Source organism: Rosa chinensis, chromosome 7 (assembly GCF_002994745.2).
Source record: "Rosa chinensis cultivar Old Blush chromosome 7, RchiOBHm-V2, whole genome shotgun sequence".
NCBI lineage: Eukaryota > Viridiplantae > Streptophyta > Magnoliopsida > Rosales > Rosaceae > Rosa > Rosa chinensis.
Window position 1 is genome coordinate 52,216,167 of NC_037094.1, and position 141,506 is coordinate 52,357,672.

Genomic DNA, 141,506 nt, shown 5'->3' on the forward strand with positions numbered 1-141,506 from the left:
TCAGATCCTTTTGATGAGGTGAAGATTGCCAAAGCCATTATTACTGGTACTGGTAATGATGCCCCAAATTCAACCGAGTTAGAAGATGTCTTGCAGTGTATGTCTAACTCTCTTGAAGAGAAGAAGTTCCTCATTGTCTTAGATGATGTGTGGGCTGAAGACGAAAGAAAGTGGGACAATTTAAAGTTACCAGTGATAATGCAAAGTTGTGCAAAAGGTAGCAGAATATTGGTGACCACGCAAAAGAAGGGGGTTGCTGAAATGATGAAAGCAGACACTCACATGATCCAAATCGAGAAGTTGAGTGATAAAACCAGTTTTGAGTTGTTCAGTAGCATTGCATTTTTGAATAGGAAAGAAGACAAGGCTAAGGGATTTGGAGATAAAACCAGCAGAGGAAGGAACTGATTCTCGGCGATAGTTCGCTGCCTTTGGATCAAGGACTTGATGGCTGAAGATCGGGTGAAGCGAATGATGATTGGTAACCAATAAGTATGTTAAACTACTCCTAGTGCAAAAAAACATAAACACAATAGTAAATGAGCAAGGAAGTAAACTCTAGACTAAGAGCGAGAAGGTAAAAAGCATAAACACAATAGTAAAAGAGTAAGGAAGTAAACTCTAAATTAAGTGCAGAAGAATAAAGAACAAGAAAGTAAATTACAAGAAACTAAATAAACGATAACATAAATAGCGAAAAAGTAAACGGCTTGAAGAATAAAATTATCAACTATTACCAAAAAGTAGCAAAGGAAACAATTGAAATATCGATGCTAGGTTACAAGGAAAACGAAGTGAAATGACTTGAACTAGCAGAGCTAACAACTAAGAATTGAAAAGACAATGAAACTAATCTGGAGCTAAGAAAAATAAAAAGAAACCCATGATGGAGTTTTGGCTGGAGTTGTGTGTGTGATGTCTTATGTCAATGCTTCTATTTATATTGGCTGCTGCTCTGTGACTAGAACTGATCTCTTGGCTATTTGAAGTTGAGTGCAATTCGGCCTCCTCTTGGCTCAGTGACTCTATCTTGCTTCGGCTCCGATACTTATCGTCAGCTGACTTGACGCTGGACTCTATCTTGATCGGCTCTGATGGTCGTCATCAACGACTGTAATTAATCTTGAAGTAGACTATCTTGGATTGAACTCTCCTTATCGGCTGACGAACTTCAATTCGATTGAAATACTAACTGGATCAAATTTCATCTTTATCACTTATCGGCCTTCTCTATCAATCGGCTGCTTTCTTTCCAAGTTACTAAATCCAAGTTGAAAACTGACTTTAGTGATTTGAGCAATCGGCCGATGGGCTTTTAGACAATAAATCTCTTTTCGAATTGATGACTACGGGCCGGCCGATAACTAAAGACCTAGCTTTGTCTGACTCGACTTGGACCAAACGAAGTGTCCAATTACTCATCGGCCAACATTTCAGGTTACCGGCCCAAATTACTTGTTGAGCGGCTCATTGTAATTAGAAGTCATTCAATAACCATGCACATTGGCTATGTCTAAGTGGACATGCAAATGTGGGTACAAACATTGCCCCCCCCCCCAAAAAGTTTCTTAAGCATCGACGAATGTCGCCGAGTGGTTGAGAAATTTGAGTCAACTTGCCCGCCTAATCGACTTCTGAAAACTCATGTATTGATGTCCCACTTTGAATTCCCGGTGGCTAGAATATATTTTCTTGGTCAAACGAGATTTCGGAAAATCAACTAAATTGGTGAACCAAATTTAATGGCCGAAATCCAAGTTGATAAGTTGGCTTCCATACCTATGTTCTAGTGAGTAAGTAACTAGACAACTTGAGAAAATGACATTCGAGTAAGTGAGTTGTTCATGAGTAAGCCAACGAACAAACCATTCTGAGTAGGACAACAAGTGAATATATCTTATGGTGGCCAACAAGTCACTAGATACAAGGAAGCCAACGAATATTAATGTTCAAATCAGCCAACAGAAGAACAAATAAGCAAATCGGCTAAAGAAGGCCAACAAATAACTTACTCGAGTTTAGCCGATTGATAGAACTAGCATTGGCCAACAAATGAGAGTGGCTTATGGAAGCCAACGAGTGAGCAACATCAAGGACCAGCCAACACATTTAAAAATCTCAAGGAAGCCAACAAAACTATTTTAGGTAAGCCAACACATAAAAAAAAAAACTTAAGTTAGCCAATGAGCTCAAGTGAGGGAAAGTAAGCCAACATGGGAGTTTAAATTTTAAGTTGGCCAATGAGCTCAAGTGAGGGAGAGTAAGCCAACATGGGAGTTTAAATTTTAAGTTGGCCAATGAGCTCAAGTGAGGGAGAGTAAGCCAACAAGGGAGAGTGACTTATGGAAGCCAACAAGCACTCTATTTTGAGTAAGCCAACAAATGAAAAAGCTCAAGTTGGCCAATAAGTACGAAAATCCAAGTTGGCCAACAAAAGAGAGTAAGCCATCAAGGGAGTCAATTTTCAAGTTGGCCAATGCATGAAAAATCTCAAGGAAGCCAACAAAGCTATTTTGGGTAAGCCAACACATGAAAAGTCTTAAGTTGGCCAATGAGCTCAAGTGAGGGAGAGTAAGCCAACAAGGGAGAGTGACTTATGGAAGCCAACAAGCACTCTATTTTGAGTAAGCCAACACATGAAAAAGCTCAAGTTGGCCAAAGTGAGGAAGAGTAAGCCAACAAGAGAGAGTGACTTATGAAAGCCAACAAGCATCTATTTTGAGTAAGCCAACAAATGAAAAAGCTCAAGTTCGCCAATAACTAAGAAAATCCAAGTTGGCCAACAAAAGAGAGTGAGCCATCAAGGGAGACAACTTTCATTCAGGTTGGCTAGGTATCAAGTATTGTTCAGATTGGCCCTCTTTCAAAATATTTTATTTTATCTTTTTTTTTTTGAAGATAAAGATTTTTGTTGGCTTGAATGCATATATAATGCCATTGCGCCCCCCCCCCCCCCCCAAGTTTCTTGGCTTTCGGCGCTTGTCGCCGAATAAGCCAGAAACTTGTATATTGGTAAGCTTGTCACTAGCGTAGCCAATGAAGTTGGTTCCAGAGAAATACATGAGTTATTGACTAATGATGCTATATGTCATGCAAGATTTGATGGACGAAAGCAATGGAAAACTCAAGCCAAGAAGTGAAATAGCACTTGAGTATGCCAATGAGTAAGAGAAACTCATGGAAGCCAATAAGGAGACGGAACATGAGGAGGCCAATAAGTGAATGCTCAAGTAAGCCAACAAATGATATTACTCAAGCTGATAAGGAAACAATCCAATAGATGAGCCAACCCAAGCCAATAAGTGACCAAACTCGTGTAAGCCGATAACTGAAGCTCAGAGTTGTTATCGGCTGATGAATTTATCGAATTGAATGCTAATTTTTATTTGAACCTCATTGGCTTGTACTATTGATGACCTATATTTATGCTTGTTGGACCTCACATTCAAATGGTAATCCGATTCAAGAGTATGTTCTCATCATCAGTATTTTGAACCAAATAGCCTAAACAAATCGGCTTGAGCATAATTACTTGAACAAATTGGCCTAAGTGCAGCGACTTTAATATGATGGTCTGATTATCAAGATATAAAGTATGTGTTCTCGGTACTCATTTTTCAACCGATTGGTTTGCATTTGCAGATCATATGGTTGAGTAGTATCTTAAGAGAATCTCAGTCAAAAATAAGGTTTTGGCTAATAATGAGCAAATTAAGAGACTCGATCAAAGAGTCTTAGCCGAAAAATAAAGTTTCAGCCACACATAAATATCGAGTTAGAGTAGTGAATCGGGAGGGCCAGGCGGCGGCCAACGATGCTTGACTCCAAGCTTTGGTCTACAAGAGTCATTAGCTTTGACTAAAGGCTTGTGAAAACCGTAAAGAGGTATGCATAATAGATAAACCAAATTCTCCTGATCTTCGGCCTTAAAGTAAGTCGTGTGGTATGGAATTCTTGATTGGCCAAGGTTTAACCATGCATCGATTTTAGCCGAAACTTTGTTGAATTTGGCTCTATCTTCGATGACCATCTTGATTTGTATATCTATCTTCATCTCATGGTCTATTTGCTCAACTCCAGAATGAGTTTCTTCTACTAGCAAACTTGATTGAGTCTTTATGGCCTTTGCATTTAGGTTAGTCGACCTCGATTCATTTAAATTGGCTTTGTCTCCAGTGACCATGTTGACATGCATAATTTCTTTGATTGAATGGTCGTTGAAACCAACTACATAATGATCATTTTTCAGAGAAATCGGCTTCTTGATCTCGTCTTCAAAGTTTACTTCAGTCGACCGAGCCTTTGTTGTAAAAAATATGGGAGGGAATTCCTGTAACATTAAAATAAAATAATATGGTAATATCTTGGGAAATAAAAATAGAGATATAGATAAGAAAATGAAATAAAGTAAGAAAATAATAATATATATATATATATAGGTTTTTATATAGGAAAACTTATTGAGTCGAGGCATGCAAGCGCACTGTCCTAAGAGAAGATTCGTCCCCTACTGCACAAGGTTGAATGACGAACTTCCCCCAAGATACAACAACTCTTCGAGCTCCGTCGTGCAGCTAAGAAGCCCCATTGAACCTTAATCACCCGTGCACTCAAAATGGTGTATAAGTAAAGTATGTATATGTATAGTTTGTAAGAATATCTTTGGTAGAGGTATTTGGCTAGAGTGGTTGCATTATGGTGAATTATACCGTCATGTATACCCTCATTATCCGACAATCTAAACTCCCACACATATGCATGTTTCATGTCTCACCATATGCCTTCCAACCATAGCCACGTACCCTTATATAGGGCACACTTACCATACCATCAATAGCCTCATTAACCATATAACGGTCAAATAATAATTAAATATTTAAAACATAAAACCGTTAAACCATAAATAGAGAAATAAACACAAATGAAAATAACCCCCAAAATAAATAAAGAAATAAATAAAATATATTTTAATTTTAAATCATAAAATTTCCAACAATCCCCCACTGATTTAAAATTAAAATAAAATCATTTAAAATAAAATAAGTGAGTGCTTTTACTGTGCAATCGGCATAGGTACCTTTCGGGTTTGAACCTAGCTTAGTGTGATAGTCTCTATTTGAGGAACCAAAGTGACACAGTCTTGAACTTTGATACCTTTGACCAAACTTTAACATATCACACACACAGTACGAGTAATTAGACAGGTTCGCGTGTTGGCGCATTTATGGTCGTGCGCGTATCTTGATTCTCATGAGAGTATTAGAGAACAGCCCAATTCTCATTGTCGCGGCCTCACGAACAACTCTCACTTAGGTGAGTTCTCCAAGGGTACGTGTGCCCGGACCCCGCGGGAGTTTGCCCGCCTTGAAACTCATTCAGGGTATCATTGTTTTCCCTTCCTAACGTCACATTTAATATAGCACCTAATGCCTTAGGGATGCACAAGATAATATCTCTTTTGGATATATCCTTAAAGTTTATGTGTGCTATATTTGAGTCACGCAGTATGGATTGTTTCTACCACATTAAACTTCCTTCATGGGATCTCCAATCACAGAAGTTGGGTTACCTCCCTAGGTGACTCCCTTATGGGCTTAAGCACATCCCCCTTTAGCGATTTTATATATATAGCTAGTCTCCTCCTCGAGACTATAAAAGCCTCATCCGGGAGGCATGTATATATGACTTATGTCATATTTTATTTTCCCTTTGGTCATATCATGCTTGTCCCTTTAGCTCACAAAACCTGCATTTTAATTTGTCTGCAAGCCTCAAATAAACCATCAGCCACAATTCTCATAGGAGTGTTTTCCCTCCATATGAGAATAAGATAATTTATAATTCTACACAAATTATTTAATGATCACGTAAGATAAATCATTGCGAGTGTTACCCCCACATTACCATAGGACATTTAAAAATACCATTGAAGTAAATATTAAATGGTGAACAAAAATATAAACCATAACCCCCGCATTTCCTGATATTGAATAAAGCATAACCCCCAGATTACTATGATATTAAATGTTCTTCAAGATATGTTTAATAAATATTAGCAGGAGTTATAACTAGAGCTTACCCCCACATCTCTCCAAGATAGACGCTTTCATGAGAGAATGGTAAATGCTAAATATACTCATAAGAAGATCAGTTATGTAAAAGTCCGTAATAATAAGCATTAAAGAATACTAATGAAATAGTTAAAATTTCAAATAGTAACCCCCTCTATTGAAGTAAAAAATAACTCCTCAATGATTTATTGAAGCAAAATGAAAACCTTCTCGATCATAATTGAACTTACAAGTATTTTTTGAGCATGCATTTTCGTTTATGACCATCACTATTTTCTTTCTCTGCAATCACTCAGAAGCTCAATCAATGTTACAGCTAAAACTCAACTAAATTTTAATAATTAGACAAAATTAATAGTATCACCACAATTTGAAGCAGCATTATCTTAGATATGAAAGAAAGATAAGTAATCATTAATTATGATATGCAACTCGAATGAAATATATGCTTCTCCTCGAAACAAAAGACAAAGGTCATTTGTAACTGACTTGATAACATATAAAGCGCTACAATAGACATTAAGGTCAATCACATTCATAATATAATTGATATTTTCAATAGTGTGCAAAAGATTTACTATCATGTACATAAGTGCAATGAAATAATAACTCATATTCAAACAGTATCTCATATTTAAGATGTACATACCTCAATAGTAAAACGTTTCTTTACTGTCATTGCTCAAGGTAATACGTGTTGATTGCCAAAACAAATTAAAACAAGAAATAGCTAAACTGATAGTCTGACATAACTCATTGCCATTAAACACAAATTATGCTGGCATGCAAGAAACATATGCCTATACAATCTACAAACTATTATGCAATATATAGTTTACAGTGAAATATCAGTATTATCATGCAACTGATAATGATTTTTCCAGGTGACCAATATTATGCATGAAAATTTAGTAACAATGTTGACGGGATAAAGATATCTGCTACTCAACTAATACCATAGTAGGAGTTCTGGTGGGTACGAAAGATCTTGATAGAATACAGACAATTATACTTGGCAAATATAACAAGTTAAGCAAGGCTTTCACATGGTCACCAATCACAAACTGGCAATTAACAATCAAAATAATTGTAATTGGTTAGTTGTCTATATACATATATGCACATATGAAGGTATTCAACAACCCAAAAAATTGTCACTAAGATATGAAGGGAATGATAGCTTTATAAGATAGACATTAGATACCCGATCGTAGAATAAACAAGAGACAGTAGAATACTAGCTAGAATAGAATTAATGACAAACCATTTCATACTTCCTAGTTATAACCTTGATGTTAAATGATAGGACACCAGATTATATGTTGCGGTTTGCCATAGTTGCACAAGACCATAATGCTTGTATTACTTTTCTTTTAGCTGCCTATTCGGAACAAAACTTGCAAAATAGAAATGACAATTAGTATAAACAAATAGTGTAGAATAGGTGACTAATAATATAGAAAAATTTGATTAACAAGTTAACAGAGATTCCGTTCGAATCTTCTCTTAGATTGTTGTAAAAAATATGGGACGGAATTCCTGTAACATTAAAATAAAATAATATGGTAATATCTTGGGAAATAAAAATAGAGATATAGATAAGAAAATGAAATAAAGTAAGAAAATAATAATATATATATATAGGTTTTTATATAGGAAAACTTATTGAGTCGAGGCATGCAAGCGCACTGTCCTAAGAGAAGATTCGTCCCCTACTGCACAAGGTTGAATGACGAACTTCCCCCAAGATACAACAACTCTTCGAGCTCCGTCGTGCAGCTAAGAAGCCCCATTGAACCTTAATCACCCGTGCACTCAAAATGGTGTATAAGTAAAGTATGTATATGTATAGTTTGTAAGAATATCTTTGGTAGAGGTATTTGGCTAGAGTGGTTGCATTATGGTGAATTATACCGTCATGTATACCCTCATTATCCGACAATCTAAACTCCCACACATATGCATGTTTCATGTCTCACCATATGCCTTCCAACCATAGCCACGTACCCTTATATAGGGCACACTTACCATACCATCAATAGCCTCATTAACCATATAACGGTCAAATAATAATTAAATATTTAAAACATAAAACTGTTAAACCATAAATAGAGAAATAAACACAAATGAAAATAACCCCCAAAATAAATAAAGAAATAAATAAAAAATATTTTAATTTTAAATCATAAAATTTCCAACAGCCTTCTCTTGGTTGGCTTTGTTTTCCATAATCATGTCAATGTGTCTGGTGTCTTCAAGTGTAGGAATTTCATATTTCCCCAGATGGTGGTCAGTGAGCCCCCCAAGTTCAAGATCATTGTAGTCATAATTTGGCCCATCGTCTTCATATGCATCGTGGAATGGCTTTATGTTGAAGACAAAATTTGGTTCATCAAACCTTCCCCAAAAGATTGTCGAATCAATGACTTCTTTCTGACATATCTCTTTTTAGGGCTGGGCACGGGCCGGGCCGACCTAATATTTCACTGGGCCCGGAACCGGCCCGTTTTTTACGGTTCGGGCCTAAAACCCGTTTTGGCACTTACAGGGACCGGCCCGGGACCGGCCCGTTTACTTTCGGGCCGGGTTTCGGGCTTTCGGGCCCAAATACCAGCTTTTTTCTTTAGTCTTTGCCCACATATATAATCCACATTCCATTAATTTCATGATTTCAACAAGTTGAAGTTCAACACACTATCCATATCCAAAATTCAACCTGCACATTCAAATATCCAAATATGTAGAGTTCATTATCCAAATTCAAATACAAGAAGGCAAGAATATTGATTGAAATCAAATACAAAGTCCCAATTCAACACACAGTCCCAATTCAAATACAAAGCACTCACAGTCCCAATTCAAATACAATGTCTCAATTCAAATACAGACTTACAAAGTCCCAATTCAAATACAAAGCTGCAATTCAAGTACAAAGTTGCAATTGAAATAGATAGAAAGTCCAAATTGGAAGAAGCAATTCAGCAGTTTTTCTTTTCTCCAGTCTTCTAAGCATTCAACAGCTATTCAGCAAAGCCTTCCATCAATTGGCAATCACGATCTCTACACCAGCCAATATACAAAAAGTCAAAAACTATCAACCAGTGATTCAATAGAGTGAAGACAGATCAAAACTGGAGCATCCCAGAACTAGAGCAGAAGTTTAAAATAAAGTGAAGACAAATCAAACTTGACATCAGTTTATGATAATATCACAGAGAACAAAATAATCAGTTTGTAAGAATATTGATAATATCACCTGACTGCTCAGCCAGCTTCGATTTTTTGGCCTTACAAGCAGCCTTTTTTGCTGATTGTTCACTGGATTTCTCCTTCGCATAATCTGCCATTTCATTAAAACACATTAAATTAACATTGATTCACATCAAAAAGTGAAAAACAATAGCATAGAAGAGTAATTAAACATGTAAAGAGGAAACACCCAAACACTTTCTTATGGAGTTAACTAAAGTTGATTAAACATTCATCACCGAAACTTCAATCTTCTCAAATCGAATCACATAAACAAAGAGCAACTGTATATAAAGTTGAGAGTTCTCGGAATGGATGACAAGACATGAAGCATATCTGTAGTGCAGAAAAAACAAACACATGAACTTAGGCATCTGTATATCTATATATGACCATGCAGCTTAATCACCTGATCAGTACTCTTTATTTTACCAAATATAGTTATTAACAGATCTAGTGAAAATGACAGGATAGACAATGAAACCAGCATAATAAGTAAGACTTTCATAATTGTCATGAATGTCAGAGGTCATAAGTAAAGCTAGAAAGAGCAAACACCTCTCTCATCATCTACTCAGTAAAATAGTTGAATAAGTATACAGACACAAAGCAAAATCTAAATGCTTCTGTAATTAGCAATGAGCAAAAGCAGAATTAATAGTTGAGTTATAAATATTGCTCTTGTAGTTACCAAAACCAACTGTAATCAAGAACTCCAATGCATAAAAGTAAATGGAAATAAGCAAAATCGGTGACAACTTGGCTATAAACAACAGCATATGGGATTGCAAAAGGAGTACCTGCCTACTTGGTGCTTGGTGAGCTTTTCGCGACTGGCCCTGGACCCTGGTCTTATTCTTCTACACTTCCTTCAACGCAGCTCCAGAGTAAAATCACCGAGAGAGAGAGAGAGAGAGAGACCTTGAATCCTTGATACGGGGCAGACTACGGCGGACGAGACTCAGAGGAAGTGAAGACCGAGTGAAATCGTGAATGAGTGAGGAAAGAAGAGGAAGAAAGGAGATTGAGTTCCAGTGGTTTAAGGAGATCGAGTGAAATCTTGAATGAGTGAGGAAAGAAGAGGAAGAAAGGAGATCGAGTTCTGGACTTCTGGTGGTTTAAGGAGATCGAGTGAAATCGTGATTCAAGGCGGAGTGACTGAGTGAGGAAAGAAGAGGAACTGAGGAAGAAAGGAGATCCGAGATCGAGGAAGAAAGGAGATCCGTGATTCATGGCCCGGATCGAGTGAAAATGTGAAATCGTGAGGAAAGAAGAGGAAGAAAGGAGGCGGAGTGAACAAGTGAAGGCTGAAGACTAGGTCGAATGGAGATTAGGTTTGGGACTTTGGGTCTTTGGAGCTGAAGACGAAAATCTAGTGTGTGTCCGATCCTAGAATAACAATTTTGAGCCTTGGGTTATAACCACTCATATACAGACACATGTATCCTTTTTATGTATACGGGCTTTCCGGGCTTTTGCATTTATAAAACTCAAGGCCCGGGCCCGGACCGTTCTTCGACTATCAAGGCCCGGCCCGGCCCGTTTCTATGAAAATAAAAATAGGGCCCGGACCGTACGGGTCGGGCTTTCACGGGCCGGTCCGGATTTGCGGGTTTTCGGGCTTAAACGCCCAGCCCTATCTCTTTTACTTCGAATTCTTCTTCATTGACTATAGGCTCTATTTTATCGAAATTTCCTACTTCTTGGTCTACTAGGCTTATCACTTCCACTTGTTTTGAAACTTTTTTGGGAGATAGAAAATGTTGCCAGGTAGGTCTTGTAGTGGGGGGCTGATAAGGGTGGGTTGGCCAATTAGCCCAAACTTTAGCCACAATTTTCTTGGCAACTTCTCTAAAGTCTTGAGGTGCCTCAACCTTCAGTTTGGTCTGATCAGTTCTACCATTCAAACCAGCATAAGCATTTTGATCTCTTGAAACTTGGTTGTGAACGATTCTGTTATAAGCTTGTGGCTTAACTTGGAATTGGTTGAAGCCATAACTTTGTCCATTACAACTAGGCCTGGGCATTTTAGCTCGAAAGCCCGAAAACCAGGACTGGACTGATCCGGACCGTCAGGTCCGGGCCGGGTTTTGAGAAAAAAAATACACAAAAAAAAAAGCCCGAACCGTTTAAGTTTTATCGGGCCGGTCCCGGGCCCTGATATCCATAAGCCTGAAAGCCCAGTAAGCCCGATCCCTTTCATCTTTTGTATTTTTCTCTACTAGTCTTGTACTCTTAGTCATCATTCATCAGTCATATTCAGTCAAACATTCAGCTCTTAGCTGTCAACACAACCCCGAGTCCCCAAACCTTTCTCAATCTCTTACTCTTTTTCCAATTTGCAGCCAAATATCGATTCCCTTAGGAGCGATCAGAAGGGTTTTGATTTTCACTTTTCCAGTTTCCCTTCGAAGTTCGAACCCAAATTTCAAAGCTCGAAGCTCAAAGCTCAAACCCTCAATCGATTTCCAGATTTCCAGATTTCAAACAAGAACCCTAATTTCAGAAACCCAGTAGCAATCCTCTTCTGGCCTTCTTCACTAACTCGAAACCCAACAGTAATTTCAATTTTCCATTAGCCGAAGCCTCTCTTCATCAGTTTGTGGACTCAAGACTCCAGATTTGTTTATATGTTTACATGTGATCTGTTGAAGCTGTAACAGGTAGGCATGCATCTTAAGTCGGAAATTCAGAATCTTTTAGATGCTTGATGAAATATCTTGAGCAGATGAATCATACTCTTTCAGTCTTTCACTTGTTATTTGCATATGCCATATTCCAATTTTTTTTTTTTTTTGAAAGCCTAGTCATTCAACCCGATCTTCACCCACATGCATGGCTGGAAGTATTGGTTGTTGGAAAGCTCTATCTCCGAAGGTGCTCGAGTCTTCTTTCAATGTGGATTCTAATACTGAGCAACTTTTCCGTTCAAAGAGGACTTCAGATGCAATCTTTTCCCCTCCACCAAAGTGAACAAATTAGCTTGCCTTTGCTAGTTTCTTTAGCCAAATAAAGGTTTTCTGCTCTCTTTTGCCCTTCCTTTGTTATCGGTGGAGATGTTAGCTGTGATGGTTTGCAACTGCTATGATGGTTTGCAACTGGATTTTTCATAAGAGTTAATATTAGTGGCTTTTATACTGGTAAAAAAAAAAATTTGAATGGAAGTTATTGTTTGGATGATGAATAACTGCATTAACCAACAATGATTGGACTTAAAGATATGAACTGAGTGCAGGTAAGCAAATCAGAAACGGAGAAAATGAAATGAAGGTAAGCAAAGTGGGACTTTTGGGCCCGAAAACCCGGCAGGACCGACCCGTTCATTTACGGTCCGGGCCTTCACGGTCCCTATGATTGAAAAACGTTATTTGAGCCCGGCCTGAACAATTCGGGCTCGGTCCCGGGCCTAGCAAATAGACATGCGGTCCCGGCCTGTGCTCAGGCCTAATTACAACCATATGCCAAAGTATAACCATATTGGTTACCATTGATGTATTGCCCATTGTAGCCATATGTAGGGTTAGACAAACCGTTCCCATATTGACTATCTTGGTTATATTGACCATAATTGAAACCATTGGTATGCCTCGGCTCATGATAATTTTTATCGGCCAATTGAGAGTGACAATTTTGGCCTATAGAATTGTTAGTTGGCTCATACATACGTATATTAGAATTATAACCTTGCCAATTACCATGGCCCAATTGGCCATTCATATTTTGGCCAAAAGTTTGGTTGTAATCTCGGCCGATATTAAGTTGCTCCAAACTATAATTTTGATAATTATAGCCATGTTGGCCGACACTTGAGTCAACCGTATTCGGTTCATACAAATTATTTTGTGATCGATTGAATTGCATGCTACGAACAACGCCTAAAAATATTTAGGGTCCCACTGGGCGTGCCAAAAGATGTTGCCTCTGAAAATCACCTCGGCCAAGATTGCCGAGAGATCAAGGAACAAACGTCATTCTCGATGAATTGACTGCGGGGCGTGCCAGCACACGGCCAGAAGGCCAAGTGTGCAATTGTAGATGTAGTACTGACTTATCAAGCAATTGCTTGGCCGAGGAAGGAACTGATTCTTGGCCGATAGTTTGCTGCCTTTGGATCAAGGACTTGATGGCTGAAGGTCGGGTGAAGCGAATGATGATTGGTAACCAATAAGTATGTTAAACTACTACTAGTGCAAAAAAACATAAACACAATAGTAAATGAGCAAGGAAGTAAATTCTAGACTAAGAGCGAGAAGGTAAAAAGCATAAACACAATAGTAAAAGAGTAAGGAAGTAAACTCTAAATTAAGTGCAGAAGAATAAAGAACAAGAAAGTAAATTGCAAGAAACTAAATAAACGATAATGTAAATAGCGAAAAAGTAAACGGCTTGAAGAATAAAACTATCAACTATTACCAAAAAGTAGCAAAGGAAACAATTGAAATATCGATGCTAGGTTACAAGGAAAACGAAGTGAAATGACTTGAACTAGCAGAGCTAACAACTAAGAATTGAAAAGACAATGAAACTAATCTGGAGCTAAGAAAAATAAAAAGAAACCCATGATGGAGTTTTGGCTGGAGTTGTGTGTGTGATGTCTTATGTCGATGCTTCTATTTATATTGGCTGCTCTGTGACTAGAACTGATCTCTTGGCTATTTGAAGTTGAGTGCAATTCGGCCTCCTCTTGGCTCAGTGACTCTATCTTGCTTCGGCTCCGATACTTATCGTCAGCTGACTTGACGCTGGACTCTATCTTGATTGGCTCTGATGGTTGTCATCAACGGCTGTAATTAATCTTGAAGTAGACTATCTTGGATTGAACTCTCCTTATCGGCTGACGAACTTCAATTCGATTGAAATACTAACTTGATCAAATTTCATCTTTATCACTTATCGGCCTTCTCTGTCAATCGGCTGCTTTCTTTCCAAGTTACTGAATCCAAGTTGGAAACTGACTTTAGTGATTTGAGCAATCGGCTGATGGGCTTTTAGACAATAAATCTCTTTTCGAATTGATGACTACGGGCCGGCCGATAACTAAAGGCCTAGCTTTGTCTGACTCGACCTGGACCAAGCGAAGTGTCCAATTACTCATCGGCCAACATTTCAGGTTACCGGCCCAAATTACTTGTTGAGCGGCTCATTGTAATTAGAAGTCATTCAATAACCATGCACATTGGCTATGTCTAAGTGGACATGCAAATGTGGGTACAAACAATTTCACAACTGAAATGTCGAGCGACAACTGCATTCGAGAACTTCCAGAAGAGATTGGTGAATTGATACACTTGAGGTATCTTGACTTGTCTAAAAATCGTGAGTTGGAGAGACTACCAGACAGTTTGGGCAATTTATACAATTTGCAAACCTTGTGTCTTAGTCGATGCTTGCGGATTAGAGCACTGCCTGAAAATACGGGGAACTTGATTAATCTAAGACATCTTCATACCAAGGGTTGTGATTTGGAGTATTTGCCGAGAGGTATCGGGAGATTAGCAAGTCTGCAAACGCTAAACACGTGTCCTGTTCATCATGATAGTGGCCCCAGTGAAGGCTTGAAATTAGAAGATCTGGGAAGCTTGTACCAGCTTCAGGGCAGTCTCCTCATCCAGATCAAGGGGAATTTGAAGGATACTACGAGTGAGGCGCAGAAGGCTCGCTTGTGGAATAAAAAGCTTTGTACTTTGGGGCTATGGTTTCCAACTTTGGACAAGCAGAGCCATGTACAAGTCCTGGAGGCGTTACGGCCGCATCAAGATCTCCAAACTTTAGTGATTAGTGGGTATGGTGGCACCACCGCGCCCAGTTGGATGATATCCTTACAGAATTTGAGATCCCTGTATCTTTATACTTGGGATGGATGTGAATTTTTGCCTCCTCTTGGGAAATTGCCCTTCCTTGAAAAACTATATGTAGAAGGAATGGAGAAAGTGAAGACGGTTGGAGATGAATTCTTGGGAATAACGGGCACTCAAACATCCTCATCCTCATCCTCTGTTTTATTCCCAAAATTGAAACAACTCTATTTCGAGGGCATGGATGAGTGGGAACAGTGGGAAGGAATCAGCGGTGGTGCTGATGAAATTACAATTATGCCATGCCTTGTCGAGTTCACAATTGAGAAATGCCCTAAGCTGATGAACCTGCCACTCTTTCTACAAAACACACCGCTCAGGACTACTTCCATCAGTCAATGTCGACGGAGTATTATAACACCTGTCTGGCCCGACAACTGTGACGTCGACATTTATAGAGCGCTCGAGGATCCAGAAATACCAAATATTACTGAGAGGTAATTTGCTCTGGTTTAGTAATTCTTTCATCAGATTTCTTTGTTTATTTTCTCTTTTGGCATCTTCAAATAATCGCTAGGCTGCATAAGCATGCATGATATATATCCCTTACTAGTTACAAAATTAAAGCCACCATTATTCTTGTATGACAAAGGAAATAGTTGTCATGTAATTATCTATACAAATTCTGCTGCCTCTGTTGCATGACAATTTGCTCTATTGTAGAAATATTCACCATGTTCTAATACAAGTTGAGACAATTTATAAATTGACAGAGTCTCCTGGTTTCGTTTCTCAGCAGGCTTGAAACAGAAATACAGATGGACTCACAGAGTGATGAGGAGATCACCATGTCACCTGTTGAAACAGAGAAACAGATAGAATCATAGAGTGATGAGGAGACCACCATGTCACCTGAAACTGCAAAGGTTAAAAGCATGGAGAGAGTTTTCTTATATGGAGATGTGGCAAGAGTTACAGATTCAAATGCAACCTCTTCATTAGCATTAGAATGCATGTGGACGCAGCAGGTACCCTGAAATTTTCTTCCACATTTTCTTTCTATTTGTAAAATTCACCAAAAAAAAAAAAAAAAAAAACCACAAGAATCATCGTTTTTCCCTTTCTGGGAAAATAGTGTGATTGAAGAACTAATTACTTGTACAAGATATATTACCCTAGGAAGATATACCCAACATGTTAGGTTCATTTCATTCATGCCAAGTTTATATTTCCAAGCTTCTTGTGTCATTCTTATTTCTTCTTGTGGATCATGTAATGACATTTCCAAGTTTATAGCTACTGAATTCCTCGGAAGCACTGAAAATGATTACTATAGAACACTAAGCTGAAGAAGAAGCACAGTAGGGGCATAGTTCCTCATCATTCAGTCATCATATCATCTCTTCTTCGTCAACTTTCAATCTGGCTCAAGTGATGGCTTTACATTTCTGGTTCTATATATTCAAGTTACAGGCAAGTTGAAAGCAGTTTATTTATAACATGTACAAAACTAGTGATAGTTGTTTGTTAACTCACACATCTGGAACTCAGAAAGGAACTTTGTTTACTGAAGGTCATGCATGCACCAAGTCTTTTGCAATGTTCTAGATTCTATAAATTTCTGCATTTGAGACAATGAGCAGCTTATTTTAAATGAGAATCAAACTATACTGATCTGCAAAGATGATTTTTTGCAGAAAATGTTGCAAGAGAACCCTTTTGGCAGGTCAGACCTCAGAATAGCTGTAGATCAGTAGAATATGACACTCGGGTATATTTATGGTATGCAAAAATCTGTAAAAACCTTCAACTAAGTTCTGTGAAATTCATATTCTTGTAATCCATTACAGACAAATTCTTTAGCTATGAGTCTGATATAGATCAAAATATACTGTGTAGGCAATGTAGAAGCATGAAGACTCCCGAATTGCATCAGAGTTGTCAAACCGGTGATTAATCACTAAAGAGATAAGGTACTAATAACCGTAAGCTAGATATACCTACCATGCAAGGTTTATAAGTGTTTGTGATGTGGTTGGCCTTTAGCTCACAGGGCAATTTTATATGGTGTCAACATTACTTACTCTAGATGTCATGTGTGTTCCTTATCAATTTAATCAAGTCTTAAAACTTTGTTTGGATGAAGAGCCACTGCTGGTTGTGAGTTAAGTTGAAATTGCTAAAGAAGGCATTTACGTCTATATTTCCTATTAAGTTTCATCAGTCATTGTTATTTGAAGAGCACTTTGTCATATGATGTAGGTTACGTCATCCTAAATTCTCCGGTATTCATGTAGTTTACTTTATATTATTCTGCACAATGTAACTCCATGAAAACATTGAATTTCAAGGCACACATTTTGAATTCGATTCGTGTTGGAGATTTTACATTTCAACTGATTCCTGGAAAGCTGCGTCTCTAATTATGTGTATGTGTGATAACACTGTTATTGTTTTGACGTTTTTGAAGATTACAGCGCCTCTCCCATCTTGTTAGATTGAAAGGCTACTGTAATCTAGGGTCATTGCTCTTCTAGAGTTGTTTGTGTTCTTCATGGTCCTGTTGTTGCTATTGATTTTGGGTCTTTTTTTTTGTAGTTCTGCCTCCTTTTAGATTTCTTGTTCACTTTGTTTTTGTAACTTGTGTTCCAAGTAGTGATAAACCAATATCAACAAAACTTGTAACTTGTGTTTTGGCCTTTTCAGATTCATTTGACTTATTGGTGAGGCACTTAACAGAGTTGTAATTTTTCATCCGATATCTAAGATGATGTAATAGTTTGAAGGCTTGAGGTCATTAGTTGCTAGTTATTATATCTATACACTGTAGTCACTAGTTTTATTATGTTCTTTGCATTAGATGGGATTTCGTGGCGTGAAAGAGAGGGACAAGTCAGTATGACCAAAAGTTTCAATCAATTCGCTTACAAGTTCTGCCAAGTCCAAAGGCCTCATGAGGTTGGTTGCCCTCCACTTTTTCATCTCTATGTATACACTACAGTTTTTCAAGTGTTCTTCCTAATATTAATTCTAGAGATATTCGTACGTGTAAGAATAGAGGGAAAAAAGAAAGAAAAAAAAAAGGTCACCTAATAAGATAAACAAAAAACTGCAGAATCTTATCTTATTAGGTGACCTTTTTTTTTTACACCTGGAACACAGATTAGAACTTTTACACCTGTTATAAGGTTGTCCATTAGCAGCTCTTCGCAGAGCTCTGAATTCGTGCAAATCTCCACATTTTATTTGTGACTTATTCTGAAATTTATTTCTTGGCAGAAAAATTTGCAAAGTCATGCTCACCCCTCAAAGTTGCAGTGGCTGGTTTTCTCATGACATGATGACCATCAGGTACTCCTTATGCTATGCAATATGTTCCATTTTCATATGCAATATATATATATATATATATATATATATCCTATACACAAATAGCTTATGTATCTTCTGTATGGAAAAATCAAATCAAGTTTATGAGCAGACCAGGGTGCAGAAAGGAATTGAATTGGAGCTGTCAAGCTAATTAGTGCTATGGTAATTTGTTTAGTGCTATGCTGATTTCTAATTGTTTGAATTACAAAACATGGATTTAATTGCATCTTGGATCTTGATTGGCAGATTTTATGCTTGCATTCTGGAATCCATTTGACTGATTGATGTTGGTGCTGTTATAATTTTACCTTAACTAGGTAATTTCTCAGCAATACCTAAAGTACTTCTGTTTAATTAAGGGTTTGAAGGCTGCAACACTCGTTTTCAAATTCTGATATTGTTACTTGGATTTTTCATTTTTCCTTTAGTTAGTGGCTGAAGCTTTTCTCGCCATGGAACACCAGAAAGAATAAGTACATGTGCATGCCCAAAGTGTAAATTGAAATCACTTTCAAGATTCCATCAAGTGACAGAAATGCTACATGAGGTTTGATGTATTCTGATATATACTTTAATTCTGTCGAATTTATTTTCAGAAAACTCATTAAGAAACTTTAGCAACCGTTGTTTGCATGTAAAACCAACTAGACAATACTTACTCTCTTTTGAAATGATAAAAATTGGAGCTTGGGATATACCTCTATCTGAGTGAGGGATTGGTGTTGTCATTCAAATTGATTCTGGTGTCTTTTGCAGGGAATGGCATGCATAAGCTTTTCAACCGTGCAGTGGAAGCTGAAGCAGCTGTTCAGGATTTCAAACTTGTTGTTTTGTCAAATCACCAGCATATCACTTCTGGCTGAACTGTTCTCCTTTCCATACCACACTTGAAAGTGATCTATTGTCAACTTGCTGAGATGCATAAACTCCGCAATTCCTTTCTTATGGAGTTGGACTAGTACTCACGAATAAAGCTAATAGAACTGCTGATTATGCTGCAAATTAAGCTTGCCAAACAGAGGATGTGCACCAAATCTGGAGTCCATTAACGTTCAACTTTTCTCGTACTGATTTGTGCTTCATACCTACTTTTGCCCTTGAACAATTGGTCGTTGGGGCTCGCATCTTATTTTTATTTTTCATTCCCACTTCAAGTCCTGGCTAGGCACTTCCGGATAATGGTTGGGTGTCATTCCCCCATGTTTCTCTGTGTTTCCATTGTATTTCATTTTTTCTTTAATGAAAGTACAATTTTAGACCAAACCAAAATGGCGGTAATAGTTGTACTACTAAGACACTAATGCCAAGTGCTAGTTATATCGCGGGAACTCAAACTGTGATCGGAAGAGTTCATATTGGGTCACAGAGTTTGGTCTTAATCTCCTGTGATTACTTCAAGCAGAAACCCACTTTTTTTGTTTTTTGTTTTTCTCCAGGTAATCTGATTTCTTGTTGAATAAAGAACAGTTAATTTCTCTCTCTCTCTCTCTCTCTCTCTATATATATATATATATATATATATATATATATATATATAGAGAGAGAGAGAGAGAGAGAGCTAGAACTCAGAGAAAAACCTACCGGCCTATTCAAAATTTCATCCTAGAAATTCCAAATCTAATCTAGATCTAATAGAATTAGATTGTTATCATACCATCATTACTATGACTTCCACATGTCTGTAACAGAGAACCTTTGGGGACTTCAAAGAACCACAAGAAAATGCCTGTGACAGTTTTTGCCAGAATTGACTACTGGGATTGGTGACTTGAAACTCAACTAGAGTAGGGGTTGCATTGGTTTAAAGATTGAGGAGTATCAGTAAGGCGGCTAGGTATGCCCACCACCTGTTTGGTTAATTGTATCCTTGGTTTTCAATTGCATATTTGCCTTGCATTGGATTAAAATCATACCACACATTTTCAGGCAGTGTAATCTAGCAACTAAACCATAGTCCCGTCTCATCCCACTCCCCAAATAAGGATATACAAGATTAGCTTAGTATATAAAGATGGGAAAGATCGAGTCTCTGATTATCAAGTAGCTCGAACTTCAAACAAGACAGGGAAAAGAGAGAGTTATTGAGGTCGTATCAAGTGATTGCAATCTGTCTCCTTTACAGTTTGACTGTTCTATGAAGGTTAGTATGCTTGATTACGTACAGTTGTCATATCTACTAGTCTACTTCAATCAGATCATGGTATGTAAAATGCTAGCTACCTTAACTCGTACATTCAGATGAAAAACAGCCGGAGATTCTTGCATTGCTTTCTACAGTAACTGATAACAAACTTTTAATAAAGGGTTGGCCGTCCTGTTGATGGAAAAACAAGAGAATACAATTATTGTGCTAGAAACACAGAGCAGAGTTCAAAGAACTTACAGTTTTAAATCAATACTGATTGTGTTATATTAATAGCTACATTAGAATGTATAATTAGGTAGCCCTTTCAGTAATTTAGTCCTTGTTAGTATGCTTGATTACGTACAGTTGTCATATCTACTAGTCTACTTCAATCAGATCATGGTATGTAAAATGCTAGCTACCTTAACTCATACATTCAGATGAAAAACAGCCGGAGATTCTTGCATTGCTTTCTACAGTAACTAATAACAAACTTTTAATAAAGGGTTGGCCGTCCTGTTGATGGAAAAACAAGAGAATACAATTATTGTGCTAGAAACACAGAGCAGAGTTCAAAGAACTTACAGTTTTAAATCAATACTGATTGTGTTATATTAATAGCTACATTAGAATGTATAACTAGGTAGCCCTTTCAGTAATTTAGTCCTTGGTGTGGTGTCTTTGTCCACCACCATATCATTTTACTTGATTTTTTTTTTTTTTGAAATAAGGACTGGTGTGGCTGCCCTGATTATTTTTCCTTATTGGTCAAGCAATGTCAGCATTGCTTAATTATATATTGTTTAATCATCTAGCTAGTACTCTAACTGGTAAACAAACTGGGCTTGAAATTTCAGTATAATTGTCATTTAAAAATTGTCAATCATTCTAAAAGCTTGCCTGGTCAATGTAGTTGAGGTTGGAGTTGGTCTTGACAATTCATATAACCCGGGTAGCAGAAAGGAGATAGCATGACTATCCCTGGGTTTCTATTCCTAATATATCTCTTGTTTTATGCTTCAACTTGAACCAATTTATAACCACAAATAATGGCAGAGGCACTCATTTCTGTGCTTCTAACATGTTAGTTCAACTAGCTGGATAAAGACTTGAAACAAGATAAGGAAATTAATAATACAATGAAGCCATGAAGATATGACCATTCAAATCAGTTCATGAAAAATGCGAGTGACTTTTGTAATCGTAATCAGATTCTATTGCTAGATAATGTAGTCCTACATGTAGAAAGAGAAAGACTTTTTTATGTAATCAGACCCTCAAGAAGCTTATGAAAACTGTATGTTGATCTCTGAAGTCTGAACAAGATAAATTATAGCTGCTACCAAGTCCTTTCAAACAAGGTTTAGCATTTCTAAATACAAGGAAAAATAAAATCTAAAGAAATAGAGAATTAGGGAAACAAGATGGAAGAATCAAGACTGAATCAACTCCAAGGCCTTTGGTACAGCAAATCTAGAACTTATCAAAACACCGCATACCTTATCAAAACTTAAGGAGACTAAGTTAAAGCACAAAACTCTTAGATATGGCTAATTTTTCAAGATTTTGTTGTTCTGGTCACATCTGGCTCTTTTCATCCGTATGCCAATGTTTCTTTACTTGCATTTGTGTAATGATACTGTTTATAGCCTTCATGGCTTTTCACAAACAAACTGCTACTTTCAGAAACTAAACTAAGGCATAAGCCATGCAAAGCTTGACAATCAAAGATCCTCAGAGGTTCTTTAGTCATCAGAAACATAGGCTGCACTACTAGGTTTCACAAGCCACTTATTGATGGTTCTGAACTCCTCATCAACATCTATATATAGTCATCCTCAAGCTACAAGTAGCTTAATAAAACATACAACTCCAGCTGATAAGCACTTCACAAAATTCTACCTTCAATTCATGCTCCTTATTCATTTCTAGTATCTCTCAGCAATGTCTTTGCCCTTTTGCTAGACACCTATCCATCACATGTATTCCCCTACCTTAAAAACTAACCGCCAAATAATCAATCATCCAATGCTGTTGAGGTTCACACAAATGCTACATCTAACCGCATCACATTACATACGATAAACAAATAAGAGCATGAGAATAGTAGCCAAATAAGCACTTGGTTAAGAAGCAGTAAACTTACCATCAGGGAACCATCTGAAGTAGTTATACATAACAACTGCAGCGATAAGCGTCTTCCCGAGTCCGGTTGGCAATGCCACCAGCGTATTCGAAAAAAGTGCTGTCTTGGTGATAGCAAATTGATAGTCACGCCCAGGAAAATTAACTGCATTGATCAGAACAACCAAAATTCAGGAAATAAATACTAATAGCTCAATCTGTATAGTTCATAACACCACCAAATTCTAGAGAAATTCAACCAAAATCTCAATCTATTCAAAACATCCACACACTAAAATTTGGTTCAACAAGAACTAAATCTAATAAGAACAAGCCTACCCAGTTCCTTAAAACCCCGAAATTTACAAACTTTCGCATATTGATGAAACAAAACTAGGCAGAGAAAGTGAATTTGAACCTGGGTACATCCAAGTGTTGGCTTTTTCGGCATCAATTTGAACACGGGACACTCTCTCATCGCCGCAGTCTCGAATTTCAGGCTGAGGCTTTGGGGCGGGCTTCCCAATGAACCTATCGAGAGTGGTCTGCCGTGAAGTACTGGGCTTGTTGTTGAAGGTTGGAGGAAACGGTGGTTTCTGAATTGGGGGAGGAGGGGCAAAATGGGAAGATGAGGGCTTTGCGGTGGTCTGGGTGACGACGTCGACAGCTCTGGCAGCTGCTTCCCAATCGAAATCGTCGTCTTCGTCGTCGTCGACTATGTGGTGAGGATCGGTGGAGGTCATTGAGGTAGCTGTGTGACTGAAATGCGGGTGGGTGTGGGCTTGTGAATAAACCCTTTTGAGAAATGGCGGCAAATATGAAGAACACGCCTCGTCCTTTTATTTCAATTTTTTGTGTGGAAATTATTTCAATATATATATATATTAGAAATTGTGCTAATAGATGATTTTTTAGTTGAAAATGTAATTCATTATGCATTTCAACAAGCAGTACAATAATGACTTGCTCGTAGTCATCATATAAAGCGCACAAAATAAGTATACCCACGACGAGGTTGGTGCTCTCCTCGTCCACAATCTCTTGAAAGAAGTCAGGTCAAGGGACACCCCCGACGACCGCACCAGAACGGTGCTGGCACTCCCGCACAAGAAAAGAGACTGTTGACCAGCTGCAACAAAATTGGAGACAAACAAAGCCAAAGTCATTTATTAAATTAATCATTTTAGAGAATTAATTAACTACAATATGAATTTATATATCATACATAATTATGTTATATAATTTATCGTCATTAATTGATTAAAAAAAATTATTTATTTATTTTTGGGAATCTATATATTCGTGCCATGTGTCAATGGTATTCGGATCCGATATCTTATCTCTATCTCGGTTGAGATTTTATTTACCACGTGATAAGATAAGATTTTCTATCTCAACTTTATTACTGATTTTAGTGCCACGTGTCAGTCGTTGAAAGGCTGGTTAGATTACATTTTTGATTTTTATCTGTCATGTGTCGTATCTTATCTTCAGATATCCTTTTCCAACCCTCCATAAATACGGAGTCATTCACTCCATCATAGCTCACCAATTCACAAACACATCTCTTCTCATATCAGAAGCTTAGAAATTCTGAACTTCCTTTTCATTTTATATTTTTGGTTCCTTGTTGCAATGAATAGGTTCCGAAAATTGCTGATGCAAGAGGAAGAAGATGCCATTAAAGAAATCATCAAAGAGCCCTGGTGATGCAGGCAGCTTCCTCTCATATCTTGAGGATCCAAGAGGAAGAATCACAGTGGGGTGGTTCACAGCCCGGGCGCCAATACATCGCAAGAGATCGAGAAGTTATGGATCGACGACTGAAAGCTCTATACTTCACTTCGCCGTGCAGGTTCCGGGGCGATGTATTTCGCAGAAGGTACAGAATGCGACCTCATGTGTTTGACCAAATGATGCATGATGTCGCCAACCACGATCCGTACTTCGTGCAAACTGATGATGCCTCCGGCAGAGTTGGTTTGTCTACCGAACAAAAGCTGACTTGTGCTATGAGGATGCTTGCTTATGGGCTTTCGGCCGACCTGTGTGATGAGTTTCTAGACGTAACTGAATCTACAGCTTTGGAGATCTTGTCGCACTTTACTAGAGCAATCTGGAATGTGTACCACGATCATTACCTTCGTCGACCAACTCCAGCAGATTTGCAGCTGTTGCTCGATGTTGCCGACAAAAGGGGGTTCCCCGGAGTAGTGGGAAGTCTTGATTGTATGCACTGGCAGTGGAAAAAACTATCCAACCTCATGGCAAGGGCACTTCACTGGTTATAAGGGAAAACCCACAATCATTCTAGAGGCGGTCGCATCATACGATGCTTGGATTTGGCACTCCTATTTCGGACTTCCAGGTTCCCTTAATGATATTAATGTACTTGGAATGTCTCCATTATTCAACGAAATATGCACAGGTGAGGCTCCTCGAGTTTCGTACCATGTAGGTGATAGAGAATATGGCCAACGCTACTACCTAGTCGATGGGATCTACCCTAAATGGGGATCTTTTGTGAAAGCAATTAGAAATCCAATTACGCCAGAGCAAGCTCATTTTACAAAGATGCAGGAGTCATACAGAAAAGACGTGGAGAGGGCTTTTGGCATTTTCCAAGCTCGTTTTGCAATAGTAAGAGGACCCGCCCGTGGATGGGATAGAGAGGATCTCCAATACATCATGATGACCTGCATTATTTTGCACAACATGATTGTCGATGATGAGCGTGAAGAAGATGAAGAGTTGTCTATTGACCTCGATGATATCCCCACCAGACCAAGGAAAGCACAAATATATGAGAGGTATGAGGATGATCATGAGGTTGAGCGCAACCGTCCTGAACTTGAGGAGTTCATGACCCGTTACCAAGGGGTTAGATGTCCAATTGTGCATAAAGTCCTTCAAGGATATTTGGTTAATCACCTCTGGAACATGAAGCTGCAAGCAGAGCGGAACTGCAGATGAAGAGATTGTATTTTCACGCTTTCAATAATTGGCAATGTGGCCATTGTGTGGTTTGATTATTTGTGTGTTTATGCTTTGTAATGTTGTGTGGTTTTATTTTATTGTTAGTGTGTTTATGCTTTTGTAATGCAGTGTGTTTTATTGTTATGAATAAAAGTGAGATAAAAACAAGTTTTTGTTTTTATTTGTTAACTATAAAATAAAGCAACAATTTTATTTCATAATTGAAAAACATAAGTGAAAAAGTACAACCAATAAAATATTTCAATTTCTCCCCATCTATTGAGTCTCTTGAACTGACACATAGAGGTCCAAGTTAGAGTCATCTTCACTATGTGGTGTATTTTCTTCAGGAGAAAAGGAGGGTTGACAAAATGCACCAGCACTAGAGCTTTGTTCCTCCCTCTCAATAATCTGTGCTTGCTTCTTCTCCCAATAACTCCTTTTTTTTGGTGTGAAAATTGACGGATCCACTGTCATTGTGTGAGCATCATCCGTGTGCTGCTCAGCTAATCTAGTCTCCTCCCTGAGTCGCAACCTGTAGTCGAGATCGCGCTCTCCTTGGTCTGCAATCCTTTGCATTTGCAATAAGAGTTCACATGTTTCGTCTTGCCTGAATTTTTTCTTAGCAGCCTTTTGAGCTTTTTGACCTGGGGGGCGTGCATGCACATTTGAAGAGCTTGGGCTGCCGTCGTCCTCTAAGTTGATAGAGGTAGGAAAACTTGAGCTACCGACATTCATGCCCGGAGGATTGCTAAACTTTTTTGTATCCTTTAATATTGGCCAACAATGTTGAAACGTAAACTCCTCTCCTTTAGCTAAGGTACGATATATTGACTTAGCTTGTAATTCCTATAAATAAGAAGATATTAATCATGTACTATATATATTTATACAAAAGTCATTATACATAATATGCTAAAATAACGGTAAAATTAATTTTAAAAATAAGAATTAAACGTCAAGAATAAGGATGATTACCTCGTCGGTGGCATTATCACCACTTCCTCGAAGAAGTGCCGCTTTGTTAAGAGCTTGGCGCCATCGAGGGCATGCCGGTCTAATGTTTTTCCAACGACCGTCACACCCTCCTCCCAATCTAACCACGCCTCCGACAGGCTTGCAAGTCTCGTATACTTCATGTATACGCTCCCACAATCTTTTTTTCTCTTGACTAGTACCCTTAGAGCCGTCTTCACCAACGGTAACTACAGCTATGCACAAGGCTATATCTTCGGCGTCCTTCCAACACTCTTGTCTTGGGTTAGGCATCTTCTAAAAAAATTGAAAGCTAGCTAGATGAAGAACAATGGTGAAAAAGAATGAAGTTTGGAGGAGATTGGAGATGTTTTGGAGTGAAAAATTATGAAGAAGAGGGTTGGTATTTATAGAATTTGTTAAAGTTACTGTTCCAACGGGCAAAAAACATTTTTCTGATTTTTTAGAAAATTTTCTTTTATCTTTTCAATTTTTTTTTGGGTTTAAAACATTTACTTTATTATTAACCGTTGATTTTAATCCATACAATTTTTTGAACCGTCGGATTAGATATTTAGTATATATATATATTAACTTTTTTATGTTTAGAAAGATTTAATCTGGGCCTTTCATTTTAAATAGAATTAATGAAGTTGAATCTGGGCCGTTAGATTTCTTACTGTTGGAAGACTTCTGCCCGTTCTACACAGCCGGGCCCCATGTGTCGGCTGCATCTCCAGCGCGTGTCTCGCGCGTCAGCCACTGTTGTGCCGTTATTTTGTCTTCAGCCGCGAGTCCCTTCTGTCTTCTCCCTCTGACACGTCATCTTCTTCAGCTGCAATTGCAACACATGCAGCCGGGGCCCACCATTTCTCTTCCCTCCCAGCTTTGGCTTTTGTTCTACAAAGTTGAGTCATTTTGACTCAGCTTTTGGCTCAATCTTCAAAATGGCTCCACATGCTCAATGGTTGGATATGCTCCCCACAAAAGCCAAAGCCAAAATGGCTTATGACTCCACCCGTTGGAGATGTCCTAAAGGCTGTCATAAAAAGTCATCATATAAAGAGCACAAAATAAGTATACCCAAATTGAGTAATCCAAGGTAGTCACTTCCTCATTCGGAATAAAAACTAACTCAAGTGAACTAGGAAGCTCACAAGCGTCCACCACTTCCTCCATTGAATCTTTCACATCAACAGCCTCTTCCATCTCTTCCTCTGAAGAATTAGGTTTCTCCGCCACCTCAAGATCCGCTGCAACAAGCTCCAACGATTCATATTTCACCTCCACAACAAGAGGTTTCACCACTGTTTCCTTTTCCTCAAGCATTTTCACAAACCTCTTGCTACCCTTAATATTAGTTTGAGGCATCACCACAACTGCATCAACATTTCCCATTTTAATTTTATTCTTGAAACCTTTAGGGCGTCCCAATTTCTTTTTCTTAATAAGATAAATAACGTACCAATCTACCATGCTCTTGAGGAATAGAAAGGGCTATCTCCTCCGCTCCACAGGTAGCTCCAGTGTAGGGAGTGCCAAAAATCTCTTCCCCATACGCATTGGAGCTACATCTGCCATGCACTTGTGTCTCCTAAGCTCCACCACCGTCTTTCCATACGCTGGTGCTAATAGATAATGGAAATTATTATTATTTTTATATGAAAGGACAACAAACTGAAACTAAAACCAATAATAGAAATGATTGATGCATGGAGGATGGTACTCTTTTTTACTTGCTATGATCAGACGGGGTTTTTACTTTTTAATATCAATGATAATTCATATTTTTTGTTTATCAGAAATATAAATTCATTAATAATGGAAAAAAAAATTAAAATTAAAAATAAAAACTGCACATGCTACTCTAGAGCTTTGGATTGAACCCGGTCGCAGGAATAGGCGCTGAAAACTGTGAGAAAGTAAACTAGCCACCAAAACCCCTTTCCAAAAAAAAAAAAAAAAAAAAAAACTAGCCACCAATTGATTCACCCTGTTACGGTGGCGGCTAACCGTTACGCCGCTCAGCTGCAGCTATGCTGCCTCCAACGCCCCACCTCATACTCTTTAGCCCGAACCATCCACGCCCACATGATCACTTCCGGCTTCCACCCACGTGGCCATATCCTCAACCGTTTGATCAACGTCTACTGCAAATCTTCAAATCTTCGCTACGCACTCCACCTGTTCGACCAAATTCCCAACCCGGACATCGTCGCCAGAACAACTCTGGTTTCGGCGTATTCCGGCGTCGGGGACGTCACGCTGGCCCGGAGAGTGTTCAGTGAAACTCCGTCCAGCATGAGAGACACTGTCAGCTACAATGCCATGATCGCAGGCTACTCTCATAATAGGGACGGCAATGCCGCCGTTGAGCTGTTTCGGGAAATGATGCGAGGCGGTTTTCGGCCCGATGAGTTTACCTTCACCAGTGTTCTGAGTGGTCTGGCGCTTATAGTGGAGGAGGAGAAGCAATGCCAGCAGCTGCATTGTGCAATTGTTAAGTCTGGAGCATTGTTGGCCACTTTGGTGTCGAATGCGTTGGTGTCTGTGTATGTTAGTGTGCTTCTTCACCGTTGGTGTCTTCGTCGTTGGTGGTGGTGGCTGCGGCGAGGAAGGTGTTTGATGAAATGCCTAAGAGAGATGAGCTGTCGTGGACGACGATGATTACTGGTTATGTGAGGAATGAGGACCTTGATGGAGCTCGACAGTTGCTAGATGGAATGGATGAAAAATTGGAAGTGGCGTGGAATGCAATGATTTCGGGTTATGTGCATCATGGTTTTTGTCATGAGGCATTGAAATTGTTCAGGGAAATGCATTTAATGGGGATTCGACAGGATGAGTTTACATACACGAGTGTTATCAGTGCTTGTGCTAACAATGGCTTATTTAAGCATGGGAAGCAGCTGCATGCTTACATACTAAGATCTGAAGCAAAACCGACTGTGGACTTTTCTTTATCTGTGAATAATGCATTGGTTACACTATACTTTAGGTGCGGTAAAATTGATGAAGCACGATATATTTTTAATAATATGTCGGTCAGAGATCTTGTTTCTTGGAATGCAATATTGTCAGGGTATGTGAGTGGAGGGCGCATCCAGGAAGCAAAATCCTTTTTTGAGGAAATGCCGGAAAGGAGTGGTCTAACTTGGACTGTAATAATATCAGGTTTAGCTCAAAATGGATGTGGGGAAGAAGCTATGAAGCTATTTAACCAAATGAGACTAGATGGTTTTAAACCCTGTGATTATGCATTTGCTGGAGCTATTACGTCTTGTGCTGCTCTGGGGGCGTTGGAGCATGGACGCCAGCTCCATGCTCAACTAATATGCTTGGGGCATGATTCAAGCCTTTCAGTTGGAAATTCACTTATCACAATGTATGCCAGATGTGGGGTTGTAGACGATGCTGACTGTGTGTTCCTCACAATGCCTTATATTGATTCCGTGTCGTGGAATGCTATGATCGCAGCCCTGGCACAACATGGATATGGTGTCCAAGCAATTAGACTTTTCAAACAGATGTTGGGGGAAGATATAATGCCAGATAGAATAACTTTCCTCACTATTCTGTCAGCTTGTAGTCATGCTGGCTTAGTTAAAGAAGGACGCCAATATTTTCGTTTAATGCATGACTCTTATGGTATTGCCCCTGGTGAAGACCATTATGCTCGTATGATTGATTTGTTGTGTCGATCTGGGGAGTTGACAGAGGCCAAGGACTTAATCAAATCAATGCCTTTTGAACCAGGTGCACCAATTTGGGAGGCTATTCTAGCTGGTTGCCGGACTCATGGGAATATGGATTTAGGTATTCAAGCTGCAGAACGACTCTTTGAGCTGGTGCCCCAGCATGATGGAACCTATGTACTTTTGTCGAACTTGTATGCTGCTTCAGGCCGTTGGGATAATGTGGCTAAGGTGTGAAAACTAATGAGGGAGCGAGGGGTTAAGAAAGAACCTGGTTGTAGTTGGATTGACGTTGAAAATATGGTCCATGTCTTCTTGGTTGGTGATACTGTGCACCCTGAGGTAAATGAGGTGTACAGGTATCTAGAGCAACTGGTTCTTAAAATGAGGAAGTTAGGATATGCTCCTGACACAAAGTTTGCGTTGCATGATATGGAGTCTGAGCATAAGGAGAATTCCTTGTCTACTCACAGTGAGAAGCTTGCAGTTGCATTTGGGATCATGAAGCTTCCTCTTGGAGCCACAATTAGAGTTTTTAAGAATCTTAGGATCTGTGGGGATTGCCATAATGCATTTAAGTATGTGTCAAGAGTGGTTGGAAGAGAGATAGCTGTGAGAGACGCCAAGAGGTTTCATCATTTTAGGAACGGCGAATGCTCTTGTGGAAATTACTGGTAGCTGTAGTGTAATGGAATTATACTTATTATTTTCCATTTTTTCCTTGGCATGTTGTTATAAATGCACCAAGCTTTGAAGCCAAATGAAGAAGCTCATATAGTGGTGTTTTGTTCCACTTCACACGGAGGTTGGAATAGAGGTGCATGCATAAGAAGTGAGGCTCATGTATAAGAAGTGTATGATAGAAGAATATATGTCCCTGTATGATTAGCAGATTTATTTGTAGTTGTTGAAAGAAGTAAATTAATCCACTGGTTAGAGATTTAACCAACTTAAACTGGTGCTGTTCTCGTCCTCAGTGAGACAGTCATGGTAGCTTGATATACTCGAGCAATGCTTAATTATCTTTGCGAACTATCTCATATTCTAACCGCTAATTAAACAAAGTCAATTCTCGAAACGTATTCATCAATACAGGCAATTGTTTATTTGTTCATCAACTAGCTACCCATAGTAGGTGTCTAAAAAACTTCAGAAAAATTGTCATTTAAAAATGGTTAATCATGCTGACTGGAAATTAATTAAAGCAATTCATCTGTCATGATGTATGCAGAGAACAGGTGTTATGCAGAGAAAAGTCTATTTATTAACTACCACAAATATAGGCATTAGATACCAATATTCATCAATAGGCACCGTGCACCAATTTCTCACAGTAGGAAACTTGATTATAGTATCCAGATACCTTGATCTATGCCACCACTATCAGCGTTACTTTATAGGATTGAGCTTCATCAAGTTGCGACTACCTAGATTACTTTAATGAGAAGAAACCAATTGTCGTTGATCAGGAAGTACAAGATTAGCGATGTCTGTTAGAGCAACTCCAACAGCTTCCCTATAATTTTTGTATTATAGAGAAGCAAAAGTCAAACCTTTAGTCTATTTTTCTTCTCCAACTCCAACAGATTCCCTAGTTTACAGTAATCTATAAAATCTCCATATTCTTCTTTAAAATTTTGGAGTTTGCTGTAAATATAGGGAATTTGGTTTTCTCTCTCCTCACTTTCCCTAAAATAGAGATAGTTATAGGGAATCTGTTGGAGCAAAAGAGGCTTATTTTTCCCTAAAGTAGAGAAAAATAAAAATATAGGGAATCTGTTGGAGTTGCTCTTAAGATGGGAAAGAGCCAGTGATTATTAAGTAGCTCGAACTTCAAACAAGACAGTGAATAGAGAGAGTTATTTAGATCGTATCAGGTGATTACAATCTGTCTCCTAAACCCTAAACGTTTGACTGTTCTATGAAGGTTAGTATGCTTGAGTACGTACAGTTGTCATATCTACTAGCTAGTCTACTTCAATCAGATCATGGTAGGTAAAATGCTAGCTACCTTAACTCATACATTCAGATGAAAAACAGCCGGAGATTCTTGCATTGCTCTATGCAATAACTAATAACAAACTTTTAATAAAGATGGAAAAACAAGATAATACAATTATTGTGCTAGAAACAGAGAGTGGAGTTCAAAGAACTTACAGAATGATTGTGTTATATTAATGATGGGCTACATTAAACTGTATAACTATGTAGTCCTTTTAGTAATTTTGTCCTTGTGTGGTGTTCTTGTAGTTTGTCCCCCACCACACCATTTTTTACTCGATTATTAATTTTTTTTCTTATTGGTCAAGCAATATCAGCATTGCTTAATTATTTTGTTTAATCATCTAGCTAGTACTGTAACTGGTAAACAAAGTCGGCTTGAAATTTCAGTACAATTGTCATTTAAAAATTGTCAATCATTCTAGCAGCTTTGCCTGGTCAATGTTGTTATATAACCAGCGTAGCAGAAAGGTAAATAGGCAATAGCACGACTATCCCTGCATTTCTATTCCTAATATAGGATCCAAGTCCCCTAATATATCTCTTGTTTTTATGCTTCAACTTGCGAAGTTTTACCATCTACATTACTCAAATATCGTTCATTACACAGAGTTTTTTTTTTTTTTTTGGCTGAAAGATGAGTGAAAGAAAGGAGTTACCTCCCTAACACTTTAATGAATTAATCAAAGAAAAAGTAGATAACAAGAGAGGGGGACAAAACGAAAACCTCTTGAAGCAAACTAACAATTAAACAAAACTAGCAAAACCGAAATTGAGGAATACCTATAATGTCACTATTACAATATGACAAAATAAAAGGAGGCACATCCCACCACACCAGTTGAGTTAACGTGTACCATGATTAGCCAATGTATCTGCAACTTTATTCCCTTCACGAAAGATATGAGAAGAGTGAAATGTCATATTTGAGATGCAACTTAAATAATTAAGCCATCGAACACGAAGTTGCCAAGGTACAAACAAAGAAGAGAGTAGGTAGTCTAGCACAAGTGATGAGTCAACCTCCAACCAAATGTATTTCCAATCACGAACCCAAGCAACCAAATGTGTTCACAGGGCTGTCCTATGACAAAGTGAGGCCTAACGCAAAATTTAGAGAGACCTTCTTAATAATTTTGTTCATTGAAAAAAAAAGTCAGCAAACCAAAGTTCAAACTAAAGCATAGTAGATTATATAAACAAAATAAAAAGTAACAATGCCGATAAAGAACATTAGAACATGATTTGCTAACCACAAAATTTTGGACTTTAGGCCTTGATGACTTGTTAAAATTGTATCAACTATCTAAATTATATGATTAAGAAATTAGAACAGAGGGTGAAATTTAGAATTGAGTAAGAGGAAGAGAAAGATTGATTCTATGCGTCTATGAGTCTGACAATGGCTTAAGTAGACATAAAGGGAAGAAATGTTACCATTTGTCATTGAAAGAATCAGAGGGGAATTAAAACTTCATGTTTCAGCAGCCCATGTTTCATGCTCAAATTAGTGAAAGTGAGGGTGAAACATACATTTGGTTATCTTCTTTTCTAATCCCAAAGTGATGGAGAAAGATGAAAGCTTGGGGTGTTTTAACTTACAAATACAAAAGAAAAAGAGGAAATTTTGAGGCCTCATGGAGTCACCGGTTTGATTTCATTGGCCTCAACGTCGTCTTCTACAGACATCAATTTTGCATCTTTTTTCTTTTACTATCTTTTTTTTTTTAACACACACACACACACACACACACATATATATATAGAGGACCATTCCACTAAAGGATTCCTTTTTTTGGTCTTTTATAGGGATAGACATTAGACAAACTTTTCGATTATATTTCGGCATCTCAACCGTTCATTGTTTAGGTCCTAATGTGTAGATCACTTCTGCAAATTTTCAGCCAAATCAGTGATCGTTAAGGCATCTAAAACTGCAATTTCCACGAACAGACCAAATCTGTCCAACTGGAACCGTTCGTGTTTATAATGGTAAATTGCAGTTTTGGATGCCTTAACGATCATGAAATTGGCTGAAAATTTGCAGAGGTAATCTACACATTAGGACCTAAAAAGTGAACGGTTGAGATGTGAAAATAAGATTAAAAAGTTGATCTAATGCCCTATCCCCAAACTGAGGCCCACAGCCACTGCCTTGGTTGCCTTGGTCAAGGGACGGCTCTGTGTGTTCATTACACAGTCTTTCCTGAAACAGTGAAACTTCGCATGGGTGTATAGAAAATCATCCAAGTCGTCTTGAAATTATAATATAACTCCCAGCCATTTAAAAATTGTTAAATCATTCATCATTACAACTGGCAAACAAATTCTTATCATTTTTTTTCCCATTAGGTGGAGCATCAAACAAGACATGGTATCCCTTTATATATATATAAAAGCCGTAGATCCGGCATCGAAATTAGGATACATATATAATATATCAACTTGGAGTCGTTATTGTTTTGCTCGAATAGTTTTGACTTGGATTTGGCCTTGAGAATATCTGCTCTATATAAACTTGGAAGAACCACAATAGGCTCACAGCCATTCTGCTTTCCTAGTCCACATATATTTTTCTAGCTCTTGTGTTTGCGTTTCATTTTCCAAAAATGGCCGAGGCACTCATCAACCTGCTTCTGGAACAGTTGGTTACAGTTGCTTTTGACCACACAAAAGAAGCTGTGACACTGGTCTCGAATGCTAAGACAGAGGTCAAAAAATTCAGCAGCAATCTCCAAGCAATTCAAGCTGTGCTGGAGGATGCTGAGAAGCAGCAAGTGGAGAAGGCCAGCGTGAAGATCTGGTTGGATCAGCTGAATGATGTCTCTTACGAGATGGTCGACGTGCTAGATGAGTGGAACACTGAAATTCTGAAACAAAAGGCAAAGGGAGTTCCTACTGAGAAAAAGAAAACCTTCAAGAAGGTATGTTTTGCCATTCCCTCGAATTGCTTTTGTTTTGGCCTCGTCAATAAGGCAAGTCTTCTTTATAAAATAGCAACTGAGATAAAAGAGTTGAATGAAAAGTTAAGTTCGATTGCTGCTCAGAAGAGAGATTTTGAGTTCCATGAATCCTCAATTAGCATTGTTGAACAAGTTAATCAACGGCTGGAAACTTCATCATTTGTTGATATTTCTAAAATATTCGGCAGAGAAGTAGCAAGAGTTGATTTATTAAACAAGTTATTGAGTGATAGTAGTGAAGAAGGTGAAAGGGTCCTTGTCATACCTATTGTGGGTATGGGAGGGATGGGGAAAACAACTCTTGCCCAATTAGCCTACAACAATGAGAATGTAAAAACCTATTTTGAAAAGAGAATATGGGTTTGTGTCTCAGATCCTTTTGATGAGGTGAAGATTGCCAAAGCCATTATTAGTGGTACTGGTAATGAAGCCCCAAATTCAACCGTGTTGCAAGAGGTCTTGCAGCGTATGTCTGAATCTCTTGAGGAGAAGAAGTTCCTCATTGTCTTAGATGATGTGTGGACTGAAGAAGAAACAAAGTGGGACAATTTACAGTTATCAGTGATGATGCAAAGTAATTGTGCAAAAGGTAGCAGAATATTGGTGACCACGCGAAAGAAGGGGGTTGCTGAAATGATGAAAGCAGACGCTCAGATGATCCAAATAGAGAAGTTGAGTGATAAAACCTGTTTTGAACTGTTCAGCAGCATTGCATTTTTGAATAGGGAAGAAGATAAGGCTAATGGATTTGGAGTTATAGGTGAAAAAATTGTAGAAAAGTGTGACGGCTTGCCACTTGCTATCAAATGTTTAGGTAAACTCATGCACAGGAAAAAAACAATAGGAGAGTGGCAAAATGTTTTGGATAGTAAGATATGGGATCTAAGAGCGGTTAAGCAAGAAGTTTTTCGACCACTTCTACTAAGTTATTATGAGTTGGCCCCTATAGTTAAGCGATGTCTTTTATATTGTGCTACATTTCCAAAAGATTATCAGTTTAATAAACACAATTTGATTGATTTGTGGATGTCACAAGATTATCTTAGTGGGAAGGAATATAAAGAAAAGGAAGAAATGGGTGAATATGTTTTTGATACCTTAGTGATGCAATCATTTTTCCAGGATGTTGAGGAAGAAGTTGATGATTGGGATAAGAGCATTACTATATTATGCAAAATGCATGATATTGTGCATGACTTTATGCAGTTCCTCAATAAGAATGAATGCTTTACAATGGAGGCTAAAGAAGCAAACACAAGAATGATGGTAATAAGTGAGGAGGTCCGTCATTTGAGCTTAATGTATGCACCCTATAGTTCTCCACTTCTGGATTTTATTCCCCTAGTGAATTGCAAAAAGTTGCGTACTCTAGCAACTTTTGATTCGAGTATGAGTAGCATAGATATAAAAGCAATTTCACAACTGAAATGTCTGAGGACATTAAATCTGAGCGACAACGGCATTCAAGAACTTCCAGAAGAGATTGGTGAATTGATACACTTGAGGTATCTTGACTTGTCTGAAAATGATGGCTTGGAGAAACTAGCACACAGTTTGGGCAATTTATACAATTTGCAAACCTTGCGTCTTACTGGATGCTGGGGGATTAGAGCGCTGCCTGAAAACATGGGGAACTTGATTAATCTAAGACATCTTCATACCAAGCGTTGTGATTCGCTGGAGTATCTGCCGAGCGGTATCGGGAGATTAACAAGTCTGCAAACGCTAAACACGTGTCCTGTTAATCATGATAGTGGCCCCAGTGAAGGCTTGAAATTAGGAGATCTGGGAAGCTTGGACCAGCTTCAGGGCAGTCTCTTCATCAAGATCCAGGGGAATTTGAAGGATGCTACGAGTGAGGCGCAGAAGGCTCGATTGTGGAATAAAAAGCTTTGTATTTTGGTGCTACAGTTTCCAACTTTGGACAAGCAGAGCCATGTACAAGTCCTGGAGGCGTTACGGCCGCATCAAGATCTGCAAACTTTACTGATTGGTTATTATGGTGGCACCACCGCGCCCAGTTGGATGATATCCTTACAGAATTTGAGATCCCTTTCTCTTCATGCTTGGGATGGATGTGAATTTTTGCCTCCTCTTGGGAAATTGCCCTTCCTTGAAAAACTATTAGTATTCGGAATGGAGAAAGTGAAGACGGTTGGAGATGAATTCTTGGGAATAACGGACACTCAAACATCCTCATCCTCATCCTCTGTTTTATTCCCAAAATTGAAAAAACTCCGTTTCGAGGAAATGGGTGAGTGGGAACAGTGGGAAGGAGTTGGAGGGCGGACAGAAAGCAGTGGTGCGGAAATTTCAATTATGCCATGCCTTGTTTCCTTCAAAATTAGGGACTGCCCTAAACTGATGAACCTGCCACTCTTCCTACAAAACACGCCGGTCAGAAAAATTCGCATCAGTGGCTATCGTCGGAGTATTATAACACCTGTCTGGCCCGAGAACTGTGACGTCAACATTTATAGAGCGCTCGAGGATCCAGAGACACCAAATAGTACTGAGAGGTAATTTGCTCTGGCTTAGTAATTCTTTCATCAGATTTCTTTGTTTATTTTCTCTTTTGGCATCTTCAAATAATCGCTAGGCTGCATAACCATGCATGATATATATCCCTTACTATTTTCAAAATTGAAGCCACCATTATTCTTGTATGACAAAGGAAATAGTTGTCCTGTAATTATCTATACAAATCCTGCTTCCTCTGTTGCATGACAATTTGCTCTATTATAGAAGTTGAGACAATTTATAAATTCACGGAGTCTTCTGGTTTCGTTTCTCAGCAGAGTTGAAACAGAAATACTGATAGACTCACAGGGATATGAGGAGATGTGGCAAGAGTTACCCTCAAATTTTCTAATTTCAAATGCAACCTCTTCATTAGCATTAGAATGCATGTGGACGCAGCAGGTACCCTGAAATTTTCTTCCACATTTTCTTTCTATTTGTAAAATTCACAAAAAAAAGGTTCATTTCATTCATGCCAAGTTTATATTTCCGAGCTTCTTGTGTCATTCTTATTTCTTCTTACGGATCATGTAATGACATGACCAGAGTGCAGGCAGTCATTTATAGCTCCTGAATTCCTCAAAAGGACTGATAATGATGTCAATAACTATAGAACATGATAAGCTGAAGAAGAAGCACAGTTTGGGCAGACTTCCTCAACATTCAGTCATCATGTCATCTCTTCTTCGTCAACCCTCAATCCAGCTCAAGCGATGACTTTACATTTCTGGTTCTATTTGTTCAAGTTACAGGCAAGTTGAAAGCAGTTTGATCATAACATGTACAAAACTAGTGATCGATAGTTAATTCACACATTTTGGAACTCAGAAAGGAACTTTTTTTAGCAAAGGTCATGCATGCACCAAGTCTTTTGCAATGCTGTAGATTCTATAAGTTTCTGTATTTGACTCAATGAGCAGCTTCTGTTAAATGAGAATCAAACTATATTGATCTGTAAAGATGTTTTGGTGCAGAAAATGTTGCAAGAGAACCCTTTTGGCAGGTCAGACCTCAGAGTAGCAGTAGATCAGCAGAATATGAAACTCGGGTTATCTTGATGGTGTGCAAATATCTGTAAATACCTTAAACTAAGTACTGTGAATTTCATATTCTTGTAATCCATTGCAGACAAATTCTTTAGTTATGAGTCTGATATAGATCAAAATCTACTGTGTAGGCAATGTAGAAGCATGGAGACTCCCGAATTGCATCAGAGTTGTCAAACTGGTGATTGATCACTAAAGAGATAAGGTACTAATAACCGTAAGCTAGATATACCTACCATGCAAAGGTTTATAAGTGTTTGTCATGTGGTTGGCATTTAGCACGCAGGGCAATTTTATATGGTGTCAACATTACTTATTCTAGATGTCCTGTGTGTTCCTTATCAATTTAATCAAATCTTAAAACTTTGTTTGGATGAAGAGTGACTGCAGGTTGTGAGTTAAGTTGAAATTGCTAAAGAAGGCATTTATGTCTATATTTCCCATTAAGGTTCATCGGTCATTGTGAATTGAAGAGCAATTTGTCATATGATGTAGGTTATGTCTTCCTACATTCTCCAGTATTCATGTAGTTTACTTTAGATTATTCTGCGCATTGTATTTCCATGAAAACGTTGAATTTCAAGGCACACATTCTGAATTTCATGTTGGAGTTTTTACATTTCAACTGGTTCCGACAAAGCTACGTCTCTAATTATTTGTATGTGCGATAAGACTGTTATTGTTTTGACGTTTTTAAAGATTACAGCATCTCTTCCATCTTATTAGATTGGAAGGCTTCTGTAATCTAGGGTCATTGCTCTTCTAGGGTTGTTTGGGTCTTTTTTTTTTTTTTTTTGTAGTTCTGCCGCCACTTTGTTTTTGTAACTTGTGTTCCAAGTAGTGATAAACTATATCAACAAAACTTTTCAGATTCATTTGACTGATTGGTGAGGCACTTAAAGTAGAGTTGTAATTTTTCATCTGTATCTGAGATGATGCAATAGTTTAAAGGCTTGAGGTCATTACTTGCTAGTTGTTATATCTATAGACTATAGTCACTAGTTTTGTTATGTACTTTGCATTAGATGGGATTTTGTGGCGTGGAAGAGAGGGACAAGTCAATATGACCAAAAGTTTCAATCAATTCACTTTCAAGTTCTGCCAAGTCCAAAGGCCTCATGAGGTTGGTTGCCCTGTAGGCCTGTACGTTTTCATCTCTATGTATACACTACAGTTTTTCAAGTGTTCTTTCTAATATTAATTCTAGAGATATTCGTGTAAGAACAGAGAGAAAAAAAAAATTATTCACCTAATAAGATAAAGACCACCGCAGAATCTTTCCATTGTTAATCTCTTGGTCTTTCAGTAGGTTCTGGAGAGGGCAGAAGAAAAGAGTTACGAAACCTCCAAATTCAAGATGCATGGTTATAATAAGATGGAAGGTCATGGAAGTATCATTATATGTTTGATCTTACAATGGTCAGCCATCAGAGGATTTGGTTAATAACAATATCTGGTTGTATTTCTTCAAGTTGCAAGTAAGTGCACCCAATGAGTGTAACTATTACTCTTTTAAGATCATATCTCCCCTGTTATTGTGAAGTCTAATTCACACATGTTTTACTTATTTGGAACCCAGATAAGAACTTTTACATCTGTTATAAGGTTGTCGATTAACAGCTCTTCGCAGAGTTCTAAATTCCTGTAAATCCTTACATTTTATATGTGACTTATTCTGAAATTTATTTCTTGGCAGGAAAATTTGCAAAGTCATGCTCACCCCTCAAAGTTGCAGTGGTTGATTTCCTCAAGACATGATGACTGTCGGGTACTTCTTATGCTATGCAATATGTCCCATTTCCATTTTCTTATACAATATATATATATATATATATATATATATATATATTTATGTCTCATACACAAATACCTTATGTATCTTCTGTATAAAAAATCAAATCAAGTTTATAAGCTGGCCAGGGAGCAGAAAGGAATTTGAATTGGTGCTGGCAAGCTAATTAGTGCTATAGTAAATTGTTGAGTGCTATGCTGATTTCCAATTGTTTGAATTACAAAACATAGATTTAATTGCATCTTGGATCTTGATTGGCAGATTATATGCTTGTTGAGAATTTCAAACTTGTTGTTTTGTCAAACCACCCGCATATCACTTCTGGCTGAACTGTTCTCCTTTCCATACCACACTTGAAAGTGATCTATTGTCAACTTGCTGAGATGCATAACTCCGCACTTCCTTTGTTATGGAGTTGGACTAGTACTCAAGAATGAAGCTAATAGCGCTGCTGATTATGCTGCTAATTAAGCTTGCTAAACAGAGGATGTGCACCAAATGTGGAGCCCATTAACTTTAAACTTCTCTCGACTGATTTGTGCTTCGTACTATTTTTGGCCTTGAACAATTGGTCGTTGGGGCTTGCATTGCAATTTTTTTTTTTAAATTTTCCATTCCCACTTTAAGTTCTGGTTAGGCATTTCCGGATAATGGTTGGGTCAGGGTGTCATTCCCATGTTTCTCTCTGTTTCTATTGTATTCAATTTTTCTTTAGTGAAGTACAATTTGGACCAAACCAAAATGGTTGTAATAGTTTGTAGTACTAAGACGTTAATGTAAGGCAAGACCAAGACCCCATTACAAGTGGTTCCAGAGTAGTGCTAGTTTTCTATATCGCTGGAACTCCAACTGTGATAGGAAGAGTTCATATTGGGTCAGAGAGTATGGTCTTAATCTTCTGTGCTTACTTTAAGCAGAAACACTCTTTTTTTTTTTCTTTGCTCTTTCTTTCTTTTTTGGTTTTCTCTCTAGGTAATCTGATTTCTTGATGAATAAAGATCGAGCAGTTAATTTCCCTATGTATAGAGAAAGAGACAGCTAGAACTCAAAGGTAACCTACCGGCCTATTCAAAACATCCTAGAAATTCCAAATCTAATCCAGATCTAATATAATCAGATTGTCATCATCATGTATCATACTATGACTTCCACATGCCTGTAGCACAGAACCTTTAGGGACTTCTAAGAACCACAAGAAAATGCCTGTGACAGTATTTGCCAGAATTGACTTGTGGGATTGATGACCTGAAACTTTAACTAGAGTCAGGGTTGCAGAGGTTTAAAGAGTAAGAGAGTATCACTTAGGCGGCGAGGTATGCCCGCCATCTGTTTGGTTAATTGTATCTTTGGTTTTCAATTGCAGATTTTCCTTGCACTGCACCACAACTAAACCATAGTCCCGCCTCATCCCACATCCCACTCCCCAAATAAGGCTTAATGGGCCTAGAAATCAATAGACCTTGTGGTTGATCAGGAAGTGCAAGATTAGCGGAGTATGTAAAGATGGGAAGAAGTCTGTGATTATCAAGTAGCTCGAACTTCAAATAAGACAGGGAAAAGAGAAAATTATAATGAAGATCGTTTCGGGTGATTGCAGTCTGTCTCCTCAAAAATTCTAATATGGACCAGGGTCCAGGTGGACCACGGTTAAATCCGGCGCGTGAAGAAAACGCGCGGTTTTCAGGCGATTGAAGAAGAAAGCTGACGGCATGGGACCCACTGATCTGCAACTGTCGGGTTTTTTACTGTGCAACTGTCGGTTTTTTACTGTTCCCCGAGTTCGTCGACGAGTTCCTTCCGTCAATCCGTCCTCCCTCCATTAAACCCCAAACCACCTGCACAACGGAGACCACCGACGCGCAGGAGATGACATCCACAGGTCAACCATACAACCGATCCACGACCGAACCGGAGCCCCATTTGGGCGAACCGTTGATCGATTCCATACTCGGCGATTTGAACAAGGCAACCCCGAAACCTCCGATGGGCTTCAACGAGAACTGCTCTGCCACCGTGAAGGTCATCTGCGACGGCGGCGCTCGGGATCCACAAGCACCACCCCAAAATCCTAGGCTGCAACGTCGACGTTGGCGGTGGTGCTGTTGTAGACGGCGAAGTTCTGGGTATTTGGAGGCGACGTCGACATATATATATATATATATATATATATTAAATTTCTATTAACGGTGTAGATAAAAAGATACAGAGCCTACGGTCCAGATCGAACCTCTGAAAAAAAAATATAATAAATAACTGATTTGTTTTTAATAATATAATACAGAAATAATTTATTTTAATTATAAAACTTCAAAAAATTGTAATAAATAGCTATGGGGTCGGGAAAAATTCATAAAAATTCAGAGAAACTCGACGTGACCTGTACTTTAATATTGTGTCACAAAACTTTTACTCGTCAACGGTCTAGCCATTCGAAGTGCGAGTTGATAGAAATAAGAAAAAAAAAAACTAGGTGGGTTGACCAAGCAGATCGACGTAATAACTATTATGGAATTTTCCAAATTTTTTACCTAAAGCCTAAAATGATGTACTTGGCACATCTAACGGATGGTATCTTAATCTCAAGATCCTACTTTAAACTTGCTCTTTGAAGCGTGTAGTGAGAAAAAGAGAGTTATTAAAACTAAGTCGTTTGACCGAGCCGATCGACATCCTAACGATGACGGATTTATCCAAATTTTGGATTGAAATCCAAAAATATTGTACTTGGGACGACTGACGGAAGGATTCTCAAGTGCACGATTCTATCAAATCCTTGCCATTGAAAGGTTGTGTAGGCAAAAAATAGGGTTATTAACCCCTAATCGTTTGACCAAGCCGATCGACATTCAACCGATGACGGATTTTACCAAATTTTTGACTGCGATCCTAAAATATTGTACTTGGAACATCTGACGGAAGGATTCTCAAGTGCACGATCCGATCAACTCCTTGCCCTTGGAAGGTTGTGTAGGCAAAAAATAGGGTTATTAACCCCTAATCGTTTGACCCAGCCGATCGACATCCAAACGATGACGTATTTTACCAAAATTTTGACTGCGATCCTCAAATATTGTAATTGGAACATCTGACGGAAAGATTCTCAAGTGCACGATCCGATCAACTCCTTGCCCTTGGAAGGTTGTGTAGGCAGAAAATAGGGTTATTAACCCCTAATCGTTTGACCCAGCCGATCGACATCCTACCGATGACGGATTTTACTGAATTTTAGAATGCGACCCTAAAATATTGTAATTGGCACGTCTGACGGAAGGATTCTCAAGTGCATGATCCGATCAACTCCTTGCCCTTGGAAGGTTGTGTAGGCAGAAAATAGGGTTATTTACCCCTAATCGTTTGACCCAGCCGATCGACATCCTACCGATGACGGATTTTACCGAATTTTAGAATGTGACCCTAAAATAATGTAATTGGCACGTCTGACGGAAGGATTCTCAAGTGCACGATCCGATCAACTCCTTGCCCTCGGAAGGTTGTGTAGGCAGAAAATAGGGTTATTAACCCCTAATCGTTTGACCGAGCCGATCGACATCCTACCGATGACGGATTTTACCGAATTTTAGAATGTGACCCTAAAATATTGTACTCCAGACGTCTGACAGAAGGATTCTCAAGTGCACGATCCGATCAACTCCTTGCCCTTGGAAGGCTGTGTAGGCAAAAAATAGGGTTATTTACCCCTAATCGTTTGACCCAGCCGATCGACATCCTACCGATGACGGATTTTACCGAATTTTAGAATGCGACCCTAAAATAATGTAATTGGCACGTCTGACGGAAGGATTCTCAAGTGCACGATTCGATCAACTCCTTGCCCTTGGAAGGTTGTGTAGGCAAAAAATAGGGTTATTAACCCCTAATCATTTGACCTAGCCGATCGACATCCTACCGATGACGGATTTTACCGAATTTTAGAATGTGACCCTAAAATATTGTACTCCGGACGTCTGACATAAGGATTCTCAAGTGCACGATCCGATCAACTCCTTGCCCTAGGAAGGTTGTGTAGGCAAAAAATAGGGTTATTAACCCCTAATCGTTTGACCGAGCCGATCGACATCCTACGGATGACGGATTTTACCGAATTTTAGAATGCGACCCTAAAATATTGTAATTGGCACGTCTGACGGAAGGATTCTCAAGTGCACAATCCGATCAACTCCTTGCCCTTGTAAGGTTGTGTAGGCAAAAAATAGGGTTATTAACCCCTAATCATTTGACCCAGCCGATCGACATCCAAACGATGACGGATTTTACCGAATTTTTGACTACAATCCTAAAATATTGTACTTGGAACATCTGACGGAAGGATTCTCAAGTGTACGATCCGATCAACTCCTTGCCCTTGGAAGGTTGTGTAGGCAAAAAATAGGGTTATTAACCCCTAATCGTTTGACCCAGCCGATCGACATCCAAACGATGACAGATTTAACCAAAATTTTGACTGCGATCCTAAAATATTGTACTTGGAACATCTGACGGAAGGATTCTCAAGTGCACGATCCGATCAACTCCTCGCCCTTGGAAGGTTGTGTAGGGAGAAAATAGGGTTATTAACCCCTAATCGTTTGACCTTACCGATCGACATCCTACCGATGACGGATTTTACCGAATTTTTGACTGCGATCCTAAAATATTGTACTTGGAACATCTGACGGAATGATTCTCAAGTGCACGATCCGATCAACTCCTTGCCCCAGGAAGGTTTTGTAGGCAAAAAATAGGGTTATTAACCCCTAATCGTTTGACCGAGCCGATCGACATCCAACCGATGACGGATTTTACCGAATTTTTGACTGCGGTCCTCAAATATTGTACTTGGGACGTCTGACGGAAGGATTCTCAAGTGCACGATCTGATCAAATCCTTGCCCTAGGAAGGTTGTGTAGGGAAAAAATAGGGTTATTAACCCCTAATCGTTTTACCCAACCGATCGACATCCAACCGATGACGGATTTTACCGAATTTTTGACTGCGATCCTCAAATATTGTACTTGGGACGTCAGACGGAAGGATTCTCAAGTGCACGATCCGATCAACTCCTTGCCCTAGGAAGGTTGTGTAGGGAAAAAATAGGGTTATTAACCCCTAATCATTTGACCCAGCCGATCGACTTCCAACCGATGACGGATTTTACTTTGACTGCGATCCTCAAATATTGTACTTGGGACGTCTGACGGAAGAATTCTCAAGTGCACGATCCGATCAAATCCTTGCCCTTAGAAGGTTGTATAAGGGAAAAATAGGGTTATTGGCCCCTAGTCGTTTGACCCAGCCGAAGGACATCCTATCGATGACGGATTTTGCCGAATTTTTGAATGGAATCCTAAAATATTTTACTTGGGATGTCTGACGGAAGGATTCTCAAGTGCACAATCCGATCATATCCTTGCCTTCGGAAGGTTGTATAGGGAAAAAATAGGGTTATTAAACCCTAGTCGTTTGACCCAGCCGATCGACATCCTTCCGATGACGGATTTATCCGAATTTTTGACTGGAATCCTAAAATATTATACTTGGGACGTCTGACGGAAGGATTCTCAAGTTCATGATCCGATCAAATCCTTGCTTTTGAAAGGTTGTATAGGGAAATAATTGGGTTATTAAGCCCTAGTAGTTTGAATGACTCGATCGACATGATATCGATGAGGAATTTTTATAAATTTTTTACTTAAAGCCTAAAATATTGTACTTGGGACATCTGACAGAAGGATTCTTAAGTGGACGATCCGATGACGACCTTACCCTCGGAAGGTTGTATAGGGAGATAATTGGGTTATTAAGCCCTAGTCGTTTGACCGACTCGATCGACATCCTATTGATGACGTATTTATCCGAATTTTTGGCTCAAAGCCTAAAATATTGTAGTTGGGACATCTGACGGAAGGATTCTCAAGTTCATGATCCGATCAAATCCTTGCTTTTGAAAGGTTGTATAGGGAAATAATTGGGTTATTAAGCCCTAGTAGTTTGAACGACTCGATCGACATGATATCGATGACGAATTTTTCTAAATTTTTGACTCAAAGCCTAAAATATTGTACTTGGGACATCTGACAGAAGGATTGTTAAGTGGACGATCTGATGACGACCTTACCCTTGGAAGGTTGTATAGGGAGATAATTGGGTTATTAAGCCCTAGTCGTTTGACCGACTCGATCGACATCCTATCGATGACAAATATTTCTAAATTTTTGGCTCAAAGCCTAAAATATTGTAGTTGGGACATCTGACGGAAGGATTCTCAAGTTCATGATCCGATCAAATCCTTGCTTTTGAAAGGTTGTATAGGGAAATAATTGGGTTATTAAGCCCTAGTGGTTTGAAAGACTCGATCGACATGATATCGATGACGAATTTTTCTAAATTTTTGACTCAAAGCCTAAAATATTGTACTTGGGACATCTGACAGAAGGATTGTTAAGTGGACGATCCGATGACGACCTTACCCTTGGAAGGTTGTATAGGGAGATAATTGGGTTATTAATCCCTAGTCGTTTGACCGACTCGATCGACATCCTATCGATGACGAATTTTTCTAAATTTTTGGCTCAAAGCCTAAAATATTGTAGTTGGGACATCTGACGGAAGGATTCTCAAGTTCATGATCCGATCAAATCCTTGCTTTTGAAAGGTTCTATAGGGAAATAATTGGGTTATGTAGCCCTAGTAGTTTGAACGACTCGATCGACATGATATCGATGACGAATTTTTCTAAATTTTTGACTCAAAGTCTAAAATATTGTACTTGGGACATCTGATAGAAGGATTCTTAAGTGGACGATCCGATGACGACCTTACCCTTGGAAGGTTGTATAGGGAGATAATTGGGTTATTAAGCCCTAGTCGTTTGACCGACTCGATCGACATCCTATCGATGACGAATTTTTCTAAATTTTTGGCTCAAAGCCTAAAATATTGTAGTTGGGACATCTGACGGAAGGATTCTCAAGTTCATGATCCGATCAAATCCTTGCTTTTGATAGGTTGTATAGGGAAATAATTGGGTTATTAAGCCCTAGTAGTTTGAACAACTCGTTCGACATGATATCGATGACGAATTTTTCTAAATTTTTGGCTCAAAGCCTAAAATATTGTAGTTGGGACATCTGACGGAAGGATTCTCAAGTTCCTGATCCGATCAAATCCTTGCTTTTGAAAGGTTGTATAGGGAAATAATTGGGTTATTAAGCCCTAGTAGTTTGAACGACTCGATCGACATGATATCGATGACCAATTTTTCTAAATTTTTGACTCAAAGCCTAAAATATTGTACTTGGGACATCTGACAGAATGATTCTTAAGTGGACGATCCGATGACGACCTTACCCTTGGAAGGTTGTATAGGGAGATAATTGGGTTATTAAGCCCTAGTCGTTTGACCGACTCGATCGACATCCTATCGATGACGAATTTTTCTAAATTTTTGGCTCAAAGCCTAAAATATTGTAGTTGGGACATCTGACGGAAGGATTCTCAAGTTCATGATCCGATCAAATCCTTGCTTTTGAAAGGTTGTATAGGGAAATAATTGGGTTATTAAGCCCTAGTAGTTTGACCGACTCGATCGACATGATATCGATGACGAATTTTTCTAAATTTTTGGCTCAAAGCCTAAAATATTGTAGTTGGGACATCTGACGGAAGGATTCTCAAGTTCATGATCCGATCAAATCCTTGCTTTTGAAAGGTTGTATAGGGAAATAATTGGGTTATTAAGCCCTAGTAGTTTGAACGACTCGATCGACATGATATCGACGACGAATTTTCTAAATTTTTGACTCAAAGCCTAAAATATTGTACTTGGGACATCTGACAGAAGGATTCTTAAGTGAACGATCCGATGACGACCTTACCCTTGGAAGGTTGTATAGGGAGATAATTGGGTTATTAAGCCCTTGTCGTTTGACCGACTTGATCGACATCCTATCGATGACGAATTTTTCTAAATTTTTGGCTCAAAGCCTAAAATATTGTAGTTGGGACATCTGACGGAAGGATTCTCAAGTTCATGATCCGATCAAATCCTTGCTTTTGAAAGGTTGTATAGGGAAATAATTGGGTTATTAAGCCCTAGTCGTTTGAACGACTCGTTCGACATGATATCGATGACGAATTTTTCTAAATTTTTGGTTCAAAGCCTAAAATATTGTAGTTGGGACATCTGACGGAAGGATTCTCAAGTTCATGATCCGATCAAATCCTTGCTTTTGAAAGGTTCTATAGGGAAATAATTGGGTTATGTAGCCCTAGTAGTTTGAACGACTCGATCGACATGATATCGATGACGAATTTTTCTAAATTTTTGACTCAAAGTCTAAAATATTGTACTTGGGACATCTGACAGAAGGATTCTTAAGTGGACGATCCGATGACGACCTTACCCTTGGAAGGTTGTATAGGGAGATAATTGGGTTATTAAGCCCTAGTCGTTTGACCGACTCGATCGACATCCTATCGATGACGAATTTTTCTAAATTTTTGGCTCAGAGCCTAAAATATTCTAGTTGGGACATCTGACGGAAGGATTCTCAAGTTCATGATCCGATCAAATCCTTGCTTTTGAAAGGTTGTATAGGGAAATAATTGGGTTATTAAGCCCTAGTAGTTTGAACGACTCGTTCGACATGATATCGATGACGAATTTTTCTAAATTTTTGGCTCAAAGCCTAAAATATTGTAGTTGGGACATCTGACGGAAGGATTCTCAAGTTCATGATCCGATCAAATCCTTGCTTTTGAAAGGTTGTACAGGGAAATAATTGGGTTATTAAGCCCTAGTAGTTTGAACGACTCGATCGACATGATATCGATGACGAATTTTTCTAAATTTTTGACTCAAAGCCTAAAATATTGTACTTGGGACATCTGACAGAATGATTCTTAAGTGGACGATCCGATGATGACCTTACCCTTGGAAGGTTGTATAGGGAGATAATTGGGTTATTAAGCCCTAGTCGTTTGACCGACTCGATCGACATCCTATCGATGACGAATTTTTCTAAATTTTTGGCTCAAAGCCTAAAATATTGTAGTTGGGACATCTGACGGAAGGATTCTCAAGTTCATGATCCGATCAAATCCTTGCTTTTGAAAGGTTGTACAGGGAAATAATTGGGTTATTAAGCCCTAGTAGTTTGAACGACTCGATCGACATGATATCGATGACGAATTTTTCTAAATTTTTGACTCAAAGCCTAAAATATTGTACTTGGGACATCTGACAGAATGATTCTTAAGTGGACGATCCGATGACGACCTTACCCTTGGAAGGTTGTATAGGGAGATAATTGGGTTATTAAGCCCTAGTCGTTTGACCGACTCGATCGACATCCTATCGATGACGAATTTTTCGAAATTTTTGGCTCAAAGCCTAAAATATTATAGTTGGGACATCTGACGGAAGGATTCTCAAGTTCATGATCCGATCAAATCCTTGCTTTTGAAAGGTTGTATAGGGAAATAATTGGGTTATTAAGCCCTAGTAGTTTGACCGACTTGATCGACATGATATCGATGACGAATTTTTCTAAATTTTTGGCTCAAAGCCTAAAATATTGTAGTTGGGACATCTGACGGAAGGATTCTCAAGTTCATGATCCGATCAAATCCTTGCTTTTGAAAGGTTGTATAGGGAAATAATTGGGTTATTAAGCCCTAGTAGTTTGAACGACTCGATCGACATGATATCGACGACGAATTTTTCTAAATTTTTGACTCAAAGCCTAAAATATTGTACTTGGGACATCTGACAGAAGGATTCTTAAGTGAACGATCCGATGACGAACTTACCCTTGGAAGGTTGTATAGGGAGATAATTGGGTTATTAAGCCCTTGTCGTTTGACCGACTCGATCGACATCCTATCGATGACGAATTTTTCTAAATTTTTGGCTCAAATCCTAAAATATTGTAGTTGGGACATCTGACGGAAGGATTCTCAAGTTCATGATCCGATCAAATCCTTGCTTTTGAAAGGTTGTATAGGGAAATAATTGGGTTATTAAGCCCTAGTCGTTTGAACGACTCGTTCGACATGATATTGATGACGAATTTTTCTAAATTTTTGGCTGAAAGCCTAAAATATTGTAGTTGGGACATCTGACGGAAGGATTCTCAAGTTCATGATCCGATCAAATCCTTGCTTTTGAAAGGTTGTATAGGGAGATAATTGGGTTATTAAGCCCTAGTAGTTTGAACGACTCGATCGACATGATATCGATGACGAATTTTTCTAAATTTTTGACTCAAAGCCTAAAATATTGTACTTGGGACATCTGACAGAAGGATTTTAAGTGGACGATCCGATGACGACCTTACCCTTGGAAGGTTGTATAGGGAGATAATTGGGTTATTAAGCCCTAGTCGTTTGACCGACTCGATCGACATCCTATCGATGACGAATTTTTCTAAATTTTTGGCTCAAAGCTTAAAATATTGTAGTTGGGACATCTGACGGAAGGATTCTCAAGTTCATGATTCGATCAAATCCTTGCTTTTGAAAGGTTGTATAGGGAAATAATTGGGTTATTAAGCCCTAGTAGTTTGAAAGACTCGATCGACATGATATCGATGACGAATTTTTCTAAATTTTTGACTCAAAGCCTAAAATATTGTACTTGGGACATCTGACAGAAGGATTGTTAAGTGGACGATCCGATGACGACCTTACCCTTGGAAGGTTGTATAGGGAGATAATTGGGTTATTAAGCCCTAGTCGTTTGACCGACTCGATCGACATCCTATCGATGACGAATTTTTCTAAATTTTTGGCTCAAAACCTAAAATATTGTAGTTGGGACATCTGACGGAAGGATTCTCAAGTTCATGATCCGATCAAATCCTTGCTTTTGAAATGTTGTATAGAGAAAATATGGTTATTAAGCCTTATTCATTTGACTGAGCCGATCGACATCCTATTGATGACGGATTTTTCTGAATTTTAAAACCGAAGTCTAAAATAATGTCCGTGCCACATCTAACAGAAGGATTCTCAAGTGTATGATCCAATGACGCCCTTGCCCTTTGAAGCTTGTAGTGAAAAAAGATAAGAAAGGGTTATTAACCCCTAATCCTTTGACTAGGCTGATCGACATGCTATGGATGAAGGATATTGCCGAATTTTTGACTTGAATCTTAAAAGAATGTACTTGCCACATATGACGAAATGATTCTCACGTGGACGATCCGATTACGACCTTGCCCTTGAACAGGTTGTGTAGCAAAATTTAGGGTTATTAAGCCCTAATCGTTTGAACTAGCTGATGGACCAACTATCGATGAAGGATTTTGCCGAAATTTTTACTGGAATCCTAAAATATTGTACTTGGGACATCTGACGGAAGGATTCTCAAGTGGACGATCCGGTGATGACATTTCCCTTTGAAGGTTGTATAGAGAAAAAAGAGGGTTATTAAGCCTTAGTCATTTGACCTAGCCGATCAACATCCTACTGATGATGGATTTTACTGAATTTCATACTAGAATCCTAAAATATTGTACTTGGGACATCTGACGGAAGGATTCTCAAGTGGACAATCCGGTGATGACCTTGCCTTTTGAAGGTTGTGTAGATAAAAAATAGGGTTATTAAGTCTTAGTCGTTTGACCTAGCCGATCGACATCCTATTGATGATGGATTTTGCCGAATTTTGGAGAGGAATCCTAAAATATTGTACTTGGGACATCTGACGGAACGATTCTAAAGTGGACGATCCGATGACGACCTTGTCCTTTGAAGGTTGTATAGGGAAAAACTTGGGTTATTAACCCATAGTCATCTGACCTAGCCCATCGACATCCTATCGATGATGGATTTTTCTAAAATTTTAACCTGAAGCCTAAATATTGTACTTGGGACATCAGATGAAAGGATTCTCAAGTGGACGATCCAGTTACGACCTTGCCCTTGAAATGTTGTGTAGAAAAATTTGGGGTTATTAAGCCTTGGTCGTTTGACTTAGCCAATGGACCAACTATCGATGATGTATTTTGCCTAATTTTTTACTGGAATCCTAGAATATTGTACTTGGGACATATGACAGAAATATTCTAAAGTTGACGTTCTGGTGACGACATTTCCCTTGGATGGTTGTATAGAGAAAAAAGAGGGTTATTAAGCCCTAGTCGTTTGACCTAACCGATGGACCAACTATCGATGACGGATTTTGCCGAATTTTGTACTAGAATCCTAAAATATTGTACTTGGGACATCTGACGGAAGGATTCTCAAGTGGACAATTTGGTGACGAACTTGCCCTTTGAAGGTTCTATAGATAAAAAATAGGTTATTAAATATCAGTCGTTTGACCTAGCAGATAGACATCCTATCTATGATGGATTTTGCCGACTTTTGGACTGGAATTCTAAAATATTGTATTTGGGATATCAGACGGAAGGATTCTCAAATGGATGATCCGATGATGACCTTGCCCTTTGAAGGTTGGATAGGGAAAAAATTGGGTTATTAATCCATAGTCATTTAACCTAGCCCATCGACATCCGAATGATGACAAATTTTTTTCCAATTTCGGACCCGAATCTTAAAATAATCTACTTGCCATATATGACGGAAGGATTCTCAAGTGTACGATCTGATGACGGCCTTGCTCTTGGAAGGTTGTATAGAGAAAAAGAGGGTTATTAAGCTTTAGTCGTTTGATCGAGCCGATCGACATCTTATCGATGACTGATTTTTCTAAATTTTGGATTTGAATCCTAAAATAATGTACTTGGCACATCTGACGGAATGATTCTCAAGTGTACGATCCCATGACGACCTTGCCCTTGGAAGGTTGTAGTGAACAAAAATAGGGTTATTAAGTCTTAATCCTCTGATCGAGCCGATCCAAATCATAACGATGACAGATTTCTCTGAATTTTGGACCTGGAGCCTAAAATAATGTACTTGACACATCTAATGGAATATTTCTCAAGTGTAAGCTCCGATGACACCCTTGCCCTTTGAAGCTTGTAGTGAACAAAAATTGTGTTATTAAGCCTTAATCGTTTGACCGAGTCGATCAATATCATAACGATGACGGATTTTCTGAATTCTGAACCCGAATCCTAAAATAATGTACTTGTCACATCTTAAGATCGGTTTCTCAAGTGTACGATCCGACTTTGCCTTCCTTTTGAAGCTTGTAGTGCAAAAAAATAGAGTTATCAAGCTTTAATCGATTGGTCGAGTGAATCGACGTCAAAACTATGACGGAATTGGCTGAATTTTTGAACCTAAAACCTAAAACAATGTACTCCTTACATCTAATGGTCGGTGTCTCAAATCCATAATCCTTTGACATTCTTGCCTTTTGTAATTTGGGGTTAGGTTAATTAAAGTTTTTTTTTTTTTTTTTTTTTTTTACTTCAATGAGAAATCTAAAATTTTGGACTTTAGAGCGGCATAATTTTAAATTAAATTTTGGGGATATTTCAATTTTTCCGCCAAAACTTTTGGGATAGAAAGACTTAGACCGGCTTTATTTATTTTTTTCTTCCAATTTTGACTTTGTTTATGTCTTGTACTGTTCTTCTTCCTGACCTAAACGCCCTCCCAATTGCAAACAATCTCTGTTTGGAAACCTCACCACTTCACATCTAATTCATCCTTTCATTTCTCAATCACATACCAGAGGCGAGACACACTTTATCCTCATGCTACGAAATCCCCCTCGACTCATACACATGCCGTAAATGTAGTATTACATAGAGGTATTTACGGCGTGCATTAAAAGTGCGCCGTAAATGAGATATTGTCTTGAGTTATTTACGGCTTGCATTGATAGCATGCTGTAAATGTAGTATTATGTAGAGTTATTTACGGCATTCTTTTATTATGTGTCGTAAATGAGATTGAGGTATTTACTACGTGCATTAGTTGCGCGCCGTAAATGGCGTTGAGCTATTAACACCTCAATAATTGTGTTGCCCGCTCAATTTTTTTGCCAAAACTCAAACTTCCCACCTTTTTTTTATCTTTTTGGAAAGGAAACATTAAAAACAAAACCTCTCTCTTCTTTCAGACGCCGAACACTCGCAGCTGGCCGCCTCTCTCGCGAAATTTCCCTCTTCATCCTTACCCACATGGCCAAAAACACCAGTTGCTACTGAAGCAAAAGCCTATCCTCCAGCAATTGCAGTGGGTAAATTTCTCTGTCATCTCTTCCTCATCTACATACCAAATTGGGGGTATCGGATTTCACTCGACTTGACTCCCACCTCGCCGTAGCTTCCTTCGCCACTGCTGAGTCTTGGGTATGGAGAACCTGATCTCGCTGGTCAGTAAAATCCAAAGAGCTTGCACAGCTCTCGGTGACCACGGCGAAGCTGACTCGCTTCCCTCTATCGCTATCGTCGGTGGCCAGGTCAGCTCCCGATTCATTCCTCCACCTTCACCACGGTCTTCTGTCTTCCTCTTCGCCTTCTATCCCATTCTCTCACTTCCCTTTCTGTCACCATAAACCCTTATCTATAACCATATACCCAAACACCACTCTGTCATCTTCTTCTTGCTACTCTGAAAAGGTAATTTTCTAATATTCATTTGTCTAGTGTTTGATTTCTGACTAATTTTAGGTTTGGTTTTGCCTGCAATTTAGTTGTATATTTACAGTGGGTGATGGAATTACTTGAGCTTTTACTTTTGATATTGAATCTCTGTTTAGTATTGTGTCCTTCTAATCAGATTCTAGTGGTAAATTGCGTGTTTGGAATCTTGTTTGGGCTGCAGGAGTTTGGCTTTTGGTGCACTTGGTTACTGTGTGTGCATTTATTTGCAGGTTGTAATTTGCTGCATGAATAGAAACTTACATATTGGCCTAAAGAAAACACACAGAAAATGATCAAAGGGAAAAGGAAGCAGCTACAACAAGAGACAGAGACATTGGTCAGGGAGAGAAAGGTTATTAGGTGGGTGGATTTTTTTACCTAATTATGGATTGTTCAATTTTTTTTTTTTTTTTTTTTTTTATGCATGTTCTTTCAGAGAATTTTTCTTCTTCTAATGCAGGAATAGATTTGTCGGAGGCTCACACCACCTTCGGTAAGTGTTATTTCTATCTACACTTCTGTTGATTTGAATAGTTTTTCTGTTTTTGGTACAATTTTGGGGTTCTGTCGAACAAAGCAACGTGTTATAAGCCTAACTTTGTTTTCAAGAATTGACCCTATAATTTGAAGAAAGCTGTGATTGATTCGTGGGTGTGTTTTGCAGGAGGGCAAGCATTTGCAAGGAAGATTTGAATAAAGAGATGAAGCACTTGGTGTCGGATCGCAGTTTTACATTGACAGTGAAGAAGAAGATGAGGAGGAGGACAGCAAAAACATAGAAGGTGGGAATGATTTTGATTCTTCAGACTCAGAAGCCTAGCACTATGGGTAGCAGCAGATTTAGCAAAGTTATAGGTTCTCATCTCTCTCTATTCTTTTGCTCTGTTTAGCTCCTTGAAACTTTGAGCTGGTTCTCTAATTGTCCATGATGTATACACCAAAGATGGGATAGTGGATTACAAAGGAAAACCAGCTAATAGAAAAGTCACAGGAACCTAGAAAGCCTGACCTTTTATCTTAGGTGTTGTTTCAATTCTAGAATAGAATTAGTGAATATAAATCAGATGTGAGGTGTATACTGATTTATTGATGGGTTTTATTTTTCAATAGGGAATGAACGTTGTGAAAGATTGGCATACTATGGGATGAGCTGAAATCAGGTCATTTATTTCAGGCAACATCTGCACCAAAGTAGTACTCAAATTAAATTGAACATTTATTCAACCTAAGCAAAAGTCCCTTCAGTATTTTAGAAATTCTAATTTAAGAAAGATCCCACAGTGATAACTATGATGCTGTTTTTATTTTAGATCTTATGAAATCAAAAATCAGGAGTGGTTGTTTCTTAAGTGAATATAATATTAGTCAATAAAAATTTGAAAATAATGTTTGACACAATATTAACCTTCTTCTTTGTACATAGGTAGCGGCCTTAGCATTTGATGACATGGTTTCTTGGATGCAGGAAGGTGACCAGGTAAGTACTTTTCCAAGTCATTTTGATCATTGTTGGTATCTGACTAATATTTTCTTGCTAAGAACCTAATTTAACTATAGGTAGGAATATTTGATGCCACAAATAGTAGAAAGAGACAGAGGAATATGGTCATGAAAATGGCTGAAGTGCAATCCTAGCTGACATGGATGCTCTAGCTATACAGGTTTGATAGTGCAAATTTTTGTGAATTTAAATTTTGTTATTGATATTTAGTTGAGTGAAGAAGATGAATTGTTTATAATTTGAGAAGGCCTAAGGAGTAGAGTATGTGATTACATAGGCATTGCCTAAAGTGGCAAGTTTAGGTTTCAGCTTTCGCTGTAGTGCCAGCTTGATTTTTAATATGTGGTTTTGTCTTGTTACAGGAAAAAAAAAATTAACAATCCAGAATTAGGTAAAAAAATACACTTGGCTTTTGGTACACTTTGTTCTGTCATTTTAATCTCTTGTTTATCTGTTAATGAATATAATTATCTAAGAGGTATATCTTCAATGATAGTTTTATGTCAACTTTTATGTGAACTTAACTTAGTTGCAAACTTATTATAGTGTTTCAAACTTTTTATAGCGTTTACGAATTGATTGGGACTGAACCACACACACACACACACACACACACACACACACACACACACATATATATATATGTACATAAGTATGAGATTAAGACATTGGTGAATAGCTATTTGCCTATCAAAGATGCTTATGTTTGACCTGGGAATGATCCGCTGGACTAGGAAGCACACTTTCTGCTGGAGAAATTTCTAAGACATAGAAGGAAGGTAATATCAAAGATCTTTTAATTTTGATAATCTACTTCAATTTGTTGCTTCAAATATGAGGCTTAAGATCTGATTATCTTTTTCTTGGTTTCTTTTGGCTTAAGATCTGATTATCTTTTTCTTGGTTTCAACTTTTAAGGACACGGTTTGTGTGTCCTTGTAGAGGAAAGATGACTACCTTTTTTTCAGTTCTAGGACACAATTTTTTGTGTCCTTTGAGGAAAAAGAGGCCACATTTTTCTTGATACGAGAACATGTTTTTTGTGTCCTCTAATAGATGTGGTAATTTGGTCGATGTGAATGTTGAGGACTTTATCTTGGATGAGCTCCTAGAGTATATCACTGATAGGTATGTAGTTTGCTGTTTTTATTAATGTTTTGGCTTCTTAGTATTAAGTTGCTAGTTGGACATGGAATTTTGTTTATCTAGTTTCAAACTTTGTATATGTGATTGGAGTGTTGATTTAAAAGTATGTTGATAGAAGCTGCCTGTTTCTAATTGACAGGTTAGATGAAAGCTCAATGCTAGCTATAAGTTGAGTGACGAGAATAAAAAGCTCAGAGAGAAGGAAAGGACTTGGTAATTGAAACAGAAGCATATTGAAAGCTAGGAAACCAAAAGCAGACATATTCTAACGCTGAACTAGCTTAAATTCCTCTGTTGTAGTTAGGTATTTTCAAATATGTTTAGAGTTTAGGGATATGGGTTTAATTGATTGATGTAATGAGTTCTACTAATACATTTCCAATTGTTACTTCGTAAATGGAATTAATTATAATGAGGGTAATATGAGTATGACATTTGAGCAAAAAGTTTTTTTTTTTGTTTGAACAGACTACATTTACGGCATGCAGTGTGTGCCTTAACTAAGAGTTTAGCCACTCTTTTACGGCATGATGTGTACGCCTTTAGTAGGAGGTATTTTATGGCGTGCAATATGAGCTGTAAATGACCTAAATGAAATTTGTGGAACTATTTTTACGGTGTGTTAATTGTTCTTTTATGACGCATTTTTGCATGCCGTAAAAGACTACAGTCTTTTACGGCGCGAGCTTTTACAGTGTGTTTTTGTGCGCCTTAAATAGGCTTTTACGACGTACATGGTGGGCTGTAGAAGACCAATTTTGGTGTAGTGAATGCTTCCCAATTTAGTTTATGTTATGTTTCACCGGATAAGTAGGCATTGCATTATGGTTATTTCTTGATACATGTCCTGCCTATGCTAAGCTCGGCTCAAAGAACACAAGTTTAAACCATGTTAGGAGGAACACAAACAACATTGCTCTTTGACTATAGGTTTTTTCCCATTCTTCTGGATATATTGTCACAATATGCGGACATTGTCTCCTAAACCTATGGCAGAAATCATCTCAAGTGCTGAATTTGAATTTGAAATAACTTGTCTTCATTTTATATTTGTAATTAGAGTTGTAGCCTCCAATGTGGTATGTTATCGAAACTAGAATGTAGACGATAAAAAAGTCAACTAATGATATTGAAATGGAAGTTGCAATCACGATTCAGAATCTATAATGACCTGTTTGGTAGTTTCCGAATTTGAAAACTAGTCTCTTGGAAATATTAGGTGTCTGAAATGGAAGTTGCGATCACTATCTGGAAATTAAAATGACCTGTTCAGCAGTTTCTGAATTTGTAAAATTGTATTTATTAGCATTCACGGACTTTATTTGGCCATTGCATTGCAATATTCCACACAATACAATAAAAACATCTTATTACTTAGGTCAATGTCATCAACTTGAACTTAAAAAACATATTAATGACCAATGAACGCTTCATTAACAATTTATAATAAGACGAAACTCCCAACATTGAAGTTTCAAACGCAACCTTCTGAAATACCAATCTGTTTCTCCAATACCTAATTCCAAACTCATCCACACACATTCTTCCAATCTAGTAGACTGGCATTAAAAGCCATTTTTTGTTCTTGATTTTAGCATTGCAGGAATTTAGATGTTGAAACACGTTGTAAAGAGATGGCTTGGTGACCAAACGTACAGCTCTATTGGAGTAGAAATGAAAGGTGGTAGTTTTCCAAGAAATTTGATGACAATGTTAAACAGGTCAGGGTGTCTGATTGAGCATCAAGTTGTGATTGAAGCCTAGTCCCGTTTATCATATATTCAGCATATATACACGCTCTAGTTTGGATATGTCAAGTACTTGCACTAACTTTCTAGAAGTTGGAATAAGCAAAATAATGAAAACAGCCAATTTCATCTTTAGACAATTTTTATCTGTAACATGTACTAAAATTGAAGTTTTTTACCACAAATGCATTACAGATTATCTGCATGTGTGCAAGTTCACAATGGTCAAACTATTGGTAGAATTTATGCATAATCTATATTCAGAAAGTAATTTATACACTAGTTCTATACAATGAAAGTAATTTAAACTTGATTTCTCCAAGGAACTCTCAGACAATTTCTATTTCCATATAAGGAATAGATTGACAACAAGATTAAGAAATTCTATATATGGACATACTAGGATTTAGCTTGTAATCAAGGTGGTCTTGAACAACAATTAAACAGGAACATGTCCCATGCACCTGCCCTTCGGCTCCCTTACTAAGATGTATCCAGCAAGCCATCGTCAGTAACCACCAAAAATTAAAACTCCGGAATTTCTGACATCTCCAAAAAATTTCCATTCAACATGGCAGCAAGATTCCGAAAAAAAAAAAAAAAAAAAAATATGGCAGCTAGACATGTCAAAGACAAGAACATTAGTAACAGCAAGAAAAGTAACAAACTATCAACAAAAAGCTAGTGCTCGAACATCATAAGCTAGTAGCATACTAAATACCTAGAACTCGAAAATAACAATAATCGAGACCATATTTGATGCCAACAGAGCTGGTATCATCGATTTTGGTTCCAACTGCACAGAGCTCAATCCTCTTCAAGCCTGCATATGTATACAGATACTAACATCAAATAATAAAATGACAAGAAGGAAGAGGATCCTGAGGAATTGATAGGAGTATTAGCATATTACTAAATCACACATACAAATATTCACATTTTTGGTTCAATGCATTCATTATCAGTCAAGACAAAAGGCTGCAATTTTGGGATTTTAATTCCTAGAATAAGAAATGGTCTCTCAGAAATTACCATTGAATTAATGCATTATAGCCAATTGTCACTCTCGAGACAATTGAGTTCCTTCACTTCATGGAATTACATAATTTTTCCTCTCGAGTTAATGAACTAATTGGTTAAGCTTGCATTTTAAATCGAGGAACGGTTTTAATACCCTGTCCACCTATCAATTGACATAAACCAGAGAATATTCTACCCAGCAATAATGAAAAACTTGTATGTGAAAATATAATTTCAAGTTTCCATAAGATCACTTCCGAAAACCTGTTATGCCCACTCTAGATCTGAAGCATCCTATAGCAAACTCTAAATGAAATTTTCATTTTATTTTATTTTATTTATTTATTTTTTATGGTTTCTCTAAAATTATTAATAAGCTCAGTTCCCATCTTTAGAATGTGGAACAACCCTATTCTTTTCTCTTCAAGAATCATAATATTCGAACAAGTTCAGAAGCTTAATCGAATCATTGCCAGAAATGAGCCTAATCTCTATAGTTACCTCTATTTCTTTCCAATAACACAGAACTGATAGGCAACAAACTTTATTCACTTGTATGTATGAGTATTCATCATCATTAAAGTACAACTTCACTGCTTACTCGTAGGTAGTTTCTGCAAGACCCACACAAATACACATGAACTGCTAAAAAGATAACAACAGAGAGGACTATTGTACCTGGATATAACTAATGCGAAAATGATGCTAGCGATGGGCAGACAACTCTCCTCTGAAGACAAGGACAAATTACCTCCCACACTCTTCAGTCCTTTCAAGGTGCTCAGCAGCACATCGCAGGCATACAACATTTGAAGCAGTCAGTTCAAGTTTCACCCCATAGCAGAACTTGGCTACCAGTTCGAAAGTTTTAGCTCACCAGGAATATGAGGGAGGTTTATTTTGCATGCTTCATCTCCATCTTCAGATGCTTCTGAAATCAACTTCCATGACTCGACTTCTTGAGAGCAAAAGAAACTGCATCGAAGACAATTAATGTGTGAACTTGGCAACCAAATAAAATTTTAACTACCATTATAACATGTGTATATAAAATTAGAGATCATTTTCTTAGTTAACTGTGTTTGAAGTTGAAAAGTTATTCCAATCTATATAACCAGTAACTACAAGTGACAAAAATATACCTGTCAAAATGATGTAAATGTAAACATGAAAGGAACAGAACTTACATTATGAAGATGGAAAGACATTTCTCCAACTTCAACAACAACATCACAAGGAAGCCCAGTGGTGAAAAACCTACATTTGCAACAAGAGAAGTTATAATGTCAGTCGACAAATAAGGGAGAATGAGGGCAACTACACTCAAGCACCAGCAATTAATGCATCTATGAACTCTTAACAGCACAAATAAATTTCCTTAAGAAATCAGTCAAATAGAAGCAAGCTCATTCTCCAAAATAGGATAAGCTTCTGAAAAGCCTACATCAGCCAATGATAGTCTTTAAGTGAGAAGTCGTGTGTGTGTGTGTACGCCCCTCATTCTATAAATCTGATAATCAAAATACGACACAGAGAAAGAAAAGGCAGCTAATTAAATGTTAGACTTGGGTTTCATTAGTATTTAGTAATTTTTATATAATAATAAAAAATAAAATAAAAATATACATGTACATATATGTGAAGAATTGGGCCAGTCTCCAGACAGGGTATTCCTCCCCATCCTTGAAACCGAGTCAAAGGAAAATATACCTCCTTGTTGCACACACTGCACCCATCTTCAAAAGAGTCGGGGAACAAATCGCCCATTAGGGACGGTACCCAGAAAGATGATATTAAGTTACAGCCCTACTAATAAAATTTTTAGCACTTGCATGTGCAAACAGTAGCCAAAATCCTCCAGAATCCTCACATTATTTGATAACATTCAATATATATACCTAGTTCAACATGTGGACTCGTAAATATACTGATTCATCAGTAATGACTACAGACAACTGCAATTGTTTTTTAAGCAGTTCTCCCTCAAACACACATCATGTTTTCGCACAACTAATCCGGAATTGATCAGCAAATATCATGATAACCCAACCAAAAAAATAACACAGTTTACCTTATACATTGATGTATCCAAAAGCAATTGCGTCCCACATTATTAGTGAAAAAAGGGATCATCAATGTGTGGGGTCGATGCTACATGGAGTAAACGAACAAGATATAAGTAGTGGAAGTCAAGAAATCCATATGTCATGCACAGATAAGAAAGCAAAGGAAGCCATCATTACCTGCAACCTCTTTCCCTCTTTATATAAACACCACTTCCCTGTACGGAAATACGCATTTGCCGAGGATCAAAAACATTCCTAGGGAAGAAAAAGATCAAATGTTAAACAATAGCCATTTAATGCCTGTATTATAAAAAACAAAGTAGGCTCATCATCAGTGTAAAGCTAAATCGAAGAAGCACTATGAATGATAGAAAAATAAATAAATAAATTAATAAACCAGAAGAAATCGTTATCAACAATTGGCTTACCAAAAAAATAAAGAAAATTCATCAGAAGGTCTCCAAAGTCCTGCAAGATCATTAGTATAGTGGTTAAGCAAAAGAAATCTAGTAATAATCATTGGCACAAATGTGGAACAGAAAAGGACAGAAAGTACTGAAGTTGAAATGGAACTTCAAACTAAACCCAGCCACATGAAATTCACCAGAACAAGACAGGAGAAAAATTATCAGGACATGGAACTTTCCAGCATTGCACAAAATATCTGGAATCTTTACTCAGTGCTTCGCAAGAGCATGGAAATTTCTTTTGGGTGGATAGGGTCCATAAAAGCAGTCTGGTCCCGGTGTCTACAGCCCATCAAAACTCTATCACTACAAGAATTGTGGATTTCTATATTTTGGTCTATTTACTTACATTGGTGTGGCAAAAGCTGGTTCAAAACAGCGTAAAGTTCTGAAATATCCCTTTTGTTTAGTGAAAAAAATCCCCACTATTGAATCAAACAAGCATTCACCTAGGCAACTACAGTTATGCCATGGCAGCAAAGCCCATGGGCCAATGCAAGACGGGAAACAAGTTAAAATATGCAGCAGAGAGAAATTGGTTGACACCACGGATATAAATTCCATTCTCTATAATTTTTAATTAAGGTTTTAAATATGCAATACATATTCTTGTTTCTTTAGTTAAATACATGTTTTAACACATAGCTTCACACCCTTACAACAAAAACAGAGTCAGAAACCACAGTCAATCGTATTATGATCCATGGAAAAACTATAAATGTACAAAATACTACAAAAAAAAAAAATAAAAAATGATCCATGAAAACTATAAATGTACAAAATATACTACTATGTCTACGAAAGAGAAGATAATAAATGCTAGTATGATTATTGTCATCCAACAGAAACCATGCATACTAACAAGACAAATATATAACGTGGCAAATGAAATTACTTGGTTGATAGGTCGGTCAAGAAGACACTCATGCTGGGGAAAACGCACAATTAGTGGTACCTACAATAAGAGTGAAACAGCAAGTTAAAGAAACATAGAGTACCTGTTCAATTTTTGCATTTTTCTTACCAGAAAATATGTCTGAATATAATATCAAAGTTTGACAAAAAAGCAACTTTCAAATGCAAAACTATATCATACAATGCTCCACTAAGAGAGAACAACAGGTTAGTAGAGCCATTATTACTGTAGGCTCCCAGTCACTTAAATTGCTCCAGAAAATATAACACGTTCATGCTTCCTAAAAATGAGTAGGGAATCAAGTGACACTTCATGCATAGCCAAGGGCTGGTTCTAATTTATCTTCAACTTTCTAAACCAAAGAAAAACTCTCCAATTCACACACAGCACTTGGCTCCCCAACTTCATTTTTATTTTTTCAACTACCAATTACATTTGCTTTTCAACTAGAATATGTGAACTTAAACATCCTTTCCAACTAGAATATGCCCTATCCCCAACTGAATCAGTACGTATCAAAAGACAATGCTTAGGTTGTGGCCCAAACTCGTGATATAATATTTACAGCCAAGTCAAACAGGGTATCAGTTCCATAAAGAATGGAATTTCAGCAATCTTAGTTCCTTTTGTTCCTGGTCTTTGAAATCAACTCAAGATGGACAGAACTTTGCGAACCTATCCTCAGTCACAATTGTAAAGCAATACAAGAGACTAAAATAGAAATCAAGCTGCAGTATCATTTCCCTCTTTGCAACTACAAAAGTTGTTAATAGACTAGCTTGCAAATGTCAAAAATTGGTGATTGATGAAGCATCACGGTATCTAAAATCTGAGATAAACCCTCAATTCTTTGTACCTTTTTGTGGCAACACTACATATCTAATTGTATGAGTTGATATATCAAGTCCACTACTGACCAGCAAAAGAATAAGTATTAAAGCATAATGTGGACACACACACACACACACATATTTTGGAAGGAAGAAAAGTATACTTTGATCAGGCATAATGTTCAGTCAATGTTTAAAAATCTATATCACCTTTGACACAATTTTTGTCCCCACTGAAAAATGGTTAAATTTAAAAACTAAGCATTCATATAATTTAATTACATTAAGCCCGACGAGAGGTGTTCCAGCATTACTCACCAAACAGTAGGAACTCAAGCCACCAGAATAAGACTGATCCAGACTACAATCTGCCAAGAACTGTTTCAGTGCCAAAGCAAGGGGTGTAGCGGCTGGAAACTGCTCAGTTAAATCTTTAACCTGCAAATGACTATCTACAGTAAAAAAAAAAAACATTAACAATGTAGTCTTTAAAGTATAAATGTCAATGAAAATGTCTCAAGAAAAATAGACTTAAAAGATTAGAACATATAGAATAGGTATCCATAAAATTATATGAGATGCTAGAATGAGAATATTTACAGAGAGAATCACTTCAGCAAAATGCAACCAAAGAACAAAGAAGAAATCATTAAAAAGGAAAAGCTCAGAGATCCCCTGCATATATAACTAAAACAAGAAAGAGTACCTACAAAGAACAAGAATGCAGCCTTACTTGCTCAACTTAGTTTGCACAATCGGTGAGTCACGCATCGTCCTGCGATCATGGGGTTTGGCTTTATCCACATAAAGCAAATCCTCCAAATGCAGAAACAGCTTGGCTTCTGGTACTAGAAGACCAGAAGCTATACGCAGGTACAGACAAGCTTTCACAACTCCTGCAAATCCACTTCAAAGGTAAAACATCTGGCTCTTTTGCATTTAAAAATTGAGAAACTTCAAGATTGTTTGTGTCTGAGTAAACAAAATAGTATAAATTGGAGACAACCCTCATGGAATGCAGAACTAGAAAAAGGAATGTATACTTGTGAGGCAGCATAAAAACAAGCAATCTCATGAATGCTTTACCTACCAGTCATCTTCAACAGTCAACACAATATTTGTCACCCCAATTACTGTTATCATTTAATAACAAACTCAACCAACATCTTGAAAGAGAAAATGGGCAAATTCGATGAACAAAGTTCTGCAGTTCCATCATACGGCAATCCATTACATCGTACATTCCATAAAAATCAGAGGCTCAGAGCTGTTCAAAAGGCAGTAAATAGAAAAACCTCAGGAATTATCATCTCTTTATGGATGAATCATTAGAATAAAGGCATTTTGCACAGTAGCAGGTATGACACTAAATGACTAAATGCAAAAGAAAAGAGTGGGGTTAACTCTCACCCTTCATGCAAGACAAAAGCAGTTTCCATTGTGAGGTAACAGGACCGCAATGCATCCATGTAACCCCTCAGAAAAAGTATTCTCAAATTTATAAGAAAAAATGCAGTGGTTTAGTGGTTGCTTTGCCCCATTCTTTTCCTACTTCCTCTGAAATTAAAAATTTGATAGATAGATAGGTCCCAAACAAACCCAGGCCGCCTTTCTGACATATCACACATAATTTGACTGGGAAACGCCACTGGTGTTTTATATCTCAGTGCTTGCAAGAGTACGGTAAAAAAAGGTTGACTTTACAGACCCTGACCAAAATAAAACCCCAAAACACAAAAGTCTCAATTTTTCCTAACCCTAAACATGTCACAAATACCTAACATGCACCACATCATGACCCTCGGCCACAGTAGAACAAATTCCATCATAGTAAACTGAATTCAACATTCCACTTAGTTCCTGAGGAATTTGGCAAGTGAAAATTTCACACCTACAATTGTTTCCACAAAGCCAGTAACCTTGGCAGTGGATAGCAGTAAATATCTCACATTTTCGCACCAAACAAACAAATAGAGCAACAAATTGAATAAGCAATCCAGAGTCAAATCCCGAGAACTTCAGGATCAAAATCCGATCCTGAAGAAGTCGGGGGTTTCAGAGAGAATCACAAAACCCAGTCAGCATTTACAAAACCACTGCTCAAGCTCATCTATTCTGGTTGATGAATCAAAAATCATTGATGAACCACAAAACCTATTCAGCAATTACAAAAACCTATCCTGCTTGATGAATCACAGAACTAATGGAAACCCCAATATATGAACACCTAGTAATTGAGAGAGTAAGTAAAGCAGCTTACCCAAACCCAATACGACGCCGCCGCCAATCGATGATTATTCGAAACCCCAATGTATCAACACCTTCTAATTTCTGAATCGGGGAGGTGAATCAAATTGGGGGGACAAGGACAACAATGAGCGAGATGACCATGAGAAGGAGAAGGATATCGATCTGGTGCCTCCGATCGCTGCCGGAACTCGCAACCTCAATCACCTCCTCTGATTCGGGGGTGGAGAGACAAGGAGAACGATGAGAGAGAGAGGGATCGATGATCTGAGATAGGCTCTAGGGTTGTATTGCTATCACGTGCCTCCCATGTGTATCTCAACTGTAGTACTGTACCCATCCAAATTTCTGCATAACCAGCCGCGGTCAACTCACCGCGCGTGTCTGTCAAGCGCGGAATTACGGCTTGGTGCAGGTGGACCTTGGTCCATAGAAGTCTCTTCGCTGTCTCCTCTACAGTTTTGACTGTTCCATGAAGGGTAGTATGCTTGATTACAGCAGTCATATATGTATCTACTAGTCTACTTCAATCAACTCATGACAGGATCAAATTGCTAGCTCCCTTAACTCATACATTCAGATGAAAAACAGCTGGACATTCTAGCATTCTCTCTACAGTAACTAATAACAAAATTTTAATATAGCGTTGGCCGTCCTGTTGATAGAAAAACAAGAGAATACAATTATTGTGCTAGAAACACAGAGCAGAGTTCTAAGAACTTTCAGTTTTAAATCAATACTGATTGTGTTATATTAATGATTGGCTACATTAGATTGTATAACTAGGTAGTTCTTTTAGTAATTTAGTCCTTGGTATGGTGTCATTGTCCACCACCACATCATTTTTTACTTGATTATTTTTTCTTATTGGTCAAGCAATGTCAGCATTGCTTAATTATATATTGTTCAATATACCATCTAGCTAGTACTCTAACTGGTAAACAAAGTGGGCTTGAAATTTCAGTATAATTGTCATTTAAAAATTGTCAATCATTCTAGAAGCTTGCCTGGCCAATGCAGAAAGGTAATAGCATGACTATCCGTCTGTCCCTGCATTTTTATTCCTAATATATCTCGTTTTTATGCTTCAACGTACTCGAACCAATTTATAACCCCAAAAATGGCAGGGGTACTCATTTCTGTGCTTCTAACATGCTAGCTCAACTAGCTGGATAAAGACTTGAAACAAGAAAAGGAAATTAATAATACAATGAAGCCATGAAGATAGGACCATTGACAAGACCCGCCCCGGATTTTCCCCTGAAATCCGAAGTGGACCTGCGGGGCCCACCTTAGAAGAGTTGGCTAAATAAGATCTAGTCCAAGAGTTGGCTAAATAAGATAAAGGAATCAACACTTAAAAAGAACACTCCTCAAGCTGAAATATGGCCAGTCTTGTAATATGATTAATTTCCACCGTCTTAGGAGATAGACTTATTTCCAAACGTCACGGAAAGTCTTCATCAAGTGAGGAATAAAATCGTCAACACCAATTGGTTCAAAATACAACAATCTCAAAACTTATCAATTCTTCCATAGATTAAACTTTCCTTTCAACCTCAAGTCTAACAACTAACAAAACTCTAATGATCCCCACTACAAAGGCAATGGAAACATGCTCATAATCCAAAATTATCCACGACCGAAGTCAAATCCCTTGTCTTGCTGAACCCAATAGCACCATAAACTCACACGTACATGAATTCCGGTGTAAAAGAAAATTCATTTCAATGGTTGGCTCAGATGATACCTAGTAATGATGTCACAAACCACCTGTTAAAATTATAGCATTCATAAGTTTCTCACAAAAGTTGCTTAGTGACAATCCAACCCATTTACCATCAATATTGTGATAACCACAAGATGGTCATTGCTAATCAACAATTCCAAAAGACAGCACTGCCTTAGCTACCATAAAACGTCACTTCCTTCCTTGTTTGTGCTTAAATTCCTAATCGAAGGTCGTTCACGTAAAGGTCCCATAGTTATCAAACATACAAAGGTCAGCCTCGAACGAATCCATAAGTTCTTAATCATGTAGGTTATGGGGCCACTACTCTTCCACTGCGCCACTCTGATACCTGACTAAAATCATTGGTCCACCCATGAGATGACATTTTGAGTTGACTAGGAGAACTCATTTAATAGCTGCCCTACTGGCCACACATATAACGGCTTCCTCCAAAAACTTTTATAAGCACGATAATGTGGAAAACTTTTCTAAATCAAATGTGTCACAAGAAATTTACTAATTACTAATGTCTCCCACAGAACTGCTACTATTTCTCACAAGTCAGTACTCATTTAACTGCCAAATCATGTACCACGTCTTCAGAAATCTGGTGCAAGCAAAAATTATAACTATTAGCTCTACTCCAGCTCAACGATTCAAATCCAGAAGAAGAAAAAAAAAAGCATCACCCTCAAGTTGTTCTTAGCCGAGGCGACACTTCGCTAATAGCCATAGAACTGATATCTAATTGAATTCATGTCGTTCTCATTGATCTCTACTGTCGCAAATGGTATTATTAATTCGTATACCCAGGTAATTCTCACTACTGAGAGCACCACAATCTGAATTACTAGATGCTAGATTCGAATTTTGATCAATCCCAAAATAAAATAGCTTTCTTATTCAATTAGGAAAACTCTCTTATAATTAACTACTCCACTAGCCCTAAATAGAAACATCTCCAACAACACTGGTAGATGCTCCAAATCTAATCCAAGAGTTGACCAACTAGATTAAAAACTCAATACTTGAAATGAACGATTCTCAAACTGAAACCTTGCCAGTCATAAAAATTGAACGATTCCATAGCAACCCCGTCGAACTCAATCATCCCAAAAGAAAGGTTTACCTCCATTCGCGACAGCAAAACCCTATGTTCAAAGCAACCTGTAAACGGCTCGGTAAGTAAGCAAAAGCGCATCGTGTTACGTGAGAGTAAAGCACCTCAAATACTACAGAGAAGAAAATCGACTCGCGAATTTAGGAAAAGAGGTATTGAAGTAACAACGTAATCCATAAGCAGGAAATAAATTCTTTCATAGTCCCCAAAAAACTAATCGGGAAATCCCTCATAGAATAGTCCCCAGAAGACAAATCGAAACTCGTTGACTATCGTCGCCCTGCAAGGAAAACTGCCTCCAAACCTTCGCCATAACTCAAAGATTTTAAATTAAGATCATAACCACATCACCTAGCACTTCCACTTTAATTACTATGGACACCCCGTAGGGTCACTACGACCAATTCTATATTCCAAGTTCAACAATTTCACCCAAATGGATATCCAATGACACTTAATAGTACCCTCATGCGCGATAAAAGTGATCGCAACCGTTGTAAGACGATCTGAATGTCCTTGATTTCCAAAACCTTTCAAAACCTCAATTCTCACTTTTGTGCTCTTAATTGGTTTCAAATTCCAAATTATTGCTACACGGGGCCATTCCCCCTGAGCACATCACCAGTTTTTGGATGAAGGATACCCGTCCACATCATGTATCACACCCAGCGATACCAGGATCCGACAGTGGTCCCACCACATTACGATCAAATTCTCAAGTTCAACCCATAAGAAGTTTTACTCAAAATATAACTTAGAACTCCGGTCAAACTATGACCTAGAATACTTCTTGAGTCAACTGGGAAAACCCATGTCCTTAGAGTTACTCTACTTACTACTCTTATAACATCTCAACCATTCCATCTGACAATTGCTCCTTCAAGAACTTACTACATTTCACTTCCTATGACTTCATGATTCAGAAACCGAATCAAACTCCGTATCGCATAGTAATTCGTTTGAACCACTATGGATACCCCAACAGCGTCACTATCGTCAATCCCCGAAATTGCGTTGAACCATTTCACTTAAAATCAAATGACCAAGACACACACTCTCGTACAATACCATTTACAAAAAGTTGGTTTTATTCCTCCCAATTAAAATACTGCCAAAAATCGTAACTCTAATATAAAGCTCTACGCATCCAACTAAATACTCAAGTTTCAAATGCAAAACTATTTCAAACTCCATTTCAAAACTTCAAGCGTCCCGCCTACAAAACTTAAAACACAAAACAACTTCAAAAACTCACTTCTGTACATCTCAAAACTCACTACGATCCAAAACTTAAGATGGCCAATTCATAACTCAAAATACCTGAAATTATTCCTGCAGTCCGAACAAAACTAAATCCAAATGTCATGGCTAGGTCAACAATCCAAGATGACCAGTCCAAAAATTTCCGACAACCCCTAAGGACTGCCAATAACGCCCCAAAAATCACCTACAAGACCAATCATGCCATGCAACACATCTCTCGATATAAAATGAAAACCACTATTACCACTAGTTCCATTTTCCCAAACAGTCCTGATTCCAGAACAATTATCACATCCAGTCATTCGTCTCAAACACTCAAGCACGGAATCGAACTCCGTTCTCGCATCTTAAACCCTGCCCAACAACTTACTGGCACCGAGGAAGAAATAACCACGACATTTCCTCGAATCATACTTCGTAGCACAACTCAAAATTGTAGAGTAGTCTTACTCTACCATCAGCAGGGAAATGTGCAAAACAAGCGAACAATCCGCTACGCAATGAAAACCCTAGGAGGTCGGCGTATAAGAGGCATAGCACCTAAAGGAACACCATCTAGACATGTACCTTACACACTTAATGAGTACATCAGCACCGAAGAGTAAACGATGGGGAACCGCTGCAGTCGGGCCATCACTCGGGAGGTACTGTGTAACATCAAGCGTATAAGGTAACAAGATAGAAACAAGTCTACAGAATCTGACAACCTAATGCTCTGATACCAACTGACAAGACCCGCCCCGGATTTCCCCCTGAAATCCGAAGTGGACCTGTGGGGCCCACCTTAGAAGAAATTTTGCCAAAAATTTGGCAGAACTTCCCCTAAAGTGGACAACCCAAAACCTGTAGAAAGAAAATTTACACTTCTAAATCACCCATCCTTATTCTCCTAGAGCCACCCTGCTCCCCTAAACAACATCAACCAAAATCATATGACACAAAACACAACTTAAATAACATTAATTTCCTCAGGTAATCAGAGCAAATCTAATAGCAAGGGTGATCAAGGAAAACCTAAATCAAATAAAAACGTGGAAGCCACGCTGTTGTCTATGCCTCAACTCCAATGTACGCCCGACCTCAACTAATTTCGCCTGCAAACTGGGAATTTGAAACCGAAGGGCCCAGGGGAAAGTAATTGTGTGATGACCTGGTTTTCTGTTATTTAAATTTGGTATTTAATAATGGACCAGTTGTACGAATAATTGTTATAATGCTTTATTCGTAGATTTTATATGGAGTAGAATGATTTTCGTACGTATAAATATTTGAATTTCACAGTTTAGGGGGTCGTGTGAAGTTTGACTTTTTATATGTTGGGATTCTCGGAAAATTTCCTTCACGAAAGTTGTAGAGCGCGTCGATACGAGTTCGTGGACATGTGGAACGCGTAAATCGGAGTTCGTATGAGGAAGTTATGGCTATGGAAAGAAGTTTCCATTTTAGTATATAAAGGGAAAATTAGAATTTTATTTCATTATTTCCCTTTCCATTTCCGGAAACCATACCCTCTCTCTCTCTTCTCTCTCGTCCGCTCCCTCAGTATCGAAGATTTTCGACTGACCCGACCCGAACCCGGCCGATCCGACCCGACTTTTCCGGCCAACTGCGGCGGTCTCCGGCCTTGAAACTTGGCCAGCAGGGTCGCCTCTTCCGTCTGGTCGTCCCTCTGGTGGTCTCTATCGCCGATTCTTCTCCACGGCGGCGCTGCAAGGCGGTGCAGCCTTGTGTTTTCGGACCCGGCCGGAAAACACAGCTCCGACGTCGGCACGGCTTCGAGTTTTCTTGGTTGAGCTCAGAGCTGCCTCGCCGATCGATCCTTGGTGGTTGTTTGGATCGATTCACGTGAAAATTCGATCAACTCGGATTGGATTACTATTCACGGCTTGTGAGGTAGTTTTCGATCCCTTAAGCTTGTTTTCTGACTTCGATCCAGTTATGAAAGTTCACAAGCATGCTTAGATGAAGCTTTTTGATGTTGGGAGTTTTGTGAAATATTGAGTGTTGGCCGGCGGCGGTGCGCCACCGTCTGTGGCGGCGTTCCGGCGGTGTTCTGGCCATGTATGGAACTGTTTCTGCTATTATATGTCTTCTACTCGTCGATACGAGCGTTTCGATATATAATATGCAAATTTTGGAGTTCGATTGGATTTGTTAGGATTTTTGCAGTTTCATACCGATCAATTTATTTGATCCGTGAGGATTCGAGCGTCCGATCGATTTGTGGTTTGGTCACATCGATCGTGGACGCATTCCGAAGACTTTGGGAGGTCTCGGATGTGGTTTTGCCTCGATTGGCGCCACTTTGGGGATTTTAGTTCAAAAACAGGGGTTTCGAACTAAATCAAATGTGAATCATTACTAAGTTGGAACCATATGTGATTAGGTACTTGACGAAGTATTTGGACGAGTGGTTAGTGATAGTTTTGGTTCGGTTCTGTATTGAAGACGCAGCAGGAGTTCAAGGTGAGTAAATCTCACAAGGACCTTTATGAACAGAAATACCATTATTGTTTTGGCGTTAATTATTTAACTGCAAACTATAGTTGGTATTAGTAGGCATTCCTGAGTGAATGACTACATATATATGTTTAGATGAAATATATATATATCCTTGTGAATGATTATGATGAATAATAATATGCATGATGGTGTTCATATTATTGTTAAATGCGACTTTTCAAGAAACGATATTATAGAAAAAGATGTTTTCTATTGTTTGGAAAGTATTGAGCTTGATGTTACATTTTGAGTCAAGCGTGACTCATTTTAGATGTATTGGTTTTAGAATCAAGGGTCACAGATGGTGAGCAGGGATTAGGAAAACCGAAACTAGATGTTGTAACGTTTTTAAGTCGGAGGCGACTTACTTAACGTTGACCTTAAGACCAGATAGGGTCTAAGAAGATCTTATGTCACAGATGGTGATAGATCATAGATAGTGACAGGTTGCAGACGGTAACCTTGATGTTGATTTCATGACCAGATGGGGTCTGAAGATCATTAGTCACAGATGGTGACAATTGGTGATCAATGGCTGACCTTGAGACCAGATGGGTCTAATGATCTTATGTCACAGATGGTGATAGATCATAGATAGTAACAGGTTGCAGACGGTAACCTTGATGTTTGATCTCAAGACCAGATAGGGTCTAGGAAGATCTTACGTCACAGATGGTGATAGATCATAGATAGCAACAGGTTGCAGACGGTAACCTTGATGTTTGACTTCATGACCAGATGGGGTCTGAAGATCATGAGTCACAGATGGTGATAAATGGTTGAGCTGAGACCAGATGGGGTCTAAAGATTATAGGTCACAGATGGTGACAGGTTGCAGATGGCGACCTTGATGTTGATTCCTTGACTAGACGGAGTCTGAAATCATATGTCTCAGATGGTGACAGATCACAGATGGTGATAGATCACAGATGGTGATCAAGGCAGGAAATAGGTAATCACGTTCTGGTTAGGACGAGTGGTTACAATTTCAATAGAATTCTAGTTTATCTGCCATGATAGCTTATGGGAGTAACGGTCGAGGTTGCTTGAGACTCATAGGTATGCAGCTTAAAGGAGAGTTTCGACGGCATTCTCCTTTAATTGTCTAGATGAGACTTGAATTGCTACTTGATGGTTAAGTTAGCAAATAGAGCATGGTCATAGCGGTGACTCATGTTGTCCTTTCTTTGGAAAGGATATGGAATGTTAGAAGGAATCATGGCTGCATGTTTCCTTAGGTAGATTGATGTGAGTTGTTGATTGATGTTCATGAGTTACTCATACGAGCTTGAAGAAGCTTACCGGGTTTGTTGTTTGGCAACCCCGGTGCACCATTGTATATGGTGTAGGGGCTAATCCTGCAGGTCAGGAAAATCGTGGCTGAAGCTGAAGTAGCTTGTTGGCAGCAGGACGGATAGGAAGCAAATTTTGTTGGCTTTGCCAGTATATGACTTCCGCTATGCAGTAAGCTCTGAGGAGCAATTACGTTTTATTTGTGATGACAATTAAATTCGTAAATTTGTGTAATATATAACTCTGTGGAGCGAGTGTATGTTATCTTGGATGATTCAGTGTATCAGTAAGTACTTGTTTTATGGGAAAGATGTTCCAGGTATTTGTATTGATGACTGAATATTCACGCATGTATAATTATGGGATTATATATATCGATTTTTATTGTTGTAAAAATCAGGGGCGTGACAGATTGGTATCAGAGCGTAAGGTACATATTTGGTGACACAATCAATACTCCTCGAGTGATGGCCCGTCTGCAGCGGATCCCCATCATATGCTCTTCGGTATTGATATAGTCATTGGGTATGTAGTGAACGGTAGGATGTGAGTCGTCAGGGTAGTGTCGACTTAGGGAAGGAAGTGTAGGAGCTAGATGTAGCTTCTATGAGTTAAAGACTTTTAAGGAATGATGACCTTTAGTCTAACTCAAGATTTACGTAGGGGATGGAATTGTATCCTTGACGTAGCATTGTGGTTGATTGAGTCATAGCGTTGACTTATACTTGTGTTTGAGAGTTATACATGTATTAACCACATGTTGTTATACTCCTTGGGTGATGGACCCTCGAGGAGGCAGAGCTAGGGGTCGAGGTAGACCCAGAGGCAGAGGTAGAGCCCGAGGTAGAGGCGGGATTCCTCCTCCTGTTGAGGAGATGTTTGAGAATGATGTGGAGGCATCAAATGTTGAGTTGCCTGTTCCACCTGTGGTGGAGGTTGCTAATGTTGTAGATCCTACTCGTTTGTCGAAGTGGCAAAGGAGATTTCGAGATTGGGAGGAGTTCCATTTCAGGGAGGTACGGATCACATGTTGGCAGACCAATGGATTGAGAATATGAAGACCTACTTCGAGATGGTCGTCTGTGACGACATTGAGAAGAGGAAGATTTCCACATTTATGCTCCAAGGCGATGCACGGGTTTGGTGGAATGGCACACAGAGGGTGATGGACGTGTCCACCATGACCTGGAATGAGTTTGTGGAACTGTTCAGGAAAAAGTACTTTCCGCCTTCAGTGAGGGAGCAGATGGAAAGGGAATTCATCTCGTTAGTCCAAGGGACTAAGAGTGTGAGGGAGTATGAAGCTGAGTTCTCAAGGTTGTATCGCTTTGTGAGGCAGATGGATGCTGAGAGCTTAGCTATGAAGTTTCAGTGGGGACTGAATGCTTCAATCCGGCGCGATGTCGCTGTTCTGGGACTGAAGACAGTGGAGCTCATTTTCGTCAAGGCTATGGCCATTGAGCAAGAGAATTTGACTCTCCAAGAACACGAATCGGCTGAAAGGAATTTCCAAAGAAAGGGAAAGGCAACTGCGGGGAGCAGTAAGGCATCTGGGGATCGAGGTGGATTCTGGAAGAGACAGAGGACTAATCAGCAGGCACCAGCTAGGGCTGCAGCTGCACCTGCTAGGGTTGCACCTAATAGGCCAGTGGCGAACCCGAAGTGTTTCAATTGCAATGAGATGGGCCATGTCGCTCGAGATTGCACGAAACCTAAGAACTTGGCATGCTTCACATGTGGCCAGACGGGGCACTTCTCAAGGGATTGTACCCAGCAGGGTAGGGGACAAGGAAATCAGCAGAGGCATCTACCTCCGGGAAATGCAAGGGTGTTTGCTATTGGTCAGCAGAATGTCGGAGTGGAAGGTACCTTATCCTTATTTGATTTCTTTGCTAGGGTGTTATTTGATACGGGAGCGTCCCACTCTTTCATATCTAGTTCTGTGGTTGATATGTTAGGTTTAACTCCTAGGCCTCTTGCTAGACCCTTGTGTGTTATTTCCCCACTTGGTATTTCCCTTGAGCTTGATAAGTTTCGTGATGCTTGTCCAATTGTGATTGGTGGTAAGGAGTTTACCGCGGCCTTGATTGTGTTAGCAAATCATAAGTATGATGTCATTTTGGGTATTGATTGGCTGAGGCCAAATCATGCTATGATTGATTGCTTTGAAATGGTAGTGTCATTTCATATACCTGGGCAGCCGGTGTTTCGTTATCGGTGTCTTAGGTCAGATACTGCTTTAAGGGCAGGATTCTTAGCTCATGTGGAGTCAGTGAGTTGTACGGCAGTTATGGCAGAGATTTCTGTGGTTTCCGAGTACAGTGATGTATTTCGGGAGATACCAGGATTACCTCCGAGGAGGGAAGTGGATTTTGCTATCGATGTGATACCAGGTACTGCACCTGTATCTATGGCACCATTTCGGATGGCACCAACTGAACTTAAGGAGTTGAAGGAGCAAATTGATGGTTTACTTGAGCAAGGGTTCATTAGACCTAGTACTTCTCCTTGGGGTGCACCTGTGGTGTTTGCGAAGAAGAAGGATGGTTCACTAAGGTTGTGTGTGGATTATCGGCAGTTGAACAAGGTGACGATTAAGAATAGGTACCCTTTACCTAGGATTGATGACTTGTTCGACCAGCTTAAGGAAGCTGCTGTATTCTCGAAGATCGATTTGAGATCCGGATATCACCAGTTGAGGGTGAAAGATGATGATGTTCCTAAGACTGCTTTTAGGACTAGGTATGGACACTTTGAGTTTGTTGTCATGCCTTTTGGTTTAACCAATGCACCTGCAGCCTTTATGGACTTGATGAACCGTATGTTCAGTCCATACTTGGATAAGTTTGTGGTAGTGTTCGTGGATGATATTTTGGTTTATTCCAAGACGTTGGAGGACCATGATCAGCATCTGCGGATTGTGCTACAACTTTTGAGAGAAGAGAAGTTGTTTGCGAAATTCGAGAAGTGCGAATTTTGGCAAAGGGAGATCAAGTTCCTTGGTCATGTGATTTCGAAGGATGGAATCTCCGTGGATCCTTCTAAGGTGGAAGCAGTGATGAACTGGGGCCAACCCACTACAGTTACTGAGGTACGTAGTTTCCTGGGTTTGGCAGGTTATTATCGGAGATTCATTGAGGGGTTTTCTAGCATTGCTTCGGCTTTGACCAAGTTGACAAGGAAGAATGTCCAGTTTGTGTGGACGGAGGAATGTGAACGAGCATTCAACGAGTTGAAGGCTAGATTGACCACAGCCCCAGTGTTGACTATTCCCACAAGCGGTGGCGGTTTAGTCATCTATAGTGATGCGTCTCATCAAGGTTTGGGATGTGTATTGATGCAGCATGGAGGTGTTGTCGCTTATGGTTCTAGACAGTTGAAGGTGCATGAGCGTAATTACCCCACTCATGATTTGGAGTTGGCTGCTGTTGTGTTTGCCTTGAAGATTTGGAGGCATTACTTGTATGGGGAGAAGTTCGAACTCTTTTCGGATCATAAGAGTTTGAAGTATCTGTTCTCTCAGAAGGAGTTGAACATGAGACAGAGAAGGTGGATGGAACTCATAAAGGACTATGATTTCACCTTGGAGTATCATCCAGGAAAGGCCAATGTGGTGGCGGATGCTTTGAGTAGAAAGCCCAGAGGTATTGCTGCTTCTATTATGGTTCAGGAATGGCTTATGTTGGAGACTGCATCTGAGTTTGACCTTGTGCAAGCAAGAGTTGAGAATGGAAGTTTCCTTGGAAGTATCACGGTACAGCCTGCCCTGATTTCCAGGATCATTCAAGGTCAGAAAGAGGATGAGTTCTCACGCGCGAAGTTGGCAGAGTTAACTGCAGACGTACCCATTGATGTTCCAGGTGAGTGGACGGTGGGAGTAGATGGTGGTTTGAGATTGAATCATAGGTTGTATGTTCCGGATCGTGTTGACCTCAGGGGAGAGATTCTTCGTCAGGGGCATCGATCGCGGTATACTGTGCACCCTGGAAGCACTAAGATGTATCGGGATTTGCGAAGGCAATTCTGGTGGAATGGAATGAAAAAGGACGTGGCAGAGTATGTTTCCAAGTGTCTTACTTGCCAACGTGTGAAGGCTGAGCATCAGAGACCTGCAGGTATGTTGAAGCCATTACCTATTCCCGTATGGAAGTGGGAGCAGATCTCGATGGATTTTGTCACTGGACTGCCTACGTCCAAACGAAGTCACGATGCAGTGTGGGTGATCGTGGATCGTTTGACGAAATCAGCGCACTTTCTTCCGGTGTCAATGACGTATTCGGTTGACATGTTGTGCGAGCTTTTCATCGAGGTAATCGTGAAACTTCATGGTGTGCCTGTGTCAATTGTTTCTGATCGTGATACTCGGTTTACTTCAAAATTTTGGAGCGGTTTCCAAAAGGCCATGGGAACTGATTTAGATATGAGTACGGCATTTCACCCTCAGACTGATGGGCAGACTGAGCGAGTGAATCAGGTGTTGGAGGATATGTTGAGAGCCTGTGTGTTGGACTTCAAGGGAAGCTGGGAGGATCATCTGCCATTGATTGAATTCTCCTACAACAACAGTTATCACTCCAGTATTGGCATGGCACCATATGAGGCCCTGTATGGTAGGCCATGTAGATCTCCGATCTGCTGGGCAGAGGCAGGAGATAAGGTGTTATTGGGTCCTGAGATTGTCCAGGAGACCTCTGATAAGATTTCGGTTATCAGGGACAGGATTCGAACAGCACAGAGTAGACAGAAGAGTTATGCAGATTTGAAAAGGAGACAGGTTGAGTTTAAAGAGGGTGATCATGTGTTCTTGAAGGTCTCACCCATGAAGGGTGTGGTGAGATTTGGCAAGAAAGGGAAGTTATCGCCAAGGTTTGTCGGACCTTTTGAAATTCTGGAAAGGGTAGGAGATTTGGCTTATAGGCTTGCCTTGCCTCCTATTATGTCTGGCGTGCATAATGTTTTCCATGTGTCTATGTTGAGGAAGTATGTTCAGGATGTGTCACATGTGATTGATTATGGTACGATTGAGGTGCATGCGGATACGACCTTTGTTGTTGAGCCTGTTCGAATTTTGGATAGGTCAACAAAGCAACTTCGAAGGAAAGAAGTTGACTTGGTCAAGGTATTGTGGAGTCACCATGACGAGGGTGATGCTTCTTGGGAGTTGGAGTCAGATATGAGAGCGAAGTACCCACAGTTGTTTGTTGATGAGCAAGCGTGAATTTCGGGACGAAATTCCTTTAAGGAGGGTAGACTGTGATGACCTGGTTTTCTGTTATTTAAATTTGGTATTTAATAATGGACCAGTTGTACGAATAATTGTTATAATGCTTTATTCGTAGATTTTATATGGAGTAGAATGATTTTCGTACGTATAAATATTTGAATTTCACAGTTTAGGGGGTCGTGTGAAGTTTGACTTTTTATATGTTGGGATTCTCGGAAAATTTCCTTCACGAAAGTTGTAGAGCGCGTCGATACGAGTTCGTGGACATGTGGAACGCGTAAATCGGAGTTCGTATGAGGAAGTTATGGCTATGGAAAGAAGTTTCCATTTTAGTATATAAAGGGAAAATTAGAATTTTATTTCATTATTTCCCTTTCCATTTCCGGAAACCATACCCTCTCTCTCTCTTCTCTCTCGTCCGCTCCCTCAGTATCGAAGATTTTCGACTGACCCGACCCGAACCCGGCCGATCCGACCCGACTTTTCCGGCCAACTGCGGCGGTCTCCGGCCTTGAAACTTGGCCAGCAGGGTCGCCTCTTCCGTCTGGTCGTCCCTCTGGTGGTCTCTATCGCCGATTCTTCTCCACGGCGGCGCTGCAAGGCGGTGCAGCCTTGTGTTTTCGGACCCGGCCGGAAAACACAGCTCCGACGTCGGCACGGCTTCGAGTTTTCTTGGTTGAGCTCAGAGCTGCCTCGCCGATCGATCCTTGGTGGTTGTTTGGATCGATTCACGTGAAAATTCGATCAACTCGGATTGGATTACTATTCACGGCTTGTGAGGTAGTTTTCGATCCCTTAAGCTTGTTTTCTGACTTCGATCCAGTTATGAAAGTTCACAAGCATGCTTAGATGAAGCTTTTTGATGTTGGGAGTTTTGTGAAATATTGAGTGTTGGCCGGCGGCGGTGCGCCACCGTCTGTGGCGGCGTTCCGGCGGTGTTCTGGCCATGTATGGAACTGTTTCTGCTATTATATGTCTTCTACTCGTCGATACGAGCGTTTCGATATATAATATGCAAATTTTGGAGTTCGATTGGATTTGTTAGGATTTTTGCAGTTTCATACCGATCAATTTATTTGATCCGTGAGGATTCGAGCGTCCGATCGATTTGTGGTTTGGTCACATCGATCGTGGACGCATTCCGAAGACTTTGGGAGGTCTCGGATGTGGTTTTGCCTCGATTGGCGCCACTTTGGGGATTTTAGTTCAAAAACAGGGGTTTCGAACTAAATCAAATGTGAATCATTACTAAGTTGGAACCATATGTGATTAGGTACTTGACGAAGTATTTGGACGAGTGGTTAGTGATAGTTTTGGTTCGGTTCTGTATTGAAGACGCAGCAGGAGTTCAAGGTGAGTAAATCTCACAAGGACCTTTATGAACAGAAATACCATTATTGTTTTGGCGTTAATTATTTAACTGCAAACTATAGTTGGTATTAGTAGGCATTCCTGAGTGAATGACTACATATATATGTTTAGATGAAATATATATATATCCTTGTGAATGATTATGATGAATAATAATATGCATGATGGTGTTCATATTATTGTTAAATGCGACTTTTCAAGAAACGATATTATAGAAAAAGATGTTTTCTATTGTTTGGAAAGTATTGAGCTTGATGTTACATTTTGAGTCAAGCGTGACTCATTTTAGATGTATTGGTTTTAGAATCAAGGGTCACAGATGGTGAGCAGGGATTAGGAAAACCGAAACTAGATGTTGTAACGTTTTTAAGTCGGAGGCGACTTACTTAACGTTGACCTTAAGACCAGATAGGGTCTAAGAAGATCTTATGTCACAGATGGTGATAGATCATAGATAGTGACAGGTTGCAGACGGTAACCTTGATGTTGATTTCATGACCAGATGGGGTCTGAAGATCATTAGTCACAGATGGTGACAATTGGTGATCAATGGCTGACCTTGAGACCAGATGGGTCTAATGATCTTATGTCACAGATGGTGATAGATCATAGATAGTAACAGGTTGCAGACGGTAACCTTGATGTTTGATCTCAAGACCAGATAGGGTCTAGGAAGATCTTACGTCACAGATGGTGATAGATCATAGATAGCAACAGGTTGCAGACGGTAACCTTGATGTTTGACTTCATGACCAGATGGGGTCTGAAGATCATGAGTCACAGATGGTGATAAATGGTTGAGCTGAGACCAGATGGGGTCTAAAGATTATAGGTCACAGATGGTGACAGGTTGCAGATGGCGACCTTGATGTTGATTCCTTGACTAGACGGAGTCTGAAATCATATGTCTCAGATGGTGACAGATCACAGATGGTGATAGATCACAGATGGTGATCAAGGCAGGAAATAGGTAATCACGTTCTGGTTAGGACGAGTGGTTACAATTTCAATAGAATTCTAGTTTATCTGCCATGATAGCTTATGGGAGTAACGGTCGAGGTTGCTTGAGACTCATAGGTATGCAGCTTAAAGGAGAGTTTCGACGGCATTCTCCTTTAATTGTCTAGATGAGACTTGAATTGCTACTTGATGGTTAAGTTAGCAAATAGAGCATGGTCATAGCGGTGACTCATGTTGTCCTTTCTTTGGAAAGGATATGGAATGTTAGAAGGAATCATGGCTGCATGTTTCCTTAGGTAGATTGATGTGAGTTGTTGATTGATGTTCATGAGTTACTCATACGAGCTTGAAGAAGCTTACCGGGTTTGTTGTTTGGCAACCCCGGTGCACCATTGTATATGGTGTAGGGGCTAATCCTGCAGGTCAGGAAAATCGTGGCTGAAGCTGAAGTAGCTTGTTGGCAGCAGGACGGATAGGAAGCAAATTTTGTTGGCTTTGCCAGTATATGACTTCCGCTATGCAGTAAGCTCTGAGGAGCAATTACGTTTTATTTGTGATGACAATTAAATTCGTAAATTTGTGTAATATATAACTCTGTGGAGCGAGTGTATGTTATCTTGGATGATTCAGTGTATCAGTAAGTACTTGTTTTATGGGAAAGATGTTCCAGGTATTTGTATTGATGACTGAATATTCACGCATGTATAATTATGGGATTATATATATCGATTTTTATTGTTGTAAAAATCAGGGGCGTGACAAATTGAAAAACACGTTAGCGTGAGTGGACAAAAATAAATAATTTAATATGAATAAAACAAAATAAAACTTCATACTTTCCCACATTTTTCGATATATATAAAATCCGGATGCATGCAACATTTACAAAACACTTAAGAAAATAATCCGAAAAACGTTGAACTCCAGAAAACCGACTAGCCCCGCTAGCCACAACAACAGAGTAAAAGATTGAAATTTCAATACTCGAAAATATAAGACAAGCCCCGCTGGTTAAGAAAACTCAGACTAGTCCCCGCTAGTCAAAAATAGTATAAGTAGGGGAAGATGATAGCCATACAAGTGAGCCTCCCAGGCTCGGGTGATAGCCTCCCAGGCTAAAATACTCCCATTACTCCCGTAATATACCCTTACACCACTAAGTGTTGCGATAGGATACCGAGCTACAGAATTACTGTCACATAGACAGTAACCTGCACCACAAAGGCGGAGGGCTACAGTGATCCCATCACCGCGCCACAAAGGCGGAAAAATCAATGCTAGCATGATAAAATCACCCCTCAGTATGGCACAGGAAAACATAACCGAAAATCCAGTAAATCCAAAATACATAAGGCTTCCCCCATCTCTCGTAAAAGAACTTCCAATAACGTGTCCCACACACCAAAAGTATCTCAAAATCAATAGCAAAAAGGCAAGAAATAATAATAAATCGTAATCCCCGTAAACCGAAACAAAACCAATTCTAAAATCATCATCAAGGCATTCCCAATGCCAAAATCGAAAGTCGATAAATAAATAGGAAAGATCAATAAATCAACGGCGTGTCCCACATGCCAAAATATTCTCGGGTCAATAATGAATAAGCAAGGAAGTTCAATAATGAACTAATATTCCATTTTGGAAAATACCCTGGAAAATACTTTATTGAAAAACAACATAAATCATAATTTCAAATCCGAGCATAACAAAATTAATATCCGAAAATCACAACCGGAATAATTCATAATCACTTCATGAAAATCGTCAATGAAAGTAACTCCACGAGATAAATCAAAATTTTAAACAATCCTATGCTCAGAAGATAATATGATAATTAAATAGAGCACTAATTCAAGAATTAAATGCATGCATCATTATTTAAAAACAAAAGTCCACTCACAGTACTATTCAGGCGATTAAGCATACGAGTTCCTTCGTCGGTACATCGCTCTGTACACAATTATATTCCGTGAATAGTTATTCAACAAATTAATACGATTCCTAAAATCAATTCCTCATAATTACATCTCCACTTCTCCTCGGATGCAACCCAAATTCTACCACTAATACCAATTCGTTAATTTAAAGCTTCCAAGGCAGAACCGAGAGATATCCGACGGCCGGATTCTCGTAATTCGATAATCGAAACCCTAAACTTCAAAAATTCATACTTAATTCCAAGCTTCTCCAAAATTCACCAAATTTCATATACAAGCTCTACAATATTTATAGGATTTAATGGGCTAAAAACTGGAATTAAAACACAGCCCAACACGCCACCCACAGTGGCGGCGCGTGGGACCCACGCGCCGGCGGCCACCACCTCCGATGGCCACCAAAAATTGACAGTAGCTGCAAAACAACAAACCTAACAAATTTCTCAACTGCAACAAGTCCCAATTTTACCTTTAAGAGCTCGGATTAAGCCGATGAAGAAAACCCAGAAATCAAGCTTCGGACCCTAGGATGTTCTTCGTCGATTCGACCTCCACGATGCAAATCGGAGCAAGAAGCCTTAGGGGAAACGTTCGCCGGCTCAAGGCGCTCCTACAGTCCCAATTTGGTGGTCGGAAACGGCTGGAAATGGAAGATTTACCGGAAAAAGCCAAACTGCACCTATGAGGAACTTTGCTTCGATTCAAGGTTTTTCAGCCAAATTGCCACAACCTAAGGCTACTAGGGTGCAGAGGGGAGGGAGGAGCTCTTGTGGTGGCCGGCTGCACGCCGGTTGGTGGCCGGAATGCGAGGAATCGAAGGGAGGAAGAAGGACCCGAAAGGGAAAGAAGAGAGTTCGGGGGAGAGGAGAGAGAAGGTAGATTTCCGGAAATGGAAATCTACCACAGTAACTTTCTATATATATAGAAAGTTACCATGAACAGTAACATTCACATTGTCGCTTATAACTTTCGTATACGAGCTCCGATTTTTACGTACCACATATGCACGCGCTTGGTTTAACGTCATCTACAACTTCCGTGAAGAAAACTTTCTCAAACTCTGATCCGAACAAAAGTCGACTTTTAGGGCCACTAAAGTTACCAAAAAAAATAAAAGTAAAACAAATTATCGTTTACTGTCCAAATGACTAGTAAACTGGTAAATTTAGGTTCGAGACGTTACAACCATTCAAATCAGTTCATGAAAAATGCGAGTGACTTTTGTAATCAGATTCCATTGCTAGATAATTTAGTCCTATATAAGCTGGGTAGAAGAAAATATTTTGATCAACCATAGATCCAGTTGAAAAGTAAATATAATGGGAGTGTTTAATTTGTTTCATTTGTTGACTTGTATGTGATCCTCATTCTATGAATAGATAATTTAGTCCCTATCTATATATATATACACACACACACACACATATATATATATATGAATAGATAATTTAGTCCCTATATATATATATATATAAGCTGGGTAAAAGAAAGGGGATAGCACAGCCATCCTCTATAGCTCTATGTTTCCCTTCTCAATCAATTTCCAACTCAAAAACAATGCCCGAGGCACTTGTCAGTCTCCTTGTTGAACAATTGGGTTCAGTAGTTTACCATCAGACAAGTGAAGGGGTCAAACTGGTTTTGAATGGCAAGAAGGACATTGAAAAGTTCAGCAGCACCCTCAAACTCATTAAGAATGTGCTTCATGATGCTGAGAAGAAGCAAGTGTCGGATCCCGGTGTTAAAGACTGGTTGGATCAGCTCAAAGATGTGTCGTACAAGATGAATGACATGGTGGATGCTTGGAACACTGAAATTGGGAAACGAGAAGCTGAGAAACAAGAAAAAGAGGTACGTTTCTCAATTCGTTGCAACTGCATTTGTCTTGCCCGATTGAATAAGGTAACTCGTCGTTGTAAGATTGGTACTGCAAAAAAAGATCTGAACGAAGAGTTAACTAAGATTTACATTGACAAAAACAAGTATAGCTTTCAATCCACCATGCCTACTGCTGCAGCCAATGTTGAACAACATAATCCCTGACCTACAACTTCATCTTATTTGGGCGACAAGCTGTAAAGGAGAGGTTGGTGAGTGAGTTGTTAAGGGAGGGGAGGTCTGTCCTTGTCATCCCCATCGTAGGGATGGGAGGATTGGGGAAGACAACTTTCACCCAATTAGTCTTTAAAGATGCACAAGTTCAAGCCCATTTTGATATCAAAGCTTGGGTTTGTGTCTCAGACCCTTTTGATATCGAGATTGCAAAGGAAATCCTTGAACTTGTCAGTGGAATAAAATCTCAAGATAGTTCAAATGTGTTGCAAAAATTGTTAGAAAGCATCCAAGAAAGAATAAACGGCAACAATTTTCTCCTCGTGCTAGATGATGTGTGGACAAAAGACCAAACAAAGTGGGAGAGTTTAAGGTTACCAGTACTAATGCAAACCTGTTCTGAAGGCAGTAGAATTCTGGTGACCACTCAAAAGCAGGAGGTTGCTCGAATGATGAGAGCAACCAGGGACATGATCACTTTGGAGAAGTTGAGTCATTTAGATTCTTTGGAACTATTCTATAATGTTGCATTTCTGGATAGGGAACAAGATAAGTCCAACAAGGGGTTTGGAGATATTGCTGAGAAAATTGTTAGAAAATGTGACGGTTTGTCTCTCGTTCTGAAGACTTTAGGTGGTCTGTCATTGCATAAGCAAACAATTAGAGAATGGGAAGAAGTTTGAGACATGGAAGGTAAAAGTGGTTCAAGAAGAAGTTTTTCGACCATTATTACTCAGTTACTATGATTTGTCTCTAGAGATTAAGAGCTGTCTTCTGTATACTGTGCTACTTATCCCAAAGATTTTGAGTTCAACAAAGAAATCCTTATCCAGCAATGGATGTCACAAGACTATCTTAGTGTTGAAGAAAACAAAGAGGAGGCAACAAAAGGTAGAGAAGTTTTTACTAAATTAGTAATGCGATGTTTCTCCCAAGTTTTCTGGAAAAATGCACTAACCAAGGAGATTACAGGTTGCAAAATGCATGATTTTGTGCATGATTTTGTACAGTACTAGACCCAAAATGATTGTTTTACCATGGAGGCTATGGATACCAATGGAATAGAGCCATCGAGTGCTGAAATATTGAAACAACCAGGTAATAGAGAAGATTTTACTAAATTAGTAATGCGATGTTTCTTCCAAGTTTTCCGGAAAAATGCACTTACCAAGGAGATTACAGGTTGCAAAATGCATGATTCTGTGCATGATTTTGTACAGTACTTGACCCAAAATGATTGTTTTACCATGGAGGCTATGGATACCAATGGAATAGAGCCATTGAGTGCTGAAATACTGAAACGACCAAGTAATAAGGTTAACCATTTGACCTTAATGTTAGCACACGATGGTCCATTTCCATCTTGTTTATCATCGTTTGGGAATTGCAGAATTTTGCGTACCCTAACAACTTTTCGTTCAAGAATTACTGTCATAGACTCCAATTTGATTTCAAAGTTGAAATGTCTAAGGACAATGAATTTGAGGCATAATCAAATCGAACAACTGCAAGAGGAGATCCAGGAATTGATACATTTGAGGTTGTTTGGCTCCAAAACCAGTTGGCGTGCAAACTGTCTCTTTTGAGCTTGTGCGTAGGCGTGCCAGCACCGCGGGGTGCAATCGTCGGGGGAGTCCCTTGACCTGACTTCTTCTTCAAGCGTTGTGGATGAGGAGAGCACCAACCTCGCCACAAGGTTCTTCTCTAGCCTTCCGAGGAAGGACTTTCTGCTTTACGGATAAGGGCTTTGGATGTGATCTCTTCGCGTCACCGAATCGATACTCAACTTTGCAGGCTGAGCAGAGCAATCACTAGGAAGTTCGGAGAAAGCACCGGTTTTGCTAAAGCGTGACTTTAGCTTCGCTGGGTTGCGAGGGCGTTACCCTTGCTTTGTTGATAGTATCGGTGGCAGTAGCACTGGCAGTCGGCTCTTGGAGAGACTAGGAATGGAAGTATGGTTGCCGGGTTTCAACAAGGTTGAAGGTTTGCTCCGGGGAGGCTTTGTAATCACTGGGATTGATTGATTCGAGAGATGTCCATTCTTTGTCCTTTAACCCTAGTATTTATACTGCTTTAGAAGGATTATTGATTGAAGTTTCCTATTCAATTTCTGCTACTTGATTCCAATAAGGTTTCGTTTTCCTTATGGATCACGGAATGGGCGAAGCTATACCCCAAACCCAAGTAGGCTTATTTTTGGGCCGTAGGTATCGGCCCACTGGGTCAAATCCACTAAAGGATCTTGCCAAAAATACTTTTGGGCTCAAACATTGCCCCCAGGCCCCGAAATCAGGCCCGCGAAGATGTAACTGATTGAAGGGGACTAAAACGACACGCCGATCGCTTGAAACGATATCATTAATAAGGGTCGCGTCCCTTTGCTTGCGAAAACACCTTTCTGTTGTATCGTTTCCCTCACAAAATTTCTTATTTAAACCAGCAGCCGGTTCAGACCTGTCACATTAGAAACTCTTTTAGTCTCCTAAACCCAGAAACCCTCTTACTTCCAACATCTCCCTCACAGAAACCCAGAAATGGCTCCCCCAAAGAAGATAGTCATCGATCAAGAAGAAGAACTGAACGAAAAGGTTGCCCATACTTGGGGAACCAGCATCGGTGCCATCATTCGTCTTCACACCTCTATCCATAGGCCCTTACTCCTCCAATTCCCAAACCATCACCTCGGACTAGGCCCAGCGCCGCGAGACTCTATTCCGGTCGACGCCATCGCTTTCTACGGCCTGCCCGCTCATCGGCCCATTCCAGTCCTCCAAAGGACTCATGGGGACTTCAATAGTTGGGGTGCCCAGAATCATTGAGCCAAAATAGGGCACTGGTGATCCTCCATCAGCCCGGTGGAGCTTTCTTGGTATCGCGAAGCACGAATGCGAGATCTGGCTCGCTGGAACGCGCCAGGTATCACTCATACTATCGATCTCTGTTTTCGTCTTCACGCGGTGGCAATCGTTCACCGCTCGCTGCCTTTCTTTGTTTTTGGAATACCGCCACAAACACCTTCGATTTTTGATTTGGCCAAATGAGTATCACCCTGCTGGATATTTTCACCATCACTGGCCTACCCATTGATGGCGAACCTTATTTGCATGGTCAATTTGACTCTGTCACCTTCACCTCAACCATGGCCCAATATAGTCGCAGCGCTCACAGTGGCTCCTATCCACGGTGGCTGTCTTAGTACAGCAGGGAGCACAATGCGACCTGCGGAATCGCTTTCTTGGAGTACTGGCTCTGTAAATTCATCTTCTGTACTTCTTCCTGTAAGCCCACCGGTGCTTGGACTCTTCTGGCAACGGCCCTCTACAACGGCCACAGTGTCGAGCTTGGGCAACCTGTGTTAGGAGCCCTTTATCGCACTCTGTACCAGGCCACTATGCATCCTTTTGAGACAAGCATCTCTGGCCCCTTTTGGATCTTGGACTTCTGGATCCAAACTTATTGTCCATTTTTCCGTCGTGATGACATCCCGCTGCTTCCACCGGCAGATCAACTTTTGGGTCAATGGCTCAGCCGCGAGGAAAGGTACTCATCTCCTCCTTACTCCGAATGCTTTACATATCTGTACCTTCTGGATGAGATGCCCTACTGCGATTTAGTACTGGATAGAAGATTCCCAGCTCCGCTTGAAAACAGATTCCTTCCTGGCGCTCATCGCTACAGCGACCGCGCGCGCTTGGCTTTCCGCCGCGCGATCTCCTGTTCAGAATTTAGAATTGCGGCCGAAGAACTTAGTTATGAGCTTTACGCTCCTAACCACTTCGGTCGTCAATTCGGCCTCGTCCAATTAGTGCCATTCCCTCTGTACGATGCCTGGAACTACAACACCTCTTGGGGTAGATTCGGGCCCCCTTCGGGCCTTTGACGGTACAAAGCATGCTCGCACTGGTTGATCTTCCCGATTGGGCTAAGGTCATCGACGCCGTGGATGGGACTGAGGAAGGATACGAGGAATGGTGGGCAGAAGTTTCCGTCAATTGCTGGAGTCAACGGGATGACGAACTCTTTGCGACCATTTTTAGGGAACTGAAAAATCCCTATGCTGCTGACATCGAGCTGCTTGCTTGCTTTTCTGAGGATGCTGCATGATCTCTGCCTCCTCCGGCAACACAACCGGTGCAAGCCCCGCTCTAGGCCCAGGCTGGTATCATAATTCGCGAGCCCCTTCCAGAGGTGAATATCTTGGTTTATACTTTATTCCTTCCTTCACTCTTCCCCTTTAACTCAATCTTTGCTGCATCAGAGAAATGTGCCACCTTCTGGCAGTCACGCAGTTAGTGCTTCTCCAGCCACTGGCCAGTCCGGAAAGCAGAAGACGGTAATAACGGAGCCTGAAATTGAAGATTCCTCCTTCGACGATGATAATCCGCAAACGGTAAGAACCTTCTTGTTTTAAAACAATGCTTTCTTCCCAAGTCAAGTCTAATCCTTTGATCCTGGCAGATTGTCGCTGCCTTGGCCCACAAGCGCAGTAGCTTTGACCCTCGAACTGACCCGTGGGAAGAAGATGAACCAATCGCTGATCGACTGGTAAGAAACTAAAAACGCACGTTAGAATTTACTTCTCATTTTGTGCAATCATATAACAATCCTCGCTCGCAGGTTCGTCGCCGGTCCTCAAGACAAACTGGGGAAGGCTCCTCAGTCGCTGGTGAAGGTACATCTGCTTCACAGACCCAAGCGTCTACGGGTTCCTATAATCCTCCACCTCCTGCCAGCATCGCGAGCGATATGCAATTGGCCCCAACCCTAGTGCAGGTCATAGATGATAGCTCGCCTGCATTGGAAGAGAGAATACCTCATTCGGATGCACCTCATGAGGAACCACTCGCTGCACATGCCCTAGCACAGATAGCGCCTGACCCAATTCCCGGCGAGGCGGCTCAAGAACCTGCACCGATAGCAATCCTTCACGAGCCTCTGGCCGCAGAGGTATGTTCTCTTAACAAGCATGGTGTCCTGATTTTATTCTTTGGGCATTCTAATGATTCTTCCTTAACGACATAATCTTGGTCCTGTCGAGGAAGTTGCCGTCGCTGTGGAAGTACTTGGCGCCAATCCTGCCGACCCAGCCGGGGAAGATATGGTTAACCAAGAGCCTGCCCCCCATGCTCCTGAAGTGGGAGAAGGGATGAATGTCGAACTGGGGTTAGAAGCGGTTCCTGTTGTGGAGCCTCTTGAAGCTGCTGCTGCTGCTGCATATCCACTGCCTGAACCTCCTTCAAGACTGGAAAGGCTAGCTCGCGTACTTGAGGTGACTCCTCCCGGAGTTATAGATGAAGCCAGGGACGGACTCCAACGTCTTTTGAGTCCCGACATCTTGCTGCCACGCGCATCCGTCAGGGCTCTGGAATACTTGAGGGTTCTTCATCGCGAGCGAGCTATCACTGAGAATAAGTTCACTGAGATAGAAGAATTGCTACAAAAACTTCCCCAGTGGATTAATGAAAGAGCGGCCGCGACTGCGCAAGCCAGACAAGCCCAAGCCCACTATCGGGGTCTCGCTCAACAAATGGACACCTCTTGCGACTTCCTAGGAGATAGGGCTACCCTTGTTAGAGACTTGCGGATCACGCAAAATCATCTTTAGTCCCAAATCCAAGAACTTCAAGCCCAATTGACCGCTGTGACGGCCCGGCTTGAGCATGAGGAACCCTTGCTAGAGCAACCCTAGCGGCCTTTGAAACATTATCCCATAACCTAGCTCAAGCTCGCGAAGCAGCCCGACAGGCGGAGCGAGCTGCTGCCGATGCCAGCTTTCGCTTGGACGAACATTTACTTCGCTTGACCCATGCGGGCCGAAAACTTTAGGCCTCTTGTGTTAGGCCCATTTTGCATGAACATTATTATTATTAACAAGTTAAATATTTAGCCCACTTTGCTTGGCCCAAATATTACTCCAAACTTCAAGTAGTTCATCGCACCTTTATTGATATTGAAACTGTTGAAAGGATAATCTCTAAATGGGGCGGTTACCTTCTTGAAGACTACCCCGCTTCCCACACATTTTCAACTTCCTTCATTTCCGAGATTACAACAGTTAATTCCATTAATACTCTTATTGATGGCGTTGAAAATACTTCAACTGTCCATTGCACGGTTGAGGTTACTGCGACTGGAGCTATAAATACCTGTACTTTGGAGAAGTGATGAAGCCAAGCGACTATGTCTTTTCCAGAGATAATTTCACAAGCCTTGCCTCTCTTCCTTCAGTTTCTAAAATCTTCTCCCCACGATCTCACCCTTAACCTCAAATTCCTAGGCTTCATGGGTTAATCTCAGAACCTGGGTAGGCCTCATGGCCTAATCTCAGGTCCAGTGGCATGTCTTTGGTCTCTGGAAATCCGGATGGAATTCACCTGTTTCAGTTAGACCGAAGAACACGCCACGCTCCTAACGCGGCGGAACCAGATTCTGAGGGATCTGTCTCCTCCGATTGTCCGCGTGGAGCAGGAGGGAGCGAGGCGGAAGGCCACTTTGAGGCCGACCGTTCTTCTTCCGCGGTCTACCTCCGGGGTTTGACTATCAGGCTTCCGTTTTTCCCCTGGAGGTAGATGTGGTTGTGAGTCGCGCTTTCTCTGAAGACCATCTTCATCCAGAAGGATAATCACCTGGAAGGGGTATGATGGATTATTCCCTTCCCTCTTCCTCCGGTACAGACTATAGCAGCTGCGACTCAGATCGAAGGAGGATGTGGGTGAAGAGAGGAAAAGCACCAGAGGTCATACCACATCCTCCTTGCCGCAACAAGATCCAGAAACCCTTAGAAGATCTGTAATCCTTATGATTTTGTAAGCGACATTTGGCCTTATAATTGCGAATGTAACCGTGTTAATTTGTACTCTGTACTGCTTTTGGCCGCAAAGCCACTTTATGAATGAATGTTTCTTTGAGCACAATGCAAAATCCGTTATGAAATATGAAATAAAGCCTCATGTATAGGCCATCACATATATTCTTAACACACATTCTCAAGGAAAAATAAAAATGTAACAAAAAAATCTAAAGTTGAAATTGATTATTGAATAAAGCCTCAACTAAGGCCTGGATGTATAGAGTGTTGCCCCCCTAGTGTTCATAGGTGAAGCAAATACATGAGACAAAGGCCACAGGAAAAGGCCAGATGAAGCGAGCGATGAAGACTACGGTTGCCCCCCTGTCTGGGATGAAGGTGGATCAGGTGGATCTTCGAACTCTCAAACACTAGGGTAATATTTCTTCAGGAATCGCCCTTTAATGGGGTTGCGATGGATGTCGCCATCTAAGTCTCTGAGGTGAAAGGCCCCGCGCTCCATGATACAGTGGACAACAAAGAGTCCTTCCTATCGTGGAGTCCACTTACCGCGACCGGTCAATTTCTCGCCAAAAGGCAAAACAGCTTTCCAAACGAGGTCCCCCTCTTTGTAACTACGGCCACGCGTCCTCTTATCATAGGCGTGGGCGATACGCTGTTTCTCCATCACTAAATTATCCAAAGCCGCTAGGCGCTGCTCGCTCAAATCTTCGTGTTCTTGCCACATTGCCTGGACATAATCTTCACCAATCAAGTGATGCTGCTCTTGTACGCGTAAGGAATGAACGTTGATTTCCAAGGGTAAAACTACATCATGTCCAAACATTAGTGCATAAGGTGTTGTAGCGGTGGGATTCCTCTTGGAGGTGCGGTAAGCCCATAGTGTCTCATACAACGTGTCGTGCCACTGGCGAGGGTTTTCAACCAGCATCTTCTTTAACAGGGTAATAATAATCTTGTTACTAGCCTCCGCTTGACCGTTTGACTGAGAATAATATGGAGTGCTGTGGATGAACTGGATGCCTAAATAGTTGACAAGTTGCTCGACCGCACCGCCCATGAATGCTACCCCCCGGTTTGAAACGAGCACCTCAGGTGGACCATGTGCTTGACAATCTTGGCACCCTTTGGCGAATGTAATACAATCCTTCAAAATGCTGGGCCAATAATAACCATGTCTCCTAATGAGCCAGCACATCTTAGGTCCTGCTTGATGGGCTCCGCATATTCCTGTGTGTGCTTCGCGCATTAATCGTTTTGCTTCGCGGCCATAGACACACCGGAAGTCTATGCCATCTTCCCCTCGTCGTCGCAGCTCATCACCCCTGAGGAAGTAATTTAAGGTGAGAAAGCGAATCTTCCTGTCTGCTGTAGGATATGGTCGTTTGAGGTAATCAATCAACGGAATGCGCCAATCGACGTCAATAGGTTCTAGCACCACGACGACCGGATCATCCGGAGGGTCAGGCTGCGTGAGCCATGAAGGCAGCGCGCGACGCTCGACTTTCAGAATGCGCTCGCGAACCCCATACTTCAAGTTAATGCTTGTAGCCAGTTGAGCGAGTTCATTGGCCACGAAATTGCGCTCGATAGGGATGTACTCCAAATCCGCGTCATCAAATTGATCCAGAAGCTCAATGACGCGATTCAAATATGGTACGAGCAACCAGCTTACACATCTGTATTTTTCTTGAAGCTAATTTATCGCGAGCTGAGAGTCACCGCGGATCTGAACATCTCTCACTCCCAATTCCAGTAAGACTTCTAGCCCGATAATAAGGGCCTCCTACTCTGCCTAGTTGTTCGCACACTTAAACTTCAATTGGAAAGAGTAAGAGAAACGATCGCCCGCTGGATTCTCCAGAACAATCCCTGCCCTGCTACTGTTTCAGTTCTTGAGCCATAAAAAAACAATACCCAGGGCTGTAAAGAGACTGTGGCTTGATACCATACTGCGTACTCTGGAATGCGCGCCAAATCTGGTATAGTTGTAGTTGCGGTCGCTATCTCTAACTCCTTCATTATGGGTATATCCAATATAGGATGATGTGCCAGAAAGTCTGCGATGGCCTGTCCCTTTACAGCTTTCTGAGGCACATATTGCAGCGAAAATTCAGAAAAGGCCAGTGCCCACTTGCCAATGCGGCCTCTCAGAATAGGTCGCGACAACATGTACTTGACCAGGTCGGTTTGAGCGATGATGTAGGTAGTAAAGGATAACATGTAGTGTCGCAACTTGCATGCTGAGAAGTACAATGTAAGACACAGCTTTTCCATAGGAGTATACCTTGTCTCGCAATCTGTCAGTGTTCGGCTGAGGTAGAAAATAGCGTGCTCGATGCCTCTCTCATCATCCTGGGCTAGTAAACTGCCAATGGAAGCCTCAGCTGTTGAAATATATAACTTCAATGGAAATCCAGCCCTCGAGGGAATAAGCACTGGCGGGCTCGCCAGGTAGGCCTTGATTCTGTCGAAAGCCTCTTGATGTTTAGGCTCCCATACAAACTCATTCTGCCCCTGTAGCTTCAGCAACAGCGAGAAAGGCTGGATTTTACCTGCAGAGTTAGAGATGAAACGTCTCAGAAAGTTGATCTTACCCAGCAAACGCTGCAATTCCTTTCTCGTTCGCGGCGGGGATGCATTGATGACGGCGCTTGCCTTGTCCTCAGGGACCTCAATCCCTCTCTGATGAACAATGAATCCCAGAAAATCTCCGGCTTGAACTCCAAATACGCATTTAGCGGGATTCATTCTGAGCTTGTGCTGTCGCATGCGCTCGAATACCTTTCTGAGATCTGCGATGTGGTTTCCTCTCTTCCGAGATTTCACAACTATGTCATCGATGTGAACCTCTAAAATCTTCCCCAGGATGTCATGAAAGATCAGGTTCATGGCTCTCTGATACGTTGCTCCTGCATTCTTCAATCCAAAGGGCATGACCACATATTCAAAAACGCCCGCGAACCCGGGACACCGGAACTCGGTTTTATGTCTGTCTTCTTCTGCAACTGGAATCTGGTGATACCTTGTGGTGCCGTCCATGAAGGACAACAATTCATGTCTTGCTACTGCGCTACTAACATATCCGCGACCGGCATGGGGTAGACATCTTTAGGTGTAGCGAGATTAAGGTCTCTGTAATCTACGCAGACCCTCATCTTGCCATTCTTCTTGCGAATAGGCACTATATTAGATAGCCACTTATTGTATTTGGCTACCTTGACAATGCCCTATTTATGCATCTTTTCGACTTCCTCCTTGACGAGGACTTGGGTTTCTGAATTCATTCTTCGCGGTTCTTTTTTCACAGGCCTCTTGTCAGGGAGTATTGGCAGTTGATGGCAAACCAAGTCCGTGACAGGCCGGGCATGTCTTCATACTTTTCCGCGAAACAGTCTTTGAATTCTAGCAATAAGTCAGTGAGCCTTTGTTTCTCTCTAGGCTCTAAGTAAACGCTGATAGCCACTTCCATAGGCTCACTTGATGTTCCAAGATTAACTTTTTCGGTAGGGTCTCTGACTTTAGGAGGTGTATCGTCCAGCGCCGCCGGGGCGAGCTGAATATCCACCTCATCCTCTTGTTCTTGATCAGAGAATTCTTCATTGACGGCCTCTAAGGTCGCGACTCAATCATAGGCCTCTTTTTCCACTAAATACGATGATAGTCTTTCGTACAGCGAGTGGAAGGCCTCTATTTCTTCCTCTGGGAGGTCGTAATCCATTAATCATTTAGGGGTTTGGGTATAGTGTGGCCAGGCCTCTCTAAGCCTTCTTTTGCGAGCGTAAGCCCCCACTGTGCCAATTCAGAGGCCGTCACCCCTGTGGGGCGGCCTTTGTCATCGATGCCACTGACCTGCAATGGAGTGATAGGCTCCAAATAGTACCTGACATCTACATAATTCGCGGAAACTGGGAATGGATAAGGATCCGCTTTGATCACCTCATCTTTATCTGTCTCCCTGTTCCACATGATTAGTTCCTGATGGAGAGTCGACGGCACACAGTAACTTCTATGGATCCAGTCTCTGCCTAGAATAGCACTGGAGGGCGCATAACAATCTGTCACAAAGAAAGCATAAACTCCTTCTGCTGCGCCAACCTTGATGCGTAAGAAAAGTAATCCTAAGGTCTTTGTTACAGTCCCCACGAAATTCTTGAGCGTGAGGGATGTAGACTGGATTTTCTCCCTCTTGATCCCGAGCAAGTGCATGGTCCTGGTAGTGACGACATTAACGGCGGCTCCGGTATCAATCATGATCTTATTAACTTTGGTACTGCCAACTTCTGCTGTGATATAAAGAGGTCTCATGTGTTGGACCCTAGCAGACGTTGGCTTGGTGAAGCTCATGAAGGATTCTTTTCTCTGAGCATCCTCCGTCTTATGAAGGACGGCCTCTTCCATAGGTGTCGTGGCTGCCGATGTGATCTGTAAAGGCTGCGCATTACCTTCCTCAGCTTCCACACAGTCCTGAGCAGAGACCAGTAGTGCATACCTCGCGGGGAGCACGTAAACCATGTTGCAAGATGTGTCAGTCATATCTGTCTCCTCCATGTCATCTTCCAGGTTAAGCTTGGGTTCATCGACAGGGGTGTCCTCGTTGAATTGCTTAGCCAAACGGTCCACCAATGATTCTTCTGTAAGGCCTTTTACCTCGCATTGCTCGTGTTCCTGTACCACGGGAGCCTGCTTAGGGGAGTCCGGTTTCGGTTCCCTTGCCATGCATACCTCTGGGGGAGCGACTACTACGCTTTGGACCTTTTTTGGTCTCCACTACAAGGTATCGGTAGTCTTGTCCTTGGCCCCCAGTCTCTCAAAGACCGAAGATTTGGCTTTCGGTTCTTCGCGAAATAATCTGCATCTGACATGTGGTCACCGAGTCGGCGAGCTCTCCTTTCGAGCCATCGGAGATGTTCTCTCCTCAGTAATCCTGCAAAAAACACTGGGCTTAGATGCCCCTATTAGCGAACTCGTTTGTTTTTTAAGGCTGCGGGGAGCCATTAACGGTTTAGCAGCTAGTGTCTCCATCTCCTTTTGATACTGCTCAAGTGATTTGACCAGTTGTGAAGGCTTAATCAGGCCCTGTTCTAGAGCCTCTAGCGCGCGCTTGGCTTTCCCAACCCTGTGCTGCAGTTTCCTCTTCCACTGCCTTCCCCTTTTCCCTGGTGTACCATTTTCCTTCCTTGATGGTGGCGGCTGGCGCAGGCGGGATGTAGGCTTGGTCAGCACGTCTTTATGCTTGTTCGTGGCCTTCTCTTCATGTTTCTGATCAACCGCGGCCGCTCTCAGCTTCTTGAACAAATTGGAGTCCTTTGGGGATGGTGGTGACCCCATTTTCTCTTTTTCTCTCGGGCTAGAAGGTTAATAGTTCCGCGATAACGAAGTCCATCTGACGGGGTAGAGAGCCAAAGCAAAATGTTTCCTCGACCTCTTCATGCGACACTTGGATGCCACACTCTTCTTTGCATCGCGAGCATAGGACCACGAGTGAGGCTTGACCAACTGGTTTAGCTTTCTTCTTTGCAGGGGTCTCATCCTCGGCATATTTTCCCTCTCGTTCTTTTGTACTCAAATCCAAGGTTGGTTTCCTATGGTTCTGCTTGGTCCAGTTCAGATCTACCATATTGATCCCAGTGTCAGGAAAAGGGTCTAGGTCCACTAGCGCTGCTGCCGTTACTGGAGCTTCCATCTGCAAACTGCCATTATTAAGCCATACCTGAATCTGGTCTTTGAGCTTCACACAGTCCGCAGTGTTGTGATTCCACAAGTTGTGAAACTTGCAGTACTTCTTCCCTTTCAACTGTTCTAGTCGAGGAAAAGGTCCAAAGTCTGTCTTCACCATCTTCGCGGCGATAATTTCGTCCAGGATCTCATGTGCCTTATTGGCATCATATGTGTATGTCGCGAATTTAGGTTTGGTGAAGGCCATCAATTTGAGCTTGACAGGTTCCTTGGAAATTTTCAGTTGCTTCAAGGCTGGATTCTTCCTCCAGGTTAATTCATAAGCAGCGATATCATTCTCCTCTTCCTCGTCATCATCCTGAACCACTTCTTCACTGTGATGATGATAGTAAGGGTCATAGGTAGCCGGCTGGTAGCTTAGGGCTGCTACGGTGCGATGTTTTCCTGGTAAGTATGTCCCTCTGGATGCATTCTTCCTTGCGTCTGTTTCTCTGAGGAGATGTTTGAAGCTGCCCATCTCTGTGATGAGTTCTCCCATTGACTGGATCATGCTGCCATGTTGCTTCTTTCGTTGACGTGGTTCCAAACCCTTGACCGCCAGCTTGACTAACTCTTTCTCAGGCAGGATGACGTTCAGCTTGGCTTTCTGAATTTGAAAGCGCTGAAGATAAGCCATAGCAGACTCTGTAGGCTGCTGGGCCATCTGAGTGAGAGAAGCCAGATCTACCTCAGGCTCAATGGCTCTAAAAGTTTCTCAGAAAAGCATTTCCATCGCGGGCCAATCCGCCACTGTTCCTGGTCGAAGCTTGGAAAACCATCTGAAGGCAGCTCCCGAAAGAGAAGTACCAAAGATTCTGCACTTAAGGATATCATCATTCTGGTATTGGCGGCATTGCACCCTAAACCTGGCCAAATGGGTTGCCACATCCTCGGTGTCTTCCCTTGAAAAGGTAGAAAATATGATATTTTTATAGCCCCTGGGAAAGGGTGCGAGCATGATATGCGGTGGGAAAGGTCCCTCATAAACCCCATCTAGTTGGGCCCTATGATTAGCCAACCTGATCATCTCCTCTACCTCTTCACGTCTTACATATTTTGGACCCGGAGGAGGAGGTGGTGTCGCCACAGTCTGGCGAGTAGCCTGCAAAGGTATTGCTTGGTTTACAGTCGTTGGCCCCTCTCCTACATGTACGACGCGGGTTGTAGCTTGTCACTGAAGAGTCACTGCTGGCATAAGCTTCTCTTTTGCCAAGGCTATTATTTTAATCGGGTTGCCGGTCTGGTCAATCCCATAATAACTTCCTAGCAGTTCCTGGTATACTTTTTCTGCCCTATCGCTGTCGTACTGAACGAATGTAGCAAAGTTGGATTCTTCTGTCTGGTGGTCTGTCCGCACGGCGAAGCGGCCTTTTCTTTGCTGCCACCGATAACCAAAGTTTGCTCTTTATTTTTCAACGGTGTAGCAGCAACGATAGCGAAAGGGGTAGCGGTATTGCTGCTAACCTTCTCTCGCTGATTCGGCGGCACATACTTGCCTGAACCAGACGGCTGGCCAAGGGAACCGAGGATAGCGTTGGGATCCCCTAAGGCTTTGTTCAACACTTCTCTAGCCTGGTTCGGTTCGGCTCGAGGTTAGCGCCATCCTTGCGAAGACCTACCATATCAGACGCTGTCTGCTTGGTTTGGTTTGTGATAGCCTCTATGATTTCTCTCTGGCACTGATTCTGCTCGCTAGCGATACCTACGGCATGGACCCTTACTGCATTCTCTGATTGTGCGATCTGTTGTTTAGTATCCTCTGCATGTCGGGTAATGCGCTGGTCTAGTTCACGTATGAGCTGATCTGTCTTCGCGGTCTCCCTTTCAAAATCAGCGGCTATTTTCTTGCGATGATTTTCAATGTTCTCCATGATGATCGCGAACCTTACCTTGGCGGTCGCTCCCTCTGGAATAGGCTTCACAACGAAAGCCTCTCTTTCTCCACTTTCCACTGTATTGGAGACAGTGGTGGTGATAACAGGCTCGCTGGCCTGATTAGTAGTGACACTCTGACCCTCAGTAGTGGTGGGGTGATTCTCTTCCCATTCAGTTGACATGTTAGGTGATTGGGACAGACGAGAAAATCTTTGAGTCACTTGTTCTTCAGAAAGACCACTACAGTCCGCGCGAGAATGCTGTCTGTAACTGGAGGTCTTATGCTTTGAGCAGTTAGCTTAAACCTTTTGGTAAGGGTTTTCGCTAGACTTCCCAATGGTTACGGTCACGGAAAGACACTATTGATGTCCCACTGGGAGTGCCAAAATGTTTGGCTCCAAAACCAGTTGGCGTGCAAACTGTCTCTTTTGAGCTTGTGCGTAGGCGTGCCAGCACCGCGGGGTGCAATCGTCGGGGAAGTCCCTTGACCTGACTTCTTCTTCAAGTGTTGTGGACGAGGAGAGCACCAACCTCGCCACAAGGTTCTTCTCTAGCCTTCCGAGGAAGGACTTTCTGCCTTACGGATAAGGGCTTTGGATGTGATCTCTTCGCGTCACCGAATCGATACTCAACGTTGCAGGCTAAGCAGAGCAATCACTGGGAAGTTCAGAGAAAGCATGGGTTTTGCTAAAGCGTGACTTTAGTTTCGCTGGGTTGCGAGGGAGTTACCCTTGCTTCGTTGATAGTATCGGTGGCAGTAGCACTGGCAGTTGTTGGATCATAATTCATATACATATTTGTCCCCTAAAACATGGAAATTACTTGTTCTAAAGTCCAAATTTAATGTTGACTAATCCAATTTCATTATTTCCCTAATCTTATACTTTTGCTTAACCTTTGTGTTTATCTATATATATTTATTATGTTTTCCTTATCATGCTAGGAAATGATGGAGAAGAATGGAAATGCACTAAAAAGTCAACCTTAGAACATTTTCTTACTCTGGCTAGGAGAAAGTGAGCTAGACAAGGAAGAAGGAGCGGCCGCCTGAACAAATGAACTCCAAATGAGCTGAAACTCTGTAGATCAATTCTATACATCCTAAGAAACATTTCTTATGAAGAGTACAAGAGCCAGATAGAAGTAGAAGGCCTTCAAACAATCAGTCCAATTTTCTGCAGAAGTAAAACTGGAAAACTAGACCTGTGAGGAGTCCAGTAGCATTTCCGGCCCAACCACTATTCCAAAAACTCTGAAATTCTAGCAGGATGATCTACACTCATAAAGGAACATTTGATATGAAGAAGTCACGAGCAAAATCTGAATGTTTAGTGGAGAAATAATTAAAGGAATAAAGGGGCAGAAACTGACCTAAAACCAGCTCAATATTCACATGTTCATGTTTCCTACCCACATGAAGAAAGCTAGATGCTTTTCTCTTTTTCCTTGGATATATTTTTCTACTCTATTCTCTTTAATAGATCATTATCACTTCCATGTTTCTGCACCTTGATGCTTTGCTTTCATTTCATCATTACCCAATCTTTTACTTATTTTACAAACCACTCCCATACTCTACTTTCATTATTTTTCTTTCTCTCATCATTTCACTCATCTTTTTCTTCCCTATTTAAACACATTCTCCTCTCACTCTCAATCACCAATTCCTTCATCCCATTACATTTGATTTCTCTCTTCATCTCCTTCACAAAACTTCCATCTCCACCTCCCAAAATCCAAACTCACAATACCCAATCTACTCCATCACCACCACCACCACCACAACTACCATCTTCCACCACCATAAACTTCATCACCACCACTCAAAGTTAGCCAAAGGAGCATCATATCTTCATCACCATTTCATTCATCATCACCATCAAGAAGTTCATTATCCATCCATTCCACCATCAAGGAGGATTCAAGGAGCATTGAAGGAGAAAAATGAAGGAGAAGCTACCCATTGATTTGTCAAGCTTCAACTAGTTCTTTCTTCCCTTAACTCTTTAATTTACCTTGATTTACTTTATAGATTTGATACCAATTTGTATGATTATGAGTGAGTAGTTACTTTGTTGGGGCTAGGGTTGAAAGCCGTAGCCAAATTTGTATAAATTGATGTTTTAATTGACATTTGTTGTTATTTGTGATTTTCATCTTCATATGCTAATTCAAGAAGTGAATGCATTCATTCAAACTTAACTATTTTGAATGTGTTGTGTTTGTCATCTCATGAAAAAATGTTTAGGCAGTAGTTAACCTTGAACATTAATAGCATGATAGCATCCTCTATGTGCATGTGAGGGTAGTGAGTTAAAATCACCTAGATCTAGGATTGGTTTGCTTGCTTGATTATCTAAACTCAAATCTTTATGCGTCTAGGAGCAAGGAATTGATACTTATCCGGTAATATAACTTGTTCTTGGGTAGTTAGTTTCGCACTTATCCTGTGGAAATTGATAAAATAAAAGGAGTTTAAACCTTTGTAGTCTTATCCGGATGCAAATAGGGTAATTGGGAAATTAGAATAGCATCACTTGTATTTGAACTTCAATACTTGCAAGGGAGGTTAGTGGTAGACAATCCAACCCCTAACTTCATCCATTATATTACTAGTTTAGTTTAGAGTAATTTAGTTTACATTTGAGCATTTAATTTAATTTGGTTCACTACTCTATCCAACAAACAATTTCACTATCACCACAATGCACATACTCACCATGAGCCTAGATTTCCTTGTGAATTTAGGTTTGTGATTGTACATTTGCATATTCTAGCTCTCCTTAGGTTAACACCTTAGCTAGTGAAAGGAATCCAATCCTTGTGGGTTCGACAACTTTTCTTAAATCCCTATACTATTACTTGTACCCCTTATACTTGAGGGTGGCTATTTGGCTGACAGCAGTCGGCTCTTGGAGAGACTAGGACTGGAAGTACGGTCGCTGGGTTTCAACAAGGTTAAAGGTTTGCTCCGGGGAGGCTTTGTAATCGCTGGGATTGATTGATTCGAGAGAGGTCCATTCTTTGTCCTTTAACCCTAGTATTTATACCCTGCTTTAGAAGGATTATTGATTGAAGTTTCCTATTCAATTTCTGCTACTTGATTCCAATAAGGTTTCGTTTTCCTTATGGATCACAGAATGGGCGAAGCTATACTCCAAACTCAAGTAGGCTTATTTTTGGGCCGCAGGTATCGGCCCACTGGGTCAAATCCACTAAAGGATCTTGCCAAAAATACTTTTGGGCTCAAACAGAGGTATCTTGATTTGTCTCATACTAGGCTGAGGGAATTACCCGACAGTGTGTCTAACTTGTACAATTTGCAAACTTTGAGGCTTGATACATGTGAGTACCTTAAAAAGTTGCCTGACAATATGGGGAAGTTGATTAACTTGAAGCATCTTCCTATTGATTTTTGTGTTTCAATGCCGAAAGGGATTGGGAGTATAAGGAATTTGCGAACACTGGACGGGTGCCCTTCTGTTTGTTGTAGTGAAGATGCCGAAGCACTGACATTAGGAGATCTGAGAATGATGAATAAGCTTCACCGTCTTGTCATCTATGTTGTAAGGGTCGGGGATGATGCAGCAAGTAAGGCCGAGAAAGCAGAGCTGAGGAAAAAAGAACAGCTTTCTCATTTGGAGCTTTATGTGTCGGGAAACAAGGACGTAGATGCTATACTAATTGATGTCTTACAACCACATGAGAAGGAGTCCTTAAAGATTACTTGGTATAAAGCGTCCACATGGCCCAATTGGATGAGGACGTCGTATTTAACCAGATTGACAGTCTAATCTTTGTCACAGCAGCTCCTCTATTTTGCCTCCTCTCGGGAAACTGCCATCCCTTAAAGTAGTAAAGCTAAAGTCCATGTATGGTCTGGAAGAGATTGGAGCTGAATTTTTTGGAGTAGAAGAAGAAACATCGTCATCCTTCCCAAGTTTCGAAACACTCTTTCTTGGCAACTTGCCGAGTTTAGAAAAGTGGGATTTAGGAGGAGAGGCAGAGGATTGTTCTAATTCCCCAATGAAATCAATTTCAATATTGCCACGCCTTTCTTCCTTACATATTGTGGAGTGTCCTAAACTAAACCAACTTCCAGACTTCCTCCTGCAAAATGCACCACTGCAGAATATTCTCATCCATCGTTCTGAGAGCTTTGGCATCCTTCCTGACCAGTTCATCTCTCGCATCCCAAACGTCACAATTAGTGGAACCTCATATGGAGTTGATCCCTTTTTCAAAGGAAGAAAAATAGATACTGAAGTAACATACGGTTAATTTCCGGAAGCAAAACTATTCTGGTATGTAATTAATTGATGAATCTATATATTCATGTATTCCTGCAGAGAAAACTTTGTTTAAAATTCATCTATATATATATATATATATATATATTTATATATGTAGTTTAAAATTCATTCTATTGTAGAATCAAATCTTACAAAGATTTATGTTCAGGTAGCTTTAAGCATAATTGAAGTTGTCCAGCTGATTGATGAGGTTCTGCAAATAAAGCAAAGGTAGCAGAGCAACTAAGTTTTGAGCAAATTGCATGTAATATTAATATTTCACATTCTTATTCAATCTTATGAGTATACATGCTGGTTTGTGGTTTCTTCTACCGTCCAAACATAATGTAATTATGAATTTTGTCTTGATCAACACACTATGCAGGAGATACGCCATTTTGGAAACTTGCATTGAGGCGTCCATTTGAATGATTATGTGATTATGTCTAAAGTATAGGTATGTAATAAGCTAGAAGTAACCCTTCGTAATGAATTCTACTATTATAATGCAAGCTGCACCATTAAGTTAAGGAGGTTTCCATATATGGACAGCTCAGTGAACTCTCATGCTTGTAATTTAATGGACCTAAATTTGAATGACAAATTGTGTGTTTATTGTATCTTTGAAGTTATAGAACTTGCCAACTTGGAATCTATTTATGTCAACGTATTAATCCATAACGTTGCAGGTTCATAATGGTACAAGTTCCTTCTGTTATGGTCAGGACTGTTTGTTTACTGAACAGCTATGAACACACAAGTCACCTTGATATCAAGAGCAGAGAAAACTTTCACCACAATCCCCAAGTTCATTACTTGACCATATAATAAGAGTACCACAGTCAATTGAGTATCATCACGGATATATATTCAGATCTTGACCTCCCCACCAACATTTGATTGTCATCTAATAAGAGAAGACTATAATTGCTGGTAATTGCATCATACTGAAATCCCATGAATATAAATGTGGGTTGCTAAGCTCTGAATTAAAAGATGATTTAACTCCAGATAGATAAATAATGTATTCGATCTTGTTTAACATGTTCTATGTAGGTGGGATGTCAAGCAGATATAAAAACTTCTCTTGATTTCTGGCATGCCTTTAACTGGTCGGTCAGTTTCTTACATACATTAGGTAATTTATCACCATCTGTTTGAGCCCAAAAGTAATTTTGGCAAGATCCTTTTGTGGATTCAGCGTAGCGGGCCGATACCTGGGGCCCAAAAATAAGCCTACTTGGGTTTGGGTTACAGCTTCACCCATTCCATAATCCATAAGGAAAACGAAACCTTATTGGAGCCAAGTAGCAGAGATTGAATAGGAAACTTCAATCAATAATCCTTCTGTAGCAAGGAACAGTCGAAGACCTAGGTACAAATACTAGGGTTCAAGGACACAACAAGGAGCTCTCTCGAATCAATCAATCCCAGCGATTACAAAGCCTCCCCGGAGCAAACCTTCATCCTCGTTGAAACTCGGCGACCGTGCTTCCAGTCCTAGTCTCCTCGCGAGCCGACTGCCAGTACTACTGCCACACAGATACTACCAGCGAAGCAAGGGTAACGTCCTCGCAACCCAGCGAAGCTAAAGATATGCTTTAGCAAACCCGGTGCTTTCTCAGAACTTCCCAGTGATTGCTCTGCTCAACCTACAACGTTGAGTATCGATTTGGTGATCGAAGAGATCACACCAAAAGTCCTTATCCGTAAGGCAAAAGTCCTTTCCTGAAAGGCTAGAGAAGAACCTTGTGACGAGGTTGGTGCTCTCCTCGTCCACAGTGCTTGAAGAAGAAGTCAGGTGAAGGGACTACCCCGACGACTGCACCCCGTGGTGCTGGCACGCCTGCGCAATCATTCGCTCAAAAGAGACAGTTTGCACCCCTACCGGTTTTGGAGCCAAACATTTTGGCACGCCTAGTGGGACTACACAATAGTGTCTTTTCGTGAACGTAGCCATTGGGAAATCTAGCGAAAACCCTTACCAAAAGGTTTACGCTAACTGCTCAAGACACAAGACCTCCAGTTACAGACCGCACTCTCGTGCGGACTGTCATGGTCTTTCCGAGGAACAAGTGACTCAGCGATTTGCCTACCCCACCTGTTCATCCAACATGTCAACTGAACAAAGAAAAGATCATCCGGCCACTACTGAGGGCCAGAATGTTACTATCCAACAAGTTGGCGCTGCAGTCAATGATGTCGCCACCACTGTTCCTAATACAGTGGAAAGTGGGGGAATAGAGGCTTTTGTCGCGAAGCCTATTCCAGAAGGAGCGACCTTGGAGGTGAGGTTCGCGATCATCATGGAGAACATTGAAAGTCACCGCCAGTTTATACTTGCTGATTTTGAAAGGGAACAGGCAAAGACTGACCAGCACCTGCGCGAGTTAGACCAGCGCATCACGAGATCCTGGCTGCCATCGAGAACCAAAATCAGCAGACTGCATCAAATATGGCAGACCTTCGCAAGGACGGCGCTGGCCTCGCAACCGAGGTGGCCATGTAGAGAACGGAGCTGAACCAAGAAACAGAAGTGCTGAACAAGGCTTTAGGGGACCCTAATGCTCTCCTCGGGTCTCTTGGCCAGCCATCTGGCTCTAGCAAGTACGTACCGCCTAATCAGCGAGAGAAAGCTAGCAGCAGCACCGCTATACCGGCCGCAACTGTTGGCGCTACGCCACAGAGAGGCAAAGAGCAAGCTCTGGTTCTCTGTGGCAGCAAAGAAAAGGGAACCTCGGCGGATGGACAGACTACCAGACAAAAACATCCAACGGCGAGGGCTATTGGAAACGCATCTGGCTCTACCACATTTATCCAATATGATAGCAACGGGGCAGAAAATGTGTATCAGGAGCTACCAGGAAGCTATCATGGTATTGACCAGACAGGTAACCCGGTTAAGATAACAGCCTTGGCAAAGGAAATACCCATCCCCGCAGTAACTCTTCAGCCACCAGCTACAACCCACGTGGTACACTTAGGAGGAGGAGGAGGGGCTTTGAACCAGGCACTACCCTTGCAGGCTGCCCGCCATACTGTGACAACTCCTCCTCCACCTCCGGGTCTAGAGTACGTGAGACGCGACGAGGTGGAAGAGATGATCAGGCTGGCTAATCCTAGAAATCAGGTTGATGGGGTCTATGAGGGACCTTTCCCGCCACATGTGATGCTCGCGCCCTTTCCCAGGGGTTATAAAAATATCATATTTTCTACTTTTTCAGGAGAAGATACAGAGATCGCGGCTACACATCTAGCCAGGTTTAGGGTACAATGCAGCCAGTACCAGAATTATGACATCCTCAAATGCAGGATCTTTGGCACTTCTCTCTCAGGCGCTGCCTTTAGGTGGTTTTCCAAACTTTGGCCAGGGACCGTCGGAGATTGGCCAGCGATGGAAAAGCTGTTCCGAGAAACCTTTGGAGCCATTGAGATTGAGGTCGACTTGGCTTCTCTCACTCAGATGGCCCAACAGCCTACAGAGTCTGCTGTGGCCTATCTTCAGTGCTTCCAAATTCAGAAAGCTAAGCTTAATGTCATCCTGCCCGAGAAGGAGTTGGTCAAACTGGCGGTCAAGGGCTTGGAACCTCGCCAACGAAAAAAGTAACATGGTAGCATGATCCAATCAATGGGAGAACTCATCACAGAGGTAGGCAACTTTGAACATCTCCTCAGGGAAACAGATGCTAGAAAGAATGCGTCCAAAGGGACATATGTGCCAGGAAAACATCGCACCGTAGCGGCCCTGAGCTACCAGCCAGCTACCTACGACCCTTACTACCATCACCACACCGAAGAAGGGTTTCAGGATGATGAAGAGGAAGAGGAGCATGATGTCGCTGCTTATGAGCTGACCGAGAAGAAGAATCCAGCCCTAAAGCAGCTGAAAATATCCAAAGAGCCTGTCAAACTCAAATCCATGGCCTTCACCAAACCTGAGTTCGCGACATATACTTACGATGCCACTAAGGCACATGAAATCTTGGATGAGATGATCGCTGCGAAGATGGTGAAGACCGATTTTGGACCTTTTCCGAGACCGAACCAGCTGAAAGGGAAGAAGTACTGCAAATTCCATAACTTGTGGAACCACAATACCACAGACTGTGTGAAACTCAAAGACCAGATCCAGGTATGGCTCAACAATGGTATTTTGCAGGTGGAAGCTCCAGTCACGGCAGCAGCGCTGGTAGACTTGAATCCTTTTCCTGACACCGGGATCAACATGGTCGATGTAAACTGGACCAAACAGCAGCAACGGAAACCCACTCTCGATTTGAGCTCAAATGAGCAAGGGGAGAGGTCCGCCGTAGGCGGGACACCCGCGAAGAACAAGGCTGAAACAAAAAGCCAGGCCTCACCCGTGTTCTTATGCTCGGGTTGCAAGGAAGAGTGCGGCATTCAGGTGTCGCATGAAGAGGTCGAGCAGACATTTCACTTTGGTTCTCTCCCACCGGTCAAGTGGGCTTCATCTTCTCGGAACTATCAGCCTTCCAGCCCAAGAGAAAGAGAAAAAATGGAGTCATCACCATCCCCAAAAGATTCCAACTTGTTCAAGAAACTGCGAGCAGCTGCGAGCAATCAGAAACAAGAGGAAAAGGCCAGGACCGAGTGCAAGAATATTCTGACCAAGCCATACATCCCTCCTGCCTCGGCTAATACAATCAAGGAAGGCAAATGGTATACCAGGGAAAAGGGGAAGGCCGTGGAGATAAGCTCTTACAAGAAAAGGAAGCTGCAGCGCAGGTTTGGAGAAGCCAAGCGTGCGCTAGAGGCCCTGGACCAAGGCCTGATCAAGCCTTCACAATTGGTCAAATCACCTGAGCAGTATCAAAAGGAAATGGAGGCACTCGCTGCCAAGCCATTAGTGGCTCCCCGCAGCTTCCAGAAACAAGCAACAGGGGCAGAAAGCCCAGTGTTTTTTGCAGAATCACCGAAGAAAGGCTACCTCCGATGTCTCGAACTAAAACTTCACCGACAAGGCGACCTCCTGTCAGGCGCAGGTTATTTCGCGAGGAATCAGAGGCTAAACCTTCGGTTTTTCAGAGACTGGGGGGCAAGGAAAGGACTGCCGAGACTTTACAGTGGAGGCCAAAGAGGGTCCAGAGTGTAGTGGTCGCATCCCCCAAGGTCAGCGCTGAAGGAGAACCGAAGCCAGACTCACCCTTGCGGGCACTTGTAGTACAAGAGCGCGAGTAGTGTGAGGTAAAAGGCCTTACGGAGGAATCATTAGTCGATCAATGAGCCCAAGCTTGATCTGGAAACTGACGCGGAGGAGACGGATATGACTGATATATCCTGCAACATGGTTTTCGTGCTCCCCGCGCGGTATGCATTACCGGTTGCAGCCCAAGATTGCGTTGAAGAGGGAGAAAATAGTCAGCAGCCGTTGCAGATCACATCGGCAGTCACGGCACCTGTGGAAGAAGTTGTGCTCCTTGAGATAGGGGAGGCTCATGACACAGAGTTCTTCATGAGTTTCACTAAGCCAACACCTGCTATGGTCCAACACATGAGACCCTTGTATATCACTGCAGATGTGAACGGCACCAAAGTCAGCAAGATCATGGTTGATACCAGCGCGGCTGTGAACGTCATCACCACCAGAACCATGCACTTACTCGGAATCAAGAGAGAGAAGATCCAGTCTACATCTCTTACGCTTAAGAACTTCGCAGGGACTGTAACAAAAACCTTGGGGCTCCTTTTCCTGCGCATCAAGGTGGGCCCAGCTGAGGGAGTTTATGCTTTCTTTGTAACAGACTGCTATGCGGCCTACAGTGCTATTCTGGGCCGAGACTGGATCCATAGGAGCTATTGTGTTCCGTCGACTCTTCATCAGGAGCTTGTAATGTGGAACCGGAAGACAGATAAAGCGGAGGTGATTAAAGCGGATCCTCGTCCATTCCCCGTTTCCGCAAACTATGTAGATGCCAGATACTATTTGGAGCCTATCACTCCATTGGAGGTTGGTGGCATCGATGATAAGGGCCGCCCTACAGGGGTGACGGCCTCTGAATTGGCACAGTGGGGGCTCACACTCGCAAATGAGGGCTTGGAGAGGCCTGGCCACGCTGTGCCCAAACCCTTAACTGATTAATGGATTACGACCTTCCAGAAGGACGGATAGAGGCCTTCCACTCGCTGTATGACAGACTATCATCGTATTTGGTGGAAAGAGAGGCCTATGATCGGGTCGCAACCTTAGAGGTCGTCCATGAAGAGCTCTCTGGCCAGGAACAAGATGCTGAGGTCGATATCCAGCTCGCTCCAGCAGTGCTGGACGACACACCTCCTAAGGTCAGAGATCCTACTGAGAAAATCAATCTTGGAACAGCAGATGAGCCTAAGGAAGTGGCCATCAACACTTACTTGGAGCCTAGCGAGAAGCAGAGGCTCATTGAGTTATTGCACGAATTCAAAGACTTCTTCGCGGAGAAGTACGAGGATATGCCAGGCCTGTCACCGGACTTGGTTTTCCATCAATTACCAACACTCCCTGACAAGAGGCCTGTGAAACAAGAGCCACGACGAATGAACTCCGAAACCCAAATCCTCGTCAAAGCGGAAGTCGAGAAAATGCATAAATCAGGCGTTATCAGGGTAGCCAAATACAATCAGTGGCTATCTAATATCGTGCCAGTTCGCAAGAAGAATGGCAAGATGAGGGTTCTGCGTGGACTATAGAGACCTCAATGTCGCTACACCTAAAGACGTCTACCCTATGTCAGTCGCAGATATGTTAGTAGATGCTGTAGCAGGACATGAATTATTATCCTTCATGGACGGCACCGCAGGGTACCACCAGATTCCAGTCGCAGAAGAAGACAGACATAAAACCGCATTCCGTTGTCCCGGCTTCGCGGGCATTTTTGAATATGTGGTTATGCCTTTTGGACTGAAGAATGCTGGAGCAACGTATCAGAGAGCCATGAACCTGATCTTCCACGACATATTGGGGAAGATTTTAGAGGTCTACATCGATGACGTGGTGGTGAAGTCTCAGAGAAAAGGTGACCACATCACCGATCTCAGGAAGGTATTTGAGCGCATGCGACAGCACAAACTCAAGATGAATCCAGCCAAATGCGTGTTTGGGGTTCAGGCAGGAGATTTTTTAGGATTCATTGTTCATCAGAGAGGCATCGAAGTCCCTGAAGACAAAGCGAGCGCGGTCATCAATGCCATCGCTCCACGAACGAAGAAAGAGTTGCAACGCTTGCTGGGTAAGATCAACTTTCTGAGACGTTTCATCTCTAACTCTGCAGGTAAAATCCAGCCCTTCTCCCCATTGTTGAAACTACAGGGACAGGCCGAGTTTGTGTGGGAGCCTAAACATCAAGAGGCTTTCGACAAAATCAAGACCTACCTCGCGAATCCGCCTGTGCTGGTTCCGCCTAAGGCTGGAATTCCGTTGAAGTTATACATTTCAGCGGCTGAGGCTTCCATCTGCGGCCTGCTCGCTCAGGATGATGAAAGAGGTATCGAGCATGCTATCTTTTACCTCAGCCGGACATTGACCGATTGTGAGACAAGATACACCCCTATGGAGAAACTGTGTCTGACTTTGTACTTTTCAGCGTGCAAATTGCGACACTACATGTTATCCTTTACTACCTGCATCATCGCTCAGACTGATCTAGTCAAATACATGTTGTCCCGGCCTATTTTGAGAGGCCGCATTGGCAAGTGGGTATTAGCCCTTTCTGAATTTTCGCTGCAATACGTACCTCAAAAAGCTGTTAAGGGACAGGCCATCGCCGATTTTTTGGCACATCATCCTACGTTGGAGATACCCACGCTGAAAGAGTTAGAAATAGCGTCCGTCACTACAACACGACCAGAGCTGGCGCGCATCCTAGAATACACAGTTTGGTACCAAGCCACAGTCTCCTTACAGCCCTGGGTATTGTTCTTTGATGGCTCACGAACCGAAACATTGGCCGGCGCAGGGATTGTTCTGGAAAACCCAACTGGCGATCATTTCTCTTATTCTTTCCAATTGGAGTTCAAATGCACGAACAACCAGGCGGAGTATGAAGCTCTTATTATTGGGCTAGAGGTCTTACTGGAAATGGGCGTCAGGGATGTTCAGATTCGTGGTGATTCTCAGCTCGTCATAAACCAGCTTCAAGAAAAATATCGCTGTGTAAGTTGGTTGCTCATACCATATTTGAATCGTGCCGTCGAGCTTTTGGATCAATTTGACGACGTCGGATTGGAGCATATTCCCCGCGAGCTCAATTTAGCAGCCAATGAGCTCGCTCAGCTGGCCACAGGCATTACATTGAAATATGGAGTTCGCGAGCGTATTCTGAAAGTCGAGCGGCGCACACTGCCTTCGTGGCTCGCGCGGCCTGATCCGCCAGATGATCCAGTGGTCGCGGTGCTAGAACCTATTGATGTGGATTGGCGCATCCCTCTGGTTGCTTACCTCAAGTGACCAGACCCCACAGCTGACAGAAGAACTCGTTTTCTCGCTCTAAATTACTTCCTCAGGGGTGACGAGTTGCGCCGCCGTGGAGAAGATGGCGTAGACTTTCGGTGTGTCTATGGCCGCGAAGCAAAACGATTAATGCTTGAAGCGCACACAGGGGTATGTGGGGCTCATCAGGCAGGACCCAAGATGCGATGGCTTATTAGGCGACATGGTTATTACTGGCCCAGGATTTTGAAGGATTGTATTACATTCGCCAAAGGGTGTGAAGATTGTCAAGCACATGGTCCAGTCCAGCATGTGCCTAACATTCCCATGCAGCCTATCATCAAGCCTTGGCCTGCTCGAGGCTGGGCACTGGACTTGATTGGGATGATCCATCCCCACTCTTCTCTCCAACATAAGTTCATCATCGTCGCCACTAATTTCTTCACCAAATGGGTCGAAGCTGAACCATTGAAGGAGGCCTCTGGTGCCACCATTCGCCAGTTTATCTTTCGTAACATCCTCTGCAGGTTTGGTATCCCCGAGGTGCTCGTTTCAGACCGGGGGGCAGCGTTCCTGGGAGGTCCCGTCGAGCAACTTGTCAATGATTTTGGCATCCAGTTCGTCCACAGCACCCCGTATTACGCTTAGTCCAACGGTTAAGCAGAAGCTAGCAACAAGATAATCATTACCCTACTAAAGAAGATGCTGGCAGAGAACCCTCGCCAATGAGACTCTTTGGGCTTATCGCACTTCTAAGAGGAGTCCCAACGCGACGACACCGTATGCCCTTATGTTTGGTCACGACGCCATCTTGCCCTTGGAAATTAACGTCCACTCCTTACGCGTCCAAGAGCAGCACCATTTGATCGGAGAGGACTACGTCCAGGCAATGTGGCAAGAGCACGAAGATTTGAGCGAGCAGCGCTTAGCGGCTCTGGATAATTTGGTAATGGAGAAACAACGTATCGCCCGCGCCTATGACAAGAGGACACGTGGTCGTAGTTATAAAGAAGGCGAACTTGTTTGGAAGGCCATTTTACCCCTTGGTGAGAAGCTAACAGGCCGCGGTAAATGGACTCCGCGATGGGAGGGACCCTTTGTCGTCCACTGTATTTTGGAACGTGGGGCCTTTCACCTCAGGGACATCGATGGCGATATCCATCGCAACCCCATCAACGGATGTTTCTTGAAGAAATATTACCCTAGCGTTTGGGAGTTCGAGGAACCCCCTGCTCAGCTTCCTGCCCAGACTGGGGGGCAACCATAATCTTCATCGGCTCGCACCATCCCTATACTATTCAGGCCTTTCTTCTTGTGGCCTTCAATTTGTGTACCGCTCCACCGATGAACATTGGGGGGCAACCCTGTATACTTCCAAGCCTTCTTTGAGGCCTTGTTTCTGATTAAGTTCCAGGCCTTCTTTTGAGGCTTCATTTTTGCATAATTTCCAACTTTGGTTATAATTCTTCTTTTTGCATAATTTTCAACTTTGGTTATAATTCTTCCTTGACAACGTGTGTTAAGAAGATACATGGTGGCCTACGCATGAGGCCTTATTTTATAACAATAATTTTTTAATATACATGTATTCATTCATATAGTGGCTTTGCGGCCAAAAGCAGTACAGATAGAAACATTTACATTTGCAATTACAAGGCCAAAAGTGGCTTAAAGAATCATAAGGATTTCAGATCTTCTAAGAGTTTCTGGATCTTGCGGTGGCAAGGAGGACATGGGCAGTACCGTCGGTACTCTTTCTCTCTTCACCCACATCCTCCTCTGATCTGAGTCGCAGCTGCTCTCATTGGTACCGGAGGAAGAGGGAAGGAAATAATCCATCCCAACCCTTCTAGTTGACTGTCCTCGGGGATGGAGTTAGTATCCAGGGCGAGCGCGACCCACGACCACATCTACCTCCAGGGGAAAAACAGAAGCCTCGCGATCTTGCCCGGAGGTAGACCGCGGAAGAAGAACAGTCGACCTCAACGTGGCCTTCAGCCCTTCTTCCCCATGCTCCACGCAGGCAGTCTGACAAGAGGGACCCCTCAGAATAGGGTTCTGCCGCGTTAGGAGCGTGACATGTTCTTCGGTTTAACTGAGACTGGCAAGTTCATCCAGATTTTCAGAAACCAAAGACATGCCACTGGACCTGAGATTAAGCCATGAGGCCTATCTAGGTCTTGAGATTAAGCCATGAAGCCTATGGATTTAGGGCTGAGGATGAGACTATGGGGGGAAGATCTCAGAAAGTGAAGAAAGAGAAGTAAGATTTGCGAGACTATCTCTGGGAAGGCCATACTTGCTGGTGTTTATCATTTCCCCAAAGGGTTGGTATTTATAGAACCAGGTTCAGTGGCCTCGACCGTGCGATGGGCGGTTGAAGTACTTTCAACGCCATCAATAAGAGTATCAGTGGAATTGAATGCGAAGATCTTGGAAATGAAGGTACTAAAAACGCGTGGGAAGCGGAGCAGTTCTCAAGGAGAAAACCGCTCTGTTTCGAGATTATTTTGGTCAAATCAACTTCAATGGCAATAAAGGTAAACATTAATTGGAAAACTGAGCGTATATTTGGGCCAAGCAAAGTGGGCTAAATATATTAGATAAATATAATATTATTCATACAAACTGGGCCTAATAGTAATAGAGGCCTAAAGTTTTCGGCCCGCATGGGTCAAGCGAAGAAGGCGCTCATCCAGACGAAAACTGGCGTCGGCAGCAGCTCGCTCCGCTTGTCGGGCTGCTTCGTGAGCCTGAGCTAAGTTTTGAGACATCACTTCGAAGGCTGCTAGGGGTTGTTCTAGCAGAGGCTCCTCATGCTCAAGCCGGGCCGTCACCGCAGTCAACTGGGCTTGCAAGTCCTGGATTTGAGTCCGAAGGTGGTTCTGTGTAATCCGCAAGTCTCTAACAAGGATAGCTCTATCGCCCAGGAAGTTGCAAGATGTCTCTGTCTGTTGTGCAAGGCCTTGATAGTGGGCCTGAGCTTGCCTAGCTTGCACAGTCGCGGTCGTTCTTTCATTGATCCGCTCAGGAAGGTTTTGTAACAGCTCATATATCTCGACGAACTCAGCCTCATTGAGGGTGCACTCGCGGCGAAGGACCATCAAGTATTCCTGAGCCCTGGCGGACGCGCCCGGTAATAGGAACTCAAGACTCAGAAGACGCTGCAACCCATCCCTTGCTTCATCTATAACTCCTGGAGGGGCTACTTCGAGTACGCGAACAAGCCTTTCCAGCCTGGAGGAAGGCTCGGGCGGATCAGCATCAGCATCAGCATGAGCATCAGCAGTAGCAGTAGCGGCAGGGGCCTCCTGAGGCTCCGTGATTGGGACCGTTTCTGGCTCCGGTTCGTCATTCACTCCTTCTCCCACTTCAGGGACATGGGGGGCAGGATCCTGGATCACTACATCTGCACCGATTGTGTCTACTGGATCAGTGACAGGCACCTCTGTAGCAGTAGCTGTTTCCCCGACAGGATCAGGAATCTGTGGTTAAGAAGGATTTATTAGAGTGCGAAGAAAGTAAAATAAAGACTAAGGCCTGTTGTTCAAAAGAAGTATACCTCTGCGGCCAAAGGCTCGTGCGGAATGGCTATCGGTGCAAGCTCTTGAGTTGCTTCGTCAGGGATGGGGTCAAGCACTACCTGCATTAGGGGTTGTGCAGTGATCGGCTCCTCAGGCGGTGAGTCTGAAGGGGCTATTCTTTCTTCTAGCTCGGGCGAACTGTCATCTATGATTTGCACTGGAATCAAAGCTAAATGCACATCGCTCGCGGTGTTGGCGGGAGGTGGGAGATTGGTAGAGACCGTAGGTGTTTGAGCCTACGGGACAGATGAACCTCCACCAGCAGTTGAAGAACCTTCCCCAACACGTCCAGAGGAGCGGCGACGAACCTACGAGCGAAACAGTTATATGAGTTGGGCTAAAAAACAGACATTTATAGATGTGATTTTCTTATCTCTTACCAGTCGATCAGCGAGTGGTTCATCTTCTTCCCATGGGTCAGTACGAGGGTCTGAGCGATTGCGCTTGCTGGCCAAAGCAGCGGCGACCTGCCAAAATTACAAGGTTTGACTTAACTCGCAGAGAGGCATAATCGTAAGGGTAAAAGGTCCTTACAGTTTGTGGACTATCGTCGTCAGAGGAAGAATCTTCAGCTTCAGGCTCTGCGAGCACCGCTTTCTGCTTTCCAGGCTGACCAGAGGCCGGGGAAGCACGGATTGTGCGAGCGCCAGGAGGTGGCGCAATTCCCTGACACAGCAAAGGGTGAGTAGAAAGAAAGTAAAAGAAAATTACAGAGGATAAAGCTCAGATACTTACCTCCGGAGGGGGTTCGCGAATTACAATGCCAGCCTGGGCCGGGCGAGGAGCTCGCGTCGGTTGTGTCACCGGAAGAGGCTGGGATCGTGTCGCATCCTCGGGAAAGCGAGCGAGTACTTCAACATCGACAGGATAGGGGTTTTTCAGTTCTCCAAAAAGTGCTGCGAAAAGTTCATCGTCTTGCTGAGTCCAGCAATTGACTGAAACCTCCGCCCACCAGTCTTCATATCCTTCTTCAGCCCCGTCCACAGCATCAATAACTTGGGCCCAATCAGGAAGATCAACCAGCGCGAGCATACTTTGCGCCGGTACAGATCCAAGAGGGGGCCTGAATCTGCGCCAGGAAGTGTTGTAGTTCCAGGCGTCGTATAGAGGGAATGGCACCAATTGGACAAGGCCGAATTGGCGAGCAAAATGATTAGGAGCGTAGAGCTCGTAGCTGAGTTCCTCGGCAGCGCTCCTGATGTCTGAACAAGAGATCGCGCGACGGAAAGCCAAGCGTGCGCGATCAGTGTAGCGAGGATCGCCAGGAAGAAAGCCATATTCAAGTAAAGAGGGGAATCTTCTACCCAAAATTATGTCACAGTATGGCATCTCGTTTAAAAGGTACAGGTAAGAGAAACACTCAGAGTAAGGGGGGGATGAATACCTTCCCTCATGGCAGAACCACCGACCCAAGAGTTGGTCGGCCGGTGGGAGTAGCGGGATGTCATCGCGACGGAAGAACGGGAAGTAAGTTTGGATCCAGAAATCCAGAATCCAAAAGGGGCCAGACATGCTAGTCTCAAATGGATGCATGGTGGCCTGGTATAACATGCGGTAGAGGGCTCCTAATACGGGTTGCCCAAGCCCGATGTTGCGGCCGTTGTAGAGGGCCGTCGCCAGAAGAGTCCAAGTACCAGTGGGCTTGCAAGAAGAGGTGCAGAATATAAACTTGCAGAGCCAATACTCCAGAAAAGCGATTCCGCCGGTCGCATTGTGTTCCCGGCTGTAATACGCTAACCATCGCGGGTAGGAGCCACTGTGGGCACTACGACCGTGCTGGGCCATGGTCGAAGTGAAGTTGACAGAATCAAATTGACCATGCACATAGGGTTCGCCATCGATGGGCAGGCCAGTGATGGCAAGAATATCCAACAGAGTGACACTCATTTAACCAAATCTAAAGTCAAATGTGTTGGTGACGGTATTCCAGAAACAAAGAAAAGCCGCGAGCGGCGAGCGATTGCCACCGCGAGGAAGATTGAAACACAGATCAATAGTATGTGTGATACCTGATGCATTCCAGCGAGCCAGATCCCTCGCCCGTGTTGCGCGATACCAAGAGGTCTCTACTGCGCTAATGGAGGACGGCCAATGCCCTATTTTGGCTCGATTGTTCTGGGCGCCCCAGCTACTGAAATCTCCAGGGGTCCTTCGGAGGACTGGAATGGGTCGACGAATTGGTAGGCCATAGAGAGCGATAGCATCATCTGGAATAGCATCTCGTGGTGCTGGACCCAGTCCGGTTTGATGATCGGAGAATCGAAGGAGCAGGGGCCGATGGATAGGTGTGTGGAGATGAATGCGGGTACCGATGTTGGTTCCCCAAGTATGGGCAACCTTTTCGTTCAGTTCTTCCTCTTGATCGATGATTATTTTCTTCGGGGGAACCATTTCTGGGTTTCTGCGAAGGGATATCGAAGAAATGGATTTGTCTGGGTTTAAGAGACTAGAAGGGTTTCTGATGTGACAGGTCTCGCGGCCGTGGGTTTAAATAAGGATTTTTGTGAGGGAAACGATACGACAGAAAGGCGTTTTGCAAATGAAAAGACGCAACCTTCATTAATGACATCGTTCCAAGCGATCGGCGCGTCCTTTTAGTCCCTTTCAAGCAGTTACATCTTCGTGGGCCTGCTTTCGGGGCCTGGGGGGCAATGTTTGAGCCCAAAAGTAATTTTGGCAAGATCCTTTTGTGGATTCAGCGTAGCGGGCCGATACTTGCGGCCCAAAAATAAGCCTACTTGGGTTTGGGTTACAGCTTCACCCATTCCATAATCCATAAGGAAAACGAAACCTTATTGGAGCCAAGTAGCAGAGATTGAATAGGAAACTTCAATCAATAATCCTTCTGTAGCAAGGAACAGTCGAAGACCTAGGTATAAATACTAGGGTTCAAGGACACAACAAGGAGCTCTCTCGAATCAATCAATCCCAGCGATTACAAAGCCTCCCCGGAGCAAACCTTCAACCTCGTTGAAACCCGGCGACCGTGCTTCCAGTCCTAGTCTCCTCGCGAGCCGACTGCCAGTACTACTGCCACACAGATACTACCAGTGAAGCAAGGGTAACGTCCTCGCAACCCAACGAAGCTAAAGATACGCTTTAGCAAACCCCGTGCTTTCTCAGAACTTACCAGTGATTGCTCTGCTCAACCTACAACGTTGAGTATCGATTTGGTGACCGAAGAGATCACACCCAAAGTCCTTATCTGTAAGGCAAAAGTCCTTTCCCGAAAGGCTAGAGAAGAACCCTGTGACGAGGTTGGTGCTCTACTCGTCCACAGTGCTTGAAGAAGAAGTCAGGTCAAGGGACTACCCCGACGACTGCACCCCGTGGTGCTGGCACGCCTGCGCAATCATTCGCTCAAAAGAGACAGTTTGCACCCCTACCGGTTTTGGAGCCAAACACCATCATCTGAAGTGATCCTAAGTAGTCGTTTAAAGAGTACTTTTAGTTTCTAGTCATCAAATTCTAATGTCAGTATGTCACTAGGTTCCATAATCTCAAGTGATGTATGTATGTATAGTTGTATACACATATGCTAGGAACAAAATATATGCTCTAGTTCTTCTCCTCCTTGCATAAAAATATCTTATAGAAATGCTTCTAAGCAACAAATTGGACCATCTATGCATTCCAATTATTTAATTGTCAGAACATGCTTCAACCATAGCGTAAGAAATTTATGAATGCCATATTGATTAACACATTTGATGCATGACTATTTTCCACGCTTCCTTGAGCTTTTTGCCATTTGTCATCTGTCTCTGAAGCATTTCTATTTGAGAGTTGAAAGCTTAAATTTGCATTTGTAGTTCTTGTATTATAATGTTACAAAAATTAATATCTAATTTCCATTGCATTTGATTTTCTTGCGCGCCTTAGTAGCTGAAGCTTTTTGTTGCATGGAAAAGACAGTCTCGATGTGACCCAAATTCTCATTTCCGTCTACTGTCAAGTTCCACAACATCCCCTGAGGTTTGTTGTTTTGTTCTAATAATATATATACTTCCTTTACTTGTTTTTTTTTGAAATTTCATTGTAGAAACAAAATAGTGCTCAAAGAAATGGTTATATAATTGTCATTTAGCAGAAATTTGGCACTGCCTTGACAAAGATTTAAATTTAGCATCACTGGAGAAGCAGAATATAAATCATAGTGGTCAAATTTTCTTCAAGTTGAAAACATGGGGTTTCAGTTTTCCCCCTATTTAGTAAGGTATATTCCTCAGATTTTACAGTACTGGACCTTCCACATGTCTAGATTAAATGTGCAACTGTGTTCAAAGAACAGCACGGAGGAGTGATTAGAAACTACTAAGAAATTTAGGGAAAATGTGTATAAGACCAAATTAGATATGCTGGTTGCTAAACTAGGAAAAAATCGATTCATCTTGATCAAGATGCAGGACCTGTATGAAACAATGTTGCACTAGCAAGTATCAAGGAGAACAGTAGCATTTCCATCCATCTAACCAGTTGATGCGGATCCGCCTAAACTAGGTAATATCTCATTTGAAGACTGATTCGAATTAATGTCACTATATTAATTCAGTATCTGATTTCCATGGATTTTCTTATCCTATTAGGGCTGAAGTTTATACATAGCAGAGAGGGAAGAGTGGATGTGACTCAAACTAATATGATTCAAATTCAACCAAATTAAGGACAAATGATGTTGTGGAGTTCACTGAGGGTTGCGGCTCAAAACAGCTTGGACTTGGTGAAAACTGATTAAAGTTGAATCTTGTTGGACTCCAGTGGAATCAAATTCGATCATATTGAAGGATGTCGACGTTATGTGTGCCTCTTCAAACTAGGGTTTAGTCATTGAGTTGTAATTGGAGAAGGTTCTAGATTACCTAGTTATGTTCGGATTCTATTACCTTTTATGTACTCTGTAATTCCTTATTTAAAGGGCTCCTATTATCAATGATAACAGACACAATTCTCTCATCAATCTCTCTGCATTCCAATTTACTTCAACACGCTATCAGCACGAGCCCTAACCCTAGCCTAAAAGAAAAAAAAAAAAAACCTAAAATCCCTACTCACCAAAAACTGCCGCAACCCTGCAACCTGCACACCATACGCACCAGCCTATCGCTCCTGCTGCCGAACCTGCTGCACCCTGCAACCTCCGCACCAGTCCGCACTGCACACCTGTGCACCCGCGTGCCTACTACCCCCGCAGCCTCCGCGTGACATCTGCAGCCCTGCAGCCTGCCCCTCGCTGCTGCCAGTCGCACCCTGCTCGCTGCTGCTCTCTGCCGAAGCCTATTGCTGCTGCTACTGCCAAGATCTGCGGCTGCGACAGAGCTAGCTGTTGCCCCTGCAACGGTCCTACCAGCCTACCATGACCCCGCACCAGCCCGCGCTGCTACCTGCCGCAAGCATCACTGCTGCCCCACACCGAGCCTGCTGCTGCCAATTGTTCCTGCTGCTGCCCCGCAACTCACTGCAGCCCTGCGAACAGCCCTCTGATTGCAAACCGGTTGCAATCCTAGCTTAGGATCGAACAGCCACTGCAATCCTAGCTTAGGATCGGACAGCCATTGCAATCCTAGCTGAGGATTGAAGCGTTACCACCGCTGCAAGCCTTGCTTCATCATCTCCTCAGTTAGCTTCGCTCCATCACGCCTGCATCAACACGCGCGTGACTCAAACTCCGAATCAACAAGTAAGTTTTTGAGATTAAAGTTCATGCCTTCTTGTCTTTTAAATTCCTTTATTTTGCTGCAAGATTTGTATAATACGAACATGGTTCGATTATTTAAATACTCGAAATTGTGGGGATTCACGCTTTACGAACTAAGAGCGTTCGTAAACCATGAACTAAGAGCGTTCGTGAGTATAAAAATATTACGGACTAAGAGCATTCGTAAGCTACGGACTAAGAGCGTCCGTGAGCATGGGAATTTGACCATATCAAACATCATATATTGTTTCGGTCCAGTCCAAATATTCTTGGAAATTGGTTTCTTGGTAGCATTAAGGCTTGGAAACCTTATATTAGTTGTTGTGAAAGTTTTTTTAGGGCAAAATATTGTTTAGTCCCTGTAGTTATAGGGTCTCGACGTTTCAGTCCCTGATGTTTTAATTTCACCTAAAAACTTTCACCCAATTGGTCCTTGCCCTCAACTTTCTGTTAAAAACTCCGTCATCTTGCTACATGGCACTCCTTCTACAGTAAAATGACTATTTTACCCTCACTGACCAAAAAAAAATTTCTCTGTTTTTTTACTCTCTTTTCTCTTCTTTTTTTTTTAACTCTCTTTTCTCTATTTTTTTTTTTAATTTCTTCTCTTTTTTTTTTTATCACTCTTTTGTTTTTCCCTACTATTTTTGTTAACTCTTTTTTTTTTCCTACTATTTTTGTTAACTCTTTTCTAAACTTTCTTTTCTCTTTTTTATTTGTTCTCTTTTTATTATTATTATATTTCTTTCTCTTTTCTTTTTACCTCTTCTTCCTCTTCCACCTCTCTGCTCTTCGGTAGACCTGTAAATGGACCGGATTTTGATCGAATCGACCTAAATCCAAATCCGTTTACTTAAGAAAAAATTCGATCCAAACCCGCTTCGTTAACCCCGTGGATTATTGATAGCTCGATCTAAATCCGTATCCGCCGGATTAACGGATACCCAATCCGCTAATCCGACCCGTTTATTAATTTCAAATGTTTTAAAATTTTTATAGTAATATTAAATTTATATCATGATACCTCATAAGATATTAATAAAATATTAAAACAACATGAAGAGTATCACAAAAAGTAGAATTACATTATCAAAATTCTTAATGCTTCTTGGAATCTTGGGTGATGGACTGTTGTCCCTTAGATTGCTGCAAAAAAGGGTGATTGGCTGGGGTGGTGGTGCTTGCTAGCATGACGGAGATGATGGATGGATGGTGAAATGGCCAGCACTTGCTCAGAGCGGCGGGCACGCCAACAGTGGTGGGCCGGCAAGGTTTTGGCTTGCGAGATGGTGGCGCGAAGATCACAATAGTCTGCACTCTTAGCTTGGGTTTGCAGTGAAGACGAGGACGGAGACGAGAGAGGGGAAGAAGAAGAGGTTAAAAGAAAAGAGAGTAGGTAGAGAGAGAGAGAGAGAGAGAGAGAGAGAGAGAGAGAGAGAGAAGAGAGTTTAAAAAAAAGAAAAAGTTAAAAAAAAAGAAGAAAAAAGAGAGGTAAAAAAAAAAAAGAGAGAGAGAGAGAGAGAGAGAGAGAAAGGAGAGTAGGCAAAAAAAAAAAAGAGTAGGCAAAAAAAAGAAAAAACCAAAAAAAAAGAGAGAGAGATAAGAAAGTTTAGAAAAAAGAGTTAACAAAAATAGTAGGAAAAAAATTAAAAAATTGAGAAAAAGAGTTAAAAAAAGAAAAGAAAAGAAAAGAGAGTTAAAAAAAAAAGAGAAAAGAGAGTAAACAAAAAAAAAAGAGAATTTTTTTTTTGGTCAGTGAGGGTAAAATAGTCATTTTACTGTAGAAGGAGTGACGTCAGCAAGATGACGAAGTTTTTGACGGAAAGTTGACGGCAATGGCCAATTGGGTGAAATTTAAGAGTTTAGGGAGTTTTTAGATGAAATTGAAACTTCAGGGACTGAAACGTCGAGACCCTAAAACTACAGGGACTAAACAGTATTTTGCCCAAGTTTTTACTCTGAAACTAATCTATTCTCCTTCATCTTTGAAAGTCGAATGAAAACGTGCAAAAAACCCTACTTCACTAAACCAGATTCAAATCACATTTGTTATCACCGATGGGTGAATATATAACGTCAATAATCACCTCACTACTAAAGAAATTTTGTGGAGTAGAACTCACAGAATATGAATTAATTGAGAAATCCTCTCAACCTTCCCCGTCTCAACAGTATTGGTTGCAAAGCAATATAGTCTTGTGTGCAATGCTACATGGATTACGAGGTTTCATCAACTTATGTCAGTTACTGAGTAAGTTGACAACATACTCGTGAAAAACCATAATTTAAAGGCCCGTTGGAACTAAGAGCGTTCGCGAGGCGAACTATAATAGTGCACCGAAAGAAGGGCGCAAGGAGCGGAACCCTAAAAGTTAGGGGACAACAAAATGGATGTGTGGGTCCATACAACCGCCCTACAAAGGAAGGAAAACCGCTAGATACGCGGACACGTGGCAACTTTGGCCAACGTGGGAGAGGCAAAACTGGAGCCGCGGGTAGTGGTGGTACCGCCACCAACATCCCTAGAAGATGTCCAAATGCGCAATGTGCATCTCAATTAATGGGTGAGGTAATGCTATAGATGTGGATCTTCAAAGCATTGGTTTAAGCACTAAAATGCGAGTGGAAAACAAAAGCTGCACAATACAAGGTGTATAAAAGATATGAGAGAGCATGAGGCTCCTCTTGCATCTGAAGGAGATGATGGAGATGACAATAACGTCAATCTCATCATTACGGACTTCAAATTTAGTGAGGAAAATAACAATGTTGATGCCACAGATTTTGATTAAATAGTCTTTCATTTTCCAAGAATCATGTAATGGCAATTGTGCCTTAATGAATAGATGACATTTGGTTTTAACTCTTTCTTACTAGGCGTACTCAATTAAATATGATGTCTAGGAAACTAAGTTGAGATTAGTGGTACTTAAGCAAGCCTCTCTCCACAGACCTCTCCTCTTACTTTCCTGGTCATATTTAATTGGAATTACCAAAAGGATTGAGTGACTACAATTTGTCTACATTTCATTTTATTTGGATTAGATTTGATCAAGAAACTTTGATGTAATCGTTGGCTATTATTAATAAAGTGTCGATTCTTTTAATTTTGAGATTTATTCACTTAGGTATGATTCCTAGAGAGCCAGAATGCCTCGCAGATTGAACAGTAATCCACGGGTTGTGAGGTAGTTTTCGACCCTTTATGCTTATTTTCTGACTTCGAGCTAGTTATGAAAATTCACAAGCATGCTTAAATGAATAGCTTTGATGTTGGAAGTTTTGTGAAATATTGAGTTTTGGTTCTAGCCATCTAGGGACTGTTTATGGTACTATATATGTCCTACTCGTTGATACGAGCCTTTCGATATATAGTATGCAAATTTTGGAGTTCGTATGGATCTGTTATGATTTTTACTGTTTCATACTCGTTGATTTATTCGATCCGTGAGGATCTGAGCGTCCGATCAACTTGTGGTTTGGACACATCGATCGTGGAAGTGTTCCGAAGACTTTGGGAGGTCTCGGAAGTGGTTTCGCTTAAATTTGGCATTACCTTGAGATTTTGGTTCGATTTGGGGATTCGAACTTTATTAAATTGTGATTCGTTAACTGAATCAGAGCTGTAATTCCCTAGGTACGTGACTGGGTATTCTTTGGACAGCTATTTTAGGTGGTTTGGCTGCTTTGTTCTGTATTGTGAGATGAAGCAGGATTTTCGAGGTAAGTAATCTCACAAGGTTCATTAATGAACGGAATTACCTTTATCGTTTTGAGAGTTATTGATTTAACTACAAATTATAGTTGATATTAGTAGGCATTCCTGAGCGGATGACTACGTATATATATATATATATATATATATATTTACGTGAAATATATATGTTTTGGTGGTTTGTGGATTTATGAAAACAATATGCATGAAATTATGCTTTTTATTGTTTTGGGTTGTGGCTTTTGGAAAACAAATGATTGTGGAAATAATTGATTGCGATTTGTTTTGAAAAGCGTTGATATTTGTGTATGAAAACAATATGCATGAAATGATGCTTTTTATTGTTTTGTGTTATGGCTTTTTGGGAAAACAATGATTATGGAAATGTTGATTTCGATTGTTTTCAAAAGCGTTGCGATTTGTGTAATATTTTGGGTCCAGTGTGACTCCTTTAATGTTTTGCTCCAAGGGAATGTGCGGCCCTAGGAATGAAGGTCTACGACCTTGGGCAGAATATCAGGTAATCACGTCTTTGGCCGGACGAGTGGTTACGTTTCAGTGAGAGCTGATCTAATCTATCTGCCTTATATGTAATTCATGGGGTAATGGGAATTGATTATTGACAACTTATGACATTACGTGTTTTTAGGGAACAAGGTGTGAGTTGCTTCCTTATTAACGGTTTTTAAGGGGACAAGGTGCAAGTTGTTTTCCTTATTAACGATTTGATAGAAATCAAGGTGTGAGTTGCTTTCTATGGTACGATTAGGCCTGGCAACGTGCGGGTATAGTGCGGGTACGGGCCGGGTTTTTAACGGGCCGACCCGATAAAAACCCGTTAAGTTAACGGGTTTCGTGGGCTAAACCCGACGGGTTTGCGGGTTTTCCGTTGGAACCCGTTAAGAACCCGTTAACAATTTATTTATTTTTTATTTAAAAAAAATTTAATTTTTTTTATTTTTAATTTTTAATAGGTTCGAAATACATATTTAATGTACTAAATAAAATACATTTTAATGTACTAAATAAAATACTTCTAAATAAAATACATCACCCACAATCTAAAGCACCTTATGACCTTATAATCTATATCAAATCTCATGACTTGACTGGCATTTTCCTAGTATTAAGCACAAGCTTCATTCAAAAACAATCTTTGCAGTATTCTTGAAGTACATTTAAATTTCTTCCTAGAGTTAGCAGCAGAGCAAATGTACTGGAAGATCTTTGCAGTATACTGAGGTCAAATGGTGGACTAACTCAATTAAAGATTAAACAATGAATTGAAATGGGCCAAATGGTGGACTAACTCCATGCCATAATACATTAATTTATAATTGTAGGAAGTTGATCAAACTCGTATACAACCGAGGTCAAATGCAAGTCTTATGGGTTCTTCTTCATCTTTCTTGTTAATAGCCTTTGATGCAGCAAATACAAAAATTTCAATGAATCAAACAATTCTTCTTTGAATGACAAAAGTCCTTTAACTACCAACCATTGAAAAAATTGCCATCAAACCCGTATTTTAACTTCAGACGTCAGACCCATATTTTTGTTGGTCTCAATATCAATACAAATGACAAATTCTACCTGTGAATCGTGCAATTCAGTAATAGACAACTGAAAAGATTTCAACTTTTGTCAACAAGAAACCAACCACGGCAAAAAAAAGTAAAAAACCAAGCTCAGAAATTACACCTTCATAAACTAAATGAAAAATTGAAAACCCATCTGAACGACAGATATAGAGGACTGAAGAGAGAGATCAGAAATGGTACCTTCACTACCTTGTTTCCACCCAAATCCCAATAAGCACTTCAGAACCCAATCGGCCAATCCCAGCTCAGATCTCTCTCGCTCTGAAATTGTGGGTTTGGATGAAGAAGAGAGAGATGCAATCATGGAGTATACGAGAGAGACAGAGAGCACGGCAAAGAAGACAGAGATGCAGTCATGGATTTTCAGAAAGGGTTTTAATTTTCAGAAATTACTTAACGGGTTCCAACGGGCCTAACGGGTTTAGCACGACCCGGTCCGTTAATTAACGGGTTTTTGGCGTGCGGGCTTTTCTCAGCCCGAATTGATAATTGGACGGGTTCGTGCGGGCTTTTTCCGTGCGGGTTTCGGGCGGGTTTGCGGGTTTCGGGCTCAAATGCCAGGCCTAGGTACGATTATGGTACATTTGATGGAATTTAAGGTGTGAGTTGTTTTCTATGTTTTATTGATAGAAATCAAGGTGTGAGTTGCTTTCTATGGTACGATTATGGTACATTTGATAGAATTCAAGGTGTGAGTTGTTTTCTATGTTTTATTGATAGAAATCAAGGTGTGAGTTGCTTTCTATGTTATATTGATAGAATTAAAGTATGAGTTGTTTTCTATGGTACGATTTTGGTACAATTGATAGGAACCAAGGAGTGAGTTCTTTTCTATGTTTCGTTTTAAAAGGAAACAAGGTGTGAGTTGCATTCTTTTATTTCGATTTGAAAGGAAATTAAAGTGTGAGTTATTCTCCTTTATTTCGTGTTTTAAGGAATCAAAGCGTGAGTTGTTTTCCTTATTTCTGGTGTGAGTTGTGTTAACTGTTTTGAGTTACTCATACGGGCTTGCAAAACCTTACCGGGTTTGTTGTGTGACAACCCGGTACACTATTCAAACGGTGTAGGAGTTAATCCTGCAGATTAGGATAATCGTGGTTGAAGCCGAGATAGCGCCTTTGCAGCTTTACGGTAGGAAGCCATTTCTGTGATCTTACTTTTGATAAAGACTTCCGTTGTAGTAAACTCTGAGGAGCATTTACATTTTATTTTGTTGTTGACAATTTAATTCGTAAGCTTATGTAATATATGACTCTGTGGAGAGGGTCAATATTGACATAGTGGGTTCAGGGCATCAATATGTACTTGGGTTAAAAGGAAAAAAGTTTCTAGGTATTTTGTATTGATGGTTGAATGTTCACGCATATATAATTATGAGATTGTATATCGATTTTTATTTGTGTTAAAAATCAGGGGTGTGACAACAACATCTATGTTACATTCTGTAACTTGAACACACTCAGTAACCAAAAGTTTGAATATATAATTGAATTTTGTATTATCAAAAGAATCGGTGCATCATCCACTCAAACTGACAGACATACTATTTTCAGGGAAAAAGATTCAATCAATGCAATTAAAATAAATGTATTCCTGAGCTTAAAGAAAAAAAAGTCTACAAAAAAAAAATCACACACATGGTTGAAATCAAAGATTAATTGAATTGAGAATCTACCATTTTACAAATGCAGATGTCCCAGGCCTTAGTAAATCGGCATTCAGCTGAGGAAATGAAAATTCTCAATAACAGACCAAAACAGACAAATTACAGCATCAACAATGCAGATTTGTTATATGGCAAACTAAATCTTCCATTCTGCCTCTTAAAATTTTACCATGAAGTTAACTCTATGCTTTCATATTACATCTAGTTGTTTGTGTTATATGGCGTAGTAACGATATGAATAATAAACCAGCAGACTTACATCAATTATAAGAGGCTGACTCTTTAGTCCAAGCTTCAGACGGTTCTTTGCCTCATAAAAAACAAAAGAGACCTAAAAATGGAAGAATTAACCGACTTTTGTTCACTGAAACAAGCAATTGGGGAAAAAGCCCCCAACTTTGAATCCCAGAAAACTTGAAATTGAGAAAACAAGAGAGACCCAGATGAGAAAACGTGGGGAAATCAAGAAAGCAGAGAGAAAACTCACCGGCCCAGAGATTGAAGAACAGAAAAAATTGAAAGAGACCCAGATACGGAAATTGAGGAACTTGAACAACCTAGAAGAGAATGGCAACGAAGAATCACAAAGAAAGCACAGAATAGACGAGTTAAAGGTATGAAAAGAGAACCCTAGGCCCGTATAATCCAAATCCCAAAAAGAAATTCATATAAAAACCCCAACTTCTGTTGATGGACTCGTTGCCGCTGTAGTAGCGGTTGTTGGGCATGCTCTCAAATCGACAGAGAGGATGAAGGCCCCTTGGATTATGGTCGGTGATGGCCTTGAGGAGATGGTGAGGGAGAACATCCTCTTCCATGATGCCTTCCGCTTCAACATTTTCCTGTTGAGATTGAAAATTTAGAAAATTGGGGATTTCGAATTCAGCAGAGTGTAATGGGCGAGTGAGGCGCGAGCGAAGAGCAAGGGTTTGGGACAGTGAGGTTTTGGCTTTAGGTTTTGTCGAGAGAGTGACGAGCTATCGAGAGTGAGAATTCTGGTTTTGGGTCTGTGTTGAGAGAGGGTTTTGGTTTTGGGTCATGTCTAGTTATTTTTTTGCTCTAGTGTTAGTGTTTCAAGTCTGGCCCTTCCAATTAGGACAAACCCGGTCAATTTAGATAAATACTCACACAACATAATTTTATAAAATTGTGGTCTGAATGCAGCCATTTGAATTTGGGGTTTGTCTCCTATCAATTTGATTTTCCTCTCTCGGGAGTTGGAGAAAAATAGTGGTGGGAAATCTCCCTCCTTTCTGTCAAACATATTAATCAGACCACAGTTTTATTATTTCTCATCGTCTGATCAATACAAGTTGGAGAAAATTTTGGGTTTTATATGGGGTCTAGCACCACTAACACGGTGGGAAACTTGCCGCTCAATTTTTTTGAGCGTCGCACAACAGTTTTTATCTTAAACGTCGTCTGAACTAATTTTTAAGTCCCTATCACACAACGGCTCTTACAGAAATGACGTCTGAAAAAAAAAATTCAATCACACGACAGAAAATTGCATACTGTCTTCTGAAAAGTGTTGTCTGATTCAATTTCTGTAGTAGTGTAATGCAGTAATTCCAACTGATGAAGACTATCATTTCCATGCTCCCAAATTTGTGAACATAAAGGAAAGATTTCTCATCATCTGAATTGGAAGATCCTTTAAAAGGTTGATTGCCAAATGTTCTAGTACAGGTGAATGATCCAATCTTACAATCAGGAAATGCAAAATTTGATTATATCTGAACCCTATAGCAAGAGAAAGTGGTCTCTAAAAAAATGATTTAAACATTCAGGAGATGGATTATGGAAATAAGTCAAATAACAAAGCCTCTTCTAATTTTTTTGTCACCAATTTAACTTTATACGACTGTATCATTATCAAAGTTGCATAATTTCCAGAATTCTAAAGCTGGAATATCGGACCTTAAAAGCTCCTCTAAGTAGTTACCCATTATGTCGTCTGGTGGGTTACCCTCTGTGGAAGAAATTGATACATCACTACTAGGTTTTGGTTCCATTACCACTGTACCATTCCCTGAGTTTCCATCTTGGGTTGGTTCTGCATTTACATCAGTTTCAAGATATCCGGCATTCTGTGACTGTTGGAGAACAGTACTAGGAAGCTCCTTATTTTTCACCGGATTCATATGGACTGTATCAGAGTCTGCAGTCAGCAGCAAATGGGAGCCACTGTCAGAAGGTTTGTTGTTTTGTTTCTTATTTTCTGATTGGCATTGCTTCTTATTGTCATTGATGATCTTCCTTCTTATGACTGTGTTCCAGTGATTCTTGATTTCAGAGTCTGTTCGCCCTGGAAGTCTCCCTGCAATGAGAGACCATCTGCAGATGCCAATAGTCTATCAGCACTAATTATAACAAATTCAATCCATAGAGAAGAAATAAAATACCAGAAACAGAAATTCTCATTATTAAAAGATGACGAGGCAGCGGTAGACCTGTTGCCTAAGAGCTTGTGGAGCCTCATGATGAGGTCCTCTTCCTCAGGTGAGATATTACCCCTCTTGATATTGGGTCTGAGATAGTTCATCCACCGCATCCTGCAGCTTTTCCCGCATCTCTTGAGACCTGCATCCATTATCACACACAACTTCACCACATGTTGTTCCATGGAAACTATAGTACTCCTTTCTTTTGGTCTAAATATTTCTTACCTCTTTCCTTTGAAACTTTGCTCCACTTTCCTTCGCCATGAGTTTTTACATAATCTACGAGGATACTGTCCTCTTGGGCAGTCCAAGCTCCTCTATTCATGTCTGAACTCTCTTCTCTCGTTCTCTTACACTAAACCACACATCCACCCACAAACAAAACGCTGGTTATGCATGGAAGAGGTCTTCAGAAACCAAGCCTGAATTAAATAAAGGGTTAGGATCTGTCTTTGTCTTCAGATTCATTACGTACATCACGTTCAAAAATCAAAGGTTTGGTAAACTTTTTTTATTTTTTATTTTTTATTTTTTTTATGATTGAAATTGGTAAACTTATGTTTGGCCTTTGCATTGAATAATGATTTCCATAAGTAAAATATTAAGATCCCATACTGCCATTCGTCCTTGAAAAATTCGTTTATAAATAGCAAGCGGAAATTAGACAAGTTATGGTACTGTGATGTTTATCATACACTCAATTTACATCTATTTGAACAAAAATTACAATTTCTATGAATCAAAATTACAACATTGAGAACAAAATTATCATACTCATTTACACTATTTACATATAATTAAACAAAAATTACAATATTGACAACAAATTTGTTTAAAAACTTGTAACAAGGTCGTAGGTGGTGTAATTACCATAAATAGAATTAAGTTACTCAAAATAGGACTCAATATTACCACTTTGACAACAAATTTGTTGTCACTTTTATAAATGTGTGTATGACATATAGGTATGTATCATAGAATTTTTCAGTGGAAACTGGCGGAAAGGCATTCTGTTCATGTTGTAGAGCTAGACCCTCTTGTAGTCCTGAACACGGTTGATTGGTGGTTACCACAACCAACTTTCTAATTTGGACACTGTATTTGTATCAAACATAGTTGGGGCGGCTTGCTTCATTAGCTGTCAGACTAAGTGATCTGAACTGAAGAGAGGAGAAGAAGAAGACGAATGTGAGAGGACTTTTGTTCTTCATGTGACAATAATGGAGGATTTTTGTCAAAAAAAGCATAATGGAGGATTGAAATGTGCTTGTTTGCATGCGTATTAAGCGGTTTTGCCCAACATTTTTCTATTGTTTAAGCACATATGCTTTTATTTCAAATCTGTGACGACTATGTAAAAACAATTGCTAGGCGGCCATTTAACAGAAAAAGCAATATTTTGGTAGTTATGATTAATGAGTCCTGGTTCCCAATAAAATTTGTCCGCTGCTCGCTTATTGTTGTTTCTTCAGTCTACTAACCTATTTTTTGTCCTCTTGCTTTTGCAGTTTTTCCTTTTGTAAGTATTCTGATTGAAATTTTTTAAATAAATTCCGAATTTCATTTTACAGCAATATACACCATCAGATCAATCTAGTGGTGTTTCTCTTGGTGATGTTGGATAAGACCTTAAGTTCAAGTTCTCTTGTTCTAAATCAAGAACATACTAACTGTATACTGTAACGAACAGAGAACATGAGAATAATTGCTTGTGTTCTCATGATAACTCTATTCTCATGTTTGTATTTCTTAATCTGACTCTATACCATAACATAATTCAAAATTTTGTAACCTCCAGAAACACCATGAGATATCAAACGATCACTAAATTAAACTACGAACCATAGATATAGTTTAAACTAATTGCTGGCATACCACCATAGTCGTGACTCACCTCAAATGAAGGAGAAGATGTAATGAACTACTTTCACGGATGGTTTTAATATGAATTTTGAATTAATTTTTTTTTTAATGTGAAAAGACTATATTGGAAGCCTCTAGGGCATCCGGAGTTTACAACATCGAAAACGAGAGCATTAGAGGCAATCCCCGGTAGGCGGTTAGTCCACATGAAACCATCAAAAGACCTATGTCTTACATTTGCCACAACATCAGCTACAAAGTTTGCCTCTCTACATACATGGTTGAAAGTGATAGAAGAAAAACTATTGGCAAGCTGCCGGATGTCTTGATTGAGCTTTGCAATCCTCCAAGGGGGGTGAATATGACCTGTCACATCATCAATGACTAGTTCTGAGTCACCTTGAGCTTGTTTATGTGTGAACCCATGTTATCTTGCTATAATTAGACCGTTCCTCAAAGCCATTGCTTCAGCTACCGGGACATTGGTATTTCCAAAACCCTTGGTGTTATACCCCGTACCTAAATTTACCAGTTTACTTGTCATTTGGACGGCAAACGAATAAAAGTTTCACCTTTTACCTTAATTTAACCTTTTTGTGGGTTAAAAAGTTGACTTTTTATTTCTTCCACTTTTTCGGAAAACTTCCATCACAAAATTTGTAGAGCCACGTTAAAACAAATTCAGGGACACATAATACGTTGAAATCGGAGTTGTAACGAAGAAGTTGTAAGGGTTTGAAGGCAGTGGGAGTTTTGTAATTTTTCAGAAAAAGTCTGATGCTATAAATAGCAGCTTCCATTTCCGGAAGATGAGGATGAATTTGATTAGTGAGAAGAGTTTTTTACAGGTTTTGGGTAGTCCACTTTTAGGAGAAGTTCTGCCAGATTTTTAGTAAAATTTCTTTTGAGGTGGACAAGAGGTTTGCCAAAAGAATCTTTGATAACAAAATCACCTGCAGCAGAACTATGCATTCCAGAGTCTCTGAAAGTTGATTTTGACATAGTTTGGACTTTGGAGGGTTTAGGGTGCCACATAACTGTGGTCGAGTGGTTTGAGGCGGTCCTCATCCCGCCAGTTTGGGAGCCGGTATGCATGTAATTAAGTGCAGCAGCCGAAGCCGCCACTACTGCATTAGGAAAGCTTTTACATTTCCTTTAAAGAAAGGTTTCATTTCTTGCCTTCCATATTTGCCAGCAGATTACAATAACCTCGGCAAAATTTTCACCGTCATAAACATTTCCTCGAACGCCATCAAGTGTCCTTCGTGCCCCAATCAATTGGAGTTTGAATTTGGAATTAAAATTTATTTTTCCAACAACTATTTAGTCCAACACTAGTGGGTCTTGGTCAAACACCCACCATCAGTGGAGTTCCACGTGTACGGATTATACACTACCACCATCTTTTCCGCTCTGTTCCATTCACTCTCAGCAATGGCGAAGCAAGTCTCCGATCACCTGGAGCCATGGCGCGACCTACCCGACAAGGTCGTCATGGTCACCGGCGCCTCTTCCGGCCTCGGCCGTGAATTCTGTTTGGATTTGGCCAAAGCCGGCTGCCGGATTATCGCCGCCGCTCGCCGCGTCGACCGCCTCCAGTCTATCTGTGATGAAATCAACCAGCTCTCCACCACCGCGCCGCAGCAGCCGAGGGCCGTCGCGGTCGAGCTCGACGTCAGCGCCGACGGCTCTGTTATTCAGAAGTCTGTGCAGAAGGCTTGGGATGCCTTTGGCCGCATCGATGCCCTCATCAACAATGCCGGTGTTAGAGGTTTGCTTGCCTTTCATCTCTACTTTTTTCCTAATCTGAAATCTCTGAGAATTTTGAATTGATTATTGAATTTGCTCCTGAACTCAGATCTCATATCCCTTGGTGATTCGTTATATGTTTTAGGAATTAGGGTAAATTCAAAGCGATTTGGAATATTGAAGTGTTGCATAGGCACTTAAGGTTTGTCTGGAGATGTAGGAATTTGGTAACAGCTTTCTGTACATAATGCTATGGTTAGATGTGGTGGTTTAATATGTAAAATGCTTTCGGTTTGAGCTGATTTATGTGCTCATGTTCTTTGGCACTTTAAGATATCGATTCTCTCTTTGTTCAAAGTACTGATGTCGAGTGAGATTAGTCAAGTGTGCTTGGAAAGAGTTGCTCACTCTCTGTTTTGGGTGACATAAAGCCTTCAATGCCGATTCACGTCGTGAGTATAACTAGATATATGCTTGACATTCGAAGTCGGTTCTCTGTTTTTGAGACTAATCGAGAAGCTTTAACATTTGGAGGCTGTTTGCTGGCTTTACTCTGGTCAGCTTCTATGATAAATGTTTTTATTTTCTCTTCTTTTTTGGTGAAAAGGATGTAATTTTTAGCATCGCTTAGGAGTTGGTCACTAAGTTTTTTATTTTGTGCTTTTCTGATCTTTTGTTGGGAGGCAGCTTCAACTCGCACTAAGTTGGGAATAAATTATCAAAGAAAGTATTTGTTTGTGAGACTGGTGGGAGCCTTCAGTGAGTATAGAGGGGCCAAGTAGTTGCCATTCGTGAGCCTCTTAGATAACTTACACGAGAAGCCAACTGAACTCTTGATTTTTTTTTTTTTTTTTTTGAAAATTTGATTAAGTTACCTTCACTCACAAACGTTACTTAAGTAAAACCAGATACCCAAAAGCAATTCGATATTATCTTTTCCTGATCCTGGCCTCTCACATGTAAACTTGTTTGTTTTGCTCCCTTCATTCTTTTACAACTTTATCTCGTTCCGGCATTGGAATTGTATATGCATCATTATTAAATTATTTGTACTGTTCTGTTAAGCAATGAATATTTGCATTCCAAGAATATTATTCTTATTTATTGAAATTGTGTCCATTAGAGAAAGTTTCTGGCCTGTCCTGTCCTGTTTGAATTTCTCTTATATGTCTTTGCATTTTGGCCTCTTGGATTTCGGTGTGTTGTCGCCTTGCAGCTGTGTTGTTTTATTGTGAAGAAAGATGGTAATCCGTGTGTTGTCTTAGCTTGTGATCTTGGAATTAGACGATTATACCTACATGGGTTTGATTACATGTGATTTGTTAAGCAACATTTATATTAGGGTTCGGTGTACTTGGGTGTGATATTTATGCACCTGCATGTATAGACAAACATATATTTGTGCACACACCAACTCACAAGTGCTGGATACAGCACAAACCAACAGGCTTCCCTACTTATCTAATTTTCCGGCAACATACATCGTCTTTCTTTGGATACATGATTCCTCACGGGTCCAACTTTTTACTTTCTAAACTTAACTGGTAAAGCCCATGTCAACCACTTAAATTAAAATTCCTCTCAAATTAAGTTCTCATCCTCACTTCCATCTCTGTTCCTTAGGTAATGTGGCGTCTCCATTGGAATTGTCAGAGGAGGAGTGGAACAGCACTTTCAAGACAAACTTGACTGGGACCTGGTTGGTGTCAAAATATGTTGCCCTATGCATGCGTGATGCAGATAAGGGAGGATCAATCATTAATATATCTTCCATTGCTGGTCTTAATCGTGGATATTTGCCTGGAGGTTTAGCCTACAATTGCTCAAAGGCTGGCGTGAACACCTTATCAAAGGTATTTTCACTGGGAGTACAAATTATTTGAATATTATCAGTAACTCAAGAGATAGGAGTCATATATGTGTAAGTAGCTTGATATATGGAGTTTGGCAATGAAACATGAGTACTTGAAGTGATGCTAGCCATGTTGGGTGGTGAATGTTGCTCAACATTAGCATTAAAGAAGACAACTTACAAAGTCTATGAATAGAGGAGGGATGCATTTATAAGAGCTTGTACTTCAAAGCAGAACTGGGTCTCCAAGTAGTTCAGTTGTTTATAATTTAATAAAGGCTTATTGCAAGTGGGCCTATAAGACTCTGCCTTCTACTTTTTCTCAACATCACCCTTGTTTGTTGAAGGGGAGTTTTGATTCTTGGTATCTATAGTTCGGTAGTTGCAACTTACAAGTGTTTAAAAGCTAAATTGCTGGTCTTGTATAGTATAGTGGACTTGAAGTTGTTTGACTTATTTGCACCATATAGGCATATAGCATTACACTTACAACTTTTCCTCAAGTTTTGTTTTTGGTATTGTATTATCCTCAATTTTGCCTGTTCAACAAATAGCATAATAATACTATTGCGCTTTAAGATTTTTTTTTTTTTTTGTAACTGTCATAATCTTCAAGGATGTTGATCTTAGGGTCTTCTTATGGGTATGTACTTCACAAATGTTATTTGTTGGTAGAGTGATGGAAGTATACTGTTTTCTATTATGTTTAACAGGTCATGGCTGTGGAGTTGGGGGTACACAAGATCAGAGTGAATGCAATATCACCTGGGCTTTTCAGATCTGAAATTACAGAGGGTCTTATGCAAAAAGATTGGCTACACAATGTGGCTATGAGGACTGTCCCTTTGAGAACATATGGCACTTCAGATCCAGCATTGACATCACTAGTTCGTTATTTGATACATGACTCCTCTAAATATGTCTCGGGCAATATTTACATTGTAGATGCTGGATCCACCTTGCCAGGTGTCCCTATTTTCTCTTCCCTTTGAATTTCATGCTGATTTATGTTCATAAGAAAATAATCTACATTAATATAAGACATATTTGGTACCACCCTGCAAGTGTAAGGCTTGAATAAGAAAATAACATTCTGCAAGGTGTTTGAGTCATGTGATTATTACATGTGTTGCGTAATGAAACTTTGCCAATTTGTTAATGATCACTTTGTCTGAAATATATCTGTCAAGTTATTTGAATTTCAACAACTATTTAGGATAATCCAAAACATGAGCCTTTTTATTTATTTATTTATTATATTTTTCAGTTTTTCTGTTCCTTGTGAAGATATGATGACAGTAGTTTAGTATTCCAATATTTCTTGCATATAATTGTGTGGTGAGAGGCAGCATGCATAAGGACTTGAATTACCATGCATTGCATTCTTAGCAATGCTGCCCCTATCATGAATATATTAGTCCCATATCCTACTCAAAAGGCCAGAAAAAGTTTGGTCCTATGGGCAAGCAGACACACATAACTTATTTTAGGAGGGTTTATGGTTTCTGTTTTCCTTCATTAGCCAGACCGTTCATTTTATTAATTACCCTTTTAAAAGCATTTCTACTTGGTTTTCCCCAAAAGAAGAGGTCTATTACTCCTAAAGGCGAGCAACCAGAAGCGGATGCAAAAGCCGAGAATCATCATGCTAAAGGAACCTCTGCCACTGCTGGTACTGTCCCTTATTTCTGTTATGTGTTCTCCAACTCTAATACTGATGTAAATCCACCCCCACTTGATGGAGCTCATGAACATCAAGAAGTGGCTTTGAAATTGCCAATGACAAGCAAGAAGAGATGCTTCTCTGAAATTGATGAAGCTGATGATATTTTAAAGAAATAAAGTTGAAAAGGCTGAGAATGGAAATGAAGAATAGTGAGTGTCAATCGTGTCCTGTCAGTGGGAGTGGCAGGCAGCTTATGCAACATAAAAATAACAGTACATTGTGTTTTTGAAATTAGGGTGTTTATTGTCATGATTGTTCCCTACAAAGTAGCTCCCCTAACACAACCTAGCTCAGAAAAATCAAACTGAAAAGCATGATAACCCGAAGTAGGCAGAGCACTATTCCAACTTGCAGTAGGAATAGAATGGCCAAGGTGAGCTATTGAGTCTGCAAGGACATTTGGTTCTCTCCAAATGTGTTTAAAAGAAATGTCTTCAAATGTTCTTGAAATTTGGATGATATCCTTGATAATAATACGTACTCTCCAAGGCGGTTGAATCTAACCATTCATGCTATCAATGACATTGTCATGATTGTTGCTCCTTCATGGTTTTTCAATTTATTTTTTTTAATTTGTTTTTAAAATAATATGGAATGCATATAGTCTTGCCATGATTTTGAAATTGATGGTCACATTTTTCAACTTCTGTCTGTTGCTACATATTTTAGTTACTGATGCATGTTGACAAGAGTGTGAAAGAAAGAATCACAATGTTATTCTTTTTTCTTCGGATTCGATATTTTTGTTCTTTGGTTTAGATGTTTCATTCTTCTTTCTCTCTGATTTCAATGTTTCATTCTTTTGTATTCTTTTGATTTTGATATTTCATTCTTGGATTAAATTCAGTTTACTCCCCTGAACTTTAGGCCTAAAATCAGATTGGTTATTCTTTCTGAAAATTGATTACGTTGGTCCTTATACTCTCAAATGACATCACCCGAGTCCAAAATTTAAACTTGACTCGAAACATGACGTCATGTGTTGAGTTGGAGCCGATATAGGGGCCAACTTTTCAGAATTTAAACTCTCCAAGGAGGGCAAAATAGACATTTCTAATTTTTTTCTTTCTAATTTTTTTCTTTCTCTTTTTAATTTTCTCTATATATTCTCTCTCTCTCTCTCTCTCTCTCTCTCTCTCTCTCTCTCTCTCTCTCTCTCTCTCTCTCTCTCTCTCTCTCTCTCTCTCTCTCTCTCTCTCTCTCTCTCTCTCTCCCCTCCCCCGTCGAGCTCAAAGGCAGCCAAATCGTTCTCCACAACTCTCCTCTCGTCCTCTACTCCGCTCTTCCTCTCCTCAACCACTCTCCTCCCCTTTATTCCGACCATTGCTTCAAAACCCTAAACGCCCAAATCGTCTCTGCCAATCTTGCTCCCTCCACACCTTCTGCAGCCCCAATTGTCTCTCCGCCACCCAATCCCAAGGCCTTATTCCCTCTAGATGATGATCGCCACCTCTCTCTCTTCAATCGCAGCCACCACAAACACCGTTGCGCTTCTCTCTCTTCACTGTTCAAGTCGGGTTGGTCTGATCAGAGAATTGGGTTCTCAGGTTTTCGGCTAGTGCTAAAGATTGGCCTCCATACGATGGGCGATGTTGTTGGTGGTGGTATCACTGTCGGGGATGATGATGATGGTTGGTGGCAGAAGAGTGTTTGGGTTTCCTCGTTCTTTGTTTGCGCAGATTGGTTTTGGTGACTGGAGTGGTGGTCCTAGTTTCGGAGGCAGGTTTTGTGGTGAGCGCGACGACCAAAGTGGCAGTAGAGGTGGCGACCAAGCAGGTGGTGGCGGTGGCATTCAGGGTGGCGGTGCTAGTAAATTTGGCGATAGGG

At 40.8% G+C, this 141,506-nt stretch overlaps 11 protein-coding genes, 2 long non-coding RNA genes and 1 pseudogene across 46 annotated transcripts; 10 read left to right on the forward strand and 4 right to left on the reverse strand.

The window, feature by feature from the left end:
* The first annotated feature begins 14,531 nt into the window (after positions 1–14,531).
* On the forward strand, positions 14,532–19,815 carry LOC112176634 (putative disease resistance RPP13-like protein 1). 6 transcript variants are annotated; one of them, XM_040510646.1, is made up of 10 exons: positions 14,532–15,612; positions 15,912–16,143; positions 16,405–16,897; positions 17,015–17,088; positions 17,976–18,073; positions 18,395–18,466; positions 18,586–18,649; positions 18,734–18,804; positions 18,916–19,034; positions 19,244–19,815. In XM_040510646.1, exons 1-2 carry the CDS (start codon positions 14,552–14,554, stop codon positions 16,000–16,002), a joined length of 1,152 nt encoding a protein of 383 aa, XP_040366580.1. In that variant the 5' UTR covers positions 14,532–14,551; the 3' UTR covers positions 16,003–16,143; positions 16,405–16,897; positions 17,015–17,088; positions 17,976–18,073; positions 18,395–18,466; positions 18,586–18,649; positions 18,734–18,804; positions 18,916–19,034; positions 19,244–19,815. The 6 variants fall into 6 exon arrangements, with proteins under 6 accessions (XP_040366580.1, XP_040366579.1, XP_040366582.1 ...); XM_040510645.1 differs by having other exon boundaries at positions 16,412–16,897; XM_040510648.1 differs by having other exon boundaries at positions 16,412–16,897; positions 18,920–19,034.
* Positions 19,816–20,539: 724 nt separating this feature from the next.
* Positions 20,540–23,553, reverse strand: LOC112176635 (DEAD-box ATP-dependent RNA helicase FANCM). Of its 3 annotated transcripts, none has more exons than XM_040510651.1 (3): positions 23,155–23,553; positions 22,759–22,902; positions 20,540–20,801 (listed from the first exon to the last, which is right to left on the reverse strand). In XM_040510651.1, the coding sequence occupies exons 1-3, from the start codon at positions 23,477–23,479 to the stop codon at positions 20,782–20,784; spliced, it is 489 nt and encodes a 162-aa protein (XP_040366585.1). In that variant the 5' UTR covers positions 23,480–23,553; the 3' UTR covers positions 20,540–20,781. The 3 variants fall into 3 exon arrangements, with proteins under 3 accessions (XP_040366585.1, XP_024170441.1, XP_040366586.1); XM_024314673.2 differs by lacking the exon at positions 20,540–20,801 and adding an exon at positions 21,010–21,128; XM_040510652.1 differs by lacking the exon at positions 20,540–20,801 and adding an exon at positions 22,639–22,670.
* Positions 23,554–24,445: 892 nt separating this feature from the next.
* LOC112178138 lies at positions 24,446–25,709 on the forward strand. Its single transcript, XM_024316334.1, has 2 exons — positions 24,446–24,965; positions 25,105–25,709. The coding sequence occupies exons 1-2, from the start codon at positions 24,446–24,448 to the stop codon at positions 25,707–25,709; spliced, it is 1,125 nt and encodes a 374-aa protein (XP_024172102.1).
* Positions 25,710–25,988: 279 nt separating this feature from the next.
* On the reverse strand, positions 25,989–27,146 carry LOC121050667. The gene is made up of 2 exons (XM_040511494.1): positions 26,691–27,146; positions 25,989–26,561 (listed from the first exon to the last, which is right to left on the reverse strand). Exons 1-2 carry the CDS (start codon positions 26,979–26,981, stop codon positions 25,989–25,991), a joined length of 864 nt encoding a protein of 287 aa, XP_040367428.1. The 5' UTR covers positions 26,982–27,146.
* Positions 27,147–28,616: 1,470 nt separating this feature from the next.
* LOC112178139 lies at positions 28,617–31,335 on the forward strand (annotated as a pseudogene).
* Positions 30,617–31,335, forward strand: LOC121050509 (pentatricopeptide repeat-containing protein At1g25360-like). Its single transcript, XM_040510653.1, has one exon. The coding sequence runs from the start codon at positions 30,626–30,628 to the stop codon at positions 31,058–31,060; it is 435 nt and encodes a 144-aa protein (XP_040366587.1). The 5' UTR covers positions 30,617–30,625; the 3' UTR covers positions 31,061–31,335.
* A 3,571-nt stretch (positions 31,336–34,906) lies between these two features.
* LOC112176632 (putative disease resistance protein RGA4) lies at positions 34,907–38,616 on the forward strand. Its single transcript, XM_040510644.1, has 4 exons — positions 34,907–35,307; positions 36,553–37,865; positions 38,142–38,268; positions 38,413–38,616. Exons 1-4 carry the CDS (start codon positions 34,993–34,995, stop codon positions 38,431–38,433), a joined length of 1,776 nt encoding a protein of 591 aa, XP_040366578.1. The 5' UTR covers positions 34,907–34,992; the 3' UTR covers positions 38,434–38,616.
* A 220-nt stretch (positions 38,617–38,836) lies between these two features.
* On the forward strand, positions 38,837–42,980 carry LOC121048824. 3 transcript variants are annotated; one of them, XR_005803196.1, is made up of 6 exons: positions 38,837–38,940; positions 39,044–39,117; positions 39,938–40,035; positions 40,222–40,390; positions 40,609–40,680; positions 42,068–42,980. It is a non-coding gene; the product is annotated as an uncharacterized LOC121048824 (long non-coding RNA). The 3 variants fall into 3 exon arrangements; XR_002927025.1 differs by lacking the exon at positions 42,068–42,980 and adding an exon at positions 40,966–41,511 and having other exon boundaries at positions 40,219–40,390; XR_002927024.1 differs by lacking the exon at positions 42,068–42,980 and adding an exon at positions 40,966–41,511.
* A 12,113-nt stretch (positions 42,981–55,093) lies between these two features.
* On the forward strand, positions 55,094–59,538 carry LOC112179802. 9 transcript variants are annotated; one of them, XR_005803791.1, is made up of 11 exons: positions 55,094–55,247; positions 55,502–55,631; positions 55,732–55,764; positions 55,936–56,126; positions 56,382–56,431; positions 56,695–56,748; positions 56,829–56,932; positions 57,135–57,163; positions 57,507–57,551; positions 57,691–57,900; positions 58,058–58,364. It is a non-coding gene; the product is annotated as an uncharacterized LOC112179802 (long non-coding RNA). The 9 variants fall into 9 exon arrangements; XR_005803790.1 differs by having other exon boundaries at positions 57,135–57,551; XR_005803789.1 differs by having other exon boundaries at positions 57,507–57,900.
* Positions 59,539–59,901: 363 nt separating this feature from the next.
* Positions 59,902–67,670, reverse strand: LOC112180333. 17 transcript variants are annotated; one of them, XR_005803330.1, is made up of 11 exons: positions 67,226–67,670; positions 65,699–65,861; positions 65,284–65,417; positions 64,115–64,174; positions 63,181–63,220; positions 62,930–63,007; positions 61,874–61,943; positions 61,365–61,661; positions 61,188–61,300; positions 60,388–60,489; positions 59,902–60,208 (listed from the first exon to the last, which is right to left on the reverse strand). XR_005803330.1 is itself a non-coding variant. In XM_040510953.1 (8 exons), exons 2-7 carry the CDS (start codon positions 66,060–66,062, stop codon positions 62,949–62,951), a joined length of 459 nt encoding a protein of 152 aa, XP_040366887.1. In that variant the 5' UTR covers positions 66,063–66,232; positions 67,226–67,670; the 3' UTR covers positions 62,802–62,837; positions 62,930–62,948. The 17 variants fall into 17 exon arrangements, 1 of the variants encoding a protein (XP_040366887.1); XR_005803332.1 differs by having other exon boundaries at positions 59,902–60,283; XR_005803328.1 differs by lacking the exon at positions 61,188–61,300.
* Positions 67,671–86,171: 18,501 nt separating this feature from the next.
* On the forward strand, positions 86,172–86,657 carry LOC112178142 (putative disease resistance protein RGA4). The gene has a single exon (XM_024316335.1). It carries the CDS (start codon positions 86,172–86,174, stop codon positions 86,655–86,657), a length of 486 nt encoding a protein of 161 aa, XP_024172103.1.
* A 101-nt stretch (positions 86,658–86,758) lies between these two features.
* On the forward strand, positions 86,759–87,349 carry LOC112178143 (putative disease resistance protein RGA3). Its single transcript, XM_024316336.1, has one exon. The coding sequence runs from the start codon at positions 86,759–86,761 to the stop codon at positions 87,347–87,349; it is 591 nt and encodes a 196-aa protein (XP_024172104.1).
* A 44,536-nt stretch (positions 87,350–131,885) lies between these two features.
* On the reverse strand, positions 131,886–132,870 carry LOC112178144 (transcription factor WER). Its single transcript, XM_024316337.2, has 3 exons — positions 132,715–132,870; positions 132,499–132,628; positions 131,886–132,382 (listed from the first exon to the last, which is right to left on the reverse strand). The coding sequence occupies exons 1-3, from the start codon at positions 132,812–132,814 to the stop codon at positions 131,902–131,904; spliced, it is 711 nt and encodes a 236-aa protein (XP_024172105.2). The 5' UTR covers positions 132,815–132,870; the 3' UTR covers positions 131,886–131,901.
* A 2,724-nt stretch (positions 132,871–135,594) lies between these two features.
* Positions 135,595–139,130, forward strand: LOC112179782 (3-oxoacyl-[acyl-carrier-protein] reductase FabG). The gene is made up of 3 exons (XM_024318263.2): positions 135,595–136,123; positions 137,725–137,954; positions 138,667–139,130. The coding sequence occupies exons 1-3, from the start codon at positions 135,787–135,789 to the stop codon at positions 138,943–138,945; spliced, it is 846 nt and encodes a 281-aa protein (XP_024174031.1). The 5' UTR covers positions 135,595–135,786; the 3' UTR covers positions 138,946–139,130.
* Positions 139,131–141,506: the final 2,376 nt, after the last annotated feature.

What these genes read in the sequence shown, in the direction of transcription:
- LOC112178144 (XM_024316337.2), bottom strand. Translation starts at nt 132,814, where the DNA reads ATGAATAGAGGAGCTTGGACTGCCCAAGAGGACAGTATCCTCGTAGAT. An exon ending in CAAAGTTTCAAAGGAAAGAG is followed by an intron (nt 132,629 to 132,714) that starts GTAAGAAATATT and finishes TAATGGATGCAG; the next exon opens with GTCTCAAGAGATGCGGGAAA. An exon ending in CACAAGCTCTTAGGCAACAG is followed by an intron (nt 132,383 to 132,498) that starts GTCTACCGCTGC and finishes TGGCATCTGCAG; the next exon opens with ATGGTCTCTCATTGCAGGGA.
- LOC112180333 (XM_040510953.1), bottom strand. An exon ending in GCTTGAGTTCCTACTGTTTG is followed by an intron (nt 64,175 to 65,283) that starts GTGAGTAATGCT and finishes CTCTTATTGTAG; the next exon opens with GTACCACTAATTGTGCGTTT. An exon ending in GAATTTTCTTTATTTTTTTG is followed by an intron (nt 63,008 to 63,180) that starts GTAAGCCAATTG and finishes TTTCTTCCCTAG; the next exon opens with GAATGTTTTTGATCCTCGGC.
- LOC112178142 (XM_024316335.1), top strand. Translation starts at nt 86,172, where the DNA reads ATGCCCGAGGCACTTGTCAGTCTCCTTGTTGAACAATTGGGTTCAGTA.
- LOC112178138 (XM_024316334.1), top strand. Translation starts at nt 24,446, where the DNA reads ATGCAGGCAGCTTCCTCTCATATCTTGAGGATCCAAGAGGAAGAATCA. An exon ending in AGTAGTGGGAAGTCTTGATT is followed by an intron (nt 24,966 to 25,104) that starts GTATGCACTGGC and finishes TCGGACTTCCAG; the next exon opens with GTTCCCTTAATGATATTAAT.
- LOC112178143 (XM_024316336.1), top strand. Translation starts at nt 86,759, where the DNA reads ATGGGAGGATTGGGGAAGACAACTTTCACCCAATTAGTCTTTAAAGAT.
- LOC112176632 (XM_040510644.1), top strand. Translation starts at nt 34,993, where the DNA reads ATGGCCGAGGCACTCATCAACCTGCTTCTGGAACAGTTGGTTACAGTT. An exon ending in ACACCAAATAGTACTGAGAG is followed by an intron (nt 37,866 to 38,141) that starts GTAATTTGCTCT and finishes TTCGTTTCTCAG; the next exon opens with CAGAGTTGAAACAGAAATAC. An exon ending in AATGCATGTGGACGCAGCAG is followed by an intron (nt 38,269 to 38,412) that starts GTACCCTGAAAT and finishes TGACATGACCAG; the next exon opens with AGTGCAGGCAGTCATTTATA.
- LOC112176634 (XM_040510646.1), top strand. Translation starts at nt 14,552, where the DNA reads ATGTCGAGCGACAACTGCATTCGAGAACTTCCAGAAGAGATTGGTGAA. An exon ending in ATACCAAATATTACTGAGAG is followed by an intron (nt 15,613 to 15,911) that starts GTAATTTGCTCT and finishes TTCGTTTCTCAG; the next exon opens with CAGGCTTGAAACAGAAATAC.
- LOC112179782 (XM_024318263.2), top strand. Translation starts at nt 135,787, where the DNA reads ATGGCGAAGCAAGTCTCCGATCACCTGGAGCCATGGCGCGACCTACCC. An exon ending in CAACAATGCCGGTGTTAGAG is followed by an intron (nt 136,124 to 137,724) that starts GTTTGCTTGCCT and finishes TCTGTTCCTTAG; the next exon opens with GTAATGTGGCGTCTCCATTG. An exon ending in GCGTGAACACCTTATCAAAG is followed by an intron (nt 137,955 to 138,666) that starts GTATTTTCACTG and finishes TATGTTTAACAG; the next exon opens with GTCATGGCTGTGGAGTTGGG.
- LOC121050667 (XM_040511494.1), bottom strand. Translation starts at nt 26,981, where the DNA reads ATGCCTAACCCAAGACAAGAGTGTTGGAAGGACGCCGAAGATATAGCC. An exon ending in GTGATAATGCCACCGACGAG is followed by an intron (nt 26,562 to 26,690) that starts GTAATCATCCTT and finishes TCTTATTTATAG; the next exon opens with GAATTACAAGCTAAGTCAAT.
- LOC112176635 (XM_040510651.1), bottom strand. Translation starts at nt 23,479, where the DNA reads ATGACCTCCACCGATCCTCACCACATAGTCGACGACGACGAAGACGAC. An exon ending in CAACACTTGGATGTACCCAG is followed by an intron (nt 22,903 to 23,154) that starts GTTCAAATTCAC and finishes TGATCAATGCAG; the next exon opens with TTAATTTTCCTGGGCGTGAC. An exon ending in CTTCAGATGGTTCCCTGATG is followed by an intron (nt 20,802 to 22,758) that starts GTAAGTTTACTG and finishes TTCCATCAACAG; the next exon opens with GACGGCCAACCCTTTATTAA.
- LOC121050509 (XM_040510653.1), top strand. Translation starts at nt 30,626, where the DNA reads ATGAGGGAGCGAGGGGTTAAGAAAGAACCTGGTTGTAGTTGGATTGAC.